The sequence below is a fragment of the Adiantum capillus-veneris genome, chromosome 4, assembly GCF_014529385.1.
Source record: "Adiantum capillus-veneris isolate H3 chromosome 4, ASM1452938v2, whole genome shotgun sequence".
Lineage (NCBI taxonomy): Eukaryota > Viridiplantae > Streptophyta > Polypodiopsida > Polypodiales > Pteridaceae > Adiantum > Adiantum capillus-veneris.
The window spans coordinates 10,222,021-10,345,470 of NC_140934.1; the positions used below are offsets into that span (position 1 = coordinate 10,222,021).

The 123,450-nt window shown below is 41.3% G+C and overlaps 1 protein-coding gene and 1 pseudogene across 1 annotated transcript; one reads left to right on the forward strand and one right to left on the reverse strand.

Annotated features, from left to right (window-relative positions):
* Positions 1 to 10,125: 10,125 nt before the first annotated feature.
* Positions 10,126 to 105,494, reverse strand: LOC147458692 (uncharacterized; annotated as a pseudogene).
* Positions 105,495 to 114,001: 8,507 nt separating this feature from the next.
* Positions 114,002 to 115,451, forward strand: LOC147458693 (photosystem II reaction center proteins PsbY, chloroplastic-like). Its single transcript, XM_086510132.1, has 2 exons — positions 114,002 to 114,140; positions 114,440 to 115,451. Exon 2 carries the CDS (start codon positions 114,455 to 114,457, stop codon positions 115,256 to 115,258), a length of 804 nt encoding a protein of 267 aa, XP_086366258.1. The 5' UTR covers positions 114,002 to 114,140; positions 114,440 to 114,454; the 3' UTR covers positions 115,259 to 115,451.
* Positions 115,452 to 123,450: the final 7,999 nt, after the last annotated feature.

Here is a 123,450-nt window from a genome sequence, read left to right on the forward strand (position 1 = left end):
AACACCTTAATCCCCTCAAGCACCTTAGTCATGGAGCACATTATCACCAAGTAGTCATTAAGCACCTCAACCACCTTAGTCAGCAAGCACGACAAGCACCTCAAGCTTGGGCCATGTTCCCACCTCAAGCATAGCCCTAGCTTGCCTAAGGTCCTAGGTTTAAGTACTTTCAACACTAAAATTTGGATGTCTTTAATGAAGCTAACCCTAAGGTCCTAAGGTCTTTCAAGCTGCATTAGCTAGCATAGATCTTCAATAGACCATCTCTCATTTGGACCCATTGACTTTGGCCCCGTGTTGAGGTAGATCCATAATCACATGTCTATATTCTAACCCTTGTTCCCATTTATTCTCCCACATTAAATGATCAGTTTAATATGAGAAAATCATTTGGGTTGGTTAGATATTAGAATTTATGACACTTGTTGCCATGCATTGTAGTCAAGTCAAAGTCTTCCACAAGGGTCCAATCAACATCTTTATAGCTATGGTTCTTAAAGGTTGACCCTCATGGTAATATCCTTATGCCACAAGTAAGGTATTCATAGCTACAATCTTGCACCATTTTGAGTTCATGCATGAATGGTCGTCCCAAAAGAACGTCAAAGTTGTTGCTCTTACCAAATTACACTATGGCAAAAGTATGCTCATATTCAATTCCACATGAGGATACAATTATTTGCTCCAACATACCCAAAGGCCTTTCTACAAATCCGTCAACAAGTTGCAACTTCATTTGCACTTTCTTGAGAGCTAGACTTCCCCATTTCTCTAAGATTATCTTTGTAGCTATGGCCACTCCAGCCCCGCTCTCAAGTATGGCTATGCTCTTTACTCACTATTTCTCTAGTGACAAGGTAGTATTTCCCTCTTCTATTTCATAGTAATCGCCTACCTTGTTCACTAGCACCGGTTTCGCTTTTGGTTTCTCTTGCAGAGTTTTATCAATGTTTTCATCTACAAGAGCATCTTGAGGAGGGATTTTCAGCCCCATCCTTTCCAAAATTTTACTTGTCTGTCCCCATAGATGTGGTCTAATCTACAAAATTTCTCTGAGAGTGATGGTACACCATATAGGAAATGACATCAACTTTCATGTACGCTCTTTGTGTTCGTTATCTTTGGAACTAAATTCCATTGAGAAGGCATAACCCTAATCTCTGACTTCATTTTGTGCTCCCCTATGAAAGACGGTAAAGTTTGTAATGCTCCAAGTTTACTCTCTGTAGATACTTTCGTCCCTACATTATCATACAATGATTATATATCCCCCAAATAGAACTCATGTTCCATGTTGATTTCTATGATAGGTGCATACTTGAATGTTGCCCTACCATCTTTAAAGGTTTTGATTGTTTTCCGCACGGCTTATGGCCATCTCTCTTCCACTTTTATAATGGGCATCACTTCTTGTGACTTGGCATCATCCATGATGTTTGCAACTACCCTTGTATCTAATGGTATTTTGTTTTCAGGTCTCATCAGATTGATAGTTTTGTTTTCCTTGTGCTCATTTTTCCCAACATCTTGATGTGTCATCACTTCTTGGTTGGGAATATTCATGTTTTCAGGATGCATTAGAGCTTGAGCGATCTCTATGATATGTTTACATATTTCCAACTCAACCATCTTTGCTCTAAATTTTAGTCGTTCATCAGACTCACCTCACAGGCTTGCAACAGAGTGTCTATGGGCTCCATTTCTTTTTCCACCAAGACTGATCCCCCTACTAAAATTTTGGACAACTTCGCTCCTTCAATATTTCCCTTGTTTTTTTTTCATGTTTGAGCTACTCTCTGGTTTGTTGCAATTCAGTCTCCAATGTAGCCTTATCCCTTAGCCTTTTAGCTTTCAATTTGTCTCTTTTTGCTTTTCAAGATTTCCTTTCAGTCTCGAGAGTAAACTCTCAAATTTTGTTTGATCCAAAAGTTTTGTCTCATTATTGATTGGCATGTTTCTTGCAGCTTGATGAGCCTAAGCTCTAGTCACCACTTTGATAGGAATGATCGGCTCGGTCTTAGATCCACTCAAACAAGGAAAAACTCCAATGACATTCATCATTGCTTTTGGAAGTAAATGGTCTATCCCACAACCCTCACAAAACCCAAAAATCTATGTTTACTCACCTTGTGTGGATAAATTTGTGCCCACTTGTTACCTCCACATTCATAGCAAGGACCTTCCAGTTGAGCGGCTTGTTGTGCCCCCATTGGTTGTCATGTCCTAGGAAGACATCCTTTAGGTTTGTAGTTTTGATTTTCTATGAACATAAGAGTATTCTCATCCATCATGTATTGATTTCTCATTGCCTGAACACTGTATGAAGGTTCTGCAGCCTCATTTGAGCTTACCAAAGAAGGATAACCCACATTGGCATATGCAGTTCCTTTTGGCTCTCCCCTGTAGGTTTACAATTGCTCCTCACAATAAGAAGTTGGTGGTAACATCTATTAAATTGTGAGTGCTTCTATCAATTGCGTATATCAGACAATCACCCTATTGTCTTCAGGTAAACGAGGTCGTTGAATCTCCCCCTTGTGCTACGTCATTTGGGTGTATTTGGTACTTCGGTGGTGGTGGCAAAGGTTTCACACTTGGAGGTCCATATGACCTTTCCCTGTTCTACTTTCAGTTGTAGAAACACTTATTTTTTTTATAATTGTTGATGTATTTATGCTTGATCGCGCACCACTTTAAAGCTCTAGATACAGTCGTTGCTTGTGGCGGTTGTTGTCATAGGTTCAAATTTTGTGGAAAATTTTGGTTCATTTTTTTGATCAACTCCTCAACCATTTGATCAACATTTGGTGTGATTGAAGCAAGAGCATTGTGTTTTGTTGGTAGGTTCGCTTGTGGTTGAAGAGGCACTATTGGGAATGGTGTGTACATCTTTCAATACCTCAACCATTTTGGTTCATTTTTTTGATCAACTCCTCAACCATTTGATCAACATTTGGTGTGATTGAAGCAAGAGCACTGTGTTTTGTTGGTAGGTTTGTTTGTGGTTGAAGAGTCACTATTGGGAATGGTGTGTACATCTTTCAATACCTCTCCATAGACCTTGCAATTGTCCACTAGGTACAACACTTCTCTAGCTACCTGCTCAGATGTGGTACTCACCTTCACGTGTAAATCCTTTTTGAGAGTTTTTTTTCTCAAGCCCTCTATAAAGAGAATCAATAATCTCTCCTCTTGTGGTAACTCTCAGATAGGACATCTCTCGATGTATTGCCTGAAGCAAAGTGAAGTTTCCTTCTTTTTGTTTTGTTTTTGCTGAAAGGATAGATTTGGGAAACTGTATTGTGTTTGATTTCCCTTTTAAATAATTCTTCTACATACTCTCGAAGGAGTTGCTCAATATTTGGGAAATCTCTACTATTTAATGGCTAGAAACATGTCAATGTTTTTCCCTCTAAGGTCCTCATATTGAGTGTGAAAATATGTTATTTGTTCAACCCTTAAGACTTGCTTAAAATCCTCCAACCCATTGTATTTCTTGGCAACACACTTTGCCACTTGAAATGGTCGCATCCACATGTTTCAGTTATCATTCTCATCACTCTAGTTCTCCTAAACTACACCTCTAGCTTCATATCCACCACCAAGAACTTTGGTTGGAGTTCTCTCTGTAGATCTCTCGTCGGGTCGCAAATCTCTTTCTTCAGTCCAGGTTTTTGGAACTCTTTTAGTGTGGATTGTGTTTGGAGCGTCAGTACCCCGAGATGTGGTCATTGGAACCCTCAAATTTAAGGATCCCATCGATCTTGATATAGAAAATAGTGGTTGAATAAAAAAATCTTCCATTTTGGTTCTAGTAGGACTCACTCTTGAAATTTTTGGCCTTGTCTTAAGTGCTAGGAGTGATATAATATTGATGGAGTGGTCCTTCAAAGTACATATATCTTTCCAATTCTTTGCAGCCTACTACAGAGTATCTTTGTCCATGCTTATCAAGCATGATCCCTTGAGTATCTATGACTGTATGCAAAGACATACAAGATTTTTTACTTTGAGAGATCTCTAATGTAGGTCTTGTTGCATTTATAATAGAGCATCTACTCTCCATTATCGTATGTATACAACCCCACATGAGTATTATCTATGTTGAGTTGAGTTGCCATATTCACTCGCCTTAACTTTGCATTAGGAATGTCTAGCTTTGTTTGCTCCAGGCTTGACATCAACCTTATCCTTGGTGCTTATCAATGCCCACTTGTCCACAAAATAGGAATATTGCACAACTTAATACATGGTACCCTCGACATCAAAGTATCAATCACCATTGTAGTCCACATGCACTATCTCCTTGAACTCACTAAGTATTTCCTCTAGCTCCACGCTATAGAGATCTATACCCTCTTTGTAAAGTTTTGTACCTTGATCATTTTTAAACTGGTATCTCAAGTGCAATAGTTTCATGGTTGGTGCAGGTTGGGATGGTCATGTCCCCATGTTGGTTTCATCTTTGAAACTCAACTCTTGAACCCTTCAGCCATGTAGGTGTAAGATCTCTCTCAGGTAGTATCAAAGAGATTTTCCTCAAGAATTGGCTCTAAGGTTTGCAACTATCCATGATTAACACTCTCTTTAGTGGAAATGTGACTAACCTGGTCTCCTACAGTAAGGTTTCTAATTTGATATAATCTCTTCGATCGCAAATACATCAAGAAAAACACTATTGCAAAACCCTAACCTGTTATCTCTTTGGTTGCATCTGGATCCTCAAATGGAAAGCACTTTGATCCTTGCACTCTAGGCCTTGCAATATGTACAAAAAATACTCGGTGGCTATGAGTCAACAGTTGCTCCGCTAGTCAAAATTTGAAGTCAGCAAAATTTTAGCGTGCTTTTGATAAAAATTCCTATATTGCTTATAGAATCCTCAAATCAAGTCCAAGTTCACTTTTGAAAAGACCATTAGGCTCCTTGTGACTAGATCTACCTGTGGTATAAGTCTGGTCTCAATCTATGGCAAAGGAACATGAATCACAATTCATGTTTCTTTGTGTCAGAATGTGATGAAACTTGGTACATAGGCTGCCCTTGGTATATGATCCTAGCAATATGATTTTGGCGTGATTTGGATTGGTTTAGATCAACCAAAGGTCAAACCCTAGGCTTGCTTGGTGGTTTTTGACCTTGAAGTGTTTTAGCCCTTTTTTATCAACTCTTTGAACTTTTTTGGCTTCCTTGCTTTTGGAAGTATTGTTCACATTGACCTCTGCTACAAGCTAGTATGGGCTCTATTTTAAAAATCAAAAAAGGTATATGGATCACAATCCATGTTTCATCAGATCTGAACTCCAAATTTGGCCTGCTAGTTATTTATGATGCCAATAGTCTACTCCCAAACTTTTTTGGATTTGGACAACTTTTTTCCAATCAAAAGTAAAACTTTGTGTCTACCTTGCGGTTCTTGACTAGTTCCTGAGTAGTTTCTGATGTTTTTCTATTTTGACCAACTTTTTGCAATTATTTGCTATTGTGCCTTTTAGGAAAGTTGTTTCAAGTGGTATCAGCTACCTACTATTCAAATCTCAGTCCCAAATGATGAAAAGGTACATGTATCATGATCCATGTTTGGCCTCGTTTTGGCATGAAACTTGGCCAGCTGGTTTTCTATGCCTTGCGGGAGCCAATTTCAAACCTCAAATTTTGGTCAATTTTCCAAGCTTTTGTAGGTTTTGTCCAATTTCTTGGTTTTGAGTGTGTTTTTGGTGGCAGTTTCACTCCAAAGTTTTGGATTCTATTGCCTGGAAGCACTCGTAGTCCAATGGTATCAGTTTCTGGTCAAACTATCACATAGGTACATGGATTGTAATCCAAGTTCCTCCATCAAACAGGGTGAAAACTTTCAATCTCCTTCTTGTGAGTTTGATTCCCTTTTACACCAAATTTCTCAGTTTTCATCATCTTTTGAGCTCTAACCATCAAATTTTCCACTTTTCAGAGATATGGTCTCTTTTGCCAAAATATGGTTTTTGACAATTTTTGCCATGAACTTTAAGCCCAAATTTAATGATAGTAGTAGCTACTTATCCTACTCCTAGGTACTGAAATGAATCTATGAAAAAAGACAAGCCAAACAATGCAAACTGAAAGTAAAATGGATTGTGAAACAATACTATCAAAGCATCAGAAAAATGCAGAATGAAATGCCTTTTGAATCTCACTCACAACTCTATTTTCCTATCAAGAGTAGATATAGCAAGTTCCCCACTTTTATCATCTACCAAGCATTAAACCTAGTGTCTAGATGCGTCACTACTAAGGTCTAAACCAAAAGGGTAACAAAATCTTCAGAATAGAAGACTACAAATATGACTAGGTCACTCATCACCTAAGGATCACTCCCCAAAAATGGCATCAATGTTAGCGGGTCGCCTACGATCAAACATATGTAGCATAGCTGTCTGGCACTAACATAATGTCAATACTCAGGGAAGCGACTCGGATGGGGTATGGAGACTCTTTGATGGTGTCAACCTCAAGAAGTGAGCCTAAGGAACTAAACTAGTAACAATCAATCACTCTCTAATCAGGGAAATCTACCTATATCTTATCTCACTGTTGTAGGTCATCACGCCATTTCATTGACCAAATGATCTTGGAATGCGAAGAAACTTTAGGAGGAGCTATGATAGGCCTAGGGGCACTATCCTACAAAGTATGGAGGTCATTCAACAAGGTACCAAAATCCTAATCCATCATGGTCCATGTCATGAAAACTGCAACAGAATTATCTAGAAAGGTTGTCCTATGGTCAAGGAACACTCTCCTATGGTCAAAATGTCAAAAATTAACCACTTTTACTAACTCAAAATTGCAGATTTATCTCACAAGCCACAAACCACAGCAAAATTGAGAATGATTATACTTAATGAAAGAGTAAGAGATGAGGAACACAATGCACTTTTTGGAATTGCATTCTAATCACTAGAGAAAGAGAAATATCAATTACAATGTGTTGTTGAGTTGTTGCTCATTATTGTATGTACAAAGCTACCTTCAAACTAGAGATTTTGATCTTCATACCTAGGGCTTGTCATTTGGCCAATGGCCAACTTACAAGGCTTTTAGGGCTGAGGACAAAAGAATTGCATCTTAGAGTGTACAAAATGCGGCTCAAAAATCATGATGTCTGTTTTATACATAGCTTTTTGTAAAAATAATATGAGTACATCAAAATGCTCCAAAAAAATACCGATTTCCTCCTTGTAGTAGACCCTCTCAAGTACTCTATCTTGACCATACGCCATCAGACCTTCACTAACTAAAGTGAACTTGTGATCCTTTTGTACAATTCTCCTCTTTTGTAGCGTGGACAACCCTTCCGAACATTGGCATGTGCTCAAAAAAGCATCAATCTCTTTTAAAGTGTCTCTATTTGCATATATGGAAGGTGCAACATATAAACATGATACTTGGCTCTACACATGACATCTAGCCAACTAATCAGCTTCTTGATTTTGCTCTCTTTGAAGATGCTTGAACTACACCGCTTCAAAAAACTTCAACAGCTTTTTTGAGAGAATCTCTTCGTACCTGCCATTAAACCAAAATATGCTTAATGACTACGAGAGCATCACCTTTAACCACCATCCTGGAGATGACAAACTCCACACATTTATTTAGCCCCAAATGGAGTGGCAAGTACTTCCCTTCATTGTTCATGTGACCACCTTCAAAATTATATGCTTTAGAGAATATTACCTTACCTTGAGTGTCCTATATGGTCACACCTCCTCCTGCTTTTTGGACAACTCTCATGTAAAGCATCGTCAAACCACATGGTAAAAGCTTCCTCCAAATCAGGCTCCTCTACATTGTCTTCCTTCACCACTCTTGGGTATACCGATAAATCCGCCCCCTTATTGACCAAAATGTCTGCCAAATGTGACTTACCTGTATGGTCAATCTTGAATTTAAATTCAAACTCTTGCAACTTGAGAACCCATTTTTTGATACGCCTTCTTGGTTTAAGATGATGCACCAGTTCATGCAACAAATTGTTAGATGTGAGCACATAGAATTTTCAAATGATCAAATGCAGTGTGAGCTTGCCAATCATCACACACTATTCAATCTTTGTGTATGACCTCTCTCCTACACTAATCAACCGGCTATCAAAATAGATTGGCCTATAGCATTTGCTAACTTTCTGCATTAACATAGCACCAATTGCCGCACTACCCAATGTCATAGCAGCATATAAATCATCCTCATTGTTAGGAGGAAACACCATTGGAAGTTGGCATAAGATCTCCTTCACCTTGTCAAAGGCTAACGGCACATCTTTTGCCCATTGGAAACCGTGAACCTGTGGACTCAACTTTTGAAGAGGGTATACATACTACAAAAGCATCCCAAAAACCTGGACAAATACTTGAGCTTGTGTACAATGAAGCCAAACCCATCGCACTAGTTGGGGGTTCCATCAGAAACAAAGATTTCACCTTTTTTGAATTAGCTTCACTTCTATTCTGTGAAACTACATGACCCAATAGATGAGCCCGCAATCGAGCTAGCTTACAATTCTTGGGGTTCAATTGTCCATATTCTTGTCTAGCCTTTGAAAACACAGCCTTAGCTTAGACAAGTGCTTCACCCTAGAACTGTAACAACCAATATCATCCATGAAAACTCTAATGAACTTATCCAAGTATGGCCTGAACACCTTGTTCATCCAAATGTTTCATAGGCATTCACCAACCCAAAAGGCATCGTGTGGTAGGCAAGGCACCCCCATGGCCAAATAAAAGTGGTCTTCAATTGGTCCTCCAAGGCAATACCAATATGGAAATACCCTAAAAATCCAGCCATAATAGAATACCACTCATGCCCTATTACTTAATTTATCATGAAATGGAAAAGGGTATTGGTTTTGTTTTGTAGAAGCATTCAATGGTTTGTAGTCCACACACAATCTCCACTTCTTGTTCTTCTTTGGTGTAATAACAATAAGTGAAACCCACTCAGACTCTTTTATTTGATAGATAATACCTACCTCAAGTAGCTTGTTGATCTCCTGCATAGAGCCTCCTTCTAAATGTCTCCTAATCTCCACAGCTTTTGTGCCCTTGGCTTGTACCCATCCTTGAGTAGAATTTGGTTCTCCACTCCTTTAGCTCCTCGCAAATATTTGTGGCAAACAGATTGGGGTTGGATGCACTTAACTCCACATAGACTCATCTAGCATGCCTTCTATCTCTTTAACCTCTAGACCATAAACTGGAACTTGCATGCCTTCACTTGGCATGGAGGAATCCACTTTGACTCCAAAAAACTCAGTGTCCAACTTCAGCAGGTCTTCATCACTCTCCTCTTCTTCTTCAACATTGGTAGATCCCTTGTCATAGGTTGACTCCATCTCGTACTCATAGCTGCTGCTCAAATCTCCTTTTTCACCTTTTGCCTCCGAATGAAGTGGCTATCCATGGTCTTCAAGTCAAGAACCACCTACCCACCATTCTTACGGTCTGGCAAAAGACCCCTTTTTCCCAATCTTGATCATCTCTAATCACCAGCAATCAAGGCCTCCCCAAGATGGCAAGGTAAGCATTTTCCCTTGCTTTCATTACAAAGATATCAATGAGGCATTCAATTCCCATAACTTTTACCTTCACATCTTGGGCCACTCCCAAACATATGGCTTTGGCATGGTTGGCCATCCTCAATTGCACATTGGATCTGACCACAAATTTGATGCCTATGTCCTTCATAGTAGCCTCTATTAGCACACAAACCTATGCCTCACGATCAATATATGCTTGCACCAGCTTCTTCCTTTCAATCAGCACATCTACTACTGGAAGCACATCAATCAGGCTCCCTATCCTTTAGGAACAAATTATGTACTACATGCACATCACCTCTAGCACATGGAAGCCTCGTGCTAACACTAGTAGACCACTAACTCCTCAACTTGGGGTTCAATGCAATCAATCGACCAAAGGTGGTATTAGCTTTTTGACTCTGAACATCACTCACCAAATCATATTGCAAATGACCACACCCCAACTGGTTATATGTTTGCTTAATCTTCTGATGCCGCATTCTCTTGCTTGACTCTGGCTGCTCTAAACCTTCATTCACCTTTCCTTTGCTCTTTGGATCCCTGGGTTCTTATTCAATCTCTATTTCCCTTTTGTCTCTTGCTCTTTTGTTTGCCAAAACATCTACATCCTGCTTATCCATCCCAGTAAAATTGACTCTAGGCACTTCATCATTACCTGGTAGAGCTGGAGGTGTCTGGTTCTCAGCTACCTGCTGCTCACTTTGACCATTAAATTGCACTTTTCCTCTACTTCAACCAAACAACGCGTACATGCAGTCTCTTTCTCTTGATGGATGCGGGCAATCTAGAGCATAGTGACATTATTCTCCGTCGCAGTTATAACATCTACCAGGCAACGGCCTAGCCTTGCCTCTTCTTGCCCTTGGTTGACCTCTATCCATAGCACTCAAATGAATCTCTTTTATCTACTCAGTCAAATCTTGAACAATACATACCCATTGTTGAGTAATTATTGCCACACCTCAATTCTTTTGATTCTCCATAGGAACCTCTTCTCGTGGACTTGGGAATGGACTAAGAGCCATATCTTTGTGCCCCAACGTGCCTTGTTCAATTTTTTCTTGATCTTCTTGCTCTTTGCCCATGCAATTGCAATTGCACCATTGTAATTCTCTGAACTCTTGAAATCCACCTTTTCTTAGACCTTGGGATTCAAACACGCCATGAATTTCTCCAATTTAAAGTACTCATCGTTGGCAAATTGCATGGCAACTGTAAACTCTACCCAACACTCTTCAAACCGGGTAAGAAAAACACCAAATTCTGCATTCACATCCTATCTCAAGGTCTTCAACCTTGCACCCAAATCTACTGGAGACACCTCTTTATGGAAGTCCTTCAGAAAGCGAGTCCGTAGTGCTGGCCATATCAACCTTGGTTCTCCCTCCAAAGCATAAAACCATAGCTTTGCTTTTCCACGCATCAACAGCGAAATTGTTTGCATCTTTCTATCTTTGCTTCGCATATGCAACAACAGCATATATAGCTTGAAATCGGTCATCCGCTCCTCTAGATCCTCTTCTCTGGTGAAAATTGATTTGTAGCTTTGTATTGATGAACTTGGTTTGGAGCTTGTTTGCTTCATCCTCGATCTCTGGTGGGTCTTAATTTATGGCCTCTATTGGTGGCTCTCCTTAATAAGGCTCGAATAGGCCTTTAATGGCCCGTAGGATTCTTGTGTGTAATTTGACTTAGGTGAGCTTTGGGGAAGTTTAGTAAGACCTAACTTTTTTTCTTTTTCTTTAAAGGATAAGGCTCTTTTGTGCTTAATAGCAATAGCCCCTTGTTCCTTTACAGTGAAGGGTAAGGCTCTTTTGTGCCTAGTTGCAGGAGCCTCTTTTGCCTAACTAATACATGGATATAGCATGTTTAATCTTCTAAAAAGATTCATTTTGATCTCGGATATACTCCTTTGCAATGAAGATCTTCCCAAGTACCTTAAGCTACAAGGGACTTTTGGATCTTTCGTCTTTAGCCTCGAAAGGTATTTCCCCCTTAGAAGTATGTTCACATTATTAGAGACATATTGTTGTTAGGGTAAGTAATTCTCCTATTTTGAGCATTGATCTACTTCGAATCACAGGCTTTTAGTAGATCAAGGATCATTAGTTTTGTGATTTCCTTTTGGGCATCTGTTGGAATAGTAGGCTAACATAAGAGGGTTACTCTAGTTCTGATAGAGACTCTATCAGAAATTAGTGGTCATGGTAGGATTTCTATCCGACACAATTAGATGTTGGCAAGCCATGGTCCCTCTATCATACTTCATCTTTTGGTATACCATACATTTTGAAACATACCCTTGTATGTTCTCGTTTCTAGGTAAGCCGATACAAGTATGTTGTTACTCCTAGCAGAGTAAATTCAAATTCCTCTTTGCCTCGCATATGGGAGGAGCATGGGAAGCGAGGAAGATATAGCCTATTGAGGTATGGAAGATAACCATCGTCCAACATGAGTGGTTCTTTTTCTTCCATTTGTAAAGGCTATTATCATATCCCTAAAGCCTAGGTTAGAAGCATATTTAACTATCATAAAAGATAGTTCATTGTAGGTTGCTATTGATAACCTATCTACCCTTGGCCATCGAGAAAGTGCATCGGCTACATGATTGTGCTTGCCAGCAATGTGAGCAATGTAAAAATTAAATTGCAAAAAGAAATTTTCCCACCTCATTTGATTATCAGAGAGCTTGGTTTTCATCATGGATGGAGTCCGCAAGAAGTACTTCCACGTGTCTACGGCATGTAAAACAGCTCGTAGTTCCTTTTGTATATGTCCAACATTCACTCATTGGAGTTGAGTCTTTGAATCTTGTATGCTATGGCATTCCCTTCTTGAAGCAAATTTTTGCTCGAAGGCAATCATCCAAGCATTACATTGGACCTCAAATAGCTTTGAGAGATCATGTAGTGTAAGCATAAGTTGAGAGATAAGTTTCTCTTTGAACTTTTCAAAAGTATTTTGCTCTCTTTGCAGTCCATGTATACTTAACGTTCTTTTTTGTTAAGTCATATATTGGACCTGCTATAAGTATAAATTTTTCGTATGAAGCATCTCTAGTATGCAATCATACCTTTAGAGCTTCGCAACTCATGTAGACTCCTTGGATTAGGCCATCTTTTTAGTACCTCTACCTTTTGTGGATCCATACAGATACCATCTTTAGAGATAATGTGACCTAATTATTGAATCTCTTGAAAAATTCACTTTTATTTTGGTTAGAAGAAAGCCTAATATCTCTCAAAAAATATCAGTTCATGCTATTGCCTTTTGAACTGCTCTTGTGGAGCTTATAAAGCTCAATAAGGAGGCTTATTAGGTAGTGAACTTCATGGTAGAAGCTCCATTGCATGGTCATTGTCCCCTCATTGTGGAGATAGCTCATGGGGGTATCATGAATAAAAACATTTTGGAATCCATTTAGGAATTTAGACAACTCTAATTCCTCTTTATTCTCGTCTTTTTTTTTGTTACTGATTGAAACATTAAATTCATTTACAAGCTTTCTAACAAAAATCATGTATATGAAAATATATATTTTCATTAATGTGTACATCTGTCGCACGTGTCAATGCAAGGGACTTACTGATACACTGTGTGCGAGCCACATGGCTCCAAGCACGGAACAGCCTAAACTAGTAAGTTCAAAGATGACGATGGTGTGTCACCCACCGCTCTATGCTTGTTGTGGTGGAGGATTCCTTGCCGCGAAGAAGAGGGAGACGCCGCTACGCCGCACGCAACCGCCTCACCGCCGTCGTCGCAATGCTCTCTCTCTCTCTCTCTCTCTCTCTCTCTCTCTCTCTCTCTCTCTCTCTCTCTCTCTCTCTCTCTCTCTCTCTCTCTCTCTCTCTCTCTCTCTCTCTCTCTCTCGCATACACACACACACAATGAGATGAAGAAGAAGATGGAGATGGAGCAAGAGCCCTCTTCAATTGCGCAAATGAAAGAATAAGTGAAAGTTAGGTTTAGTTGACTTTTATATGAGCTCGCCCCATTCACACTTGGGCGCCCATGCTTAGCCAACTAATCCCTTGAATGTTCCAGTTAGAGTGCGCCTCTCATTGGCGATCACTCTTACCCTTTTCCTATTGGAACGACAAGCCCGGTACCTGATTCTACCAAATAAATAATACGATGTCCATCTTAGGTAATAGGAATGTGCGTGAGGGTTAACATGTCCCCCTTCCTGATGTAGATTCCGTCCTCGGAAGCTATTGAGTTGAAGCTCGTTCGTCGAGGTGGAAGAGATGAATGTCCTTAGCCTTCTTCAGTCACCGCAAAATCAAACAACATTGGCATAGTAATTGCATTCTCATATACAATTAAAAAGCATATGTAATTGTAGGCAGACAATTTGATTGGTAACAGAATTCTAAACCATTTGTCAGCATTAAATTGCAATATAATCAAACGCATAAACATTTGTAAAGGTAAAAAATTAAACAAGTCTGGGGTCACTAATTTAACGATCGAAAGGCACTAAAGATCGACTATTAATACCATTGGCAAGCTTCTCAATTTTTTGTGGTCAATTAAGTTTTTTAATCGCGAGAGCCAAGTATTTCATGTCCGAGGGCTGACTAGAGGCTATACCTAGAAGACCTTGTAGTTAAACTACGATAAAAGGAATTACTCATAAAATCATTGCCTGACTTATTTCCTTTTCTTTGACCCCCCAAAGTCTTTTCACATTGTTTCAATTTTGATGTGTGTGCTTATTTTGTATGCCTTGGGTTTTTTTCTTTTCAAGGAAAAGCGCCCACACTGGCAACCTCTAGGGCTCTAGTACCATAGGCGATACATGTGATTGAAGTACCAAATCAAGCTGAGATTTCTCTTCCAGCTTAAGATTTTACATTGTGGCACTTTGATTTTTTTTGTTTGTACGTTTTCAGCATTTTAATTTTGTAACTTTGGGGGGTCATATAACATTGTTACCCTTCCCAGGCTCATCACATTAGTAAACTCCCTTTATAATACTTAAGCTAAAGGTCAATAGTGACTAAGCCCTAGTACATTTCACACAATGCTGCCTAAATCGGATTAAGAACCTAAGTAACCATTGATTATTAGGAAGGCATTCCCCATGGTATTAAGAGAAGATTTCTAACGCCTAGCTTGGTCAAACTAGCTTAGTCGGACTACTTGATTTTTAAACCTAGACAAGTGCTTACATTGAATTTAATGTTTGATATTAAGCAAATGTGCTGGATATTATGCTACCAATCACAATTAAAGCAAACAAACATGGATTCATAAAGATAAGGGGCAATGCTCATGGACAAGAAACACATGTTTGTGTTGATGGTCGCGCTTGATTTGAAGTGTGAACAAGAGAAAGATTCCATGAAGGTCCAAATCATAACAACAGCAACACGTTCTTGTAGACACTAGGAAACACAAAGAATACCTCTAGGAGGCACATCAGTGGGAAAAGGTACCAACACTTATTAAACACAATTAAAATACATAAGGAACCCTAACCTAATTATTTGCACTCCCCCTAGAGAGTCAAGGGAATAGGATATTGTAGAGATTGGGGGGAAATCCTAAGGCTAAACCCCTATCCTCGTCGTCGAGAAAAACAAAGTCATCATCCATGAGACCATATGTGCCATCCGTATAATCATGTAAACCTTCTTCATCATCAGAGCCACCAATGTTTACTAAGAAAGTCACTAGACGCCTATAGTCATCTTGGTCAAAGGGATAGGCTTGTGCAATGGGAGAGACGCTCTCTACTAAGTATGGATCAATCGTGGTCAAGAGACGCATCAGCCATTCTAACTCCTCGAAATTCCTCTCACATGCTAGTGTACCTACCAAATCCCATTCACGGGCAAGCACCGAAAAGACCATGTGAAACATTTGTGAAAAGTAACGAGGGTACCTCTCACCCAAGGCAGGAGTGGATAACTCTAGCGTACTAGCCATATCTCTACACGCAAATAGATTATGGTTAGAGTGCAAATATTACAAGGGTCGTATTCTTGTGCATAATGTGTTTTTATGATTTTTTGTTATGGCTCTTGCTCTTTTACTTTTTTATCTTGTTTTTATGAGTATAAGGCTTTATATATACATTCCCTAAGATTGGAGATTGAGAGGTCAGGGAGGAAGGTTGAGAGGGGACTGAGTGAATGATGACTTCAGCAAACACTCCCCCCTTCCTTGGGTAGATCATACCATTTGAAATGTGCTCGTCACCCTTTGAAACCAATTGTTCCATCTAGTACTAGTTGAGGATTTTTGCCTGTAGTTTTCTATTACCTTAGGTGCCTCGTCAAGTTGCAAGGGTGGTAAGGTACTCTCCCAGGATCAAACTTGAAGTGTTTCATCAGGTGATTCTTGAACACTGGGAGGTGTGGATTCCTTTGTAGTTTCATAGAGGTCCACTATTGTAGGTGGAGGCTGCGGAGAAGCTTTTACCTCTATGGATGCATTACATGAGGAGCTAGAAGCTTCATGGGACTTCCCCCTTCCTGATCTAGGTGGAACAAATTGTTCTTTCTTTGGTACCCAAACTAGCTCTGGAGCGGGTGTGTAGCATTTAGTGATTTTTGACCGTCAAAATCGTTTTGGAGCTACAGGATTGGGCGCACAAGGGTCAGGTGTGACAGGTAAGAACACAATCTACGTTTTGGCACCCAGATTTGATTATTTCCTTGATAGTAGTCTTGGGCTTCCAATAGTGGTTTAGGAATCCAACGTCACGTTTCCTTACATTTCTTGGAGCGAGTGGGACATTTCTTACAAGGCTTCTATTTTTTAGCATCAACCATGGTCACTAAAGAAGATTTAGGGACCCACTTGTATGTTTTCTTTGTTATATGAGGATGAGTCTTGACAAAAGATATATGCATTGCTTCTAGCATATTTAAGGGTACGAGTGGTGGAATTTCATCCCCCTCAGGTGTTACCCAGGTCGTCCCCCTGTTTCCCCAAGTGTCTATGGTTGCTGCTAGGTGGACCCAATCCACATTGTCCGACTCAGTCATCCCAGGTGGTACATCCATATAAGAAGAGTCTTCCCTAACATCAGTGCCTGCTTTACACGTGTAACAATACTGCAATGGGGCCGAGTGAATTGTGGTGTCAGATCTATGATCAATTATAAACCTGTTTCCTAGAGGATGTGCTTGGCCAGTTACAAGATCCACTCAAATAACAGAATCTTGGTGTTGGGGTATAAAGCCCAATGTGGTCGCCCAGGTAAGTGGGAGGGCCGCCAGGTATGTACACATATTCTTTTGTAAAAGCCTAATAAGAACTCACTATGCTCTACACATTACACTAGAGCGAGTTCACCATATCGTCGTGCTCTTCTTCTCGCACTCTCTCTCTCTCTCTTGCGTCGCACTTCCGCTCGTACTCCTTCGACTGGTATCAGAGCTCAGATCGAGGCTCGGGGCAGCACTGCAGGAGGCTAGAGTCACCAACTCATATTGGAGTGAAATTCGATAGGCGAAGACACAGCCCCAAATCTCGTGGGAGAACCCGAAGGGCTCGGTGTTGTCAGAATTTCCGACTCTGCAAATTTGGGTTTTTCGGCCTACGATTGCAGGTGCTGAGGATATTGACACTCCCAGAGTGTTGATTTGTGGCTGTCTACACATCAAAGGACGGCTCACAGTTCTTGGAGGCATGTCACATACGACACGGGCGCATCTACACACAGACTGTAGGCGACATCCACTAGTTCATCAGGTAGCTTGTGTTTGCTGCTTGATATTCCAGATTTCATCCTGACATTGCAGGTACTTCCACATGGGATGTATTGTCAGAGATGATGTATTTTTGTTGAGGGTTTGCTGGCTGTGAGTCATGCAGCAAACAACCGCCGCAGCGGTTACAGCATATAGTGGGAAATTTGTGGATGTATGACTTTGTGGGAAGTCTATGTACTGTCAGATTTACTGCAGCCTTTGTTGAGGGTCGAGTGAGGTTTTATTGAGCTCGGGGATTCTCGAATGTTGAGATCCTTTCGGTGATACAGGTCTTGGAGCGATCCCTCGAGCACCCATAGATAGGCAGCTAGGATGTATTGACTGTGAGTTAGACAGTTGGGATTGCATCTTTGCTTTACTGCCGTTGAGGCATTGTCGCAGTCTATGCTTATAGGACAGTGACAGGACAGTGAGAGACAGTGCAGGTGCAGGACAGGTTTACCCGCAGCTTACAGTGTCAGAGAGACAGTGTTTTTTTGAGCTGTTTTTTGGTCTGTTTTTAGTACACCAGAGCCATTTTACAAAGGAGACTCTGCCAAAATTTCTGCAGAATCTGAAGCTTTCTCGGTTCATTTGACAGGTTGATATTGGTTCAGAGGTCAGTTTACAGGGGAAACTCTGCCAAATTTTTCCCAGAAAAGTAAACTACTGTGAAGCGTAGCTATGGCTGGATCACAGGACACTGCTCTTTACAATATCAAGAAGCTGGATGGAACCAATTTCCCATTGTGGAAGAAGCAGATTTGGCACGTGTTGGTACAAAAGAAGCAGATAAAACCTATAAAGCTCAAGGGGATAAAACCAGAAGATATGGACGAAGATGAATGGAGCGAAATGGATGAATTGGCACTTTCTACCATTATGCTGACTTTGGCAGAAAGCGTTTACTTCAATGTAGCAGATGAGATGTCGGCTTATCAAGCATGGTTAAAGCTGAGTGATCTTTATGAGAAGCAGAGTGAAGCTTCACAGGTATACTGGCTTAAGAAGCTTGTTGACTTGAAGATGAAAGAAGGGACACCTATGTCCAATCATCTGAATGAATTCAACACAATCTATAGTCAGTTGTCAGCTCAAGGTGTCAAGTTTGATGAACCTGTTAGAGCTATGTTCCTGTTGATCACATTGCCGGAAAGTTGGGACACTTTTCGCACATCTTTGAGTAATTATGCACCTCCAGATGGTTTGAACATAGCAGGTGTAGAAGGAAGTCTGCTTACTGAAGAAACCAATAGAAAGACAATGGACAAAGGCAAAGGAACAGCCTTAGTTGTCAGGGGAAGGACCAAAGAAAAGTACAAAGGTGGAAAGAGGAATCAGTCTCGTAGCAAGTCCCGCAGTGCTAAAGGCAAGAGTGACATAGAATGCTACCATTGTGGCAAGAAGGGTCACATGAAAAGAGACTGCAGAGAATGGAAAGCAGAAAAAGGCAAAGAGAAAGCTGAAGACCATATCGAGAAGAACAAGTCCTCAGTGAAGATTCAAGAAATAAACGTGACAAACACTGTTGCAGAGGATGACAGTCTAGTGTCAGGAGACATCTACTTCTTGAAGAATACAATGGACTCAGCTCTTCTTACAGCATCTGATGGAAATGCACTGAGTGACTGGATTATAGACTCAGGGGCATCACTTCATGTGTCTCCAAACAAGGAGTGGTTTACCTCTTATGTGACCACTAAAGATCATGTTCGGCTAGGCAATGGGCAGACATGTGAGATCTTAGGTGTTGGAGATGTTCAATTGAAGTTTCAGAATGTCTCTTCTTTCATGCTGAAGAATGTGAGACATGTTCCCGCAATTACAAAGAGCTTGATCAGCACAGGTTTACTTGATGATGCTGGCTACGTCACCACTTTTGGACAAAACATGTGGAAGATATCCAAGGGTTCTATGACAGTAGCACATGGAGTAAAGTCTGGAGGACTTTACATGATTTATGTATCAAATGTCTCTAAAAATGTAATCAATGTAACCGAGCAGCCAAACGTTTCTTTGTGGCATAGCCGGTTAGGACATATGTCCAAGAAGGGAATGGAAATCTTGTCTCGTTCTGGTTATTTTCCTGGCTTTTCATTTAATGATTTTGAATTCTGTGAACATTGTCTGTATGGTAAGCAAACACAGCAGCCACATAAGCATAGAAGCAGTAGAAGAGATACACAGTTGGCACTTGTTCATAGTGATTTGTGTGGACCTATGCCTAACCTATCTCTAGGGGGAGCTTCTTACTTTATGACATTTATAGATGATTACTCGAGGAAAGTATGGGTTTACTTTCTCAAGCACAAGGATGAAGCGTTTAGTGTTTTCAAAACGTTTGTGACACTTGTGGAGAATCAGAGTGGCAAGAAGCTTAAATGCTTATGCACTGACAATGGTGGAGAGTATGTTTCAAAGGCCTTTCAGGACTTTTGTGAGTCAAAAGGTATAAAACGTGAACTTACTGCTCCTTACAATCCTCCTCAAAATGGTGTTGCTGAGAGGATGAATAGGACCATACAAGAGAAGGTCAGAAGTATGTTGTCTAATGCACAGCTGCCAAATGGGTTTTGGGTTGAAGCTGTATCAACAGTTGTTCATCTTGTAAATAGATCTCCTAGCAAGGTTTTGCAGAAGGATTCAGTGCTAGAGATGGTATGGTCAGGCAAAATGCCCTCATACAAGCATCTCAGAGTCTTTGGCTGTGAGGCATATACTCACGTTCCAAAGGAATTTAGGAACAAACTTGAGCCAAAGAGTAGAAAGTGCATCTTTCTAGGCTATGGTAATTCTGGTGAGATGGGGTACAGACTTTGGGATCCCGAATCCAGAAAGGTTGTCCGCAGCAATGATGTTCACTTTAATGAATCCAAATATCATTCTAAACCAGAGAGGGTTGAGGAGATTAGAAGAGTTGTCTTCCAAGAAGATGGACCTGCACGTGCAAGACAAAATGTCAGGGCTCAAGAGGAGCAAGGACAGGATAGAGTGGAACCACAGGTTGTGGCTGAGCCTGAGCCACCTATTGTGCGTAGATCTGGACGTGTCACTTGACCTCCTGATACGTTTTTTCCATCTATGAACTATGTCATGTTGACTGATTGCAATGAGCCTTCATGTTACAAGGAAGCAGTGCAAATGAAGGACTCCAGGAATTGGCAATTGGCCATGCAGTCAGAGATGACAGCTCTGCATAAAAACCAGACATGGAAGCTAGTTAAATTACCACAAGTCAAAAAGGCTCTACCTTGTAAATGGGTTTACATGTATAAGATCACCGCTCATGATAGTCAGCCAAAGTACAAAGCAAGGCTTGTTGCCGTGGCGTCATCAAGGGAAAGATGTGCTAGACTTGGAAAAGTAAAGCTATCTCACTTGTAGGCTCAAATTGCACTGAGATCCCTGGCGAAACAACATATGGGGTATCCATCGTACTTACCTAGGGAGTCTCCATTTGCGATAAGGTTGGTTGTTTAGGGGTGGATGCATGAATAGGTGGCCCGGTTTTAACCTGTTGAAAGTTTCTTTTGGAGGCTTAAAATTTAGGGGGTATGAAACTGGTGTTATGCGCAAGAATTGTTTGAATTAAATAATCGTGTGGAGGATACAAAATCTTAAAAATCATGTGGAGGATTCAAAAACACGTGTGGAGACCACGTCAGAACGAATGTTCAGTAGAATGTTTTCATGACTGTGACTTCTCTGTATCTTTGTGCCTTTCTCCTTCTGCGCCTTTCTCTGCTCACTCTACAGCCCCCTATGCACGCTGCTTATCCTTTGCTATGGATAGCAACCTAAGAAAGAGCCCAAGGAATGCATCCCGACAGGTCTCCCCCACAAAGACCCGACATTCTCCCACGAAGGTATGTCACCTCTCTCTGTCTCTGTCTGTGTTGTGTACAGCGGACCTGTATGTGTAGTAGAGTACTGAGGTGTGGATACATTGAGTAATGAATATGGATTTATTCCTTTAGAGATAGAAGTTACAGCCTCCTCCCAAAATCAGCCGCTTTGTTCACCCCAAGGATGTGGAGGTGCCATTAAAGGCATTCTGCACGATAAAGGAGGATTTTCACAGGGAATATGGGTTAAGTCTTGAGGGGAAAGATGTTAGGAAGTTGACAGATGCAGATGTGCCCAGATCCGACTGGATGAAAGTTTTCACGTGCCTTCCAGTGAAGGAGACAAAAGTGCCGATAAAAACAGCAAGGCCGGATCACTACAAGGCACTCTACCAGCTCTACAAGTAGGTGTACCAATCCAAACCACCAAACTATCTGCTGGGAGTCAAGTTTGCACGCAGATATGTTTATTTTGTATGCACAAGTCCGGTAAAGTGGGCTGAGTTTGCATCTGAGGTGGTGAAGAATGTGACCAATGAAGGTCACTTAGATAGGAAAAGAGAACAATGGAAGTTAGAGACTTCCCAAGTATCCATAGGAACCCCAAGTGGTTCTGCCATCTTCTTAGTAAATACCCCATCCGGAAGTACACCAGTCGGAAGTGGACTTTTTGCGACCACTCAGTCTGCGTTTAGTGTTGAAGTATCCACTTCCTTGCAAGAACTTCTTGTTGAGGTTAGAAAATCTCATGACAATGTATCATCCGAGTGTCAGAAGGCTAAGGATTCAGTGGTCAAATATGTTGTTGATGTGCACCGTTGCAAGGGTTCCCTTGACACCATCCGAATGCACTTCCCTGACGATGCAAATGTACCAACAAGCTTGCTTGACAGCCTCCAAGAAAAATTTGACCAAGCAAAATCCACCCTACAGTAGGCACAGGTATGCTTTTAACTCCATCTGATTGTAGTACAATACCTGCAAAGTACCATACGGTATGATTTTTCATACCGGTAGGATTATATCATATTCGGTAAGGGTAGATGACAATACCGGTAGGATGTTATCCTAACGGTATGATTACATCCTACCGGTATGATTATATCCTACCGGTAGGATGTTATCTTACCGGTAGGATTTAGGATATAATCCTATCGGTATGATAACATCCTACTGGTATGGTTACATCTAACCGGTATGGTTAGATCCAACCGGTTTGATGTTATGCTTCCGGTTTAATGTTATCCTACCGGTATGATGTTACCGGATGTTATCCTACCGGTATGATGTTATACTATCCAGTATAATAACATTATACCGGTGGGATAACATCATACTGGCAGGATGTAATCATACCGGTATGATAACATCATTATACCGATTTTCAAGCATTCATACCGATTTTATACCTATTTGACATTGTCTGATAACAGAGGTCTCTTGCCTACAGGAAGAATTATCCAAATGCTTGGACCGTGAGGAAACCTTTGGTCTCTATGTCACGTTTGTGACAGACATGATTAGTCAATCAATGCTACCTAAAACCATAGTCTTGCCTGCACGAGTTTCAACTCCTGGACATAGTGTTGTTCTCATTGATGTGTGCAATGCTTGTGGTGTAAAAATTCATGATCACAATCACTCAAGCCATGTTGTTCTATTGCCTTGTTCACATGCATACCATGCATTCTGCTATGCTCACTTGGTTGAGAAAGGAAAGTGCATGCTTAAGGATTGCCCCAGAGTTATTTCTGCAGAAGACCAATCCCTTCTAAAGAAGAAGCCAGTTGAACCATGCCCAAAAACAGGTGAGAAAATTGTTTCAATGGGTAATCAGGTGGTTGATTTTTGTCTTCTCTGATGTTTTTTCATAGTCAAGCTGCTTCAGAACTACTTCCGGTAAAGACACAGGGAACGATGCAGTGACGCCTACATACAAGACACCTGTGGAGGTATTTCTTGATGAAAATGTCCCTGGTAATGCTGAGAAACCTGTTTCGGAAACAACAGAAGAAGAACAAAACTTTGAGGTAAAGGAGCAGAGTACGACTAGTGCTGAAGGGAAAACCCAGAATGAGGAAGACGATGTGTTGCCAGACATTCGCATGTGGGTGACAAGATCAAAGACCCCGAGAAAACGAGGCCAACGTGGCAAGAGTAAGTTTTTTCATTGATTATGGCTCTAATAAGTGATCTTTTGGGGTGCTATCAATTAACGAGCAATGAAAAACGAGCGAGGGATAAAAGACGAGCAAAAAACAACAATGGATAAGTAGGCTAGCCATATTTTTATATGATTCTTGAGATTTTTTTCATAACCTATACATGGCCGCCATGTGCAAATTTTATCCTCATACATGAACCCCCAGTGGTGGACAATTTGAAGAAACTCATAATGTATGGAATTTAAGGTTTGTGTATGTATTACATGAGGTTTCTATCTTTGGTACCATAAACATAACCAAACTTGCTCATGCATAAAAAGAATGAACTTTGTTATTCACTATCATAAGCAGAATGAAACTTTGGTATTTACTATCATAAAACAAAATGAAACTTGCTCGTGCTGCCTAAAGAATCATGTTTGTTGTGACACGCTTATATGCCCGTATCCAATGTTTTGTTGGTTGTAAGACCATATACACCCAACAAGAAATCTATTTGAGCCCACTTTTCATTAGTATTAATGTAAAGTCTCTCCTAGTTTGGTGCAAAGTTTGTCTTGTAGAGCCATTCTCCTCTGCACCATATTAATCATGGTCTTCAAACTCCAAGTAACAAAAAGGTCCATCATTGTTTACATGGATGCCTTTTGTAATTCTTGGAGTTTTATATTTTTTTTATTTTGAGTGGATATTAAGAACATTAAAAAGATTTTTACCGAAGGTCGAGAGTTTTGAGATCCCCTATTGGCACCATCCTTGAAAATTTTGTCTTAACTTCTCAAGTTGCAATAAGGAAAGTGAAAAGGATAAAGACATGGTTGAAACTTGTAAAAATCTATGAATGGAATGTTTAAGTATGGTAATTTCAAAATATTTTATTGCAGAGGGAATGTTGATATCTAGTCATGAATATCCTGGCATGTTTTTTAGAAAATATGGCAAGATGGTTAAGACTAAAGAAAGCATGACAAAATTTAAATATGGCTATAAATAAGTGTCCATTGGAGTGAATGCTTGCTTGTACATATTGCTATTCTTTATGATTTGAGTGCCAAAAAATGACTTTTTTTTAAATGTCTTTTTTCTTGATGACTCACCCAAATTCCTTATGCCAACCAAACATGAACTCAATCCTCTGCAAATTGGTTAGGCTAGGTACTTCCTCACATTTGCTCAACTTGAAGTATAAACACTTCTGCACTTCGAGGATGTTAGCAAGTCAAGTACTTTTCATGCGAGTTTTCATGACCTTTGGGTTCTATTGAGTTTAGAACAGAACCCAAAAGCAAAGTATTTTATTCCAATTAGCTCACCAAAAAAAGATTCTTGGTTGGATTTCACGTTCATCTTGAGAAAACAAAGTAAATTTTATATCATATAGTCATGTGAAGAATAACCGATACTTTTTGTAGACTGGGAGAAATTCCTCTGTGTCCCCTCTCACTGGTTCAACAACCATGCTACCACATCAAGTTCAAAACGGGGAAACGGGGTCCTTCCAACTTGCATTTCGAAACGCAACCTAAAAGGGAATGGTGAACACAAAGAGGATGTTGTCAAGACAAAGCCCATCCAACTTGCCTTTTGAAACACAACCTAAATGGGGATGGTGAAGATAAATGGAAAAAGGTGATTTTCATAGTCTACAAATAGGCTTGATCGTTGTAGAACTTGGAGGGGATGCCATTGGTGATAACAAGAACAAAACACGGAGGAGCCACATCTTATCTAGTAGCTACGTTACTCAAACGCCATCACGACATCGGTCATTAGGAAGATTTCATTTGCAAGGATATAAGACTTGTCAAAGGGAGCATTTTGTTAGGAAATAAGACGTAGCTAAATAGATTTTTGAGTAGATTACTTAATGGAGAGAGATAGATTTCACACACGAGATTATAGAGTAGAAAGAGAGAGAGAGAGAGAGTACACATGATATACGTAGTTCACCCAATGTGGGCTACGTCCACGGGAAAGTAGCCACTCAATGGCTTTAGCACTTCAAAAGAAGAAGTAGTTTACAAAGGGATTAAACCCTTAATAGAGCTCCCACCTTGCTTCACTCTCACCACCTCACACTCACCTTGTTGCATCAACTTCACACTATGAAATGTGTGTAGAAATGGCCTCCTTTTATAGGCCAAAAGGGACGCCCTCTCTTATGAGAGGCAGCCATGTGTAGCCGCCCTTGTGCGAATAAGTCCAAATCGGACCCTCCAATCCGCCCATGTGTGGCCGCCCTTGAGAAGACAAGTCCGCTTTTGAATTCGGCCACCAGTCGTTGAATTCGGCCACCAGCCACCGGCCATTGACTTCCGACCACCGGCCACCGGCCATTGACTACTGACCACCGGCCAACCGATCGGTTGTTTTTCGACCACTTTCCGGCCGCCGTCTGGCCATAATATTCCGGTGAAAAGGAATATTCCGGCGAGGGGAAAAAAAGTCTCGGGGGCCTCCGCCCCCCTAAAGTTGCCCCTAATTCTTGTCCGTGAAAATTTTGGTTTCCGGTGAGTGATTTTCCTTCACGCACGATGGCTTCTCCTCATAATGGGGGCCTTACAAATGTGCGCTTTTACCACAAAAAATTACAAGGGTAAATCAGGCTCCATACTTAACACATTTGAATCCCTATTAGAATTGTTTGCAGTTTGCTTGGATGCTCTTAGTTCTTCTCAAAGAATGAGCGTCGAGGGCTTGTCTCGCTTCAATAACCTATCCTGTGTTATTATGCAAGATGCAACAGCTCTGCATCTCATCTCCACGAGGCTGCTTGTGCTTGCTATTAGAGAGGAAGAGTGAAGAGCCTGACTGAGTGATGAACCTGATGGTGTGTGAAGGAGCGGTAGTAGATTGTGCTTGCTATACATAAAGGATGTGAGAATATTTGAGCAGCTAAAGTGGGCGATCAAGGTGGGCATTGTCAGCTCATACTCTGTGGAGGAAACTGAGATAACTTATAATATAAGAGTGGCGGAGGGAGTAGGCGGTAGAAGCACTCACCAGGCCCTTTGAACTTGCGTTTGGAAATGCAAGTTGAAAATGCCTAGTGACGACAATAGGTTTTGCCAGTGGATTGAAAATTTGGTCGCAGCACACGAGGCAGTTACAATTTGGTGTGGTCTAACAAGGGAAGATCAACGCCTTGCAGGAGATCATCTAAGCCAAGGTATATAGGGCTATATATAAAAGCGGTGGAGGGAGCAGGAGGTAGAAGCACTCACCAGGCTCTTTGAACTTGCATTTGGAAACGCAAGTTGAAAATGCCTAGTGACGACAATAGGTTTTGCCAGTCGGTTGATAATTTGGTTGCAGCAAATGAAGGCAGTTACAATTTGGTGTGGCCTTTTGAAAAGGGAAGATCAATAGCTTGCAGGAGATGATCCAAGCCAAGGTATATAGGGCTATCTCCCTTGCAGTGGTTGAGCTGCCTTTGCTTCAGTAGCTACATCATGCTTGGCCTCTCCTTCACCACCTCTGAGTCCCTCAAGGCCTGCATGCCAGGCCTCTTTGAGAGAAGTCTCCCTGGTGTTGGATGCTTTGCCACAATAGGGATTGCGGTGCAGGAGGCATGGCGGGACTGCTGAAGGGCATTGAGGATCACGGCTGACAATGATGTTGATCTATGCACATGTGATGCGTAGGAGGCATGGGTGACTCCTCACAGGGGATTAGCCAAGATCAGTAGGGTGTTGCGACGATACCATGCAGTGAGAGAGAGAAACCTACCTATTAGAGAAGAGACCCCACGAGAGAGAGAGAGAGAGAGAGAGAGAGAAGGTAGTTTTGAGAAATGCACACAGAGGCATGGGGGAGATAGAGCACGAAGGCAATGTGCAAAGCGATGATGATTATTAGTAGCTCTTGCACCTCCATATCTGTATAATTGATGTTGTTCGAGCTCCCCCCATCCGCAATGCCAGCTTGTCCACCATATTGCTTCTCCGCTAGGCTTTTTGTAGTGTTTGCAACCATGTGTGCAAGTTGATGGCTTCCTGTTGTGCAGCTGCCGGTAGGTGAGCCTAGGGCCCCACCACAAGCTCCACCCAATGCCTTGATGGACCTTCTCCAAGAAAATAATCTATATAATATAATCTCGACTACACCTAGTTGCGACAATGGTTCAAGGTAACTATGAAAGACATGAATGGTGAAAGAATGAGACCCTCGCAAGAACCACCCTATAATCTTGACTGCTAGTTGCAACAACGATGCGGGGTAAACAGTGAAAACCATAAATGGTGAAAGAAGGGGAAAAGCACAACCCTCATGAGCTATTACAATACTCAAATGACATGGATGGCTCTATCTAATGGTGTATTATTGTGTCGCAAGCCGTTTTTTTTAACTGCTATTTGCAATATGCATGTGGGCGGGGAGAGAGAGAGAGAGAGAGAGAGAGAGAGAGAGAGAGAGAGAGAGAGAGAGAGAGAGAGAGAGAGAGAGAGAGAGAGAGAGAGAGAGCTATCACATAGATTAAGAAGAAGAAAATAAATTTTAACATGGTAGGAATAATGTCAAGAGACCCTAAAGCTCGTTCCAACCAATCTAGCTAGAGTCAAGACATAAGCATACTCAAGCAAACTAGGATGATTAATCTACCGCATTTTAAACAAAACTTCTTATAAGGGAAGGGATACTTAATCTGGCACATAAAGGACCCTTCCGGTTCCCTCTATATTGGAGAGAGAGAGAGAGAGAGAGAGAGAGAGAGGGAGAGAATTATAAACGTTACAGAAACCTTGTGTAGAGGTTAAGGAAGGCTAACCCGATATTTTTACGATAATTCTTGAGTGCTTGATGCATTCGCATATTGATAAAAACTTTTGTATGGTATTAGATTAGTAGAGTATGTCACATATGCTACTAGTTTGGTGCCCATGATCTTGTTGCACATCTAGAGATCGATGGAGAGACACTTCAAAATTCCTTCGACAGAGATGACCTCAAAATGATTAACTCTATGAACAACAAGCTCATAAGACCAATTGAATGAACTACTAGAGAGTTGAACATTCTCATCATGTTGATACCATGAGCCATTTTTTAATAAAAGTTTGAATAATTTCATGTAATTTTAGACACATGCTACACCTTGAAGGGGATCCATTTCCCATCATGCCTTGCTAAAGAGTTGTAGATGTGTTAGGATGCTCAATAAATAGCTAGCTTACTTGCCATCCTTTTTTGCTTACTAGAAAAGCCTCATAATAGAGTGGTTTATCAATTATTTCATACAATTTAAGTACAAGTCAATAGCCAATATACTTATGAGCACCCCCAATATCTTGTAAAGGAGCAATTTTGATAAAACCCTATCAGAGTTCTCTATCCTTCCTTATCTATCAAAGAGTGTTTTTCATTTCTAGATAGCTTTAAATGAGAGAAAGTAAATATATATAGTTTTGTATGTAAAAAGTGATTAGTTTATTTTCATCCTTCCCTAAGGAATTGTTCCCTATGCAAAAACCTATGCTAATTTCTTCATTTTTTTCGCTCCCTTTCCCAAGGAATTGGTGCGAACTCTCTAGACCTATAATGAATGTTTTTGATGAAGTGAACCTTGTTACAAAGTCTCGGTTTTTCATTAAATTTCTTGTTTTACTTTGCTATTGTATTAGATTGTAGTGAATGCCTTTACCATGGGTTTGTCTAGTCTTTGTTATGACCATGAGTGACCTCTAATACATAATTTTATCATCTTGAATACATTTACATACTTATAATCTTCAATACATTTATCATTGATTGGTAGACTTGACATTCCATCTAAGAAATATAGTTACTATAAAGATTTAGGATTCTTGGTCTTGCTTTTAGTTACTATAATCCTAAGTGTGTCACAACAAACATGATTATTTAAGCATGAGCAAGTTTCAAATCTTTTTATGATAGTAAATACCAAAGTTTCATTTTGTTTATGATAGTGAATAATAAAGTTCATTCTTTTTATGCATGAGCAAGTTTGGTTATGATTATGATACTAAAGATAACAACCCCATGTAATACATACACAAACATTAAATTCCATGCACTATGAGTTTCTTTAAATTGTCACTGGGGGTTCATGTATAAAGATAAAATTTGCACATAGCGGCCATGTATAGCTAATGAAAAACATCTCAAGAATCGCATAAAAATATGACTGGCCTGCTTATCCATTGTTGTTCTTTGCTCTTCTTTTGTCCCTCGCTCGTTTTTCATTGCTCGTTAATTGATAGCACCCCTCAGCATATAAGAAAGGCAAAAAGAAAAAAAATCGAGAAGACTGGAGATGAGAAGCCTGAAATGGAGCAAAAAAGCAAGGAAGAGGAAGAGACCCAGGGGCAGCCAGAAGAGGAGATGGACATAGAAGACACCAAGGAGATGCAGAATACCGGCACAAGTTCTGACCCTAAACCCAGAGCCTGCAAAAGATTATAGTTTGCCCCCCCTATGTTTCTTTTTATGTAACCACTTCTGAAATTAATATAACTTTCTTTCCCATTCGACGTCTCTTTCATCTTGTGCCTAATTTTTGAACATTGTGTGTTTTTATTGTATGATTTTAATCTATAGATATGTCCTAATTGCATATTTAAATTTGAGCCTTGTGTAATTTTGCATCTGCAGATATGTTTTCAGTTGAAGAATGGCGCCTTGCAGATAAGTTTAGGGCTAACAAGCAGAATGGTAGGGCTGACATTCGTGCAATATGGAATTGCGTGTTGTCTCCTGCAGTGCTCGTGTTTCCTCTATGGTATAGACTAATTAAAATAATCCCACTGATATGGCCAAGGCCACCACCTTCGTTGAGTGTCCAGCATAGGGTTCTCATTTTGGACCTTAATGGATTACTGCTCAAGAAATTTGATGGAAAATATGGTGAAGAATTGCCCCACTGGCCAGAAATGCGGTATGTTGTTGAAGGGGATACACAGTTTTGGGTAAGGCCCGATGCAGAAGTGTTTCTAAATTTTTGTTTCAGATGGTTCGAAGTGTGGATATGGAGCTGCTGCGAGTTTGAGAAGCTCAAACGCATGCTAGCGACAGTGTTCCCTAACCACCACAAAAGATTCAATAGAGTGGTAAGTCAGGCGCAGTGCACAAGGGCCCCTTTTAATTTGGGCGCGACAGATTAACCGGTGTTCCACAAGAATCTCAAAAATTTTCCTGACCTACCACCTGACACACTTATCTTTGATGATTATGGATATAAGCTAATGTTTAATCCATTGGGATCATTTCTTGTTTTTCCCAAGCTAGAAAAGCAGTCTAAAGAAGTGCGCGCCTGTTTTCTATCAACCACTGTCATAAACTGGCTGGCACACTGGTTGTACTCTAAGGACACAGAGAGAGATAGAGAGATAGAGAGAGAGTCTTATACTGAGAAGTGACTGGTATGATACCGGTATGATACTGTGAAGTGACTAATATGATACCGGTATGATATTGAGGAGTGACCGGTATGATACTTAGAAGTGAGAGAGAGAGAGAGAGAGAGAGAGAGAGAGGGAGAGAGAGGGAGAGATAGGGACTGGTATGATATCGGTATGATACTGAGGAGTTACTGGTATGATATCGGTATGATACTGAGAAGTGACTGGTATGATACTAAGAAATGACAAAGAGAGAGAGAGGGACTTGTATAATACCGGTATCATACTGAGGAGTGACTGTATGATACCGGTATGATACTGAGAAGTGACTGGTATGATGTTTAGAAATGACACAGAGAGAGAGAGAGAGAGAGAGAGAGAGAGAGAGAGATGGAGAGAGAGAGAGAGAGAGAGAGAGAGAGGGAGAGGGAGACAGTTCAGTTTACAGTTAAAGGCAGATATACACAAAATTATGCATTATGCATTTCTTAAGATGGTTACAGCTCAAAAGGCATACTATTGTAGATAGACTCACTGACATCAAGTGATATTGTATATAGTTTTGAGTTGCTGGGATGGGGTATCATGGGGATTTTGATTGCTCGAACAAGATGTGAATATATGAACACCTCTCGCTTTTTGTCCAAAAGCTCGTAGGTCTGCTCATTTATCATACGATAGTAAAACTCTTTGATAGCATAGGATCCTCGCCCAATGATATTGCCCCAGTCATCTTCAGCGTCTGAATGAAACTCCTGAATAGCTGCAGTGCATTTCACTATATAGAAATCCACTTTTTCTTCATTGTCATTTGGTGAGGGAACAGCAAAATTATCACCAACAATAAGAGCTTGACTGAGGGTGTCATAGTGCATCCTCATTTATTTCGTCGTCATTGTCTTCCCCTTCGAAGCTCTGTAGGCTCCAAAATAAGGTATGTCTAGAAAGGAACGTGTGACTTGCTCACACATCTCCTCCACTTTTCCTGTTTACATGCACTACAGAAACAAGACAGTGAACCTGTTCTCAAAGCACTTGTATCATGCTCTGAATATGCAGAAACAGAGTGCATTGAGAGGGTATTTTTTACAGCCTTCACATCCCAATTTTTTCCCCTTTTGACATCTCCCAATTCAATCACCCAAAAATCTTGCTTACATAACGGGCCTGGGATGCATAGGTGGCTGTAGCACCATCTGACAAGGTCCGTCTCAATAATGCCACAACATCTGCAGCACAGTCTATCTTTGGGCAGTTTGGCTGCAAAGACCTTTTGGCTGCAATTGGTATTGAGTTAAAGACCTTTTTATCACTACTCCCGCACCGTCGTGTTCTCTCTTACCATGGCCGGATCCAAAAAAGTTCCAAGACATTTTCCATCCCATAAAAACCCTGTATCTGCAATTTATTCAATGGATAGAAGAAGATTAATATACTCTTGGCACGATAAAATTACCAAAAAAAAACACGTATTATAATATTACTGATGTTAGACAAGCATTTTATTACAACTTTAATGCCAATATTATAGGTCTCTATATTAAAACCACCTTCAGATAATGTTTGTTAGAACATGGTATACCTAGCAAGGAAATAGAATGGTCTTCTTGCTTTGAATTGTGAAGCTGCTCCATCAGACCATACCCAATGACGCCTTATGTTTAGACCAAATTTCTTTAGGCATTCCGCATGTTTCAGAAAATAGTGTTGAACAAAATGTGTGTCATGTTGTTTGTCATCTAAAATGAAGAAGTGAATTGTCTTGTGGATGTCACCTGCATAATATAAAAATCAGAAATTATTGAAGGCTTAATACAAAAGAAATAATACTGATCTAGGGTGATGTCGTTACCTGCAATTCGGAAATATGTTATGTGCACAAAAATACTTACTTGATTTGAATACCAGTGCATGGACTGAATCTCATTTTGTTCTTTGAAACTATAATTTTCAGCAAGTCAACAACTGACACAACAACATCTTCTGGAAAGCTTTGTATACATTCCTTATATTGTTTTGCTTGCCATCTATACACAAAATTATGCATTATGTATTTCTTAAGAGATCCTGAGAGATCCTGGCATGATATTTCCTTATGCAACAAGACTTTCCTTTTCTTCTTCAGACCGTCACACGCAGTTCCTACTTCTAGGTCCTCAAAAATTTTCACCACAATCTTTTTAGCAATAAATGCAGCCTCTGCAGCACAAAAGTCTAACTTATCCGGGCCACACCTTTTACATTGACCACTCAAGCAGGCAAGGGCATGGAAGGTGGACGTATCTGATTCTGGACACAGTATAGAGTCCAATAAGGCTGTTACACTCTTGATAGGGCTTTTTGGTGCCTTGCATCCACCATTGTCTTTGCATATGGTTCATTGACATTGGCAAGCTTTTCCATGCAGACCGAATACAGAACTTTGCATGTGATTTATGGCATCCTTTAGGAAGGACATTTGAACATGTGAAATGCAGCAGCAAGTATATCGGTCTCTCAATTTCCGCACAAAATATGGCTTCATGTACTCAAACGCCCGCTACCTTATTACAATTTCAGGGTATTGTTCTTTGAAGTTGAGAAAAAGCTCCACCTACAATGAAAGACATATATGGTTAAAGAACATTGAAGAAAACTGTAGGTTTTTATTATCTTTGAGGAAAACTGTTACATTACTATAACCCAGTATTTTTATTTCAAACCACTATGTTTTTTCACTTAATTGGTTACGTAAACCAATATATATGAACACATGTCCTTGGTACGTACCAGTGGTATATAAGTGTCAACCAGTGCAAATGTTCTTACTGCTGATGTGAACCAGTCTTTTCATTTATAACCGGTATGTTATTTACCTAACCAGTACAAGTGAACACTTAACCACGATGTATACCAGTGGGAAATAAGTGTTAAAAAGAATGAACACGTGCCCTTGGTACGTACCAGTGGTATATAAGTGTCAACAAGTTCAAATGTTCTTATTGCTGATGTAAACCAGTCTTTTCATTTATAACCGGTATGTTATTTACCTAACCAGTACATGTGAGCACTTACCCATGATGTGTACCAGTGAAAAATAAGGGTTAAAAAAATGAACACATGTCCTTGGTACGTACCACTGGTATATAAGTGTCAACTAGTTCAAATGTTCTGACTGTTGCTGATGTAAACCAGTCTTTTCATTTAAAATCGGTATGTTATTTACCTAACCAGTACATGTGAGCACTTAACCACTATGTATACCAGTGAGAAATAAGTGTTAAAGAACATGAACACATGTCATTGGTACGTACCACTGGTATATAAGTGTCAACCAGTTCAAATGTTCTTATTGCTGATGTAAACCAGTCTTTTTATTTAAAACCAGTATGTTATTTACCTAACCAGTACATGTGAGCACTTACCCATGATGTGTACCAGTGAAAAATAAGGGTTAAAAAAATGAACACATGTCCTTGGTACGTACGTACCAGTGGTATATAAGTGTCAACCAGTGCAAATGTTTTTACTGCTGATGTAAACCAGTCTTTTCATTTAAAACCAGTATGTTATTTACCTAACCAGTACAAGTGAGCACTTAACCACGATGTATACCAATGAGAAATCAGTGTTAGAGGAAATTAACACATGTCCTTGGTACGTACCAGTGATATATAAGTGTCAACTTGTTTAAATGTTCTTACTGCTGATGTAAACCAGTCTTTTCATTTAAAACCGCTATGTTATTTACCTAACCAGTACATGTAAGCACTTAACCACGATGTATACCAGTGAGAAAAATGTGTTAAAAAAATGAACACATGTCCTTGGTACGTACCAGTGGTATATAAGTGTCAACCAGTTCAAATGTTCTGACTGTTGATGTAAACCAGTCTTTTCATTTAAAACCGGTATGTTATTTACCTAACCAGTACATGTGAGCACTTAATCACGATGTATACCAGTGAGAAATAAGTGTACAAAAAAATTTATTGGATATGTAAACCAGTATTTTCCTTTCAAACAGATATGTTTTTTACCTATCTGACATGACAAACAGTACATGTGAACACTTGACGAGTACATGTGAACACTTAACCACTATGTATACCAGTGAGAAATAAGTGTTAAAAGATTTTTACTGGTTATGTAAACCAGTTTTTTACCTAACCAGTTTATACATATCATATGCGTGTGAAAGTATGCGTCTGCAAACGTATGTTTCAGCAAACATACGCGTATGATTAAAACTATGTTTCCATTTATATTCTCCTTCACATCCAATATTTATCTACTCTTAGTCTAGGACCAAATACAGATTCCCCTTATTTCCATTTATAACTTCCTTCATATCCGATTTCATATCTACTCTTATCAACCCAATTATAGTGAATATAGGTCATGAATGCAAATATTAGAAAACAAAAATGGATACAGTGAAGCAAGTTATTACCTGAGATTGTTCAAGAATATGCACAAGATATTTGAAATATGAATTTCTTCCAATACGCTTTCTGCACACATCCTTCTTATTGGGTGAAACACGAGTGTTAGACATCCAAAAAGAGAAGATAAACTCTTTCTCATGAGGTGTTATGAAACCACGATCCATGGGCTGTCGAGCACACAAAGAGATTGGCAAATTGCCATCACCTGCTGCCCTCAACTGATTCTTTGCAGCTATGAAGTTCCTCTTGTGCAAATTTAGCAACTTAGATGCAACTGAAACATTCACTTTTGAGGTAGATGTACACTCAACATTCATAAGCATTGTGGTGATAAACCTTTTAAGAAAGAGCTCCTGTCCGCTCTTGGGTAATTTGATTGCACCTATTGTGTTGCATATGGCAGGTTGTTTGTGCCTTGGGCATTTCAAGGTCTCCAAGAGAAGGATGATTGACAAACTTGCACAAAATATCTGAGCATGATGCAACATCGAGGGCCTTTGTACGCCGATTGAAGAGCATAACAAGGTCATTGCAAAGTCTTTGACGCTTTGCATCATCAGCACCATTTTGATCATTATCTTCCTCACGTGCTACCTGCTCAAGCTTGTTCTTAGCACGCTGCTCCCTCTTTCTCCTAGCATGATATTCCTTGACCGCATCAATAGCATACCTAGCACACAGTTCACAGTGAGGCTGAGAGCAGTCACATACAGTGTGAGATTCTTGCTCCATGCTAGAGAGGGAGAGATTGAGCGAGGTGATAGGCCTACAGAGAGCAAGAGCAGTATATGACAGCAATAGATGTGTGATAGGCCTACAAAGTAAAACAGCAATCTGTGCTCCTACACAAAGAGTTAGAGAGAGACAGGAAAACGAGAGAGCGGGAAGACAAAGAGCTGGCTGACGTGCATAGTTAAGAGCTACAGAGTCGTCTTCTATATTTGAAAAAGAGACGTGGAAATAGTAATGGTGTAAAGAGCTGGCTGACGTGCATAGTTAAGAGGTACAGAGCCGCCTTCTATATTTAACAAAAAGCTGTGAAAATTCTATATTTAATTAAAAAGCTGTTCAAAAGAATATATCGAATTGAACTAATAGAGATGGTTTTATGTACCGGTTATAAAAACTCTGTCCGGGACAAGGTTTTTGGTCCACCTATTCATGCATCCACCCTTAGCCTTCCCTGTATCCAAGAATCTCATGAGACCTATTGAAGGCATGTGGATCCCCTTGCTCTCTAGCTCAATAACCCTATGGATGACCTCACAAACTCTTTGTTGTTGATCCTCCACACTAGTAGCACACGTTGTGGATTGTAGGACATCTAACCAACCCACGTGATAGGTGTGACCTGTGTATAGGTCAGTTAGAGTTTCCATTTGTAGTTTGTACTTCCAGTTCTCATTAACGAATGCTCCATCTAAGCTTGAGGTGCTAGCGGTGTCCTTTGAACTAGATGCAATGTGGCTCTCTATGGGTTGACCCTTAGTGGCCGCTAATTCCAGAGCACTTGATTGCTCTCCTAGCAAAGATATTCACATAGGAGCTTTTGCTTTTAACTCTCTTCGTTGCTCCGCCTTGCGTAAGCTCTCAATTTCCTTTTCCCTAGCCGCAATGATATACCACTCAACTTCTTGTACTTCGGCAAGGCTTCTACCATCAGGTAATATAACCTCAAAGGGGAATAGCTCTGAAGAGTCAGGGGATGCAGTGAATGGAGTATTCACGTGCACACTCTCTAAGAGAATAGGGTCTACGTTGGTCATGAATGGCGAATTTACTTCCCCACCCCCCTCATTTACATCGTTAGCTCCATGTTCGGAGCGAGTGGCTCTACTTAAGGTTTCCTTCAAGCGGCTAAGCACGCTCGGCCTGGACCGCGGGCCCATGGCATGCATGTCTTGGCTTGAGCTATCGGAATTAGGCATTGGGAAACCCCCCATGACGTCGTAGTCAAAGGAAGCGTCACTAGCCGCTATGTTTGGGTTTTGGTTTGTACCACCTTGGGTCCCCATCAAGGGCCCGGAACCTAAGGTAGGTGGATAATGAGAACTCGCGTAAGTCGAAATTCTCTCTAGTTGCTCCATCTCTAGCACACGACCAAAGCGCAGATGCATGTGCCTTTGTCACCCTATAAGCGTCGGCAAATAACTTCGAAGGTTAACCGCTTACTTTTTTAGGTGTCCGTTTCCACTTGTTTTTTGATGTTTTTTAATGTTTTTTAATGATCGGTTTTTTGATTAAAGTATGTGATAGCTCAAAACGAGCGTATCACTCAAAGAGTTGTGGTGTGCTTTATAGTACAATGTTCGATCACCTGAAGCTACGTTGGTCCTCAAAAAGGTCGATTTTTTGCTACGTGTGAGGCGGAAATACGTAATTTTAAAGGACGATTGAGGCTTGAGCTTGGGCTTGGATCTTGCCTTGGGTCTAGGGGATATTCCCAATCCCGTTCCTACCTTTACATTTTCAATTTATTTTTTAAAATTGATTTTTTTTTTTTTGGATACGGTCGTCGCAGCCGCGCTATGCGTGCGAGCACACACACACCTAACCTATCTACTTACAACTAATACAACTATTGTTATACACTAACACACTACTATAGTAACTCATTAGCTCTAACAGATCTACTTACTACGTACTATACTTTACACAGAACTAGTATTATGGATCTACTACCTTAATCCTAACACCTTATCACAGAAAAAACACAATACCTTTTAATTCCTTACTAACAAAACAATACACAACAGCAAAACAAACTCCTTCTCAACACACACACCTTCCTTCTCTACCTTTCCTACAATTGAAATTGCACCACAAATAGCATAGAGTGCCATTCAAGCTTAGTGTATGGTATTTCCCCAGCAGCGGTGCCAAAAATGTGTGCGTCTGTAGCACGTGTCAATGCAAGGGACTTGCCGATACACTGTGTGCGAGCCACAAATGGCTCCAAGCACACAACTAGACTAATCTAGCAAGCTCAAGAGAGCAAGGGTGTGTCACTCACCACTCTACGCTTGCCTTCGTGGAGGATTCCTCGCTGCGAAGAAGAAGGAGCCGCCGCTACGTCGCGCTCAACCACCTCGCTGCCGTCGTGCTGCCATCGCAATGCTCGATCTCTCTCTCTCTCTCTCTCTCTCTCTCTCTCTCTCTCTCTCTCTCTCTCTCTCTCATGTATACACACACACACACACACACAAAGAGATGAAGAAGAAGAAGAAGATGGAGATGGAGCAAGAGCACTCTTCAATTGCACAAATGAATAAGTGAATTTTAGGTTTAGTTGAATTTTCTATGAGCTCGTCCCATTCACACTTGGGCGCCCATGCTTAGCCAACTAATCCCTTGAATGTTCCAGTTAGAATGCACCTCTCATTGGCGATCACTCTTACGCTTTTCCTATTGGACCGACAAGCCCGGTACCTGACTCTACCAAATAACTAATACGGTGTCCATCTTAGGTGATAGGAATGTGTGTGAGGATTAACAATTAACTTGTGAAAAGCATGCATATTTACAAAGGGATAGGATGATACCGACTCATAAACATGTATGTACATACCTCCTAGCATAGGAAAAACAAAAGCCTTTTGCTATGAGCATCCTCTTTTGGAGTTTCCAGCATAGAAACTTAAGGCAGCTCGTTGCGTGCATTTCTTTGGAGACAAGTATGATAGACATGCCCTTGATGTCCACACTTGTAACATTTGTTATCCTTACAATAACACTCTAGCTCTGTTGGAGAGAGTCTATTCTTACCTTTGTAGACTCCTTTCTCCTTAGCTTTTTTATCGTTGTTGCTAGAGCTGCCTTTGGAGGAAGTTTGAGCATTATTCCTCCCTCTAGGTTCATTTTGATCCTTCACTTCCATGGGGCTTAGAGTTTCTCTTAACCCCTTATTGGAAATTGATTTGAGAGGCGACCATAGTATGGTGTATGACCGCTGATATGGTACTAGGCCTTTGAGAGTTAATATACTCGGCCATCTCTTCAGAAAGACCCGCACAGAATCGTTGCTTTTGCTCCCCAAAGTCTATCTTTTTGTAGACAGTGGCTTTGAGAAGTAAATCCCAAAACTTATCTACATACTTTTGGATAGACTCGTAGGGAGAGAGTTTCAAGCTTTGCCATTCCGTGAGGACATTGTCTTTAGCGTTGCTTGCCAGAAACTGTTTCATGATGGAGACTCTTAAAGCCTTCCATGTCCTTGGAGATTTTCATTGGGCTCATAGGCTAGCCCACCATTGACGAGCGGAGCTCTAGAAATGCATAGATACCTGATGCAGTTTAGAGGACTCCGTGAAGCCCTCATCACCAAAGGCCGCATCAAACTGTTGGATGAAGGCCAAGATCTTGTCCGTAGCACCAAAGGTGCCATCATAGGTAAGGAAAGTGGTGTTCTTTCCTTCCTCCGTGAACTTCTTCAGCTTCTTGGACCTTCTCCATACCGGATAGGACTTGCGATGGCGTTTCCTCTTGGGCTCTTTGAGAGAAGAGCCGCTACCTTCATTGGAATATGAGGAAGGTGATGAAGATGGAGAAGAGGGTGACCTCTTTCTCTCCTTTCCCTTCTTTTGGTACCTCTCTTCCCTTTTGTGATAAACAAGGAGGAGGACTTTGCGGCGATCTTTCCCTCTTGGGGGGAGTTGGATGTTGTTGAGGCCACCGTCTTCTTGAAGCCACATCTTTGGAAGTATTGGGAGACTCACTTCTTTCTCCTTCCCTTGGTGAAGGCTATATAGTAGAGACTTTACCTCTCTTCTTGGATGGAGGTAAGCCTGCTAGTAAATGTTTAAGCGCTTCGTATGGGTTCTCCTCTTCTCTCACCATAGAGAGCCCTCTCTTGGAAATCTCTCGAAGAGACTTATCAGGTGCTCTCTCTTTTGGGAGAGTTTGGAGAATCCCATAACTATGAAGTTGTTTGAAAACTTCACCTTGTAGGGTTGGGTTTCCCATAGCTTGTTGCAGCTTAGAAACAAGACAATTGATAAACATGGGAGCATCGTCATTAGCAACTTCATGTGCAAAATCAAAGTTATCAATGTTCATTATACTCTCTTGGTTATTGTCAGCCATGTTAACAAAAATTTTGTATGTACTGAGTGTATGCTTTGGCAATTCAAAACCTTAGTTGCCACTCCTCTTAGACTTTGAAAATTGGCTCTTAAGTATCTACACCCACAGTTCGAAGTGGTTAATTATAGAGAGTAGAGGAGTAGGTCTAACATAGCAGAGTTGCCGACGGTTAGCTCCTTTTGGACTTCTTATGGCTCAATAATGGTAAAGCCGTAGGCAAGTCTAAAAAGACTCCATTATTAAGTCCAAAGCTCCCGACGTGTGCACCATATCCCACATAGTGGGCTCAACAAAACCCATTATAGATCCCAGTTCCACTTACCCTAATATAATTAACAACATCAACCATTTATAGGCTACGTAAGGACCTCTCTTCTTAAGCAAGAAAAGAGAAACCAAATGCTCTGATACCAATGTAATGGAAAAAGCCTATGAACTTAGAGAATAGTGAAATTAAGAGAACTAGAGTGAGCAACTTTGAGAGCATAGAGGTTGAACTTAAATGATAGTAGCAACTTAATCATAACACTTAATTAACTAGGTATGAGCAATACTTTTGCAAGAGAGAGTTTAGAGAATATGACAACAATTGATGACCGGATTTATGTGGAGCCGGTCCCCCCTCCAAAAGGCATTTGTATTATAGATTCTCTCATTAAGAGAGACTTGGTACAATACAATCTTTGTGTTCCTTGAGACCTCTTTAGTGGTATGAAGATGGAAGTTTCATACTCCAAGCTTTTGCTTAATAGCAACAATCAATCTTAGCTTGAAAACAATCAAGAACTTGTGAGCATTATCAATCATTGTGTTCCCTAAATCATTTGGGTGCATGAAATGTAAAATTATATGCATCAAATTGTGTTTAAAGCAACAATTTATCTACCTTTCAATACAATTAATATACTTGCATGAAGTAATTAATCTACTTGCAATAAACCATTAGTCTTCTTGCAATAAGCATAACATAAACTTGTGGAAAACATTGACTATCCCAAGCCTCACTTCCAAGACCTCAAACACCTTCGAAGGTGGAGAGAGCTAGCAGGGAATGAAGGTAGGGAAGAGGAAGAAGAAGTATTCCATAGGAGAAAGAAATAGTTCCTCACTTATCATCACTCTTTTTGCTTAGCATCCATAATAGCATAGTAATGAAGATGGAGAAGATGGCAAGCTTAAGCATTAAAGCATAGCTCTTGGTTGGATTTACATTCCATAGCCAAGAGTGTTGGTGTAGGCTCTCAATTTCTCAAGGAGCTTGGAGAAGGAGATGGAGCTCTTGCACCTTTCATAGCACATAATGAGAGTGTTTTTGAGTGTGTGTGGGTGAGTATACCCCCTAGCTTGCTTGGGTTGACCCCCCCCCCTTGTAGCTCATGCTTGAAGCTCATTGGACCCCGCCAGGCCTAGCCAATCACAAGCAAGAGGCATTACAAGCAGTAAGGGTAGCCTTGGGACAAGTGTCCCCCTTTCCCCTTTGAGAGAGAGAGGACTTGATAAATGCAAAATCAATTAATTAAATCTCCTAAATTATCATTGGACCCCTTGGGTGGCCAACCAATAGGCTTCAGCACACCATAAGGGCAACCTGAGGAGGAACTTGACAAGTGTCCCTTTTGCTTTCTTTGTACCATGCATGCCTTGTGTGAGTGTGTGGGTGTTCTCTCTCATCCCCCCTCATGTAGGACTCGGCCCCTCCATGTAGGGATTGAATATTTGACTTTTTGACACCTCAAGCTCCTCATGCATAGGCCTAGTTCCCACCACAAGCTTGGCCCTTAAGCACTTTAAGCTTGGGATGGGTTCTCACCTCAAGTACATCCGTAGCATCTCAAGCATGTCAAGCACCTCAAGCATCTCAATCATCAAGCACCTCAAGCACCTTAGTCATCAAGCATGACAAGCAAAAAAAGCACCTCGAGCTGGGTCGGGTTCCCCCCTCAAGCTTAGCCCTAGCTTACCTAAGGTCAAAGGACTTTTACACACATTATTGGAGGTCTTCGATGGAGCTAACCCTAAGGTCTTAGGCTCCATTGGTTAGCCTTGCTCTTTGATAGACCATCTCTCATTTGGGTCCCTTTTCTATTGGCCCCGTGTTGAGATAGATCTATAAGCACATCTCAATATCTTAACCCTTGTTCCCGTTTATTCTCCCACATTAAGTGATTAGTTTAATATGAGAAAATCATTTGGGTTGGTTAGATATTACTTTTTATGAAAAAAGTGATATTAAATTACAAATTGTAGACAGCAACTTATGGCCCCTAGCTTATTTCAACCACATGTTTTGTTCTTTTGTCTTAATCGCCAAGTTTGGCTTATAAATGCATGTCTTGTGTCACAACCTTCAGTAGATTTTTCCATATGGCTAGAATATTTTGCATTGTTTTTGTCTTGAAATTGGAACAGTTCCCTAGTTTCTTTCACCAAAACACTTTGTTTTTACCAAATGTGTAAATAGAATTTTGTAAATGAAAAATAGATAAAATCACGTGGACAAAATTCCGCTCAGTCATGCCCCGTGAATTTTTTTAACACATCGTCAAACATTTTTGTTTGGAATGTGTGGTGCTATTTAGAGTCATGTAAAGCTCAATAGGTTAGCTTTCTATCCCCGTTGGTCCATTTCAACACAACGCTTGATACTTTTGTCCATGTGGCTAGACTTTTACTAATTACAATGACTCCTTCTAGTAAGTTGCTATATGGGTGCAAAAAAGCATTAGACAATTCGATTAGGGTATGCTCTCTACCTCGACCATGCCATGTTCTTTGCCACAAATGAGGCTATATATTCTGCCGTAGCTGCCTTAAGCTTTTTTGAGATCTGTGCTCTCTTGATTGGATCAACTATAGTACTCATCCGAGCAGTCATCCTATACCTTGGTATAACCTGATAACAATAAACAAATCATATTTTGACATTATTAGCATCAACTTACAAATTTTTGTATAAGAAAACCCTAACAGGTTTTGCCATAATCGTGAGCAACATCCGCCCTCAAATGGTTGCATTCATCAACCTTTTTCAAAAAAAACCGAGAGTCCAACTACAATGATTATACCTGAAGTAATATGCAAATGCTATAGTAACATGCCGAGTTAAATAGAAAAACTAGTTTATAAGATCATATATGCCCTTATTTGGTCTAGATCTTGTCTATGTTCCCAGACATAATGTCATCTCGAGAATATCCAAAAATTGAAAGCACCAGGAGTTTAGTACTCGAAAACAGGAAATTGGTAGTAAGAGTCCAGCTAAGAGACCATAACCATCCAGCAAAGAGTCAATAATCCAATCTATGCAACATGTATATATCATCAGCCACTAAGTCCTATGCTAAGCTATTACTGCTAAACCAAAAAAACTCCCTACCTGGTTATTAATTCAACACAAAAAGTAGCCCCATATCAGCGCCATAACTGGTTTGGTCCAGTAAACCAGGTAAAGTTAGCTTTAGATCTAGACTAGGGAGTCTAGTGAAACCTACATGTCTAGTACGAAGCAAACAAGGATACACACATTGTCTGTGTCATATAAATGAAAAGACCAAGAGTTTTATACCTAAAGTCGAGCTTATGTAAAACCATACGAATCCAGAAAAAATCTAGTACAAAAAATATCCAGCATGTATACCGCATCAGCCAAGAATGCATTATTGTGAACCTATATCCGTTAGATCCAAGAGAAAGTTTACCTCATTTTCAAATCAAACTAAAATCATCCCTATATCAACACATACATGGTTACTGTGCGTTAAGAAAGGTAAGGTTAGTATTAGGTCGAGATATTGGTAGCCAATGAATTTAGTGCAAAGCAATGTCAGTAGTAGGAAAAGAACAGTTTCATTAGCATACTAGCAAAGCAAATTCAACAGAAGGAAATTTCCCAACCAATCAACCCAAGGTCGAGATCCTATGCTTAGGTCAAGACCCTATTCTGTCTCAGGCAAGGTCCACAAAGGAAATTGGTAGTAAGCATCCAGCTAAGAGACCATAACCATTCAACAAAGAGCCAGTAATCCAATCTGGTTATCAATTCAACCCAAAAAGTAGCCCCATATCAGCACCATAACCGGTTTCAATCTAGTAAACCAAGTTAAGTAAGCTTTAGATCTAAACTGGAGAGTCTAGTAAAACCTGCCTGTCTAGTACAAAGCAAACAAAGATACAGACATTGTCTATGTCATATATATGAAAAGACCAGGAGTTTTATACCTGAAGTCGAGCTTATGTAAAACCCTAAGAATCAAGCAAAAATCTAGTACCAAAAATATCCAGCATGTATACCGCATCAGCCAAGAATGCATTATGTTGAGCTATATTTGTTAGTTTCAGAAGAAAGTTTACCTCATTCTTAATCCAAACTAAAAATCATCCCTATATCAACACATACATGGTTATTGTGCTTTAAGCAAGGTAAGGTTAGTATTAGGTCGAGACATTAGTAGCCAATGAGTTTAGTGCAAACTAATGTCAGCAGTAGGAAAGGGATAGCTTCATTAGCATACCAGCAAAGGAAATTCAATAGAAGGAAATTACCCAGCCAATCAACCCAAGTTCAAGATCTTATTCTTATGTCGAGACCCTATTTTGCCTCAGGCAAGGTTTCACAAAGGTGTTAAATCTTTGAAAGCATAACCATGCCAGCCTCAAAAGAATAATCATCTCCGTGTACCAGCATCCGACACTTTACAAAAAATCGAGTCAGCTTAGCATAGCATCCAAGAAACCCAATTCAGTACTAAATTGGTAGGACCTGCATAATGACCAGGTTTTTCCTGAAAATCATTTCTTTATTTATCTAGCATGCCTTTTAGAATTTTTAAGTATCATGGTTTCATCCATCCAATCCTTAATGAACAATACAAAATAGATATAGCTTCCAGTCCTTAAAGCAGTAATTTTCATCATCATAACAGTTTATATCGATACTAAAATTGCCCATCAAAAACCGCAACTTAGACCCATGCCCTATGCATATCACAACACATTGCGACATGTAATGAGTTCCCAACTACCAAGTAACATTTTCAATCTTAACCCATCAAGCAAAAGAACTCCACCTGAGAAGAAGAAGAAGCCAAGACCTGTTGTTTTTCCTTCCCTTTTGCCATAGTATTACACACTCCAAGTTCAATCACTTAGGCAACTCACTCTCAGTTACTAACAGAGAATAGACGAGCTTGCTAAGTGAGGGAGACCCTCACCTTTATAAAGGTTTTGTGGATCAGTCTAAGAATTCAAAACCCCAAATACAGTCCTCTCGCTCACTGTTAGCAGTAAGCTAACACGGACACCATTTTTCGGAGTTCTCTTTGTAAAACATTTATTATTTTGATAAATCGAGAATATTGTAACTCCTATTTTCTCGGATAAACTCTGTAATCAATTAGCCGGGGCTACAAGCTTCCAGATTGTATCAGCCAGTCATTACCCAGCTTTGGTAGAACTCCAGATTATTAGTTTTGACCACCCAAAAACCTTGGCTAAGGTATAAAAGCCAATTTTTGTAAGTTTTGAATAAGAAATACACAACGTGAGCTAACGGCACTCACTTCTCCTTCTCGCGCTTCCTACTCCCTCTCCGGTTGTCACATTGCAATTGTGTTTGTTTCATTGCAACCGCAGGTAAGAGCTCTACGCATTGCCGTAAGCAGCTCACAGCATTTCGTAGCTTTTGGCATCGCCGACCCGCGGTCTAATTTCTTCATAACTAGGAATTTACATGTTCAAATCAAAAACTAAGCATAGGCGGGGTATTGGGGCATCATTGCTAAGCATTTAGATGCATTCAGGGTCGAAAACGACTAGGTCAAAAATCCCATTGTTGTTAATAATCACGATATTGGAACTTGACCTAAAGAGGGGTTTGAGACCATAAGCATGTGTGCTTCGGTCTTATAAACTTGTCCTAGAAGTTTCGTTACGTTTGGATGTCATTTGATGCTGTAACAGATGTGATTTGCTTGCTGATGAGCAATTGGCTTTTGGTGATTTCAGTCACCTGAGTGTAGCCTGAGTTAAAAGCAAGTTGTTAGTTGTTTTTCGAAAGATTGACAACCTCTTGTAGCCTCTATGCACTAGTCGAGTGAGCTTCGTCCCATGGTTTGACAAATTAATCGTGGTTCTCGCTAATACTGCAATAAGATAGGATGGTGAGGTTAGACATGCGTCCCACATTTGGCGCCGCTTCCGGGGATCGAAGAGACCTAAACTAAGGAAAAACACGAGCGTCTTGTGTAGTTGTCCTTTAACTTCCTTTGGGTTCGCATAGAGCTCAAAGCTTTCTTTTAGAAACCGCATAGCTTAAGGTTGTCGTCTTTTGCTGTGTAGAGGTAGCTTGGAAGTACTCATACTTGCTGAATGCCTTTAGGATTGTAGGATTGTAGAATTAGATTAGGATTTTGAGAATGATTGGTAGACGAGACAAGTCTTAAGATCAGTGCTCAGAAAACATAAAACATAAGAAAACGAGTGTTTGTGGACACTTTCCACAACCCCATTGCATGAGAATTCAGGAGTAGGGTAAGTAGGATCCGAGGTGGATTTCAGAACATTGCTCTCTCTAAAAGAATCAAGTGTGAGTTGTTATTGAAAGTTGCAGAATTTCAAGTCTACGACTAGAAATAGCTCGAAAGACTCGAATCCACTCAATCCGCCTGGAGAGTAAGCCTAAAAGTTGTCTGAACCAGTTGGTAAGCTCAAAGACACTTCGAGGTAAAAAATTTCAAGAATTGGCCAAACTCAGATTATTTACTTTTTCTTGATATTTTAGGCCAAATTAAGTTTTGACTTGATTCATAGGCTTAAAATAGCTCATATAAAGAGTGTCTTTGAAAAAATTGCAAAAAAGTGTTCATTTCAAGCCTAAAATTAATAATCGCGATTATTAACTTCTGCTCTAAAATGACCAAGGTTCATACCATTGACTCATTGCATGTGTACAAACAACTTTTATAAAGGCTCAAGAGATTTGGATCAATGAACTGGCAAAAAACTGGGTAAAAACTAAAGTTTGTACTGACTTTTTGAAACTTGAGTATAAATTGAGGAAAAATTTATCCAAACTTGTTGAAATTTGATTCATAGGCTTATGTTGATGTGATAAACATGTGTACATGCTCAGTTGACCAAAAATTTATAAAAATTTGTCAGTAGTAAATAATCGTGATTATTTACATTTATCCTATTTTTCAACTTTTTTGACCAAGTTAGCATACCATTAGTTTCACCATGTTGTAATAAGCCCACAAACCAAATTTGGTAAGATTTGGATCACTGGATTTTGAGTAAAATTACAAAGTTAGTCTACGGACAAATAATTGATGACCATTGATCAAAAATTGTCCAAACTTGATGAAACTTGGCTAGTGACCTTAACTAAAGGTGCTTAACAGATCTGTGTCAAAGTTGGGGCAAAAACTTGCAAAAATATAGCTGGAGTAAATAATCGCGATTATTTACAACTGCTTCAAAACTTGATAATTTTGCAAATTTGAGTACACCACAAGGTCAAGCATATCAAGTAGACCTCACAAATCCATTTTGGTAAAATTTGGATCCCAAAAGTGAGACTTAAGCCAAATTCTCGAAATCAGAGTCTGCGGACACAAAACAGTTGATAAACTTGATCAAAATTTGTCCAAACTTGTTGAAACTTGTCCAGGGACTTTAACAAGTTGTATACTTGCCAAACCAATCAAAAAGTGAAAAAAATTGACAAAGGTAAATAATCATGATTATTTACTTCTACTATCCAGAGACATCAAATTTGACTTTTGAACTTAGACAGTGATAGACCAACATAATATTAAGCCACCGGGCAATTTTGGGTTCAATCGGATCAAAATTGATACATGTACACTCAGTTTACAGGTTGCAGATCAAACCTTTGAATTTCTGCTAAAGTTGAATATGAAAGTCAAATTTTTACTCCCATAACTCGATTTGAAGTGATACACAGAGACCTATCACAAGAGTTATCAAAAGCTCTATTATATTTATAGAAGAATAGCTAACTTAATAAAATTTGTACAGAAATCAGGTTGCAGACAAGGAATCAGTGGCTTGACAGAAAGTTGCAATTGAATCAAGTGGAAATTGACGACAAGTCAATCCAATGTGAGTACTTTATCCAGGGCTTCATAAGTCTATATGAACCTTAGATCTGGTCGTGTACTAGGAAATCAAGGCATACTCAAAGAAACCTCCAGTAGAGTATCCACCGAAGAAAGTGTGAATCAAGGCACTTCCTTGCACACAATTCCTTAAGAAATCTCAGACACTTTTTCAGATTCAACATCCGAAATGTCTTCTTACTCGACTCACTCGAAAAGCGGAACGACAATGCGCTATAAGCATATACTATCTTTTTACAAGACTGGTCATCATGGAGCCCAAGTTTACTTGGAGCCTAACGAGGAGTATGCTATTCGCATTGATGACCATGGTATTGAGTTCGAAGAAGAGATTAGGGCAAACAAACAATAAAAAATGTACATGGATCAAAATGGAACTCAGTATTTACAAGTAGAAAACCCTGATGTGGTAGACAAATGGGGGTTAGAATTAGTAAACACCATAATCCCAGATATGTCAGCAAAAGAAGGACCACCAACTTTAGAATTTGATAGATATGATCAAGTAGACTTGAAGCCTTTGAAACGGCTTAGTACGGATAATCCTAGGATTGGGGTCTATTGTTGGAAAGATAGAAACGTAAAAGATCTTTTGTGGACTTCTCATGCCAAACCAAGACAATTAACGGCCATGAAGATCATCTATATCTTCAAGATCAAAGATAAGGGATCGACAGACCTACCAACCTACCTGTTTAGGGATTGTTATAACAACTTTGTTATGATGACTCCTGAGGAGGTAGAAAAAACTCAATACCAAGGGTATTCCATACGGGATTGGATGTTAGAACAAACTCAATACCAAGGGTATTCCATACGGGATTGGATGTTAGGACAAGGACCAGAAACAATTCCAAGAGATGAACACCGTGAGAGATCATCTGAGAGTAATGTAAAGAAACCAGAAACCACCTCATCACGTAGAAAATTGGGTGACACTAAGGCCAGCCCAGGGCTATATGAGTCACTATTTCCAAGAGACCTGTTTGAAGGACTCGGAACAGGACCAACTGCCAGAAGACCGGGAGTTGAACCAAACAGACACGTCAGACCAGCTGATTTTCAAAAATGGGTCAAAAAATACAGTGGATCATGGGATCCATACGACCACTTAGCAAGCTTTAAGCAAGTGCTAAGAGCAGAGCGTATATTTGATTTTCATACTCAATTCGAGGGGTTTGGAATGACATTAGAAGGAAAAGCATTCACATGGTTCCAAAACATTCCACCAAGGTCAATCATGGACTTGAACACATTAGCTCAAGGATTTGTAGCTGCTTGTTCCAAAACAAGGATCAAACATAACATGGTAGCTCAAATCTACAGCTTCAAACAGAAACATGGTGAGTCTCTTAGGGATTGTGCAACTCGAATGAAACAATACATTGCCAGATGCCCAGAGATGGAGATACTTGCAAAAGAACGACTTGTATCCTTGTTTCTGGAGGGATTGCTAAACAAAGAACTTCATGCTATACTCTATAGTAAAAGCATACAACCCTAGAAGCGTGTGTGTCAGATGCAATTGACCTAGGAGACAATTGCAAGATTTTCAACGAAGAAGATGTCCATAAGGATAACCAAAGCGAGAAAACAGCATCCACTAAACCAGCACAAGTGGGAACGGCTGTTGCAGTACCACTCTCAGCTATGCTAAAAAGGATGAACGACATGATGAACAACATGCAAAAAGCACCTATGAGAGGACCAGGACAAGGGATACCTCCACAGGGACTACCAATTAGGCCACAAAAATGGTGTGCAATCGAGGGTAAATGGACCAACCATGAGACCCACGAGTGTTACTTCAGACCAAAGTATGATGGGAATATTCAGTATGTGTCCATGAGGCCACAAGGACAACTCATGTACAGATATCAGCCTAATATGGCCCAAGCTCAAAGACCACCAATGGGTATTGAAAGACCTCAACCTATGTTGGGACAACAACCACCATATCCAGGACATAATGCAGTGCCTGTAAAGCACATGCACTCTGAAGGAGTCATAGATGAACAAGCATTAGTGCATGTTACACCCTATGCAGAGCCTAGTCCATCTACAGTAATGGTAGAAGGAGATTGGTATAATCCACATCCACCACCAATGGAAGAAAAAGTGACTTATGCTCCACCAAAGCTTGCATCAATGTACTATGTAGCTAATCAAGGTGTCAGACCTCCCATGGTAAGACCCATGATGAAGCCAAGAACAGGAAACTGTCATAACTGTGGTGCTGATGATCATTGGAAAAATGAATGTCCAGAGCCTGACAAAAACCTCAAACCAATTGAAGCCTATTGCATACAATTTTGCAAAAAGGGAGGACACTTTCCGGAAGATTGTCCTAAAAATCCTTTGAACAAGGGTAAAACGATAGTAAACGTAGTCCAGTGATACCTAGTATCTCATCAGAGAGTGAACCGATTATTCCAATCAAGGTAATCACTAGAGCCCAGGCAAAGAAAAAGAAACACAACTCCTCTAATGATTCCGAAAATACGAAAGTTTCTTCTCAACGAATCAAAAGGAGCAGAAGCAAAAGATACGAGATGAGAAAACAAAAACAACGGGTTGAAATCGAGGAGAGAGCAAAAAAACTATTCCAGGAAAAGTTGAAAGAAACTGGAAATGAATTCAAAGAAACAATTGTGAAATCTGGAGGATCCATTCTGGTTGATAAAATTTTTGAGCCTATTAATGCCGCCTTGGAAGCCTACTAAGCAGGACTTAAAGTAGGCCAAAACATGGAAAACAAGTGGAAAAACTATCCATCTCCAGACATGGAAGCAGCTAAGCTCGAAGCCTATCAAAATTTTGATAAGAATCACGCAAGAAATGCTGGAAAAACAAAAACCCAAGCTTGAACTTATTGCAAAACCTGAAGAGCTTGTGGTAAAAGAAACGAAAGAAAAATCCGATGTTGTGGCAGAACCCCACCTTGAAACAAACGAACCAGAGAACCAGAGCTTATAGTGCCTGACAGCGAAGATGCCTTAGACGGAATTCATTTGTAGAGGAGGACTGGCCAGGACACTTATGGGAAAAAGTGAGAGAGATCAATGATGCGAGCCTAACTCTAAAGTCAGCTCCTATAGAGAAAGTCTGGTTGGATAACCTACCTTCTGATATGAACGTGGATTTACAATTCTTGTATGGGGATTGCAGATCGAAAGCTTCAGGAATGTCAAAACCATTGACATTAAAAACATTACCTTCTTACTTGGGAGATAACGAAGATGAATCCATTGTGTGCAAGACCACTCAAGTAAAAAGAGTTGAACAGACCCTAGAAGTAGACAACATTCATTCAATCATGTCTACACCCATCCAATGCACTCTTACCTTGGGAGAAGTGTTAAAACTTAGACCATACTTATGGAATTATTTACATAAAACCCTAGAGAAGGTGGGGATAACGGGGTTAATCTTGAATAATTTGAGAAAGTTGAAAAATGAAATGGAAAACAAAGAGATTTGATTAGTTCCCATGAACAAAGTCAGAGAATATTATGAAGGGGAAGAAGGAAACACCACCCTCCCAGTGAAATATAATGACATTGAAACCATGGCAATACTGGATAGTGGAGCTGGGATAGCCATAGCCACTAAAGCAGTATGGGAATCCTGGGGACAGCCAGCTATTAGACAAACTCGAATGAAATTGCAGTTGGCTGACGTACACATTGAGAGACCAAAAGGGCTACTTGAAAAAGTGATAGTCAATTCCTGTGGAATTGAATATCAACACACTTTTTCCATAGTAGACTTTGAGAAAAAAACTCAATTATGAAATCATATTGGGAAGACCTTTCATGCGACAGGTACAGCTTATCCAAGATTGGGGAAACAATTATATGTACTTGAAGCAAGTGGGATCTATAACAAGAGTAAATCTAAAAGATCACACTTATAGAGATGTCTTGAAAACACCCATCCAAGAGTTTGATTCAGTCTCTTCGACTGAAACTAAACTCCCATCCTGGTTAAACAAAGACACTCCTATTTGGGTGTGTGGAGCTTCAGAAAATGGAAGCTTAATACGAGAAGAATGTATCCTAGAAAGGGACTGCACAGACGAAGCCTATGTACCTAAACCCTTTCCAAAGCATTTATTTGAGCCATTCGAGTGGACTCAAATTTTAGAGACAATGGATGTATGTGTGAATACGTCTATACCTACTCAATTTTGCAATGAGGATGGCTACAACATAATTCCCATCCAAATGATTTCAATCCTCCACATTGAAGACGAAGATAAGGAACCCAAGGACTTAATGAAAGCTCAACAAGTCTTTTCATACCTCTATAACGATGAAACTGATGAGTTAGATGGACACTCAGCTACCTTAGAAGATTTGGGATCAAAAAAAGAGCATACAAGACCTAATTTGCTTTTAAAAGGAGGGGAGGAAAAGTTTTTTGGACTTTCCAAACCAGAAATCAAGAAGACAAAAATGGTATAGATAAAAAAGAGACACCAGAATTGTAATAACACGACCTATGCCATCAGTCTCCAGTAAAACACAATTCCTGATCCAGATAGATGCTAATGATTGTGTCAAGGACAAAATAACTCAGAAATGTCTCAGACATTGAGGAAAACAAGGAAGGGTACTCAAGAAAAACCACTTGATAAGAAACCACTCATGACCAGAGTCGAGCAGAAAAAGAAATATCAAGAGTTGAAAAAAGCTCTAAAAGAGATATACACAACTAAAATGGAAACCACGGAAGAGGATGGTAAAGATATAATGCATGTTCCATCCCATTACAAAAAGTATACTCTCCAAGATCGGAAAATCATTGTCGAACAACCTGTTAGGGAACTACAGAAACAAGGCAAGTCTTTCGAAGGGCTTGAAACGCTAAAAAGATAGACTTGGCTGAACCAGAAAAAGAGCCTCGACCTGCTTACATTGTGAATGACCTAACAGAAGAAGAAGAAAAGCTTTTGCTAAGCTTGTTAAAGGAATATCGGGATATCTTTGCTTGGTCTTACAAGGATATCAAGGGTGTTGATCCAGAAGTCTGTCAACATACCATATCCATGAGAGATAATGCAAAACCAAGTAGACAGAGACCATACACGTATAACTGAACATTTTCCAGGAAGATAAAAGAAGAGATTGAAAAACTAAAGGAATCCAAATTCATTTACAAAATTGAACACACACATTGGGTGTCTCCAATTGTGGTAGTACCCAAGAAGAACAAAAAACTACAAGTGTGCGTTAATCTCAAAAAGGTGAATGTAGCTACCATTAGAGACAACTTTCCTCTTCTGATAACTGAGCATGTTTTAAAACAAGTTGCAGGAAAAGAAGTTTACAGCTTCTTAGATGGCTTTTAGGGATACAATCAACTTTTGATTGACCCAAAAGATCAGCATAAAACTCCTTTTGCAACATAATGGGGTATATTTGCCTATCGGGTTATGCCATTTGGGTTAACTAATGCTCCAACCACGTTAAGGTTGATGAGCCATGCTTTCAAAGAATATCTTAAGAAATTCTTAAAAATATATATGGATGATCTATGGGTACATTCATCAATCCGGGCTGATCATTTTGAACACCTCAAAAATGTATTCGAAAAATGTAGACTTTATAGGATTTGCTTAAATCTTGAAAAGTGCACATTCATGGGTAGACAAGGAAAAATTCTTGGATATATAGTGTCTAAAAATGGCATAGCTACTGATATTGAGTAGATTCATGTCGTTCTTGAATTGCCTAGACCAACAACAGTAAAGGGGGTACAAGCCTTCATGGGGCATTGTGGATATTACCGACGGTTCATCTACATGTACGCTATAATTGCAAAACCCATGTATAGCTTTAAGACACACTTTGAGTGGATTGAGGCATGTGAGAAATCCTTCATGAATCTTAAGCAAGGTCTCACCTCATCTCCGATATTGAAAGCACCAGATTGGAATACGGTATTCCACGTACATGTAGATGCTTCCAATTTTGCTATCGGTTGTATACTAGCTCAACCAGGAGACGAGAAAATTGACTTTCCTATTTCTTATGCTATCCAACAATTGAACATGGCGAAAAAGAATTACACCACCACCAAAAGGGAAGGATTAGGAATGATCTATGCTGTTAAAAAGTATAGACATTACCTATTAGCCAACAAGTTTGTGTTCTTTGTGGACCACCAAGCTGTGTTGTATTTGGTCAACAAGCCATGCAGCACAGGGAGCATAGTGAGATGGTTCATCATTCTTCTCAAATTTGATTTCACTGTGGTTGTAAAAAAAGGCACTACACATCAACAAGCAGATCATGTGTCAAGGATTGTTTCAGGGGAATCGCCTAAAGGGGTAGACGATGATCTACCAGATGCCTATTTTTTCTCTGTGGAAATGATACCTAGATAGTCGGAAAACATTGTGTCATTGATGACAATAGCTCAAGTGGATTCACAAGTACCACTTTCTATCACAATCGAATTAATCGAGCAATCGGCTATGTATCAATTACTAGTTGGATGGCTATACAAAAGAAATCGGGATGAGATATTGCTCTTATGCATTAATCATGAACAAAAAGAACAGTACCTAAGTCAAGCACATGTTACCATAGTAGGACTTCACTTTGTGGAATACCAAACTATACAACGAATCTTGAGACTTGGAGTATTTTGGTTGACTATGAGGAGAGATGTTCGATCTTTTGTAAAGGATTGCCCTCAATGTCAAACAAACACCCATACCTCATGTAACCTTGTTTCAAATGTCACTGTTCCTAAGTGGAGTAATTATCTGTTTACTTACTTATCGAGCCAAAAATTTCATGAGGATATGATTAAACGCCATCAAAGAGCAATTGAAACGAAAGCAAGAGAATATGCTCTTATTGGGAACCAATTGTATCGGAGAGGTAAAGATCAACATTTGCATCTTGGTGCAAATGAAAACGAGTATATTCCGATTATAGAACAAGCACATGCTGGATTAGCTGGAGGTCACTTTTCTAGTGAGACCACCGCAAGAGCAATCTTGATGGCAAGCATATGGTGGCCAACACTTTTTGCAGATGCCAAAGAATATGTTCGAAGATGTGATGCTTGTCAACGAGCAAAAATGCCAACACGAGTAGATAGCATGCCCTTAAGACCAATGATGGGGACTAGAGCTTTTGCAAAATGGGATATAGATTTTGTTGGACCAATACAGCCACTTGCTTATAGAACCCAAGCTCAATATATCATTGTAGCTACGGACTATTTGACCAAGTGGACCAAGGCTAAAGCAACTCAAAATAATGATGCCAGAACCATTGCTGCATTCTTATATGAGTATGTATTCACGAGATATGGACTGCCAATAGAGATTGTCAGTGATCGGGGAACTCATTTCCTCAATGAGGTAATTGGGTATTTTCTTAATGAGTTTATGGTCATCCATAACAAATCAACTCCCTATCACCCACAAGCAAGCAGACAAGCTGAGCATACGAATAAAATTCTTAGCTCAGTGCTGACTAAAGTGGTTAGTTCAGGAAGGACAAACTGGGAAATGAATATCCATGTTGCTCTATGGGCTTATCAAGTTTCATTCAAAACAGCTTTAAGTGCTACACCCTTTAACCTTGTTTATGGTCTTGATGCCATACTGCTACCAATATAATTTCTATTGCCAACATTAAGGGTAGCACAGAATCTTGAGTGGACTGGACATGAATTGTCAGAAATACTTGAAGATTTGGAGAAGCTAGATGAGCAAAGACTAACTGTTGTAGCTCTTACCTATGCACAAAAGCGAAAACAAAAAAAATTTCTTGATTCCCACTTAATCACAAAAATCTTTAAGAAAGGGGACTTAGTTTTAGTCTATCCCCTTAAGCAACACATTCCCAAGTTTAAGAAAAAGAGAAATGGACCTTTTATCATTGAAGATGTATCTCCAAGTGGAGCAGTAAAATTGTCCACCCTAGATGGTGAACCAATGGCTAATTGGATTAGTGGATGTCGTTTAAAAAAATACAATTTGCCACTAGCCAATGAATTGCTAGAAAGAATGCATGCAGCCAAACAAAGGAAGATCAAACGATAGCAGGTTATTGATGAAGCCCAAGAGGAAGCTCAGCTTCGGGTACTCAAGCGGAAAGCTACTCTCAAGAATCAATAGATACCGATTCCCATCAACACTCTGGAAATAAATGATCAACAATGGGAATTACCTAAAGACGCAATTTCAATAGATGGTGACTAGTTAGATGGAATGAACCTGCACATCAAATTACAGGTCAACAATCATAACACCAATGCTTTGGTCGACACAGGAGCTAGAGTAAATGCAGTCAGTTATTCCACATACAAGAAGGACACAAGTCAAGCATTGACGGCAGGAATAGCAACAATCAAAGGATGCAACAAGAACCCAACTCCAACATTGGGAGTAGTCAACTTGAACGTGATAGTACATGGATGTTCATGTCCTCATCAGTTTGTATGCTTACCAGATGAACACATGAATGAGACGATGACTCTTGGAATTCCCTGGATGCGAACATACAAAGCAGTACCAGATTGGGATACAAATTAGCTAAAGCTATCACCTAAAGGAGGGCAACTCATTGTTCCAATTGCACCAAGCAAGGAGGAATGGAAAAGAAGCAATCAGCAGACCAAACCACGAAGTAGTCAATCTTCTCCATCCCCTCGACAATCAAATGCTACAAATAGCATGCAAGGAGTCAGAATAATTTGGGTACCAAAAGCACAGGTTAAGGATAAACCGATTTAGATCTAGGTGCCTAAGACTTCACCAACAAAACAAAAGAAGGTTCCAAGGGTTAAAACACAAAGACGAGCATCTCCGTGTAAGGAACCTAACATGGAAATGGTTTGGATGAAAAAGGATCACTTATCTTCACCACAAACCGCAAAACCAATCAAGCAATGGCGAGTTAAGTCTCAAAAGACTCCACCACACCATGCAGCACCAAGCCCACAAAGCTACCAATGATGAGAAAAAGCTTGACAACAGTCAAAAGTGCTACCAAGAGCTCAAGCAATCAGTGTGTTGAAGCATCTTGATGCTACAATCAAACAGAGAGCACACAAGCTACAAGATTTGCTCTTTGGAAGACATCAGCTGCAAACCTCGACATCGGAAACCCTTGAGTTAATTACTCAAGACCCAGCTCTTGCACAGCATATCGGTTTGAATTGCATTGATCTTCATATCATGGTAGAGTCAACCACGGCTATGCATAGACACAATTGTTCAACCCATGCACACAGTCATCCCAGAGTACGCCATCTACGAGGGATGGAAGGCCACTAAGTACTAAGTAATTAAGGGCAATGTTTGAAGAGGGAGAAAAAAGTTCGATGTTAAAGTGTGATTTTTTGCAAAATTACCTAATAATGCCCTTATAATTCATCTTCAAGGGAAAATTCACTGATAATATTTTCCCGATGAGTGTGAATAGTGTATATACTATTAGAAAATCATCAAAAATAGTCCTTTTTTGGGTATTTTTCATCATTTTTATTGATAATGAGGCTTAAAAATAGAAAAATCCAACAAAAAACAATAAAGCTGTGTTTTTCAATGGATTTTCTTAATTATTGGATTTTTACTTTACTTTTTTAGAGCATTTTTCTATTTTCTTTAATTTTTGTAAATAAACAGCTCAAAAATTAATAATAAATAGCAAGGAAGCTCAGATGGAAAAACGAAAGACATGATGGTGATCAGAAAGACAAGGCGGGCAAGCACAAAAATTTTCAATAAAATCAAAAGATGGAAGCGGGAAGCCTAAATTAGGCGGCCAAGTCTAATTTTGCAAAATTCTTGCAAAATGAGCTACAGGAATCCGATCAAGGAAATTTTTGAGTCTAACATAGATTTCACGGCCTAGTAGGACTAACGGGGGAATCTGGGGAAATTTGGTTTGGGAAGTCCGGATATAGATATCCAAGGTAGGCTAAAACCACCTCATTTCCACTTGCACCCTTGACAGAGAGAGATTTCGGCCTCTTTCGCGACTTTTCCGAAGTCCACAGTTGACCATTTTCAGCCCCGTCTCACACGAGACATGAAAGGTAAGTTCTTTACTTGTCAATGATCCATTTTGTACGGTCGGTAGCTAGTCTAAAGTGTTACCATATACATGTGGTAGTGATGTGTGTGAACACACTAGGACCGTCGGGGCATTTTTTCCCTCTTTGGGAGGTTTTTTTCCCCGTGCATTGTATATACGCCCATCACTCTAGGGCTATCTATCTTTCCATTGCATACTAAGTAATACACTCTCTATTGTGTGCCTTGAGCTTTCTTTGTCTTCACCAAGCTGTGTGCGTTTCTCTGCAACCCTAATTCCAGCAATTGGTATCAGAGCAGGTCACGTCCTCCCGGGCTTAATCGCCACAGCTGCTCCAGCACACGCCTTCTCACTTTCTCCGATTACAGTGAGGTTTGGCGAGCGTTCACAGGTCCACAAATATTTCGGGCGAGCTCATAGAGCTCGGTTTGCTCAGATTTTCGATTCAGGCTCATTTCGGCCTCCGTTTCCACTACAAGTACTACTGCACAGGCTATTTTGTCATTTTGTGCAGAATTTTTGTCAGTGTCGTTTTCTGCATAACAGGTGCCTTACAGTCTTCTACAGTTTGTGTTATATAGCACGTGTTGTTCCCACTCCGTTTCTCCTATTTTCGAGCAGTTTTCACATCAGGTGCAGCATTTACCATGGCTGACAACAACAACACAGATGTGTTCAAGATGTTTGTTGTTGAGGACAGGTTGGATGGGGACAATTACCCTATATGGGCTTGTATAATGCAACACGTTCTTGTGTCAAAGGGCATCTGGCATATTGTGCAGGGCATTGATGTACGTCCTGGTTCTGAGGATCTAGGCGATGTTGAGGATGATGCACGTCTTACTGCAAGGATTGCAGCTGTTAGAGTTGTTTTTCCTACGTTAGAACAAGCTCGTTGGGATGTTAAGGATGTGCAGGCTCATGCATTGATTGCGTTGTCTGTGAAGCACACCATTGTTCCTCACATCCGTTCAGCAAAATCTGCAAAACAGGCTTGGGATATTTTGGCTGGTCTTTATGCAAGTCGCAATGAGGCTAAAATTGCTTTGTTGCGTAAAGAGCTGGAGTCGAAGATTATGCATGAGGAAGATGATATGGACACTTTCCTTGCTAGTGTCAGATTATCAATGAGCAACTTATTTCTGCAGGAGAAGTCATTTCAAACTGTGCAGACTGTTCTTGATGCCTTACCAGATTCTTACCAGACTTGTGCTAGTACTTGGAGACTTATGACCGAAGGAAATCCAGAAGTTGTCAAGTTTGATGCATTATGCACATTGCTGTTGCAAGAGTCACTTTCCATAAAAAACAGGACTAGACAACGTGCAGTTGAATAGGCTTTTATTGCTTCTCAAAGAAAGGGTGGTAACAGCAATACAGCCACTTCTTATGGTTGTGCTACAAGTGCCAAAAATTATATTCCTAATGCTTCTGCTGGCAACAATTCGTCTGGAAATTCTAATGATAAGGGCAAAAAGAAGATGCATTGCCATTATTGTAAAGCTAATGATCACTTGATCAAGTCGTGTCATAAGTTGAAGGCCAAAGAGGCTAAGAAGAAAGAGGGTGGTTCCACTGCAAATGCTGGTTCCACTACAAATGCAGCCATTGTTGAGTCTTCTGTGAAAGGAGACTGTGTTGCTGATGTTGATGCAGAATGGGCTTTTAGCGCAGAGTGCACTTACAATCCTCTTGTCCATGATGCATGCTTGTCAATTGCTGCAGATTCACATGTGTGGTATTTCGACAGTGGTGCTACAAAGCACATTACCTCACATCGTGAATTGTTTACCTCTCTCGAGTCTGTCCAGCATGGGAATTTTGTCACTTGTGCCAACAATGCCCCTTATCCAGTTCAGGGAGTTGGAAAGAGTATGCTCACTGCTGCTAATGGCAGTTCCTTCACACTTGTTGAAGCAATTTATGTACCTGGGATCAAGAAGAATCTTTTGTCTATATCCGTACTTGCTAGACTTGGACTTGTAGTCAAATTTGTGGATGATAGATGTACAGTTCATGATCTCAGTTTTGGTGATGAAATTGTTGCATCTCGCCTTTTGTGCCGTGGACTGTACAAGATCACTTTGTATGTCAAGTGTGGACAAAATTTTGCGAATGCAGTTGTAGATTCAAGGGCTATTTCAGATGCAAAACTTTGGCATGCACGTTTTGGTCATCTGAATTTTGCCAGTTTGCTACGTTTGCAGAAATCTGATATGGTTGCTTCTTTGCCGCCTCTTGAAGCACCTGTCAAACATGTTTGTGAAGGCTGTATTTTGCGTAAGATGCAGCGTTCTAAGTTTCCAAAGGATGGTTCAGTTCGGGCCACATGCAGGTTGCAGCTTGTGCATAGTGATGTTTGTGGGCCCACGCAAACTCCGTCCTTAGGCAACTACCTTTACTTTGTGACTTTCATTGATGATTACTCTAGGCATGCATGGGTATTTCCACTTAAAGCGAAGTCCGAAGTTTTTATGTGCTTCAAACAATTTTTGACTATGGCTGAAAATGTCTCAAAATGTACTATGGGCACCCTCCGTTCCGATCGAGGGGGGGAGTATATGTCTCATGAATTCAATGCATTTTTGGCTAGTCGTGGGATAAAACACCAATGTACAGTGCCTTATACAACTCAGCAAAATGGTGTTGCTAAGAGGAAAAATAGGTCACTTACGAAAATGGCACGATGTATGGTCAAAAGTCAAGCTTTGCTGCATTCTTTTTGGCTTGAGGCCATCATGTGTGCCACTTATGTACTTAACAGGTGTCTTACGAAAGCTTTGCAGTCTATTACTCCATATGAAGCATGGCATGATAGAAAGCCTTCTATTGAGCACATGCGTGTTTTTGGCTGTTTGGCATATGCTTTGGTGCCACAAACACAGTGCAGAAAATTGGATGATAAGGCTATCAAATGTATTTTTGTTGGTTATAGTGCTGAAAGCAAAGGTTACAGGTTGTATCATCCGCAAACAAAACGTATTTTGGTTTCACGGGATGTAGTGTTTGTGGAAGATTCTGTTCAACCCTTGCTGTCATGTACTAGAGACAGTAATGTAAGCTCACAGGACATTTATGACACTTTGTTGCCTCTTTTTAGTGGTGGAAATACAAATGTAAGTTCCAATGAGGCAAATGTACAGCCTATGGGGGTTTCTGAAAATGTTATAAATCAACCTATTACTGATGGAGATGTACATGATGTACTTGATGAGGAAAGGGCTGAAAATGACCAGGCTAGAGGTATGCCAAAATGGCTGGTGCACACTTTGCGTGACAGTAAATTGGATGCACCTTTGTCTAGTCGTACTCGTTCAGGCTCTCACCATGCATCTTATGCATCAGATTGTTATGCTTTGGCTGTGTCTAGCTTACTTGATGTTGAGGAGCCTCTGTCTTTTGATGAAGCACAGAATTCAAAAAATTGGATGGCTACCATGCAATCAGAATATGATGCACTTATAGAAAATGACACATGGACTTTATGTGATTTGCCTCTTGGCAAAAAGGCCATTGGTACGAAGTGGGTTTACAAGTTGAAACGCAAGCCGAAGGGTGAGATCGATCGCCATAAGGCTCGACTTGTTGCAAAGGGTTATGCACAACAAAAAGGCATAGATTATGAAGAGACTTTTGCTTCCACTTGTCGTATGAATACTGTGCGTTTTCTATGTGCATTGCCAGCTCATTTTGGTTGGGATGTACATCAATCAGACATTGTTACTGATTTCTTGAATGGTGACATATTTGAGGAAGTTTATGTAACGCAACCTCGCGGTTTTGTCATAAAAGGACAAGAGGACAAAGTGTGCAAATGTAAGAAGGCTTTGTATGGGTTGAAGCAATCTCCTCGTGCTTGGTATGAGAAAGCTGACACTCATTTGGTCAAATGAGGCTTTCGTAACAGTCCAACAGAAAGCACATTGTATGTAAAGCGTGAGGGCGATGTACTTCTCATTGTGGTTCTTTATGTTGATGATTTGCTGATCACTAGACCAAATGAGAGACATATTGCTGAATTTAAGGCTGATTTGAACGCTACTTTCAAGATGAAAGATTTGGGGTTGTTGCATCATTACTTGGGTATATAGTTTAAACAGTGTGATGGTGGTATTGCCTTGTATCAGAAAAGTTACATAGAGACATTGCTATGTAAGTTTGGACTCAAGGATTGCAAACCTATAGCCACTCCCATGGAAATAGGTTTAAAATTGAGTACTCATGATACTGGTGATCCTGCAGATGTCACTCTTTACCAAACTGTTGTTGGCTGCCTCATTTATGTATGCAACACGAGGCCGGATATTCAGTTTGCAGTCTCACAAGTCAGCAGATTTATGCATAGCCCAGGGTCTAAGCATTGGCAGGCTGTCAAGAGGATTTTCCGCTACCTTAGTGGCACTTTACATCTTGGCTTGTTTTATCCCAAGGGGGGGTCATTGCCGCCAGACTTACATGCTTTTTCGGACTCAGGTTGGGCTAGTTGTTTTGACACGCGAGTGTCCACTAGTGGTTTTTGTTTCATGCTTGGCTGTTCATGTATATCATGGTTGAGCAAGAAGCAACCTACTGTGGCCACTTCGATTTGTGAGGCTGAGTACAGGGCAGTCTTCACAGCTACGGTTGAGTGTGTATGGCTCAGACGTCTTATGGTTGATTTGGGTGTTCGACAGGACACTGCCAACACTATCTACACTGACAGTCAGAGCGCATTGGCAGTTGCGAGGAACCCAATTTTTCATGTTCGCACAAAGCACATTGAGGTGCATTACCACTATGTCAGGGAGAGGCTCTCAGCAGGAGAGATCATCTTGGCTTATGTGCCAACACAGGACAACCTTGCAAATCTTTTCACAAAGGCATTGTCTCGTGAGAAGCTTGAAGCTTGAAGCTTTCCGCAAAGCTTTGGGCTTACTCCCCTTTGTGGACTGATCATGTCATTAGGGCATGGCACTTCCCTTTACTCATGTGCCAGCTCTCATTCATCACATAACTCCAGGGGGGATTTGTTATCATATACATGTGGTAGTGATGTGTGTGAACACACTAGGATCGCTGGGGGATTTTTTCCCTCTTTAGGAGGTTTTTCCCCCGTGCATTGTATATACGCCCATCACTCTAGGGCTATCTATCTTTCCATTGCATACTAAGTAACACACTCTCTATTGTGTTCCTTGAGCTTCCTTCGTCTTCTCCAAGTTGTGTGTGTTTCCCTGCAACCCTAATTCCAACATAAAGCCCTAGAAATCGAGCAGTGCACGAAGATCTATGACCTAAAACTGACCATAGCGGCCTGCCAGTTTGACCAAATTAGATGGGATTTAAACCATAGAATGCCCTAACATAATAGAACCTTTCTCTATCATCGGTTAACCATTTGGCAAGGGTCGAGGGGGTCCCCATTAGAAAAGTTAGGTTTTTGGCAATTGCTGGAATTCCGACCTGACTCCACAGATGGCTTGCTTATGAGGTCCATATACAATGTATACGATTGGTTTGGTCAAATCCATCAAGCAAAGCCCTCGAAAAGCAGAAAACGGCTCAAAGGTCACAAAGCGTCAAATTCGACATACAGGGTCAAACTGACTCTAAATGAGCCAGAATTGGACAAGTTGCTTCGCGACTATGTTGCGGACAAGTCCAAAGCTTGAAAGTTGATTGACCAACCAAGCAGGCAGTGTAGTCAACAAAAACGGTGATTTCAGAGTCGACAAAGCACAAAGTGATGCCGGCATGACCAAACTTGACCAAATTCAATTTAGGACTTGCATTAGGTGTATGGAATATATCTAGGTCAAAATTTGTGAGTTTTGCAAAGAAATTGTCACTGTTGTAAAATTTTTGCTTGGAAATTGTCACCTCGCCTCACCTATCATGTGTACACCCCTATTACATGCCAAAAATCAAGTAGGAGCCAAAATGACCACCCATTACTTGGAAAATTGTCAAAAAACACAAAGAAGTCTTTGCAAGCCAAATTTTGGGATATGGACCACATTTCTTGATCCAAATCACCTTATATATATGTACAGGGTCTATACAATGCTTAGAACCAGTTTGTACCAAAAAATGTCCATTTTGGAAGAAAAGTTAATAATCACGATTATTTACTTTCTGGCCAAAATTGGGGAGTTTTGATATTTTGCCATCATACATCCAACGTACATGATGTGTTGAGCCCACTAGCCAAATTTGAACCAATTTGGAGCTCAAAATCTCAAATTTTCTTTGTATCTACTGTTTCAGAGACCTAAAGCCAAAATATGGTACCATTTTCACCATATGCATCCAAATGAGCCCATATTTCACTCAGAGCATGTATTTGGTATATACTTCGAGCCTATGAAGCCAAGTTTGTAAAAAGTTGAAAATTTTTCTCAGCTGTAAATAATCGCGATTATTTACTTTGGTTGCAAATATTTGTTTTGACCACATAGTTTTGTTCCTTGCATGTTTTTATGCATCTTTGCTTGTTCAGAAATTGATTTGAAGCAAATTGGACCAAAATTGTCAGCATTTCAGCCTCAAGGAAATTTCAGAGAAAATTTCAACAAATCTACTAACTTTGTACTCTATTCATTGAACAGGAGCCATACAAGCAGCGGAAAGAGCCAAGAAGAAGCTCAACCAAAAGGAAAAGTTACATGAACTGCCCGCTTATCAACTAGACCCCAAGTCAGTCAAAGCAGCCAAGGCATCATACCTCTTTAGAGAATAGCTAGAAGAGCACCACACTACAGTCTTCACTCGCAGGTTCAAAAGTGAAGAGGGGCTGAAAAGTTAGCCGCTTCTGTCATCAGTCTTCACAAGGGAAGGACCCTGAAAAATGGGTGCCTGAACCAGCAAGAGAAAAAGAGGCTGATCAACCCTGAACCAGCAAGAGAAAGAGAAAGATCAAGAAGCAAAGCCAAAAAAAGAGGCTACCACTGAAGAGGGGCTGAAAAGTTAGCCGCTTCTATCATCAGTCTTCACAAGGGAAGGACCCTGAAAAATGGGTGCCTGAACCTGCAAGAGAAAAAGAGGCTGATCAACCCTGAACCAGCAAGAGAAAGAGAAAGATCAAGAAGCAAAGCCAAAAAAAGAGGCTACCACTGCACAAGAGAAAGAACCTGAGCCAGAGAAGGAAGAAAGGCCGGCACCAGAAAACACAACAAGGTGTGAGCCATCACCCTCTACTTCCACTCAGCCAGAAACTACCGAGGCAACAAGGCCTCAGGATGATGAAGCAAAAGACCAACCCTCTACCTCCACCCAAGAAGAACCAGTAGCTACAACGCAGCAGAAAGATACACATGAGGCTGCAGGCACATCTCAGGTGGCAAGACAGGAGGAGTGGCAATCAAACAACGAGGTAACAGTACAAGTCAATGAATATGCATGGCAGATGCAAGAAATGACAGAGAGACTCCGTTCAGCAGCACTAAAGCGTAGCACGAAGGCCAAAGAGCTTGAGATGGTGATCGACGCTCTCCAAGGAGAGTTAGAAGACAGGATGACTGTCATCACCGATCTTCAAAGGTAGGTGCAGGAGATGAAGGCAGAAGCTGAACAGCATCAGCTTGCTAGAGATAGGCAGCAAAAAGAAATGGAGGAGCTAGGTGATCTACTCACCAAACTATCTGATGCCTGCAAAGCAAAAGACGAGCAGCTGACGAAAGTTACGAATGAACTTCTTACGACATCTTTGTCAGCTCAAAAATTCAAGTGCAATTAGATGTTGCCAGTGCTTCTTTGTAATAGTCGGAACAATGAATAAATGATCATCCAATCTTCTTACGGCAAATCAAAGAAAATCTTGTCGTGGTCTCGATCAAAGGGACTGACAAAGTATACAAGGCACTTGCAAAGAAGAACAAAGATCTTGAATTGGAATTAAATTTGGAACGATCACAACGCAGGGACCTGGCACTGATGCGGGTTCAAAGAGAAGAGGAGCTCCTAAAGAAAATAGCAGAACTCAAGTGAATTAACCAAGTCCTCAGAGACGAAAAACCAGACACGCAGGAAGAGGTAGGCACTTCAAAGCCACCACAGATAGACATACCCTTGATCTCATTTGCTGAGTTTGAGACACAGTCCACAGCAGAGCCAAGTGGTGATGAAGATTTTCAAATTAACATCACGGATGCAGACACAGTGCCAATGGTCCAGCTGTCAAAAGCTGAAGAAGACGCACTGAAAGAGAAGATCACCCTAGAGGTGGATGAGCAATGGAAAGCTGCAATGGATTGGGAGTTTAGAGTCAACATCACTCAACTCACTCCCAATCAGATCAATGCTCAATGGCATCAACAATTCCTGCCATAACCTCTCATCAAAGTGGAATTATTACAGGTGAAAGAGAGGTTGTACAAAGATATGCAAGAAGATGGCGTAGATAAAGACCACCCAAAGTGGAGGTTAAGCTAGCTGAACAAGAATCCGAGATACCTAATTCTGTTCACAAGAGCACCTGCAGCCCTTCAAAGAGATCCAACATTTTGTCATGTACCCAGAGTAAGGACATGGCAAGAGCATGAAGCACTGACGAAGAAGAGGCCAACTTGGCTTAACTACCCCAAACTACCAGCTCCAGAGAGAGGACAAGCAACAGAGGAATACATGGTGAAAACCCTAACGGGTGTCATGTCTTTCTTTAAGAGTCTACCAGATCTCTCTTGTGTGCCATGTTATATAAGATCTGTAGAATGCTCCTCACGTGTATACAACTTTTTAATGAGCCTGAGCAAATAGGAGCCCCATGGATATCATTTTTAGAAGGTAACAAAGGCTTATGCTATGATCTGAGTAGTCAACCTTCGAAAGAAGTCCATTACGGCTTCTATGCCAGATGTATGTTCTTGCCATCGAATAATATGTTGGCCTTTGAAGAGGCTTTCTACACTGGATTCTTCACCTAGCCAATGAAGATATTTGCACCAGTGATCAGCAGCCTTACATCCAGGTTTGTAGGCTACTCAGCGGTGGAGCTGAAGAATAAAGTGACAATGCAATATATGCAAGTGCCCGACAAAGAAAGAAGAATCAGATACCAGAAGGCACTGGATGCGCTTAAAGACCACCTCGCCAGCCATCAACCCGAAGACTATTTCAGCCTATAAAGTTGTGTCAAGGGATGACACAGGCAAGGAGGGGGGGAATGTTAGAAGTAAGCTAACATGCACACCATTTTTCGGAGTTCTCTTTGTAAAACATTTATTATTTTGATAAAACGGGAATATTGTTACTCCTATTTTCTCGAATAAACTCTGTAATTAATGAGCCGGGACTACAAGCTTCCAGATTGTATCAGCCAATCATTTCCTAGCTTTGGTAGAACTCCAGATTATTAGTTTTGACCACCCAAAAACCTTGGCTAAGGTATAAAAGCCAATTTTTGTAAGTTTTTTATAAGTTTTGGATAAGAAATACACAGAGTGAGCTAACGGCGCTCACTTCTCTCCTTCTCGTGCTTCCTACTCCCTCTCTCGTATTCACAATGCGATTGTGTTTGTTGCATTGTAACCGCAGGTAAGAGCTCTACGCATTGACATAAGCAGTTCACAGTATTTCGTAGGTTTTGGCGTCACCGACCCGCAGCTTGACCCGCGGCTTGATTTCTTCATAACTAGGAATTTACATGTTCAAATCAAAAACTAAGCATAGGCGGGGTATTGGGGCATCATTGCTAAGCATTTAGATGCATTTTGGGTCGAAAACGACTAGGTCAAAAATCCACTGTTGTTAATAATCACAATTTTGGAACTTGACCTAAAGTGGGGTTTGAGACCATAAGCATGTGTGCTTAGGTCTTATAAACTTGTCCTAGAAGATTCATTACGTTTCGATGTCATTTGATGCTATAACGAATGTGATTTGCTTGCCGGATGAGCGATTGGCTTTTGGTGATTTCAGTCACTTGAGCATAGCCTGAGTTAGATGCGAGTTGTTAGTTGTTTTCCGAGAGATTGACAACCTCTTGTAGCCTCTATGCACTAGTTGAGTCAACTTTGTCCCATTGTTTGAGAAATTAATCGTGGTTCTCGCTAATACTGCGATAAGATAGGATAGTGAGGTTAGACATGCGTCCCACACTTACCCTTGGCCATGCATTCGATGGAAGATGCTTACCATAAATGGACCATGTGCACTGCCAGCAGACACCCTCCAAAATAATGATGAATCCCGACTTCGTAGCCCCAGTTCATCGCGTGAGACAATGAAGACGGGTGTGAGGAGCACAAGGGTGATGACAATGCCGGTCGAGGAAGAGAGAAATGCCACTAATGATGAGCATGATTTGGTTGGATGCAGCAGCATGCTTGTGAGCGCTCTCAAAGATGTTATTTTCTCTCTCCCTCTCCTTCTCTCTCTCACATACACACACAGGTTGTGCGTACACACAGCTATACATCTCTCTCTCTCTCTCTCTCTCTCTCTCTCTCTCTCTCTCTCTCTCTCTCTCTCTCTCTCTCTCTCTCACACACACACACACACACACACACACACACACACACACAAAAAGGCACAACATGCTCAAACCAGTCCTATAAAAGCCTGAGGCAAGATGACACCACAATGACTACGGCTCAAAAGTTGGAGTTAAAAAGGGAGACATGACGACACCACAACAATGAAGGCTTAAAAGTTAGCAAAGGTGCAGTCCGTGCAATGCACAAAAAACTCAACACGCGTAGGCTCTTGTCTTTCTAAAAAACATTAAGCTCCATACTATATAGTATAAATATAATGATCGAAGATCATTTACGACATGGAAAGTCCGTGGAAACCTACAAAGGTGGGTTCATTGGACGCCGACACATGGAGAAAACTTAGAGAAGCAATTTATGGCCTTAAAAAATGCAAAGTAAAGGCACCCTTCAAATTGTTTATAAAAACAAAAGTACTGAGTGGGCATTAGGCAGCCTTGGGATCAATGATAGGATTTGACGCCCATCTGCCCTTCTTAAGGCATTTTGCCGATCGTATGAAGGCCAAAGTTTTTTTGAGTCTGTCATTGGAAGGGCTTGTTCAAAAATTATCCTTCTATAGAGAAGGGTGAAAAAATAGAATACGTGTCAATGGAAGGGATAATTATATATATATATATATATATATATATATATATATATATATATATATATATTAATGCTCATTTATAATATCTATATGTATATTGGTTATACTCATTGACAGAATATAGTATCTTGCCTTGTAAATTATGAGGAATTTTCTCATTGGAAGGGCAAACTTAAAATAGACCCTTCTATAGGGAAGGGTGCATTTTTCTACAACCCATCTTTTGAAAGAATAGGTTGCCCTTCAAATCCTAAGAGTGACTTAGTTGGGATGGAGTAAAACTCCAAGGCCTTCTTAAATGCTATAAATAAGAGTACTAAATTTTTGACTTTACATTGTCACGATACGATACTATTCAAAAGTCTTTTCATTTTCTATCATCTTAGTACTTATCCTTCACTTTTGTATTTTAAATTAAATATTTTTTAAAGGTTCTCTTTTAAAGTGAAGTAGTGTGTGACACATGGAGAGTCTCTCCTTCCTTAAAAATTTTAAGCTCCATTATATAGTCAGTATAGCATGAGACACGTACATTGCCACGGCTAGTTATAAAAGCTTAGCCTCTACTCTCTCGTAACATGATCCTCCCCTCTTCAAAGCGTAGAAGTTTAAAATATGTTTTGTTAATGCTCTAACTATGGTGATGCACCACTAAGTATACGATCTCTCCTGTGCATCAATAAGTTTTTCCATATAACTAATGATAGAAGGATGAGAATGGCAAAGTAGCAAGTGCAACAAACCACTAAAATGAGGATGAATGGCCAACCAAGCAAGGTGCTAGGGACCGTTGATGCAATTATGTGCACCATATGGAAACCAATGATAAAGCTCGTGTAACACTCACTCTCTCTCTCTCTCTCTCTCTCTCTCTCTCTCTCTCTCTCTCTCATCGATTAGATCTTTGGTTTCTCCTCCTTGATTCTTTCTAGGACGTAAAAAGTTTACTTATTCTCTCTCTCTCTCTAGGTTGACTTCTCCCCCCCCCCCCCCCCCTCCCGCCCTCACACACACACATCAGGGTTTGAGTTCAAGAGTTGCTAGGCACAAAACACCTTACATGCTCCTTTTGTTTGAGTTGGGATCACTTTTGAGTGAGGCTATGGGGCCATGAAGAGAGATGTGAATTATATGGTAAAGATACATTAAAGCTCACCACAAAAGCTTTCTAAAATTTCATGGGACGAAGTCACAAACTCCAAAAGGCTCATAGAAGCAAAATATTGAGCTTAAGATGGATACAAGATCTCTATAAGTGATCCAAGAAGATAGTATGCAACACACTTTCTTGACTATGTATCACTGGACCCTCATCGGTGATCATCGGTGATTGATGCTTTCCGCATCCTTTCCTCGATATGCATATCTAAAGAATATGGACCCTATGTGAGAAAGATTCAACTCTTCAAAGGGACACATTCTTAGAGGTGCATCCCCTTGATCTTAGATCTCAACGGGGCTACATGACAATGATTTGGCTTGATGCTCTGTCAAGTATTAGCTGAAGTTGACTTTTTAGAAATTCTTGGAACTTGTACATTAGGTGGCTACTAACTTTACCTTCACTTTTCATGTTATGACTAAAATTTTCTATGCACATCTAGGTGCATAGAAGATAGATAGCTCGGGAGGTGCTCCATCTTGCACTAAATCCTAACACTAACAAAAACCAAATGGAGTGTCTTGAGTGTAACAATATGGGTGGCTTCAGCTGAACTCTTTGAGCCTTGTGTCAACCCCCTTGTTGTGTGTGTGTGTGTGTGTGTGTGTGTGTGTGTGTGTGTGTGTGTGTGTGTGTTTGTTTGTTTTTCTCTTTATAGAATTCTTTGTTTACACTTAAGCATTTATTATAACAAATTCATGCTCCAATGATCACATACTTTCAATGCTGACTGTCATTGCCAACTCCACAATTTAGTTTTCTACATGGACACATGTGTTAAGGCGGTTACGCCGGTAGCGGAAGCTAAATAGCGAGAACTCAACCAACAACAGAATTTGTCAGACGAGGACGGAGCTTGACCCGCAGGCGCATGAAAACAACTAGGTGGGTGTCAAATCACCTACTCGACCTTCTAATGACAATCACTACTAAGGAAATCAAATCTAAGTTCTAAAATACGCAAGTGACTGAAATCCTTACTACGAACGAATGCTATACGAAACAGGATCTAGAATCATTGAATCGATCTCAAACTCAAGGGGAAGTCTATACACTAGGTAAGAACAACACCCTAAAGACTTGGACTGCAAAATCAACCTATAACCACTCCGTGCGGTAAACGCGTATGAAGACAGCAGGCCGAAAAATACAGGTGATCGAAACTTGACCCCGATGGTACTAATGTGTAGCTCTACTCGTTGTGGTTCTATAAATATGTTGCACGCTCAATTCCGACACACGAGTTGGAAGAAAACTCACACCGAAGCTCGTAGGAACTTACCACACATAGAAGCCAATAGCGCGCACTCTTGGTATCTGTGCGTAGCTCTCGCCGTTGCTAACACAATGGCGGTGTCGCTTCTCCAATGGTGGCTCCGTAGCTCGCGTAGCAAGTAGATAAGACTCTCTCTCTCTCTCACTCTCTCTCAGACACAGTCACGGCACTCAAAAACTCACTTTGATTAATAATCTGAATCCTTAGGTTACAAAAACTTTGGCTTATATACCTCAGCCTTGGAGGTGAGAACATCTCTAACTAATTACATCAGCAAGTGAAATTACTTCGGGATTACAAGCTGGAAACTCAATTGAGTCCCGTTACTTAATGAATGGCTCAAATCAAAATTAATGTCGGAAAGACATTTATTACAATCAATGGTTACAAAATGATGAGTGTGAGAAAAAATGTGGGTGTGATCCTCTGCTGGCTCAACACTCCCCCCCTCCGTGTTCATGTCGTCCCTGACATGACTTTTATGCTTGGTCAATAAAGTCCTGTCGTCTTGAGAATCTGCAAATGTGATTCGTATCGTAGGTTGCCGATGGTCAAGGTTGGGCCGAATATTTTGCTTTCGTGGGTGAAAAAGCCGGTGTAGAAAGCTTCTTCGAATGTTTGCATGTGGAAGCTAGGCAAAAATATAACCCTTTGGTATAGGAGGTGTAACACTTTTGGAGAAGGCTGCAATGAAAGATCGTACATCATATCAGTCACTGTGTCGGCCGTCGATAGTAGACTCGAGGTCGTGGCTTTATCTGGCGCGAACACTTCAATGCAAGCTAAGAGAGTCCTGCAGATTTTCTTGAGCATCTGACATGAAAGGTCAGGAGAGCCAGTAAAGAGCTTGATGGTGCCCGTTAGGGTTTTCACCATGTAGGCTTTACCTATTCTCTCTCCTGCCTTTGGTCCTGGCATCCTGGGATAATTAAGCCAATTTGGCTTCTTTTCTGCAATCCTGCCATGCTCTTTCCAGTTTCTGACTCTTGGCACCGGGCAGAAGGTTGCATCCTCCCGAATCTCCTTTGGTGCCTCCACCAAGTAGATGAGGTAGGCTGGGTATTTGTTTAGCCAACCTTTCCTCCATCTAGGTTATGAATCTACTATCTTCTTTGATTGTTCCTCCTTTGTGATGTTGCCTTCGTAAAGAGCGACATACTGCTCCTCCTCTATTCTCTTTTTCGTCTTTAGCACTTCAAATTTCATCAAAGGGAAAGGCAGGTTGGGTTGCATCCACTGTTCATGGAGCACTTTTGTGTCTAGTCCCTGAAGACTAATGGAGATTAGGAGTCTCCTCTCCCATTCCATTTCTGCCTTGGCACTCTCCTCTGCTAACTTTTCTATTTGGTCATGGAGCCTTTGTTCTTCTTCTTCAGAGATTCTTGAAGTCGAGGCCACCTCTTCAGCTGGGGCTGGATCTTCAATTGTGGTTGCCTCTCCAGTTTCTGGTAGCTCTATGGCTGCTCCACCTGATTCTTCGCATGGTGTCTCTGTCTCTCTTCTTTGTTGCTCTTGTAGATCTTGGAGTTGTTTGCGGAGGGCCTCATTCTCTGTCCGTAGTGTTTGATTTTCTAATGTGAGCCTCTCCTCTGCGGCCAATGATCCCTCCGCAATGTGCAACCTTTGCACTTGCTCTAATCTCAGCTCTCTTTGTAAGCTTCGGACCTGGTCTTCCAAAGCTGGTATGATAGCTCCCTCTTGTTCGGTTCCTGCTCTGCTAGCTCTAGGGGTAGTCCTGAGTCTAGTGATTGTTCTTTCTTGGAGCTCGACTCTCTCCCTTAGCTCAATGAGCTCATCCTTGGCCGCCTCCAACTCATCCTCTATCCGCTCCCTTGCTTCCTGTGCACTTGTCACTTCTCTTGAAGCCTCGGCTAGATGGAGTATCAAGCCGTCTCTCTCGTTTTCCGTGTTATAAAGTGATGCTTTATGACTTTCAGATTCAGTCATAGCATTCTCTAATTTTCTCTGCAATTCCGCTTCCCTTTGTTTGGCTGTCTCAATCTCTACTTCCTTTGTTTGGCTGTCTCAATCTCTACTTCCTTTGCCTTGGACCTTTCTTTTATCTTGCTGAGCAGTTCATGCACCATGTGCATGTCTTTTTCATCATCATCTGTCAACTCTAAATCTCTTTCCGCCACCACCTCCACCAGCTTTGGCTCTTCTAGTACTTTCTGTTCGTCCAGTTTCTCTTCACTTTCTTTTTTACTCTTTGTTTTTTCCTCCGTTCCTCTCCGTTCATCTTGTTTTTGTAGGGTGCTCCCATAAACTGTCTCAAGGGCCTCTTCTTCGGTGTATCCTATCTCTACCAGATCCTCATAATCGTTTCTCTTTTGCTGAACTGGATCTATCTTCTTTTCTTTGGTCTCGGCCTCTGGCTTTTCCAAATCATCTGTGTCCACTTCTACTGTGGTCTCCTCCACAATTTTTTCCGTCTTCTTAGGACTTGGTACATCAGTCATAGAGGGATATCTGTCCTCAGCTTCCTTGGCTTTCCCTTTTTCGGCTTGCCCATCTTTCTCTTGAGGCTTAGTAAACTCATCTACTTTCCTTTTCCCCTTGTCGTCTTTTTTCAGCTCAGCTTTTAATTGTTGTACCTCCTCTTCAGTGTATGGCTCGACAGGTTGCTGCTCCAGAATAGCCTCTGACTCCTCATAAGCTTTAATATATTGATCTTATTGATCAATATGTGGCCTGGCTGAGCTAGTTCCGACTTTAGTGGGGTCTGGCACCCACTTTTCTTCAAAGTCACCCTTTAGAGCTCTTTCCGCTCTAAACTGCTCCACTAGTCTTTCCATTCTTGCCGCTTTCTGACTTTTGGTTTGCTTGGGAGCAACCTTCTTCTTTACTTTCTTCTTAAGTGGCTCGTCCACATCCTCTTCAAGTTCTGAACTACTTCTAGTTTTCGGCGTGCTCTTGTGGATGCCCTCTTGGATACTTCAAGCTGTTCTTCCTCCTCGTCGGCTTCTCTAAGCCACTCATTCTGGGAGGGAGCCTTTGGCCACTGATCTCTAGCTCCAATAGCTTCATAAGCTATTCTTGTCAGAATTTCCGCTCCTCCTATGTATTTTGGGTTCTCGTTGTGCATGGAAATTACTTGCTCGTGGATGTGTTGAGCGTAATTCACCTCTTTTGGCATATTGCTCTTTAATGCCCATGTGATGGTGGTCGCAATGGCATGGGGTGGTGTCGTATACTTTTGCGGTCTTTTACTGCAAACATGAAGAAATTGGTTGTACAGTTGGCAAAGGGTTGCCGCTCTTGGGTTCGCCATATCTCCATAGGTTGCATTTTGCTTCTTGGGCCCATAGACCTCTATGGCCTCCCTTCTTTCCCTGACCGAGCTCCCTTTGTTGTGCAGCTTCAATGCGTCTGCAATGAGCTGTGGAGTGATCTGTACTTCTACTTTCTCTCCATCCATGGCTGTCAATGTGGCTTTTCCATCCTTCTGAATGGATGTTGCCAACTCGTAAACTCTTCTTGTATCCACACCTGATGGTCTCGAGGTGAAGAAACTGTGCAAGTCTTCCCTTTCCAGGTACCTGCTGATGTCTTCTGACCTGCTATAATCTACCAATTCATGTGGGATCATCAGTACATCCACCGCTTGCCCTTGAGGATCTCTGAAAGTCTCCTGGTAGCTCTTTATTCCCTCTTTCTCCAATACTGCTTCCTCCACCCAAGTTTTGGTTGGCTTGAGGGTTTCTGCTGGAATGTCAAAGGGTTCCGCTTCTACAAGAGCATCTTTAATTGTCGGTCTTTTTCTCTTCATTGCCGATGACTTGGCGGAATCCATGGATCCTGTAACTCCAATTTCAGAAGTTAGCGTCTTTTTAGTACTGAAAGCCGAAATAAAGCTTTTAACTATTCAAATGACTTGAAAATTGAAACATGAGCTATTCAGGGCCTAAGGATGCAAGGTAGGTGAAAAAATATGCAAAATGGGCTCAAAATCATACTGGAGACATCATACACGTATGATGTCTTTTGTGTCAAAATGACTTCATATTGGTTGTGCTTGTAGCTGATAGTGTATACATGAGTATCATATGCTTGGATTTGAGTTTGGATCCCATTTGGTCAAGTTTTGGCCAGTTTAGTCCAGTTCCGGCTCTTGGCAAAATTTTGAAAGGGATTTGGATTTTATGATCCAAATTGGATAAAACTTGGTGGTTCACTTTCAAATGGCATGTAGATCACTTCTGTTTGGTGGTTGAAGCCCTGAGGTGCCAAAATCACATAGTGAGACATCATACGCGTATGATGTCTTTTAGTGTACTTTTGGATCAAATTTCTCTATAAGCTTGGATTTGGCTTTAGATAGGCTTATTCAATGGATTTATGAAGTTTGGATAGATTTTGGGCTAAAAATGGCTCTGGAGACATCATACGCATATGATGTCTTTTTCATCAATTTTGCATGGGATTGGTTCTGTGGACTCCCCATGTACTAGTGAAGGACTGTTTCTACTCAAATCTTGGTTTGGACTTGAGTATGTTGGATTTGGGCCAAAAATAGGCTTTAGGTGAAGGATTTTCCCTCAATTGGACTAATGGGGTGATCCTCTTGACCAAATGGTTCCAAATTTCATATGTAGCATGTATTAGATATATATAATGGATGTATGATGACAAATGAGCAGTTTTGGCTCTGTAAGTGCAAATAGACATCATACGCGTATGATGTCTTTTGTGTCAAAATGGTGCTTTTTGGTTCCAGATAGCTTGTAGATGTGTTAATCAACAATCCTACAAAGTTTCAATGAGTTTGGAGTTATTTTGACAAAATTAGGACCAAAAATCAATTTTATGGCCTACTTTGCGTCTTTTTGGTTTTCCTTGGGTTTTCTAACTCCAATTCTCATGATACTTGGTTCATAGGATGTGATTAACATGTGGAATGAGGCTATGCACTCAAATGTTGAAATGGATGTGAAATTCATGCTGTGAGACATCATACGCGTATGATGTCTTTTTCTTGAAATGTTGGTCTTTTTGTGCAAAGAATGCTTTGTGCTAGTGCCCTAAGCCCTGCTAACTAGTTTTCAACTTAAAAAGTCATCAGTTTAGCTAAAAAGCCCCCTTCTAGGCATTTCAGTCTCCGAAGTCGTCTTTTTGCCTTGGAGTTGAATTTCTTCAACTTTTCTTCTCGAGAGTTGCATTTCCAGCTCATTGGATATGTTGTGAAGCCATCTATTTGGTTGAACTTGACTTTGGCTCCCCGTTCTCCATCTTTCTCCTTTTGGTTGTCCGAAAGCGTCTTTTTCACCATCGGTAAGTGAATCAGCTTTCTTTTGGGTTTTGCTTGCAAACATAAGTCATCCATGTATATTTGAAGCTGCTTGTGAAGTTTCATTTCATTCGGTCGTCAATTTCAGCCGTTATGCCAAAATGACGCTTTGTGTGTCTATCGTCGAATCGGTTGTTTTGACCCACTTTTGGTGGTCCAAACCTGGAGATACTCCATGGTTGCATTGCCCTCGATGTTGTTAAGCTTCCTGAGAAGTTTTGTGTCGTTTCGACAACTTTTTCCTGTTTGCCTCTTGCAGGCTCTGTTGACCTAGGGTTTTTCCAGTCGTTCTTTCTCAAGCTTTGAGTGTTAGAAACCCATCTTCTATACTAGGGTAACCCACCTATAAGTTCTTGCAAGGTTTGGTTAGGCGGTTGTGCCACTACCTAGCATTCTACCGCATTCCCTGTCTGCTCTTGTTTCTTGGTTTTGGTCAGTTTTCGCGACAAAAGTTAATGATAAGCATCAAAAGATTATGGCAACGAGTCTACCTCTCATGTCTGGTGTCCTCTGAGCTCTCGTAGCAGTCATAGAAGGCTGTAGAAGGTTGGATGCTCCTATGTGCTCTTTGCTCTCTCCAAGAAGGTAATAGTGGAAATGAGCTTGAAAGTGATGTGAAAAATACTTAACTTCGGACTTCCCGGATCACTTCTTACCAAATTTGACATGTGCTCCTATCTCATCGTGAAATGCACTTTAGGATTTGAAATTTCTCAATTTGGACTCCGTTTGACCTGTTTCTGAGAAATCTGTCCACTTTGCCAAAATTCTGTCATTTCGGGCTTTCCGCAACTTTTCCCGAATTGTACTCAATTTTTACCATGGGTTGCCCTTGTCATTAGGATCATCACCATCTATTCTTTTCTTTTTTCTGATCTCGTTTCACCTGCTTTTTTATTTTTCTTTTACTTTTATCAAGAAAATCATAAAAAATAAAAGAAAATAGCAAATTGAAGCCAAAAAATTCCAAACATACACAATAAATAGCTGGTAACCCTGTGTATATGAATATACACTTATTTGTGATTTTTGGACTTGGATTACCACTTTTTTCCACTTTTTAGCTCCAAAAACACTCTTATTTAATGATATTTACACATCTAGAGACCCAAATTCATCATTTGATCTCTTCTTGTTGCAAAACAAGGTATATAAGGGCATAAATATTATCAATATCCGCAATCAAACATAAAAATTGCGAAATCATGTAAAACACTGCCCTTGTAATATAATTTTTGTTTTTCTTTGTTTTTGTCGCTTGTAGCTGCTTTGTAGCTCTTGTATACCTGTATACCTCTCCCCCTCCTAGTCTGAGTCCTCCTAGACGACTATAAATTGTCTGTGGGCGAAGCATTGTAGTTGTTTTGGTCATAAGTTCCCAATGCAATTGTAGAGCGATGATACAATAGTCTTTCTAATAAAGCTGCTCTTTGTTTGATTGAAGGATTGGTGGTCGGGTTCTGGGTTGGTTTTGGCACTTCGGTAGTAGAATCAGTAGATGGATTCTTCTTTACTTGGTTGTTCTTTTTCACAATCCAAATCTGCTTCGGCTCCGCTTGTGCTTGCCACAAACTCTTTGCGACCCAAACCTGCTTTGTTCTTTGTGTTGATTTCCTCGCCTTGAAATACCTAGGAGTTTTCGTGGATTGTACTGAAGGGAGTTCCTGTTTACAAATCCTTGGGATCCAAATTTGCTTGCTATAGCTTTGTGCCGTCATGAACTTCTTTGGAATCCAGATCTGTTTCACTATCCTTGATTGTCTAGAATCACTTTGTTGTCTGGTATTGAAGACTCTGTTTTCCACCTTTGTGTTCTCTGGCACAACCTTTTTTGGTCTCCATACCAACTTTGACTCCGTTTTTTTCCAAGGTTGAGCTGTTATATTATTGCTTGTCTTCCTTATCCAATGTTGAGAGTTCCTCGTCGAAGAGCAATCCAGTTGTATAGAAATTTTTGGTTGCCATTGCTTCTTCTTTTTCTCTGGTTGTTGTTTACCTTTGTTCTTGGATTCTTCCTTTGGAGTTGTCTCTGATCCTTTGGTGAACTTAACTGATTGACTTTCACCTTCGTATTTGATAAGCACTGATTTAGAACTCCAGTCAATCATTGCATTGTATTGTCTCTGCCATGGTTGTCCTAGCAATAATGGATGTTGTGTAGTTTGGTCTTCAACCACGTAAAACATATGAGGATACACATACTGGTTAATCTGTATATGTAAAACTGTGCATCCGACAGTTTTGATTGAATTTTCAGAGTAACTCTTTAACTCTTGCTTGGCAGTTTGTAATTTAGTGTCATTTGTCAGTTGTCTATACAAACTGAGTGAAAGTAGGTTAGTTTGAGCTCCTGAATCCAATAGTGCTCTGGCTTTGATTTGGTTGGTTCCTACTTTGCATTCAATGATGGGTTCTTCTTTGTCATTATCCATTTTTGTTATACTGACTGCGTTTATTCGTATTGCTCCTTCATTGCGCTGTTTCTGACGTAGTAGTCTTCTTTTCTCCATTCTTTCCTTCGCCTCGGCTTGCGCTTCCTCCACAATCTTTTTCTTTTTCTGGACACGCAGCTTTTTCTGATGTATTTTGAGAAGCATGTCTTGGGTTAGCGGCAAAAGATACTTTTTCACTTTGCATCCACTAATCCAATTGGGCATTTCTTCTCTGTCTAATGTAGCAAGCTTCACAGCTCCACTTGGTGATAGATCTTTAATCACCAGAGGTCCCATCCCTCGCTTTTTAAGCTTCTTAGCATGCTGTTTCAGAGTGTAAACTAGGACATAGTCCCCAACCTTAAACTCTTTAGTCCTCACATGCTTATCGTAAAATTCCTTTTGTCGCCTTTTTTGAGCGTACATAGAAGCTACTGCTTTTAGGCGAAGCTCGTCTAGCTTTTCCAGGTCATCTATTCTATCAGAAAGCTCGTGCCCTGTCCACTCTAGATCCTTAGCCACCCTTAAGGTTGAAATCAAGAATTCTATTGGTAAGATAGCATTTAGCCCAAAAACCATGTTATATGGGGTTGTTCCTATTGATGTTTTATATGCTACCCTATATGCCCATAATGTTGAATGCAACTTCTGGTCCCAGTCAGTTCTCGACTCAGATACAATCTTCGTAAGGACCGTGCATATGGTTTTGTTTGTTGCTTCAGCTTGTCCGTTTGCTTGTGGATGATACGGGGCTGATTTCCTATGGATTACCATGAATTCATCTAGAAGGATCTTTATCACTTCATTTATAAAATGTGTGCCTCAATCACTCACAATTTCTATTGGCAATCCATATCGTACAAAGACGTATTCATATAGAAATTGTGTCGTGGTCCTGGCATCTGCTTTTTGAGTTGCCTTTGCTTCGACCCACTTTGTTAGATAGTCTGTAGCCACAACGATGTATTGTGCATGAGTCTTATATGCAGGAGGTGAAATGGGTCCGACATAATCAATCCCCCATTTTGCAAAAGCTCTTGCCCCCATCATTGGTCTAAGCGGCATATCATCTCTTTTAAGTGGTACTTTGGTCTACTGACAGTCATCACATCGTTTAACGTATTCCTCAGCGTCCATATGTAATGTTGGCCACCATATTCCTGCGTGAGCTTGCTCCAGGATTATCACATACTCAGACTCTGATGCGCAAATCCTAAGCTGGTTGTCTTTACCTCTCTTATAGAGTTGATCTCCTATTAAAGCGTAATCTCTAGCTTCTGTCTCTACAGATTTCTGACGAGCTTTTGACGTTCCTTCTGGGAAAGTTCTATTTGTGAGATATTCAACAATATACTGACTCCATTCCGGAGCTATCATTATCTGATATAATGTCGAATACTCTGCTGGCGGTTTTGATGAACATACAATACATACAGTGACATATTCATGTACGCTTTTTTTCATTCCTGGCCAATAGACTCCCAATTGTAACAAATTCCTATATGTGTTCCTTCTTGAACAATGAAATGCACATTCCTGAACATGTGCTTCGCGCAGATATATATTATATTCCTCAGGATTGATGCATAGTCGTAAAACATGATCATTTCCCAATTGATACAACCTTCCTGCAACCAATTGAAGATTCTTGGATTGCTGAATAGCAATATGTTTCTGGTTTTATTCTCTTCTATCAAACTCTCCTCCATAGGTTAATAAGCTAACGACATTTTGAGACCACTTCGGTATCATTTCTATGTTGAACAAGTACACGTCTGGCATGTCGTCATCTACTCCTATAGGGTCTTCCCCATTCGTCAATCGCGAAAGATGATCAACTCTAAGATGTGTTTTTCCTTTCTTTACTACTACCGTGAAGTCGAATTCTAGTAAGATAATGAACCATCTCACTATTCTCCCGGTATTGCATGGTTTATTCACTAGGTAGAGCAAGGCTTGGTGATCCGTAAAAAACACAAACTTGTTGGCTAGAAGATAATGCAGAAATTTCTTCACAGCATATATCATTCCTAATCCCTCTCGCTCTGTTGTGGTGTAATTCTTCTCTGCATTGTTGAGCTATCGACTGGCGTAACAGATAGGAAAATCCATGTTTCCTTCTTCTGGTTGAGCTAGAATGCATCCTATTGCATATGCCGAAGCATCTATATGCACATGGAATATCTTCTCCCAATCTGGTGATTTCAAGACTGGAGCAGTAAGGAGTGCCTCTTTCGATTTCTTGAATGATTCCTCACACTCCTCTGTCCATTCAAAGTTCACTATTAGCCTGTAAAGTGGTTGGCCTATTATAGCGTACATGTAAATGAATCGTCTATAATATCCGCAATGTCCCATAAAGCTCTGTACTTGTTTCGCATTGGTTGGTCTAGGCATATCCACTATAACTTTTATCTTCTCTAAATCCGTGGATATTCCGTTTTGTGAGACAATATGTCCCAGAATTCTGCCCTGTCGGACCATAAACACACATTTCTCAGGATTGAGACAAATGCGATATGTCCTACATTTCTCAAATACTTTTCTTAGGTGTTCTAGATGCTCATCTCTCAGAAGAGAATGTACACATAAGTCATCCATGTATATTTCTAGAAACAACCTTAAGTATTCTTTGAAAGCATGCGTCATCAGCCTCTGGAAGGTTGCGGGAGCATTGGTTAGACCAAAAGGCATAACCCGATAAGCATAAATTCCCCACTCCGTTGCAAAAGCTGTTTTATGTTGATCTTCCGGTGCTATGGCTAGCTGGTTATATCCTGAAAAACCATCAAGAAAGGAGTATGTTGTTTTCCCTGATACACGCTCTAGAACATGATCAGTTATCGGCAGGGGATAATTGTCCCTGATTGTTGCAGCATTCACTTTCTTTAAGTTGACACACACTCGGAGTTTTCCGTTCTTCTTGGGTACCACCACAATTGGAGATACCCAATCGGTGTGTTCAATCTCGTATATGAATTCAGCTTCCATTAGCTTATCTATCTCTTCTTTGATTCGCTTAGCAAACGTATCATTATATGTGTATGGTCTCTGTCTGCTAGGCTTTGCATCTTGTTTTAGTGGGATTGTGTGTTGGCATATCGATGGGTCAACTCCCTTTAAGTCCTTATAAGACCATGCAAACACATCCCTGTACTCTCTGAGAAGACTCAAAAGTCTCTCTTCCTCGCCTGGAGACAAATCTGTGGCTATGTACACCGATCTAGGTGTCTCACCTGGAGCTGCTAAATCAACTTTTTTTGCATCCTCCGGTCCGTCATAAGATTCGTTCGCCTTTCTCTCTCGAATAGGTTGGGTTAATACCACCTTCCTCTCCTCAATTGTGAATTTCCTGTAGTGAGAGGGAACATCCATGTTTTCCTTGATTTTGGCGTTTTCGTCCTCTCCACTCTCAATTTCTGTCGTCCAAACTTCTTTCAGAGTTTTCTTGAGCTCTCTGTACTTGTTTCTACGTTCTAACTTGGACTCCGTGTGTTCTCTCTTGCGCTTGTTCTTTTCTGATTTTTCTGTTTCAGTTTTCGTTTCATTCCTTTGAACTTGATTTCTTGAGCTTCTTTTGTCTTTTCGTAAGCTCTTTTGATCATCGCCTCTCATTCTTCCAGAAATCTTGTCCTTAACACAATCTTCCGCCTTTACTAGCATTAGGAATTGATTTTTCCTTCTTATTCTAGGCATCGGATTGGTTCTAACCCCCTTTGTTTTTCTCTTTGCTCTATAGCATTTCTGGCGTTGTTTAGTTTGGTTCGGAAAATCATAAAATCTAACATCCGTTATAGTTTCTTCGTTTCCGCTTGAATTGTCCGTTGACTCTTTGTCTGCTTCATTTCCCCACTGGATGATCGGGAATGTCGTGAAACACCTCTTCTTCATCTTCCTTTTCCAGTGTATCGTTCTTTTCAGTTTCTTTTTCGAGTACAGTTCTCAACATGAAGTACGGAACCATGTCGTACCCGTCCTTGTCGCAAAATTTTGTTGTGGGACCATCCGGAATTGCACAAACATCTAGGGTTGCTAGAATGTGTGTCCATTCTAATGGTTCAAGCGTGTCCTCTGGAAAGGGTTCTCCTATATAAGCTTCGTCTTCGATAGCCCTTTCTAAAACATATTCTTCTCACCTCAGACTTCCACATTTCGAGGCTCCACACATCCATAACTCCTTGGGCTTACCTAACCAAGCTGGAAATTCGGATCCCGCCAAAGTAGTTGAATCAAACTCCTCTACCGGTGTTCGATTCACATCTTTGTAGCTATGTTCCTTTAGGTTCACACGTGTAGTGGTTTCCCTATTTCTCGGGTATATGTGATCGTAACCCCAAACCTGGACCATTTTCAAATGTCTCATGAATGGTCTTCCCAGTATGATATCATAGTTATTCTCCTTGCCAAAATCGACAATAGCAAAAGTATGTTCGTATTCAATGCCGCAAGAAGTCACTACGACTTTCTCTAATAACCCCATAGGTTTCTCCATGTGTCCATCTGCTAATTGGAGTTTCAACCTAGTCTTCCTTATTGCTGGTTTCCCCCATTTTTTCCAGATCCGCTGGCTACCCCAGCTCCGCTGTCTAGTATTGCCATCGTGTTCACGCCTTGGAATTCAACTGGTAAGGTTGTATTCCCCTCTTCACCTTCGCAATACTCTCCGACCTTGTTTAAGGGTACAGGCTTAGCGTTCTTTTGTGGTTTGCTCAGCTCTTGTATACCCTCTTGCAGTCTCGATGTTGGATCTTTTATCCCAAATTTTTCCAAGCATTTTCCTACAGTGGTCCACATATGTGGTCTTAGCCTCAAAACCTCAGCTAGAGTGATAGTGCATGTCACTGGTGTTGACAAGATCTCTATCAATCCTTGCGAGTCCATGAATTTTTCTGATGAGATTCTTTGTGAGGGAAGTGCTCTAATCTCGGATTTTGCTTCATACTCTCCTAAGTATGAAGGTAAGGTATTCAGTGAATGAGGTTTGCTCTCCATTGTTCTAACGGAGCCCCCATCTCCCCAGTAAGATTGCAGATCCAAGTCCACTTGAGATCCTGCCTCAAATTCCACTATGGGAGGATTCCTGATGTCCTTTTTCCAATTTGTCTGATTAGCTTGGCAACTTAGCTCGTTTGCAAAGTTTGCCTCTCTCACTTGTTTCCAAAATTCATTGTAATCCTCATCTCTTCCGTAAGACCTCTGTATGACTGGATGAAAACTCTCTATCTCCTGATCGGTTGTGTTCAATACTATGCGGTCATCCTTGTGTGTATCTTCAGACTTTTGTGCACTGGGAGTCTTTTCAGCTACCCGTGAAATGATAGTCTCTTGCTGAATTGGGTTTTTCGTTCCACAATTCATTGTTTCTCTTGGTGGTTCTAAAAGGCTTGTGCAGTCTCGATCATTCTCTGGCACATTTCAAGTCTCTGCTTTTCCAATTCCGCGTTTGGGTATGTCATCCACCTCTGTTCTTGTGTTTGGTTGTTCTTTAACCTAGCTTCGTAAGCTCTCATCAGTGCGTCCAATGGTTCGTGTACTTTGTCGACTAGCACTGATCCCCTGAGCTTAAGCTCGTTGTTTCTTTGATACTCTTTTGTTTCGTTCTTTCCGGGCTCATCTCTCGTTTTCCGTTTTGACTCTCAAGTTTTTCTAATCTATCTTTAGTTTGCTTTAGTTCCTCAGCTAGAATAGCGTCTTCACGTTCTTTTCTCAACTTCATGCGTGCTTTTCTAGCTTTCCATGTGTTTCTCTGACTCCGCGGTCCTTGACTAACCACTTCAGTCGCTAACTTTCCATTCTCAGGTTCTCTAGTGGTTTTCTTAGCTTGAGCTCTAGTAACAACTTGCGTTGGTATCAGAGTTTCATTTTCAGACCCACTGCTGGTAGGAATAGTTTCTAGCATATTCAATGTCGTCTTTTGCACTTTGTTTGGATTCTTTGAACAATCCTCAATGAAGTGAGTAACCCCACACTCAGTGCAATAAGCGTTAATTCTAATGATTTCCGTATGTGGACAAACATTCATCAGATGGTCACCTCCACACTTGTAACAGGGTCCTAGTGCTGGTCTTGGTCCCACTTGATTCGTCCTTTGTGGATAGGATGGTCTTTGTCCTGTTAACCCTCCATGAGCTATGAACATCAATGTTCTTGCGTCCAAATTGTATCTCTCTTCATCAGAAGCACTTGTAACTGTTGGTATTCCAACATTCCCAATCATGCCCCATGGTTCTGGTTGTTTGGGTTCTTCTGGTGGGTAATACACAGTTGGAGACATGTGTGCACCAGATTCTTCATAATAGGCTTGAACAGGCACTAAGGCTTGTTCTTCCTGATTCTCTAAGGTTGGTGCATATCTAATGCCCACTGGTCTTGCTCCTGGTAAAGGTGGTTGTTGTCCCAATACCGGTTGCGGTCTTTCTATCCCCATAGGTCCTGGTACATTCCCGTTGGGTATCGAGGTACTGGATGTACCTGAGGTGGTGCTAATTGAGCAGGAGGTGCATACTGACGCTCCCTTACATACCCTTTGTTGTAATAGCACTCCTCTGTTGGATGGTTTGTCCATTTTTGTTCAATAGCACACCATTTCAGTGGTTTTGGCAATGGTTTTTGGTATGGTGCCATCCTTTTTAGAGCATCTTCTATCATTTGCTCTACATTTGGCATGGTTGTTGTTTGAACATTCTTTTTAGTGGTAGTCTCGCTCACTACGGAGGAAGAGCTACTGGATGCAAAATCTGTATCCGCTGACACCTCTCCATAAACCGTACAGTTATCCACTAAGTACAATGCTTCTCTCGTTACTTGCTCGAAACTTGTACAAGCTTTCAAGTGCAAGTCCTTCTTGAGAGTGTCGTTTCTCAATCCTTCAATAAAGAGAACAGATAGTCTTTCATCTTGTGGTCGTTCATGTACTGGACATCTCTCAATGTATTGTTTGAAGCGAAGTGAAGCTTCCTTCACTTTTTTGTGTTCTCTCTGTTTAAAAGCATATATTTGTGAGACCGTATTGTGCTTAATCCCTCGTTTTGAGAATTCCTCAGCAAACTCTCTTACCAAATGGTCAATGTCATGGAATCCCTCTCTGTTCAGTGGTTGAAACCATGTCAATGCCGTACCTTCTAGAGTAAGACCAAATCCCTCGTATTGTGTATGGAAATCTGTTATCTGCTCAGCTCTTAAGACTTGCTTAAAGAGTGACACATGTGCATACGGATCTCCTGATCCACCATACTTCTTTGGCATACACTTGGCTACTTGAGATGGTCTCATACGTCTATGGTCTGCTACCAATCTCATTGCTCCTGTGTCCCGGCTAAAGCTTTCTCTAGCATCATGGACTTCATGGGTTACCCTTGTCGGTTCCCCTGCCCTGAGTCTACTACTAGGAGGTAAATGTGATGGTTCCGCTTCGAACCTTGGACCTGGAGTGGTATATGTGGGGATTGGAACTGCACTACCTCGATTCGTATCCATTGACTCTCTGGAATGTAATGATCCCATTGGTCCGGGCTTCGAGTACTGAGGTTGACTGAAAGAGTCATCAGCCTGAGTTCTTTGTCCTCCTGTTTTCAGTGGGTTTTGCACTCCATTTGTTGGTGCTGGTCTTTGTGAGCTAGAAGTAACATAATACTGATGTAGTGGTCCCCCAAAGTATGTATATCCTTCTAATTCTTTCTTGCCCATTGTTGAGTATTGCCTCCCATACCTGTCGTAAGCGGCAATTTTTACTTCCGATCCCTCTATGTAGGTAAAGACATAAAGTCTTTTTTGGTCTGTCAACTCTCCAGTGTAGGGTTCTTCACATCTATAATAGAGATCTTGCTCCCCATTATTATATTTGTATAGCCCCACATAGATGTTATCAGTGTTGATCCTTGTAGTTTCATTCTCTCTTCTTAACCTCGCATCAGGGAAGTTCATTATTGGTGCTTTCTCCTCAAGTTCTTCATCTACTTTGGCTTTGGTGCCCATCAATCCCCACTTGTCCACAATGTTAGGGTTTAGGATTACCAAGTACATGGTACCCTCGTCATCTAGATATATATCTCCACTATAGCTCACAGGCACTAAGTCCTTGAACTCACTAGGTCTATCTTCTATCTTTACACAATAGCGGTCCATTCCATCTTTGTAGATCTTGGCACCTTGCTCATTGTCGTACTGGTATTTTATGAACAATAGCTTCATTGTGGCGGAAGGGTTTGATGATCCTGCTGCCATATTTTCTTTGTTGTTAGGTTCAAGTGTTCCAAGTGTTCGGTGAAAATCTCGTAAGATCTCTCCGAAGAAGTATCAGAAACACTTCCTTCAAAGATCGGCTCTAATGGTTGCACCCAACTTTGGTTTACACTTCCCTCGGTTAATATGACACTTGCTTGTTCCCCTTGTTTTGGTTGGTTATTCTGGAGATTCCTGCCCGATCTCAAATTCATCAATTTCCCTAAAGGACTTTAACTTTTCCGTCTCGGCAATTTGTTTTCCCAAGTTTTTGTGGTCAGAATTGATCCAAACTGATTGATACTTGGTCAATTGTTTAATCTTGTCAGTTGGACAACTTCTGTTTCATCAAGTGAGAATTTTGTTGCAGTTATGCTGAAAAAGACATTAAACGCGTATGATGTCTTTTTTCACAGATTTGGACTATTTTGGTTATGATCACTCTCAGTAGCCCCCTTATGCTCTGTCCACTCACAAAATTCAGTTTGAACTCTGTTTGAGCAAGTTATGGCTAGTTTAGGCTTTTCTTGGCAATTTTCCGCTTTTGACTTGTTTTGGGTCAATTGTGATCCAAATGGGATGAAACTTGAAATATAACCTCTAGACAGCTATTACAATGGATCTGTGTTGGTAGAGTATCAAAATATGTCCAAAATTAGGTAAAAGACATCATACGTGTATGATGTCTTTTTCACGCGTATGATGTCTTTTTCATCAATTTGGGTCAAGACTTGATATTTATGCTTTCTGCAGTGTTTGTAACAATCTTGTCAGGTCAGATATCAAAAATAAGCAGTGGATGTGCTAAAAGACATTATACGCATATGATGTCTTTTGTCCCAGATTTTGACTATTTTTGGTTTTAAGCCTTCTCCAATGTTTATAATTGAGTTTCAAGTGTTTTTGTCAGGTTTGAATGTAAAAACAAGATCTGAATCCAAAATTTCCTATTCTTTGCGTTTCTTGGACTCCGGCTTGTCTTTTTGGGTTTCTTTGAGTGTTAATGCTCTTGTTTTAAGTTGAAATTACGGTATCACCCCCTTTTTGAACACTCTGGTAAAGTCAAAATTTCTGTTTTGGTCTCTGTTTGGTCATTTAGACATCATACGCGTATGATGTCTAAAGTTGCAGATTTCCAGTTTTTTGGCACAGAATCCTTCCTAAAGCTTTCTCAAGTGCTCAGCAGCTCCCAGATACACATAAAATTTCTCTGACTTTTGTTTATTGCAAGTTTCACTACTAACTCGACGGTTTAGTGATCTATCATGCAATCAACCATATCAAGCAAATACTCCAATGATTACTAGCTCCAGATCAGGATCAAATGAAGTCCTACCTAAGCTATTCCTAATCATAAAATGGGTTTGGTAATTGTGATTTTAAAGAGATCCACTGTCACTCACGGACTAGCAAATTCTTCTTCTATCAACAACTACTCAACACCAACAAAACAACAAACAAATCTAAGCTAAACTAAAAATACTATCAACACGGAAGACCCAGGAATACCCCACTTCTTAGTATCTCTCGAGATCTTCGGAGTCCACCACGCCTAGATCTTTTCTAACTAAAGTATACAAAGTCGTTTATACGACTCACCTCGTAGGATTAGTCTAAGATCACCTACTTAGGGCTCTCGTCCCTGGTAACGGCGCCAAATGTTAAGGCGGTTACGCCGCTAGCGGAAGCTAAATAGCGAGAACTCAACCAACAATAGAATTTGTCAGACGAGGATGGAGCTTGACCCGCAGGCGCATGGAAACAACTAGGTGGGTGTCAAATCACCTACTCGACCTTCTAATGACAATCACTACTAAGGAAATCAAATCTAAGTTCTAAAATACGCAAGTGACTGAAATCCTTACTACGAACGAATGCTATACGAAACAGGATCTAAAATCATTGAATCGATCTCAAACTCAAGGGGACGTCTATACACTAGGTAAGAACAACACCCTAAAGACTTGGACTGCAAAATCAACCTATAACCACTCCGTGCGGTAAACGCGTATGAAGACAGGCCGAAAAATACAGGTGATCGAAACTTGACCCCGATGGTACTAATGTGTAGCTCTACTCGTTGTGGTTCTATAAATGTGCTGCACGCTCAATTCCGACACACGAGTTGGAAGAAAACTCACACCGAAGCTCGTAGGAACTTACCACACATAGAAGCCGATAGCGCGCACTCTTGGCATCTGTGCGTAGCTCTTGCCGTTGCTAACACAATGGCGGTGTCGCTTCTCCAATGGCGGCTCCGTAGCTCGCGTAGCAAGTAGATAAGACTCTCTCACTCTCTCTCAGACACAGTCACGACGCTCAAAAACTCACTTTGATTAATAATCTGAATCCTTAGGTTACAAAAACTTTGGCTTATATACCTCAGCCTTGGAGGTGAGAACATCTCTAACTAATTACATCAGCAAGTGAAATTACTTCGGGATTACAAGCTGGAAACTCAATTGAGTCTCGTTACTTAATGAATGGCTCAAATCAAAATTAATGTCGGAAAGACATTTATTACAATCAATGGTTACAAAATGATGAGTGTGAGCAAAAATGTGGGTATGATCCTCTGCTGGCTCAACAACATGCTAGCGTAGCCTTTTATTTTTTGTCAATAACTTGTCTCCCTTTAGCACTCATGCTAGATGTTACAAATTTCAATGTACTAATACATGGCATATGCAAGCTCAATGTATACACATAAGCCTCATGAAAGTATATACCTCCCCTTGCAATGTATCTACAAAAATAGACAATGACTACTATGGTGAATTAGCCTTCCACACACATAAATAACGACATCCATTACATGCTGTAGCACTTGCCATTCATATTCTTACTACTCCACTTAAATATTATCTTGGACTATCATTTTAAACTATATTCAAAAAGATATTTTCTACTCTTATTTTTTCGAATAAACTCTGTAATTAACGAGCCGGAACTACAAGCTTCTAGATTGTATCAGCCAATCATTATTCAGCTTTGATAGAAGTCCAAATTATTAGTTTTGACCACCTAAAACCCGTGGCTAAAGTATAAAAATCAATTTTTGTAAGTTTTTTATAAGTTTTGGATAAGAAATACACAGAGTGAGCTATCGTCACTCATTTCTCTCCTTTTCGTGCTTCTTACTTCCTCTCCGGTTGTCACATTACGATTGTGTTTGTTGCATTGCAACCGCAGGTAAGAGCTCTACGCATTGATGTAAGCAGTTGCTTGTCGAATGAGCGATTGGCTTTTGGTAATTTCAATCATTTGAGCCTAGCCTGAGTTAGATGCGAGTTGTTAGTTGTTTTCCGAAAGATTGACAACCTCTTGTAGCCTCTATGCACTAGTCGAATCAACTTCGTCCCATTGTTTGACAAATTAATCGTGGTTCTCGCTAATACTGCAATAAGATAGGATGGTGAGGTTAGACATGCGTCCCACACTCACTCTTGGCCATGCATTCGGTGGAAGATGCTTACCATAAATGGGTCATGTGCACTGCCAGCAGACAACCTCCAGAATAATGATGAATCCCGACTTCGTAGCCCCAATTCACCGCGTCGCAGAGAAATACCTATTTCGACTAATACTCGTACAAAGTCATACACTATTACTTAATAATAGTGTGCCAACCTAGTGAAAAAAACCCCTTAAGGACTTTTATGCTTGGTTATAAAAAAGAAGCACTATGACCGGCCAAAGGAAATATCATCTTGCCACTAAGTCCATATGTATCGAGACTTTAGAGTGTGTGTGTGAGTGTGTGTGTGTGTGTGTGCGCGCGTGCGTGCGCACATAAGCTAGGAAAGTGGACTATAGTCCCGACAATCACTCCACGAAGTTGAAATCTCTCTCTCTCTCTCTCTCTCTCTCTCTCTCTCTCTCTCTCTCTCTCTCTCTCTCTCTCTCTCTCTCTATCAAGACTCGCCAATTAGATCTTTGATATCGAATCAAATTGTTCTTATGATAATAAAAAATATTTTCTTCTTCCTCCCTCTTTGTCTCTCCCCCCTCTTTCGCTCTCTCAATGTCATCAGGTCATTAGACTCTCTCTCTCTCTCTCTCTCTCTCTCTCTCTCTCTCACACACACACACACACACACAATGTGTGTTTGTGCGTGTGTCTGTGTATGCACACGTGTGTGTGTGTGTGTGTCTCCGCATCCATGTGTGCCAAAACCTTTGAATGTAGGCAATTCACCTCTAAAAATTCTCATTTGCACGTTTTCAAAGTTGCGGTATAGAGGATTGTGTATCAGTCAGTGCTCGAAAAAATCGAGGTAGTGTAATCTCAACTACAATTTTTAGGTTTACCTTCATATTCTAAAGTTGAATGCGAAAAAACTTAAAATGCCAAAATAAATTTAATGTAAAAATCTTCAAATTACCTCTAAATTTCTCATATTTAAGAGCATGGTTAACAATAAAAGCAATTTAGTATAATCCTATATGCATGATTTCCAAGTTTGTGAGAAGCAGTATTGTGTGTCCTCTAAGAAACCTAAGTTAAGTATAATCCCAACTACAATATTTTAGGTCTTACCTCTAAATTTTAAATTTGAAGGTGAGAAACTCTACGAGCCTACAAAATTTATGATAAAAACCTTCAAATTACCTCTAGAATTTCTTATGTCTATGAGCATGGTTAGCAAAGAAAAAGATTTAGTGTAATCCCAATTGAAAATTTTTAGGTTTACCTCTAAATTCTAATCTTAAAGGTGAGTAAGCCAACAAAGCCTAGAGAAATTTAGTGTAAATACCTTCAAGTCACCTTTAAAATTTTTCATATGTAGGAAATTGGTTAATGTGATAACGTAGTTTACAATGGAGGTGAACGAATGTGTGATCACCTTGCAAGGCATATGCATGTGAAAATTATCTCGATGTCCCAATGTTAGTCGACCTTTGTCAGATATGGTTGGCCACCACAAACCGTCGATTGTCTTCAAACATGACTTTGAACGTTTCTATCTACTGCGTATGGGAGCAAGATCTTGAGAAATAAAGACGGGTGTGAGGAGCACAAGGGTGATGCCAATGCCGGTGACAGTGAGGCCACCAAGGAAGAGAGAAATGCCACTAATGATGAGCATGATTTGGTTGGATGCAGCAGCATACTTGTGAGTGCTCTCAAAGATGTTATTTTCTCTCTCCCTCTCCCTCTCTCTCACATACACACAGGTTGTGCGTATACACAGCTATACATATCTCTCTCTCTCTCTCTCTCTCTCTCTCTCTCTCTCTCTCTCTCACACACACACACACACACACACACAAAAAGGCACAACATGCTCAAACCAATCCTATAATATCATGAGGCAAGATGACACCACAATGACTACGGCTCAAAAGTTGGAGTTAAAAAAGGAGACATGACGACACCACAACAATGAAGGCTCAAAAGTTGGCAAATGTGCAGTCCGTGCAATGCACAAAAAACTCAACACGCATAGGCTCTTGCCTTTCTAAAAAACATTAAGCTCCATAATACATAGTATAATTATAATGATCGAAGATCATTTACGACATGAAAAGTCCATGAAAACCTACAAAGGGAGGTTCATTGGACGCCGACACATGGAGGAAACTTAGAGAAGCAATTTATGGCCTTAAAAAATGCAAAGTAAAGGCACCCTTCAAATTGTTTATAAAAACAAAAGGACTGTCATTGTCATTGTCATTGTCATTGTCATTGTCATTGTCATTGTCATTGTCATTGTCATTGTCATTGTCATTGTCATTGTGTTAGGATTTGAAGGGCAACCTATTCTTTCAAAAGATGGGTTGTGGAAAAATGCACCCTTCCCTATAGAAGGGTCTATTTTCAGTTTGCCCTTCCAATGAGAAAATTTCGCATAATTTACAAGGCAAGATACTATATTCTGTCAATTAGTATAACCAATATACATATAGATATTGTAAATGAGCATTAATATATATAAAATGTTTTTTAATTAGCCCTTCCATTGACATGTACTCTATTTTTTCACCTTTCTCTATAGAAGGATAATTTTTGAACAAGCCCTTCCAATGACAAACTCAAAAAAACTTTGGCCTTCATACAACCGGCAAAATGCATTAAGAAGGGCAGATGGGCGTCAAATCCTATGGGATAGAGTAAAACTCCAAGGCCTTCTCAAAGACTATAAATACTATAAATAAGAGTACTAAATTTTTGACTTTACTAATACTAATACTACTACTCGATCTATGCGCCCTTATTAACCCGAATCTAGACAGATTCTGCTTTCTGCTAAGGAATTCGAAACGCAGTCCAGATCAGCGTCATGTATGCAGTCCACATAAGCAAGATCCGCTCATAACAGCTTTCGTCTCCAGTTCTCGCGGCACTTTCTTCCTGTTTCGCCTCTGTGTCTACATACAGCTGCACAAAGCAAAGCATCGGTAGCTGCATTTACAATATCGATAGTGAGGATATCTAGGATATTTGAAAATCTTAGACTATGGCATTCAGTCTATTGAGTTGCAAGGACGAGGCATTGCAAGCATCGCCCTCCCTCTCTGAATCCTCTCGTTTCTGCCCACACTCTATACAAACATTCCGTTTTGACAGACGAAATCTGCGCTCTCTCTCTCTCACACACACAGACAGACCATCTCTATCTCTCATTGTCCCTTCACCCAATAAACACCAATGGCTTAAGCCTGCATTTTTTAACTACGCATCGCTTCAGCTGCTGGCAAACTCCCTCAGCTCCATGCGGCACATTGGGCCGCTCATCTCCAAACTCTTAGCACTGCATCAGCGTGTCTGTACTCCACCTGCGACGAATGACGTCGAAAAAATATGCACTTGACAAATGCACAACATGAGCTTTGTCTCTCTCTCTCTCTCTCTCTCTCTCTCTCTCTCTCTCCCTCCACCCATGTGCCGTCTCCTCCCTTTTTTCTTCTCCAAGGCATAGGAGGATTTGTCGAGATTCTCCTTAATAAACCCCATTTCAAAATTGGGGACACCTACTCACGATACAATTCAAAAGTCTTTTCATTTTCTAATCATCTTAGTACTTATCCTTCACTTTTGTATTTTAAATTAAATATTTTTTAAAGGTTCTCTTTTAAAGTGAAGTAAAGTGTGACACATGGAGAGTCTCTCCTTCCTTAAAAATTTTAAGCTCCATTATATATAGTCAGTATAGCATGAGACACGTGCATTGCCGTGGCTAGTTATAAAAGCTTAGCCTCTACTCTCTCGTAACATGATCCTCCCCTCTTCAAAGCGTAGAAGTTTAACATATGTTTTGTTAATGCTCTAGCTATGGTGATGCACCACTAAGTATATGATCTTTCTCACATGCATCAATAAGTTTTTCCATATAACTAATGATAGAAGGATGAGAATGGCAAAGGAGCAAGTGCAACAAACCACTAAAATGAGGATGAATGGCCAACCAAGCAAGGTGCTAGGGACCGTTGATACAATTGTGTGCACCATATGGAAACCAATGATAGAGCTTGTGTAACTCTCTCTCTCTCTCTCTCTCTCTCTCTCTCTCTCTCTCTCTCTCTCATCGATTAGATCTTTGGTGTCTCTCCCCTGATTGTTTCTAGGACGTAAAAAGTTTACTTATTCCTACTCTCTCTCTCTCTCTCTCTCGCGACTTCTCCCCTCCCCCCCTCACACACACACATTAGGGTTTGAGTTCAAGAGTTGCTAGGTACAAAACACCTATGCTCCTTTTGTTTGAGTTGGGATCACTTTTGAGTGAGGCTATGGGGCCATGAAGAGAGATGTGAATTATATGGTAAAGATACATTAAAGCTCACCACAAAAGCTTTCTAAAATTTCATGGGAGGAAGTAACAAACTCCAAAAGGCTCATAGAAGCAAAATATTGAGCTTAAGATGGATGGAAGATCTCTATAAGTGATCCAAGACGATAGTAAGCAACACACTTTCTTGACTATGTATCACTGGACCCTCATCGGTGATTGATGCTTTCCTCATCCTTTCCTCGCTAGGCATATCTAAAGAATATGGACCCTGTGTGAGAAAGATTTAACTCTTCAAAGGGACACATTCTTAGAGGTGCATCCCTTTGAGCTACATGACAATGGATTTGGCTTGATGCTCTTAGAAATTCTTGGAACTTGCACATTAGGTGGCTACTAACTTTACCTTCACTTTTCATGTTATCACTAAAATATTCTATGCACATCTAGGTGCATAGAAGATTGACCTTAGATAGCTTGGGAGGTGCTCCATCTTGCACTAAATCCTAACACTAACAAAAACCAAATGGAGTGTATTGAGTGTAACAATATGAATGGCCTTGTGTCAAGACTCAACCCCCTTGCTCTGTGTGTGTGTGTGTTTTTTTTTTTTTTTTTCTCTTTATGAAATTCTTTGTTTACACTTAAGCATTTATTATAACAAATTCATGCTCCAATGATCACCAACTTTCAATGCTGACTGTCATTGCCAACTCCACAATTTAGTTTTCTACATGGACACACATGCTAGCGTAGCCTTTTATTTTTTGTCAATAACTTGCCTCCCTTTAGCACTCATGTTAGATGTTACGAATTCAATGTACTAATACATGGCATATGCAAGCTCAATGTATACACATAAGCCTCATCAAAGTATTTGCAATGTATCTACAAAAATAGACCATGACTACTACTACTCGGTCTACACACAGTTTATTAAGGAGAATCTTTTGAGATCCTCTTATTTTTCTTCCCATGATAATGTCTCATGCAATATGGCGTTCCCATGTCTTCGTCACGCCCCATGCAGGCCTGCCTCTTTCCTTCCATGCCTCGCACAAGGTGCAGATTCCTTCTCTCACCTACACACACACACACTCTCATTGGCTGCACTATTTCGCATTGAGCTTGCCCGCTCTCTGATTTGAACAACTCCTACGATGGGCAACCTCAAGGCGCGCAAGTCTCCAAACCTCTTTGGGCTCAATGAACCTCAATTAAGTACACATGAATGCAATACCAACCAAGGCGCAGAGAGAAAGCATTGGCCCCCAGCTTGCTTTCCGTTCAAAACTAGAGAGAGAGAGAGAGAGAGAATAGAGAGAGAGAGGTTTGAGGCTTGTGCACTTGTCATCTCTACTCCTCGTGCGTCACGAGCTTTTCCATGTGGTTGGCGGCCTGCTCATCCCTGCACACATCGCACCTGGCTTCCGGCTTCCAACAACCACCAATCTCTCTCATTTATCTCCAACAATGCGCTCATAGTCGTACAACAAAACATGTTTGGACAATATCTAATCCATTGACAAGCTACAGACGACACTCAACACACATTGCCACAGAGAGAAGGAGGAAGATCGTATGCACTCGATGCCTTCTTTGCAAACCAAAGAAGCTGCGACGAAGCAACCATCGCAACAAAGTCTCTCACTCTCTGTCCGATGCTCGCAACAAAATCTCCCTTTTTGTGTCTCTCTCTCTTCTCTCCATGTGCCTCCTCTCCCCTTCCGTTTCAAATCGACCTTGCCCCGAGGCCCAAATGATGTACATCGAGCTCGATAACAACATAGGCGTTTGAAATACGATATCAGACAATGAAGTACATAAATAGCTTCTCCATAAGATTAGAAAAGAGTCTTGAATAATTGAATAAGACTTCAAATTTTTGGGACGTTCTTACAAATGTTACAAATGTATGGACGGATGAAATAGTTTTTAAGGTGACCTTGTCAAGGCATGGAAGAGCACACACGATTGCAACAAAATACGTACGTAAAATGCAATTGAGTCTAAAACTAAGCTAAAAGCTTTGTAAACTTTCTATACTAATAGATAATGGGTAGATAATGGGGGAAGGGATTCCGGCACCCTCCCCCAGACACGTGTCATTATCTCCTTCATCCGGCCAACTCTGGTGGTGTGTAACCTTGCAGCCTAGCGCTCAGTGCAAGAAACCGATGTCGAGTTGGCGACTCAATGCGTGATCAGTTTTCTCTGACGCCAGTTTGAATTTTAAATTATGGCCCGTTGCAAACAAATCATGCCCCTTTTCAATCGCTAATCTCTCTCTCTCTCTCTCTCTCTCTCTCTCTCTCTCTCTCTCTCTCTCTCTCTCTCTCTCTCTCTCTCTCTTTCTCTCTCTCTCACACACACAGAGTTGGATCTCTCTTTGAATCTCTCTCTCTCTCTCTCTCTCTCTCTCTCTCTCTCTCTCTCTCTCTCTCTCTCTCTCTCTCTCTCTCTCTCACACGCACGCACGCACGCACACACTCATTGAATCGCCCTGGTGTAATACATTGAGAGACAGAGACCGCCGTAGACCAGGCTATGGGAGTGGAGGTGGCGAGCAGGCTGCCTGTAGGGAGCATTTTAGAGAGAGAGAAAGGGGAGGCAGCGTGAGCAGGCCAGGGGAGTCGCGAGCAAGAAGGGGCACCGGTTTTGGTCGCCAAGCATAAGATCTAGAAAGCGAGATGATGAGAGGGAGATCCTCATTGTGCAGACAGCCGAGAGAGAGAAATGACACACATACAGCCCTCCCTCCCTGCCACATGTCCGGCTGGTCCCAGGCAGTGTACATGGTAGCCAAGTAGCACAGGCGGGAGAGAGAGAGATATAAAGAGTGTCAAATCCCACGATCACTCTCAGGTGTGTGGGGGGGGGGAGAGAGAGAGAGAGAGAGAGAGAGAGAGAGAGAGAGAGAGATGAATCGCAGATTCCCAATGGTGCCCGCTTAGGCTCTCCAACTCTAGCCTCCGTGTCTGTGCTGTTCACAATAAACGCTACTCCTTGGAAGTTGGCCCACTTGAAAAGCTGGGAGGCGCATTGAAGAGAGAGGAAGTCGCCATGGTGGCAAGAGCTGCTCCAAGTGCGCATCATCCATAGCCACAACAACGGAATCACAACCCGCTAAACCCTGTTAGGTAAGAGGGGTACCCTTGAACTCCATGGATGTGCTTGGTCTGCAGAATTCAATCTTTGAAACTTTGAACAATGTAGCGGCAGTGCCCCGCCATAGTTGTGTTGTAACGGGTGTTGTCTTTCCTGACTATAACTTCCCCTGCCATACACATGCAACTCCATCCCTCGGTCCAAACAGGCTCCTACATCCTCATCATGAAACGGTAGCTTGCTCCTCATCACCTCATCCTTATATGGCTCCTGTAGATTTTCCGATATGGTGCAGGCGTCTACATTTGTTCTCTCTCTCTCACTCTCTCTCTCTCTCTCCCCCACCGCAAACCGACCATGTGTCAGCTAGCGCTCTCTTCTGGCGGGCCTTTCTTTTCAGTTGTAGGAATGGAATTTGCTTCAGGCTGAAGCTGAGCGTGAAAGTAGCGGCAGCGGTGGTAGCCAAGAGCAACAAGAGTAAGAGGCGATTGAGCAATGGGGGGAGCACATATGCGTAGAGCTATGGAGGAGCGGTGCCAAAATCGATGATAGGTGGAAGCATCTGCAAGCCTCCGTGCAAGCAGGTGTTTTGCAATGATGCCTTGAGGCAGCCACATACTCAGAATGAAGAGCTTGAGCAATGGCTGACCTCCCAAACACTGACGCACGCAAGAGAGAGAGAGAGAGAGAGAGAGAGAGAGAGAGAGAGATTTTAATTTAATGCAGTATCTCATGAAGCTTCGTTCATAACACTAGACAAATGTTGTTGAGGGAAGTCTTTGCTCATAATAGCACGTTAATGCCTCGGTCTGGATATTGTTGTGAGTATCTCCTTTTGGTTGTTCAGCTGCAGCCTGATACACTGTCAAATGTAGTCCTCACGACTACTCTTTGTTAGCTCTCATGTCAGGTCCGTCAAATGTAAGATGGTTTCTTTTTGTCAGTTGATCCTCTCTTAGGCCCATCGATTTCATCAATGAGGGGGGAAGTTTTGGTATTGCGCCTAGCAGTGTTAGAAAAAAAACAGGGGTACAATGTATTTTGACCGGCTAAAATCATAAAATCCCAGTTAGATTTTGAGCTTGCCTTAAAAGAAAACCGGAAAATTTAAACAAGTTTTAGTGTAGATACCAGCAAATGCTTCAAATTTTGACCAAAAAACACGTAGAATTTCAAGTTTTCCCTTATTTTCTTGGGTCAAGAAAAATGTGCAATCATTGGTTGTACATGTAATTTTCCTTACCTAAAAAGCCCAAAGGCAAAGAGGGTGCTACTGTTGATCGTTTATCCAAGGTTGGAGGTAATCTAACCAAGGTATCTTTCTTGCCCTATATTGAGTCTCTTCCTCTCACATCTGATCACCCACCATGTCATTGCCTCGTCCATTGCCTTCATTCAATTTTCCCTCTCCACCATAGCATCCAAACAACATGCTATCCTTCATGGCCAAGTAGCCTACAAGAGGATGCACAAAATTGTTAGCAAGGCTATGGGCCATGAAATCACAATAGGAGGAGAATAAGAAGAAGCGCTATGAGGGCTCACTTAAAGACAGTGCTAAGAAGAAGGAATTGTACCAAGGCAATAAGATACATGCTTGATCATCAGCTCTACGTGAGGGCCATAAGAGCCTGATCATCAACTTTTTGTGTAGTAAGCTGGATCGTCAACTATACACAATGGACATAGCTTGAAAAGGAAGCTTGATCATCAACTCTTCACAAGCAACACAACTTGATCGCCTTGAACATCAACCTTGGGATGCACGTGGATTAGATGGAGTGGTACCAAGGGAATGTCGTCTCTTAGAATGCGCTAATTGGGCCTATTTCTATCCACAACTATACAGATAAGAAGCTCTCATTTAAATGAGATCACACGGGCACCTCAAGTTGTGGGTTACATACAACACACCTCTATTTTGTTCGAGGAGAAGCTGCTATGACAAGAGAAACTATGGGTAGGAGTTCTTCGCACTACACAGGAGGAGGAGGAGAAAGTTGTGAAAGCGTGCATGGGGCTACGCTAGCTGCACACACACACACACACACACACACACACACACACAGAGAGAGAGAGAGAGAGAGAGAGAGAGAGAGAGAGAGAGAGAGAGAGAGAGAGAGGATAAATATGAGGGGCGAGGCAAAATATGCATGAGTTGTGAAGGTGAAGGATGAGAAAGAGATAGGATCACCCATGAGGGAGAAGTTGCAGGTGGCAGGTGAGCATGCAATGAGGTCCGGAAGAGATGGAGACTAAGGGTAGGCTATTGGGAGTGCTTTGGAAGCTGTCCTATGCCTATTATAGACAAGCTTTAAGAGCACAACTGTGTAATTTTATTGGTTTCCATACTTTAACTGCATGCAATGGAATCTTATTTTATAATCTTTGAAGCGGCCAAGGTAGAGCTTGACACTAGGGGCCCATTTTGGCGTTCATAAGGTGGCTTGGTGCTAGCAACGTCTTCGACACTTTCAACTTAGAAGAATCTATTGGGTTGTTGAAGTTCGTCATCTTTGAGGATGGGGAACCGGTGAGGGTGTGTGTGTGTGTGTGATTTACCCATGTCTAAATATGTCAGCATGAGCTTGATCCGACCACTGTCCCTTGCAACCCGACGATACAAATGGACAACAGGTAAGAGAGAGAGAGAGAGAGAGAGAGAGAGAGAGAGAGAGGCCGCTTCGGGCATACTAGGGAAGTGCAGTTGAGAGGGGTCAACGTACAAGGGTTGGCAAGAAGATCAATTATGATAGGCAGAGCGGACTCACCCTAGCTTGGGTGGCTATGGTGTGTGTGTGTGTGTGTGTGTGTGTGTGTGTGTGTGTGTGTGTGTGTGTGTGTGTGTGTGTGTGTGTGTGTGTGTGTGTGTGTGTGTGTGTGTGTGTGAGAGAGAGAGAGAGAGAGAGAGAGATCACCACCTCTAGCTTTTCACCGTGATCAGACACCATACCTCTGTCCCCTATAGCACCACATATTGACCTAAGCCATTGTAGTGTTTCCCTTGCCAACCACCTTGCATGGTTCCTCTCTCACATGCTTTGATGTGGGTTGGGATCTTGGAAGGCAGGGTGGGGGCAAGTGAGAGAAAGAGGGGCCATGCCGCCGCCGGAGGCGGCGCCGCTTTACTAGTGAACAATAAAGATACTTAAAATTGACATCACAAATTCGCATGCAGAATGGGAGTTAAGAGCTTGAATGTATGGTCCTTTTGAAATTATAATTGCATATCGCTTTGACCCTTCTTGTTTGTAAGGTCAAGTCGGCCCGTTTCAAGCAAAAGACCATCGTTTGAGCATCTTCCAACCAAGCCACAAACCATAGAATCAAGAATTGAAAGGCCACCTCGGATGATATTGTAGTGGCCCTCTCCCATTTTAATATCTCCATACACCCAATCTACAGAATATGTACATACAAGCGACGGGAAGGTGACGACATGGGCTTGCGACCTGTAGTAGCAAGTGCATGTGTTCTAGTGTGCGTCTATTCCTTGGTGCGCAATATCTGCTACCTGCAACCACACACACTAAGCTCAAGATCCATGCCAAGTGAGATAAGTCTAGAAAAGCAAGATGCAGTGCATGTTTCTCTCAAGATTGAGATAAACAATGACTCAAAGAGTTGAAGCTGGGATTCTCTAGCCATGGCAACTCCTAGGTCATGGTGCTATCAAAGTGTGGCCATGCCTCTTCTTTATAAGCACAATGGTTGTAGCAAACCTGGTAATGATGAGCCATATTTCCTTTGCCAATGGGTTGTGGGATTTTTGAGAGCAAGAAATGGAGGTTGAGCCACAGAATCAAAGTACGGGACCATAAAGGAACGACATACAAAACCACTGGCATGAGTAGCCACCAAAGTGGAGGCTAGCTAATGGGAGCAAAGGGTGAAGGGATAAGGGGTAGTCACAACCACCGATAGGAGTAGCCGCCCATTCAGAGAGCCTTACCACATGAGGTCGGACGGCCGCCGTGCAGTGACTCCTTTATTCCAAGAATATACTTCGACCAGTCGGAAATTTGAGCACATGATAACCAATCGGTGCCCAATTGGTGGCCGGCTGTTGGGAGCTTTGAGCACATGGATAGTGGTCAGACGGAGTCAATAAGCCCCAAGTCTCCCTAAAATTTATTTACATGAGTTTCTTTTTTTTTTGTAGTTGCATAGATGCGTGCTATGGAGGGAGATCCACTTCGTCAAAGTCACCTCGGATTCGAACCAAGGCCCTCAATAGGCCTTGCACACATTCTCCTCAAAGATTGCCCAAGCCTTTCAAGGATAGAATGCTTTTTAATTTAAAAAATGCATAAGTCAATTAAACAGCACAAACAAACAAACAAAGAAACACATGAAGCCATAAAACACACAAAGCAAGCATATGAAACAAGCAAATGATACATTATGCATACATGTAATACATGTAGAAACATACAACAATGCAAAAATAAAAAAGCGTATTGTCATATCCAATTATTCTTGCACAACATGCAAAAAAAACAAGTCAGTTTGATTCGTCCAATCAATGCACACGTTAAGATTCTCACTCTCAATTTTGTGCAATTCACCTATTGAAATGCGTACATAGTGCCGTGTGCATTCTTAGGCCTGTTGCATGCTGACGCATCATCGTGCGCCACCTCAAGGCCTCCTCCGCATTGGGGTGTGGGCCGATTTGCTCCAAAGGCTCCAGTTCACCCTTCAATTGCACAAAATTGTGCAATACGAAGCAAGCGCTAACAACCAAGGGAGAAAAGGGAAGATTTACATTGAGGTCACAGAGAATGCGCCATCGGTTTTTCAATATACCAAAGGCATTTTCAACCTTAACCCTACCCTTCGCAATGTGTCTATCAAAAACATTCTTTTGTGGCAGGCCTTGCCCACCTTTGGATTTAGAAGCTTTGAGAAGAAAACTCATTAGATTATACAATGAATCCCACAATATATGGCCTCACTCTCAAGCCGGTCACTTCCACAAGAGGTGTACTCAAAACCTCAATCCGCTTCATTTGAGCATATATTATAGACCCCTTGAACAGTGTGGAGTCGTGTGTGCCTCTTGTTGCACTACAAACCACATTCCAAAATATTTTTCTTGAGTCACAATGTCCTGAAGAAGAATGTTGTGGAATCCATGGTGACTGACATACTGTGCAAGATAAAAGTCGCCCTGAGGCTTGCGTGCAAGCTTTATGTGAGTGCCATCAACTGCACCACACATGTTCGGTAGGTTTGTAATGTCCTGAAATCTTCTATGATCTTTGATAATCGCCTTCCCGAAGGCGTCTCTAAGTGGGTCCATACAAGCATCTCCTGAGTTGTGAGTGCTCTAATGATAAGGTTGGTGTACTTACCAATGGTATAATCTCCCATCCCAAACAATTGACATAATATTCTTGCGGAATGGCCATGTGCAAGTCTCCATAGCATGCAACCAAGTGCTTGATCAGCTTGGATGGGCACCCTAGACCATCCATGCACATTAGGACATGGGAGATGGGGAAGGATCAATTCTTTCAGCTCATGAAATGCCTCGTAAGACATCCTATAGTACATCCTAAAAATAGCTTGGCAGTCTACTCGCCATGATGTCCAAATAGTTGAGTGGATGAATTCCAAAATGTCACATGCTTAGGGAAGCACCACCACATCCGTGGCTCCATCCCAATCAAACCCTCCTCTCTCAAAAAAAACATGGATGCAATGCAATAAACTACACAACCAATCAAACAAAAAAACATAGAGTGCATTCTATGCCTCCTACGATCCTACCTTGGGTCTTCCTCACTAGGAGAAATAAGATGCCAATTTAACAACAACACAAGAAGCAGTTCAGCTGCATCAACATCATCCATCCTACATTTTCAAAAACCAAAATAACGCATTAAGAATAATACAAAGCAAAAGTATGATTCCATTTAATTCCTCCCTCCCTCTACACAATTTTAAGTTGATTAGTAAAGTACCTTGGGCTTGGTGACAATCTTTTATGTACATCTCCATTTGTTGAGCCTCCTTGTCCATCCTCAGCTTCAACAATCTTTCCTCTTGGGTACCCCACTCCTTCTCGCGGTCTTTCATTGTTTGAACCATCCCTTTCATCCCCTCCTTGAGCACTTTGGCAATAAATCCTAGCAATGTGCGTTTGGGCTCTTTCATTTTTTGCGCTTTAGCTCCTGGAAGGTCTTGGACCTGAGGGATCTGTGTTGCATCCCTCGCATCCACTGTGCCAGCCACACTCGTAGTCTCCTCTACAATAGTCTCACCCTCGCCTCCACCCTCGCCCCCTACCTCCCCCCCAATCTCTCCCTCCCCCTCATCCTCTCCATCATTGCAGCCATCTCCCTCTTGAGTGCCCTGACTCCCTGCATGAGTGCTTTGTGAGCTAGCACTATCAAAGGCTCCCGGAATCGCCACACATCGTGGAGTGGATGACCACAAAGTGTCGACCACCTCAAAGTATTCCCATGTGGACCTCACCACCCAGTAGTTGTTGGTTTTTACTTTTCTATTTTATATTATTTCTAAGAGTGTCTATGCGGTTCTTGACCTACTCTGGTGTAAAGGAACCAGTGACCTCATTGTTTAATTGCAATGTAACTTTCTCCCAATCTTTGAGTCTCAAATTTCCTTTGTTCACATGAGACCATCTCTCTTCATAGTGTTTAAGCAAGGTTGATGTTGCGGTCTCATCCCACATTGGTATCGCCACATGAGGGCGTTTAGCCCCCTTGGTGGACTCGCTAGATGAGGTCATAGTAGGACGCAATGGAACAATAGCTGGGGTAGTGGACAGAAGAGAAGGCCTAACATTCAATACAGGCATGGTCATAGAAGCCCCCATGCAAGGAACAGGCCCCATGCGAGGAGGCCTGAAGCCTTGGCAAATCAACGGAGCAAATGATCCAAGTGGGGGCCTTGGACATATGAAGGAAATACCCGGAACAAACACTCGGCTAGAGAAGGATGGTTGGCTGGCTCAATCCTATGTTCTCAATTGACTGACCCTCACTCAATGAGCCCCTCCAACCATCCTCCTTAAGCAACTGCATAAACCCTAAGGTCTTTGTTCAATTGTGTTTCAAACATTGTTTCGCAACTAGGCTCTCTCAAACCAAACTCTCCCTCGTTAACCCTAGTCATTCGTTGACTACTTCTAGGTCGCTTGGGGATGCGTGCATTGTAGTGACTCATTGGATTTTGGCCTGCAAATATCCCTAACAATCAATGACATGCATTCATAGACTCAATCAGGAAATAATGCATTTCAACTATTGGGAGAACACCTCTAAAACCAAAACGCAATTTACACAAACTGATTGAAGAAATTTGTTTTCTACAATTGCATAAAACAATACTCATAAACCATACATTATGCAAAACCAATACTCAAATTATCAACCTGGCAGCAATAGTGTGTGTATGTGTGTGTGTTGGTTTTTTTTTTTTTTTTTTTTTTGGGGGGGGGGGGAATCCCATACTTTGATCCTTGGAAAGCAGATGATCGCGAGCTTGTGGAGAATATTTGAATTGCCTACACAAACTACTGCAAGGCGAGCTTGTGAAGAAATTGCAAAAAAACAGTGAAAGGCTGATTATGAAGATGTGCAGCACACAGCCCGTTGTGCAAATGTCGACAAGGGGATGGAGGGCCATTGTGTGCTCTTGCATTGATTGGCCAGTCAAATATGGCATAGCTGGCTAGAGTGGGGGAGGCGTAGCTCTTCTCACCGAGCGGCCAGCACAAAAGTGCATGCCACGTCATAATTTTTGCAGCCGGCCAAAGACCTGAATGCCTTGTGCTCACTACAAGAGAAAAACCTAAGAGTTAATTGGCATAGCAAATGAGAGAATAGGTAGAGGCCAAAGTCATGGTACAACAACCAAGATGGCATGTGGAGCTGGAGCTTGCATGGCAAAGAAAATGGAGGAATCAGGTTTACGAAGCTAACATGGAATTGCAGCCAACAGGGGCCACGTAAAGGTACAATGGCACCTTCTTATAGCATGACCATAGTGGTGAGGGTAAGGTCCCTTATGGCCAGTGGAGGACGCAAACCAACTATGGCCAATTCAACACGGACTGCAGAGAGAAGAAGTGGAGAGGGTCCACCACTGGAATGGGGGAATGCATGATATATGCAGTTGTGGGCAAAGAAGCAACTAAACATGGACTAGAGAGAAAAGGAGTGGGAGTGACCCACTACTGGAAGTAGGCAGGTGCACCATGGCCCTCTTCTTCATCAAGAAGTTGGGGTTTTGTTTGAAAAATGAGTGCAAATCTATTATGCATAACGCGCAACTAGAGGTTCTCTCTCTCTCTCTCTCTCTCTCTCTCTCTCTCTCTCTCTCTCTCTCTCTCTCTCACACACACACACACACACACACACACACACACACACACACACGTACGTACTTATATAGCTAGCATTTAACCAAATATGAAAGCCAACTCTTCTCTGGGATACCTATAAACCATGATAAAAACCCCCTAGGCTCACTCTAACTATCATATGGCTCCGCATTAACAAAAAAAACGGGAAAACTCCATCCTTTCTTCCCCCCTATGGGCACCCACCCATAATACTGAGCCTCGAGATCGTGGCATTCATGCCTCTTAATTCTTGGCCGACCTTTCACTCTCTCTCCCCATTGTCCCTCTACAGCACATCTCGTACGTAGGGAAACCCTACGCTAAATCTTACGCTCTCTCTCTCTCTCTCTCTCTCTCTCTCTCTCTCTCTCTCTCTCTCTCTCACACACACACACACACACACACACACACACACACACAACCCCCACTATACGAGCAGGGGCGGCCGTAGCTACTTCTTGGAAACTTGCACCTATTGAGTACTTGGATCATGGGGCTTTTACCACCTTGGACAAGATTGAAGAATCAAACCCTGTAGCACTATAGAAGTGGTGAGGGTGCTTGGTCCCTCCGTCTGTGGTGTATTTCTCTTTGCATGTGTTTGTGAAAGAGAGGAGTGAGGGCATAGACGTGTACTGTGCAATCATGGAGGTGGTTGAATTACATCTCAGGTCGGTGTTTACCTTTTGATGGAAACTGGTTGACATACTATGACAAAGCTCGTAATTTAAGTAATATGGTTATTGTGAATGTAGGTTTTTTTGGTCTGTAAGATTTGCGTAAGATTTGCATAAGCATTTCACTGCATATGGTAACTAGTTGATTGGTTTACTTCACAAAATCACTCACAAGTAAAGAGGTTACCGCCTGGCTTGACTTAGGAACATCATACACGGGTGGGATGTCCTGCCTCGAACGCATATTGTTCATAATAGTGATTGGTAATCACGGCAAATGATTTAGATTAAAGGTGTTATTCTATGCATGGTGTTTGTTTCCTCTGGCATAATACAGAGCACGCTGATGCTTATTAATCCAGCTCTATCGGACCTGATTACTATGTTAGAAAGTTTATATTATGGTTAGTAAGTTATGGTGGTTTTGGGTAAAACCTTATTACACCTTGGTTTGATTTAATAAGGACCTCTGCGTAAACAATATACCGACAACCCTTATGGCGCAGTATAATAATGGTTACTGTCGTGATTCTGGTAGAACTCTGCCGTAACCACTAGACTGCCTAAAAATTGTTTTTTAGAGAAAGGAAGGGGTGGTATAATACACCCTTGGCATTCACAGGAAAGGGAATGGTTTATTGAGTAAGACTAGCCCTAAAGGGCGACTGATCTGTATACTTTGTGGATTGTTTACTGCATGCTTTGGAGTAACCTTTGTTCCAGCTGATACCGACCTCATATCAGGATACCAACATAAAGAAGAATGCCACTTTTTATGTTGATCATTGGGGCACATCAAATTTTTAACTTTGTTAAAGCTAAGATGATTGGATTTAGTATGTTTTTTTCTCATTTGGCATACAAACCGAGGTATGATGGATCTATAAGCCCAAGAGGGCATGTGAAATTTGGTTTTGGTTGATAACATAGCCAAGTTTGATACCTTTAACTGTCAATGGAATTTTTGTTGAGAGATATTTAAAGCCTTTTTAATTTGGATACTTTATAGCTTCATAGTACTTAAAAAAAGCTAGAGGAGTTGGAGCTTGAAAAAACTGGCAAAGTAATTGTCATATTGAAAGAATAATGAGATGATATGGGGATTAAGGGACTTGGATCAAAAGGGGTGGGTGGCCTTTTGATCAGAATGATATGTATGCTATTATGTAGTTAAGGTCTAATAAAAAAGGGGATATATAAAAACCATACTTATAAGTACTTCTATAAATCTTTGGGATAATAAACCTTTTTTACAAAAAAAACCAAAGAACTCGAATACATGAACATTTTGGACAATGGTTTTAAGTTTGAAAAGTTGTAAGTTGGACATGGATAACAACTGATATAGTCCATTGACACCTTTAAAAAAATCCAAGACTAACGTGTTTGTTGTCTTGTTTTGATGGATGCAGGTGAGGACTCTATCCTTTCCTTGATTTTTTTGGGCTTAAAGCAATTGTCAGTCCATGAGTACACTTGCTCCTACTACTTGGGAATTACTTCTTCAATGAGTCATTATCATTGTATACTAGAATGAGTGTGGGACGCATGTCTAACCTCACCATCCTATCTTATTGCAGTATTAGCGAGAACCACGATTAAATTGTCAATCCATGGGACGAAGCTGACTCGACGAGTGCATAGAGGCTACAAGACGTTGTCAATCTCTCAATAAACAACTAACGACTCGCATCTAACTCAAGCTACATTCAAGTGACTGAAACACCAAAAAGCGCTCATCAGCAAGCATATCACATCCAAATGACATCCAAACATAACGAAACTTCTAGGACAAGTTTGTAAAACCTAAGAACACATGCTTATGGTCTCAAACCCCACTTTAGGTCAAGTTCCAAAATCGCGATTATTAACAGCAGTGGATTTTTGACCTAGTCGTTTTCGATCCAGAATGCATCTAAATGCTTAGTAATGATGCCTCAATACCTCGCCTACACTTAGTTTTTTATTTAAAAGTGTAAATTCTTAGTTATGATAAAATTAGGCCGCGGATTGGCGATGCCAAAAGCTACGAAATACTATGAATGGCTTACATCAATGCGTAGAGCTCTTACCTGCGGTTGCAATGCAACAAACGCAATCGCAATGTGACAACCAGAGAGGGAGTAGGAAGCGCGAGAAGGAGAGAAGTGAGCACCGTTAGCTCACGCTGTGTATTTCTTATCCAAAAACTTATAAGAAACTTACAAAAATTGGCTTTTATAACTTAGCCAAGGTTTTTGGGTGGTCAAAACAAATAATCGGAGTTCTACCAAAACTGGGTGATGATTGTCTGATACAATCTAGTAGCTTGTAGCCCCGACTCATTAATTACAGAGTTTATCCGAGAAAATAGGAGTTACAATATTCTCGATTTATCAAAATAATAATTGTTCTACAAAGAGAACTCCGAAAAATGGTGACCGTGAGCTTGCTGCTAACATTCCCCCCCTCCTCGCCTGTGTCATCCCTTGACACAGCTTTATGGGCTGAAATAATCTTCAGGTTGACGGCTGGCGAGGCGGTCTTTAAGCGCATCCAATGCCTTCTGGTATCTGATTCTTCTTTCCTTGTCGGGCACTTGCAGAAATTGCATTGCCAATATTCTTCAGCTCCACCCCGCTGAATAGCCTACAAACATGGATGTTAGGTTGCTGATCACCGGCGCAAATATCTTCGTTCACCAGGTGAAGAATCCAGTGTAGAAAGCTTCTTCAAAGGCCAGCATATTATTCGATGGCAAGAACATGCATCTGGCATAGAATCCATAAAGGACTTCTTCCGAAGGCTGCCCACTCAGATCGTAGCATAAGCCTATGTTTCCTTCATAAATGATAGCCATGGGGCTCCTGTTTGCTCAGGCTCATTAAAAACTTGAATGCATGTGAGCAACATTCTGCAAATTTTATATAACATGGCACATGAGAGATCTGGCAAACCCTTGAAGAAAGACATGGCACCCGTTAGGGTTTTCACCATGTATTCGTCTGTCGCTTGGCCTCTCTGTGGAGCTGGCAGCCTGGGGAAGTTAAGCCAAGTTGGCCTCTTCTTTTGCAGTGCTTCGTGCGCTTGCCATGTCCTTACTCTGGGTACATGACAGAAGGTTGGATCTCTTTGAAGGGCTGCAGGTGCTCTTGTGAACAGAATCAGGTACTCGGATTCTTGTTCAACCAGCTTAACCTCCACTTTGGGTGGTCTTTATCTATGCCATCTTCTTGCATATCTTTGTATAGCCTCTCTTTCACCTGTAATAATTCCACTTTGATGAGAGGGTACGGCAGGGATTGTTGGTGCCATTGAGCATTGATCTAATTCGGAGTGAGTTGAGTGACGTTGACAGAGTGTAAAACTCTCAACTCCCAATCCATTGCGGCTTTCTACTGCTCATCCACCTCTAGGGTGATCTTCTCCTTCAGTGCGTCTTCTTCAGCTTTTGACAGCTGGACCATTGGCACTGTGTCTTCATCTGTGATGTCAATATGAAATTCTTCATCACCACTCGGCTCTGTTGTGGACTGTGTCTCAAACTCAACAAACGAGACCGAGGGTATGTCTATCTATGGCGGCTCTGAAGTGCCTGCCTCTTCTTGCGTGTCTGGTTTTCCATCTTTGAGGAGTTGATTAATTCGCTTGAGTTCTGTTATCTCCTTTAGGAGCTCCTCCTCTCTCTGAACCCGCATCAGTGCCAGGTCCCTGCGTTGTGATTGTTCTAGCTTTAAGTCCAATTCAAGGTCTTTGTTTTTCTTCTCGAGTGCCTTGTACTCTTCGTCAGTTCCTTTGATCGAGGCCACGGCTGGATTTTCTCTCATTTGGCGTAAGAAAATTGCATGATCATTGATCTGCTATTTAGTGTACTGCAGAGAAGCATTGGCAACATCTAATTGCACCTGAATTTTTTGAGCTGACAGAGATGTCGAGTTCATTCGTAAATTTTGTCAGCTGCTCGTCTTTGGCTTTGCAAGCATCAGATAATTTGGTGAGTAGATCACCTAACTCCTCCATTTCTTTTTGTTGCCTATCTTTGGCTAACTGATGTTGTTCAGCTTCTGCCTTCATCTCTTGCACCTGCCTTTGAAGATTAGTGATAACAGTCATCCTATCTTCTAGCTCTCTTTGGAGAGCGTCGATCACCATTTCAAGTTCCTTGGCCTTTGTGCTGCGGTTTAATGTTGCTGAGCCGAGTCTCTCCGTCATTTCCTACATCTGCCGTGCATATTCATTGACTTGGACTATTACCTCGTCGCTTGATTGCCACTCCTCCTGTCTTGCCAGCTGAGATGTGCCTGCAACCTCATGTGTGGCTTCCTGTTGTGTCATAACTGCTGTTGGTTCTTGTGTGGAGGTAGATGGTCGGTCTTCTTCTTGGTCATCCTGAGACTTTGATGCCTCGGCAGTTTCTTGCTGAGTAGAAGTAGAGGGTGTTGGCTCAGATCTTGCTGTCTCTTCAGGTGCCGGCCTTTCTTCCTTCTCTGTCTCGGGTTCTTTCTCATGTGTAGTGGTAGACTCTTTTTCCACGTATGCTTCTTTATTTGACTCTTGTGCAGATCCACTTGCCGTTTTCTCTTCAGGCTTTTGAGTATCTTCGGCTGCCTTCTCCTGTTCAGGCTCAACTTCTTTTTCTTTTTTCTTTTCATCTTCTTGTTCGGATTTTGTTTGTTTGGTGGACTCAGAATCTTTCTCTTTCTCAGGCTCGGCTTCTTTATTGGTGTCTTTGCTTGCAGGTGATGGTGGTGGGCTAGGCATGGGATGGTCTTGTTGTTCTGTAGGCGATGAGATCCATAACTTTGTTCTTGGGCTTCTGCCCTAGCCGTCTCCTCGGCTTTCTTAGCAGCTTCTTATGCCTCCTTCAGCTTTAGAGCTTCAGCCTCTTGGTACATTCTTTCTAAACGCTATGTTGGATCTTCAGTTTCTTTTCTAGCAGGTACCCATTTTTCTAGGTCTTTCACTTGTGCTTGTCTATTGCGCTGGTAGGCATGTTTCTCTCTTTCAAAGAGCGCTTGTTTTTGAGCTGGCTCTTCTTGGTGTGCAGCCACAGCTTTTCTTTTCATCTCTTCTCTCCAAGCTCTCTTTTCTTGGGACACTTGTCGAGCAGTGAAAATTGAACGTTCTTGGGACTTTTGAACGTTCTTGGGACACTTGTCAAGCAGTGAAAATTGAACAACCTTCACCCATAGTGCACAAGGGCGTTCAGCATGCCAAACACGAAAGAGGAGAATAAAGCGAGATTCTCCTCCTAGGGCGTGAACATGAATTACAATGGTTGAGAGAGAGAGAGAGAGAGAGAGAGAGAGAGAGAGAGAGAGAGAGAGAGAGAGAGAGAGTTTATAAATGAATTGCATGCGCCTGCAATAGTGTGACCATCCGCTTGGATGGTGTAGCCAAGAAGCGTCAAGTACAATTCACCTTGCTAAAGGTTCAAATCCTCCTTGTCGCTTTTGTAAAGATAAGAGGGTCCAAATTCGAGGGAGTCAAAGATGGAATCACAAGGAATCTTGATAACTAATGAATAAAATAAGGAAAGAGCGAGTAATGCATACGAGAGCCAGTATGAGGTTAATATGCGAAGATTAAACCCAACCAATGTAATTGATGCAGAGTAACTTTAATGTTGTGTACATATATATATATATATATATATATGAATAAATATATCTCCATATATGCATCTATGTAGTTAACGTAAGTCAATTTGATGTTGTGATGACAGGTCGTCCTCTCTCTCTCTCTCTCTCTCTCTCTCTCTCTCTCTCTCTCTGTGTGTGTGTGTGTGTGTGTGCGCTATCTCTAGTAAGGTCCTCAAGCGCATCCATGTGATCATGGGGGGTGCATGTTAGCCTCCTAATCATGGTCGTATAGGCGTGATAATACATTTTGTGCAAATACATAATTCAACAGCTCACCGTACAATCGGATGGTGGCTAGAACAAGGGTGGGATGGCCTCCCCTTTGAGTGCCACGGGGTGCAAACCGTGGGACAGACGGTCACCCAATCTCAAATGGGGACCGTCGGTGAATCTCGATCGTCGATCTCAAGATTAGTGCAAGAAAACTAATATTAGGATGCCCCACCCCTTCGCACCCACAATTTGAACTCTCACCAATGGGGTGAGGGCCGAACGCCTTTTGCATTAGATGCGAGACCGCACATTTCTAATTTCAAAAACACTAATTTAAGGATTAAAAAAACTTATCTCGGTCGTCGTTCCCGAGATTAGTTTTTATAAATCGACGGTAACTCCAATTTGAATATGGGCATGGTTTGCACACCGTGGCTGGTGGTGGTGATGGGCGGGTGTGAAAAGGGAGGAATATTGTTGAGAATACGTGGAAGAGAGCCACTGGTTCGTATTCTTATCACTCTCGGCGCCCTCGCCCCGCCCGCGCCCCCTCCCGCTCTACAAGCCCAACAGCAGCAGCAGCAGCAGACTCCCCTTAGCAACAGGTATGGGCTACTGCGCTTTGTTTTCCTTTAAGTCACTCATTACTTACGCGCGCACACATTCACATTGACACACAGCAAGTGCGTCAACCAGTGTTGGGCTAGCTCTACATCAGGCTTGATCGTGAACCTCTGTGATCTGCATTTTCCTAATTAGCTGTGTGTGTTTGTTCCCCACTCAGTGCGCACGAGCACGCACACGCACACTCAAAGAGGAATTGCATACATTCACGCACTCGCTCAGAAGCACAAGCATTGTAGCAGTCATCATGTAATTCCTTGTTCCCTTTGCTATAATGTAGATCCCTTTAGAAGGAATGGCTATGGTAACAGCCATGGCGAGCTCTGGTCTGGCAGCGCGTTCAAACTTGAAGCCTAGGTTAGGGTGCAACATCAAGGGGCTACCCACATTGCACCACTCAGCAAGGGTGCAAGTTGTGAGTGCCTTGCTGGAGAAGGTGCCGAAGATTTCTCTTTCTCAAGAACAGATTAATCTTGGAGGGAGTGCATTGGCAGGTTCGGTGTTTGCGACGATGGCCTCGACCAACTCTGCCCTAGCAGCACAACAGGTTATGGAGCTCGCAGCAATAGATAACCGCGGGGCTGCTATCCTTATTCCACTTGTTCCAGCCCTCGGATGGGTCCTCTACAACATTCTGCAGCCTGCATTAAATCAGTTTAACAGCATGAAGAGTGCAAAGGGCTTGGCTGTTGGACTTGGGGTTGGTGCGGCTTTGTCTTGTATATGCGCATCTCAAGCGTCTGCACTACAAGAAATTGCTGATATTGCCGCAGATAATGACTCGAGGGGTACTTTGTTGTTGGTGGTGCTTTTGCCGGCTATTGGGTGGGTGCTTTTCAACATATTGAAACCTGCATTGAACCAGTTGGATAAGATGAGATCATCCAAGGCTGTTGTTGGGGGTCTTGGGCTTGGGGCTATGTCAATGCTACTTGCACCCCACGCCAATGCTACTGAAGAGATTGTGTCAATAGCGGCGGACAATGATTCGAGGGGTTTATTGCTACTGGTTGTGCTCCTGCCTGCCATCGGATGGGTGCTCTTTAACATCCTCCAGCCTGCCTTGAAACAGCTCGACAAGATGCGCTCAGGGAAGTGAGAATCCATGATCTAGACCCAGTGTGGTCATCTCAAGGTTTTGTCTATTTATTTGCACAGCAGCAACAACATGCATCTAGGCTGGCCTTTTGAGTTTTTTCACATGCCCGTGTATGTGTCTGTCACAAAGATGCTGAAAATTGTATCATGTTTTCTGCAGTGTACTTTATTTAAACATTGGTCTTGTTTCTTTTTGCCCCTGTTTGGTTTCTTTCCTTCTGAGTATGGTCTGTTTCTTGATCGGTCGAGATGGCATTTCCAGTTGTATGAAAGCCATTGTCATACTGCAATGAAAAAGGAAGTTTCTCACTGTTCTTTTGTGGTTGTATAATGGCTAACATGAAAAGTCAGTAGAAGCCTTAAAAGATGCCGCAACAATTCCAAGAGACCAATGTGGTCTACCTGCTGACTCGCTGTACTTTTTGAGAGAATTGCACTGACCAATCTGCCTCACTTGTTGATGGCTCATTTTGTAAGGTCATGCTTCGCTCCTCCATGTGTGTTTGAGGGCTTGAAGAAATTCAATGCTCTTGGTCTTGGCCATCCATTCAACCTCTTTTCGACATGTCTTGCAAGTGTGTATGAAATCTCGGATGTGCAGTGGCTTTCTTTTGGGTAGCTTTGCAGAATCCAGAGCATGAAGGCTTCGTCCCTGAGTGGAGAAGGGCAGGACTTTGCTGGAGGTTGACAGGGCTGTCCAATGGCATCTTAATGAGCCTTGGTTATTCCACAGGCCAAAAGCCTCAGAAGTGACACATGCCTTCACAGAGGGAAGGGGAAGTCTATCCAGAGACCCTTAGTGTTTGAGCTGTTTGTTCAAGTCTTTACATGGCCTGTGACTCCTCGGGTTATTAGTCATCATATGTGCCGGGTTGGGGAAGTGAGGGATCATGAACAGGGGTCTCCCCTCGTTGGATATGCAGGGACTTTTAAATTCACATCAATGTGATTATCAGGTGCCCTGTGGCGACCTGCTCTTTGATTCTATGGTTTGCCTTGCCACTACAGGATACAGTAGCAATTATTTGTGATTCACATCGCCAATTTGGGTGCTGTAGTGGAAGCCACTCAGAATGTTGGATTGAGGAAGATGGAGACATGGTGTCAGTGGAATCTGTTTTTTTTTTGTTGAGTAAGCATTTTGGCATGCGATTCTAATGACGATGTGTCCCAATTTCTCCTATCGCGTCAGTGAGCTATTTTTCATCCACGCCCTTGCTCCAAGCTTGGCATTGGTTGTGTGTCTTTGTGGTTCAAGTTCGAGATTAAATGCTACAAAATAGCTTGGCTATGCAGCTGCGTACAATTGCCTGTTTGTGCTCTTCACAAGGACACACTGTAAGCTACTACTTTCCACGGTCTCTGCTTCCTACTATTGAAAGTTTTGGATAAATTCTCCTCCAGTAGCTTAGTACTGGCTATGGAAGATGGTAGACTGATCCTACAGTCCATACTCCGCAAAAAGCTTAACATAAAGTTGGTGGCGGTTAATTATGGCACAGATTCAGTGGGTGACATGAAACACCGCTTTCTATCACCCGAGAGTGGTAGATTGGTTATGCCATTTCTCTCTTGCATAACAGGTCTTGAGGTCAACTCTCCTCACTTTAAGGTCTCTTGGGATAGTTTCCTGCGACGTTAAAACAATCTTCTTTTTCTTCTCCTCTCAATTTAGTTGCAAATGATACGAGAAGTGGTGCCAACTGCTGATTGCTTTAGATATGCAGATAGATCATAGCCAATAGTCATACTATACCCATGCAAGTGACATAGGCCAAGAGTAATTCTGGATATCACCACAAAGAGCATGCATCAGATCAAAGGTGGGTGCTGCCACAATGGCACAAAGTTGTTTGGGCGGAGATAAAGAACGTGATTTCAGGATGCACCATTGTTTGGACGGTTGAGGGTTATTTTTTTTCACTAGGAGATTAGAACACATTTGACATGTTAATGGAAAGATATTAGAGAGAGATGCACATGCACATTTGTAAGTTTCTTTCTCATACATATTAGTATGGTTGGCAATCCTTCTTTCGCCTCTCTCTCTCTCTCTCTCCCCCCCTATCGGCACCTTTCTCTCTCTATAGTTGCATGTGTTGTCCTTTGTAATGTTGGAGTGGGGCACACAGGCCGGTTGAAGGAGGTTGAGACATGTGTTAGGGTTGGTCATAATCCCTCTCCCTTTTATAATAGTATAGATATAGAGATATGTGTGTGTGTGTGTGTATGAAATAGCATTTAACATTGCGTACTAGAAATGCAAATAAATATTCTTCATAGTTTATTAAGCAAACCACAATGGTCGAGGAAAATGTGTCTCGGCTTAATATCGTGCCATTTTCAATTTCAAAAATGTAGAGGTAGAGAGAGAGAGAGAGAGAGAGAGAGAGAGAGAGTGGTAATGTTTTGGGCGAGCCCCTATGGGTTGAGACCAAAGTTTGTCCTCACAACCAAGGGCGTACCCTATGAGCGTCTACTGTTGTGTATAACAATTATATAAATTAGTAAAATACTTCAAGGCACTGAAGTTAATGTGTACAAGGTAGTAATAGATCACGGCAATAAATGAAAACATGGCCATGATAGGCATAGTTTTATATTAACTTAAGTGTTTGTTTAGGACTATGTTCCCTTAGAGTTGTTTAATGTTACTTTCAATTGAGTGCTAAATTAAGTATGGTGCAACGTGCACAAAAAAAAGAGACTCGCATATTGCATAACAAGAACTATTGAACGATTTTAGCTCACAATTAACTAGGAGTGCATGATTGTCAACCATCCATTATCACATGGACAAGGGATCGATGGGGGAATTCAATTGAGCTAGAGTGTAAGTTGCTGCAAAGTGGTGGTTCTCTCTCTCTCTCTCTCTCTCTCTCTCTCTCTCTCTCTCTCTCACACACACACACACACACACACACACACACACACACACACACATACACACACACACAGAGAGCCTTTCTCAAGAAGTATATTCGTTACAACCTTAGAAAGTTCTGTTTTGCTTATCCTCCCCCCCGCTCTCTCTCTCTCTCTCTCTCTCTCTCTCTCTCTCTCTTACACACACACACACACACACATAGAGTTCCACTCAAGAAGTAGACTCACTTTGATATTAGAAATTTCTCTTCTTCTTCTTCTTCATCTCTCTCTCTCTCTCTCACTCTCTCTCTCTCTCTCTCTTTCTCTCTCTCTCACAAATAATAAAAAAACTCCAACTACATAAACTACAATTTTAAGAAATGATACCATGTGCCTCTACATAAGGCCTCTAGTACACTTCAATTGGGTGGATTCTAAATCACACCGCAAGACAACCGCTTCAATGCATTCTCAAGCAGACTTTTGTATGGGTACTCAAGCACTACTTCCTAGTCCGCAGTTTATAAAATCCATTGATTCTTTTCCATCATGTATTCTATAAATCTAAAAACATCCAAAACATTCTTGAACCATCCAGATAAAAGCTAGCATGCGTTTAACACTAGTCTTGTAATGGGCTTTTAACACTAGTCTTGTAATGTATCTAAGACTCCGAGAGTCATATTTGAGTTAAAAACCCCAAAAATATTTTTTTTGCTTTTTTGAAAAGAGCATTTTTTGCATAAAGTTGTAATTCACTAAACTTGGGCAAGTAGTAAATGTTGATCTAAGCAACATAGAAGTAATAGGTTCATTACATACCTAATTCAACAAAAAAAAAGGGTATACAATTGAGTCAATTTAGTAAAATTATACGCATTTCATCAAATTAGTCCTTAGAGATGGCCATGCGAAGATAACTTCAACCCATCATTTAATTTCTCAACAGTTTTTATCAACTCATACTATGTGTTGGGTGTATTTCCATGAGAGGGTTTTTTGTTTAGACATCTAAATAGTTGTTGAATTATTTTTTTACAAAAGCCTTTTAAAGCCAGAGAAGCAGCTATAACAATCTCCACGGGTTCATGAAATGTTTGAGAATAGCCTCATCGATAACTACTAGTGTTGGACTACAAGCCCTTTCTATGAAGGACTAAAAATTATGTCTATTAACTCCCAACTCCCAAATGGAATTTTTTTGAAGGCGCTTGTTAGGCACATAGTTAATAAAAACCTTTTGGCTTCTTGAAATATCAACTTGCACATGCCAGCAACTGTGGGGGGCGAGATGGGAGCACCAAGGGAAGGTAGTGAAAGGATCAAGGGATGGCCTCTGCAAGGCATTTGAGGACCTGAAGGAAATCCTCAACATCTACATGGTGTAAGGCACATGGATGATAACACCCTTTTGGCTTCTTGAAATATCAACTTGCATGCGCAAGCAACCGTGGGAGGAGGCAAGACAGGAGCACCAAGGGAAGGTGGTGGGAGGATCATGGGATGGCATGTGCAAGGCATTTGAGGATGTGAAGGACATCCACAACATTTGCTTAAGGCATTGACATTAGACCACTGGCAACATTTGGCTTCACCTAATAGGCATGGAGGAGGAGGAAGCCAAGGAGGTGATAGCTGCTAGGGGCAGGAGGCAGAGCACTGGCACACACTAGGAAATCTATATACTAATTAGTAGCAGTGGAGGTGAGTATGATGTCAATTTGTTGCAACTCATTACATTCTATAATGTGTTCATTAGTGTGGATATATATGGTGAGCGACAGTGCTGCGAGACCTCTTACTTGCTTTTCCAGGAGTGATGGTAGCCTTTCATAATGCATCTTCATCGCGACTTGACTCTTCGTGCATGTTGCCTCTCTCTACTTCTCTCGCTCGTATGCATTGTCCATTAGAAAGAAAAGTTACAGACTACTTAGAGGTGTTTTGTATGGGAGGAGGTCAATCCCTGCAAGCACAACTGTGGAAGGTTTGGTGTGGATGGGCGGTTGGTCAACTCTGCCTAGTTACATAACTTTGCCCAAATGGGTGGAGTTTGGCAAACCTTACAGGCTTGAGGAGTCAAGGACACCCACTCATGAGCGTGCAAACGCCAAGGTTGAAGAGACATAGGTCGCACAGATAGGCCACTGGTGGTTGCCAGTTAACTACAACACCTACCCATGCAAAACACCTCTTATATCATCTTTTGAGAAGCCAAAATCCCTTCAAATCGGTCCACAGTGACGTGGATTGATTTGGGGGCTTTTAGATTCCACATTTCGAAGCAAGTATGTGGGTAAACATTTTTTATTTGATTTGATTCAAGAGAATCTCATGAGATACCGTTTGGTAGAGTGAGGGAAAATGGGACAAGGAGGCTACAGAGAAGTCAAATGACTCCCCCCCCCCCCCCCTTCTTTGTTGGGGTTAGCACAACTTGGGCACCTTAGGTGTGAACCTCTTTGTATGTAAAGCCTATAAAGGCCAAAAATCTAAAATGATAATCTCTCTTATTCTTGTGTGCAATTGTGAGCCTTATCCTCTCTTCTCCTACTCTTCTCTCTCTCTCTCTCTCTCTCTCTCTCTCTCTCTCCCTCTCCAGCTCGCTCTCCTTGCCATGTCTGTGAGAGAATCCATCCGCTTAGCGAGCTCAACAATTGGTATCAGAGCTTCAGTGTAGAATCCTAAGCTTGTATCAAATTGTGGCCAAGGAGCTCAAGTGGAAAACCTATGAGAGAGAGCGAGAGGGTTTGAAATTCAATGTAATTTTTTTCAACACCGAAGCTCTGATGCCAATTGTTGAGCTTGTGAAGCGGATCGACAGACATGTCAAGGAGAGAGAGAGAGAGAGAGAGAGAGAGAGAGAGAGAGAGAGGAAGCATAGAAAGAGCTATGGCAACCCAAGTCTATATAGGCCTTTACTCCTGCAAAGGAACTAGACAATGTCACCACAATGAAGAAAATACCGGTGGTAAGACCTTTCCTATGAATTTAATAGCCCGACCATGTTTTGTGATCAACTCTCATAAGGTTAATGGGTAAATATAAACTCGAGGTTTGGGCGTAAACCAAAAACCCCTTGTGTTGGTAGCTTGGTAGTAGCAAAATGTTGTGAGAAAACCTAAAACTCACGATTAGCGAGTATACCAAAAACTTGTTGTGTCATGAGTAAAGAACTTAGCTCAAGGGGGTGCATGATGATAGTGATGATTATGCCAGATTTGGCTGAAGGGGGCGATTGTTGGTGTCATCCCAACTTGGGTGCCTTAGGTGTGAATTTCTTTGTATGTAATGCCTATGAAGGCCAAAAATTTGAAATGATAATCTCTCTTATTCTTGTGTGCAATCGCGAGTCTTATCCTCTCTTCTCTCTCTCTCTCTCTCTCTCTCTCTCTCTCTCTCTCTGCTCCCTCTCCTTGCCATGTCTGTGAGAGAAGCCATCCGCTTCGCAAGTTCAACATTGTATGTGTGTGTGTGTGTGGGTGGAGCGTAGGTAGGACTCTGTGATTCTATAGTTTTTTTTGCACATCACTAATAGCTTTACCATAATATGAAGAGAAGCCACAATCATACATTTGTACTACTTTCAAAAATAGCATCCTAATGCTCGTAAAGTGTTATGTTGTGAGCTCAAGCTCCGTTGCAAGAGCTCATCAACATGCCGGAATTGGCAAACTCAAGCAGGCCCACTTGAGAAAGAGAAAAGCCCAGCTTTATGAGCTTTGAGTCAAGTCTAGTTGTGCTACAAGCTATCGTGGATGAGCAAGGGATACGAAACAATGGAAAGCTTCGATAACTGTACCTACTACCTTCAAAGGGGGAGGGGGAGGTATGCTTTTGTTGGGTTGGGGGGGGGGGGGGGGGGGGGTGTTTGTCTCTGTTGAGAGGGAGTTGACCAAGAAGGAATCCACTCCGGTCACCCATTTACTTCAATTTGGAATATTCCTAAAGGGATTGAATCATTGGAATTAATAGTTCAAATAGTAGAATAGACCCGTGAGGAAGATTGAGATCACCACAAATTATATGATCTTTTAAGAACCCAAAACCCCTTCAAATTAGTCCCCGGGACGCGAATTGATTTGGGGAGCTTTTTCGATCCCACATAAGTAGGCGTATTTCTTTCAATGGGAATCTTTTAAGAACTCAAAACCCCTTCAAATCAGTCCCCGAGACGCGAATTGATTTGGGGAGCTTTTTCGATCCCACCTAAGTAGGCGTATTTCTTTCAATGGGAATCCACGGAGACGAGGAGATAGCATGTGACAATGGAGGCAAAGAGAGATGACGTACCTAAAACTTCTTCAAATCAGTCCGCAAACATCGCGGATTGATTTGGGGTTTTTTTTAGATCCCAAATAGAACAGAGAGCGGGTGATTAGGAGGTGCTATAACCGATAAGCGGGTACTGTCTTTTGCTCAATTCATCGCGGGTATCTACTGCCAGAGGGCATGTGTGTGTCGTGCGTTCATGTTTTGCCTACGACTAACACAAAGGACAATAATAAGAGTGCTATATTCTTTGCGTTTTCTACCGAGCAAGGGAGGCAGGACAACCTACTATGCACGAGGACAAAGGAGGTTGTTTGTTTTCAACCAAGCAAGGTGTTGCGCACCAAGGCAAAGGGGGGTGTTGTGTGCTTTTTTTGCCGAGCAAGGCGGGCGAGGACTTCACTTGGTGAGAAAGGGGGATGGCCATCACACACACACACACACACACACACACACACACACATTTCATCCGTGCTAAGAATCTACAAAGATTCTTGTAGGTCGCCCAGGGAAAAAGCTAGAGGATGGCACATTTGTTGGGTGGGGGGGGGGTGGGGGGTCAGGGAGGAAGATTCCATCTATGACTACGATGAGGCGAGAGACAAAGAAATGGATTTTTTATCATGATCTACATCAACTTCCAATATGAAATGAGTCTACTTGCTTTAATGTGAAATTTCTCATATGCATTAATTTATCTTTGACAATCAGCTCTTGAGCCGTTATGTTATATTGTGATAATTTTGTTGGTATGTATGGCTTTTGACCTAAAACTTAGCTATATGAATGTGCTCTACACGAACGGCTTAGTTGCCTCTCTCACACAAGGGGTTATTAGTTTAGTTTTGAGATTCACTTCTTGAACATTGAATTCAAAGAAATAATGCAAGAACTTTTACATAGTACGGTGGCGCACTCTTAAACCCAAGCTCCCAACCCTCCCATGCTCGGAATGTGCAAGCACACCCTTCTAAGTCAAGATCACATATTCATTAAATTACTTTAGATTGTGGCTCCCAAGAAATACTAAGTTGGTGGATCATCAATATAATT

What these genes read in the sequence shown, in the direction of transcription:
- LOC147458693 (XM_086510132.1), top strand. Translation starts at nt 114,455, where the DNA reads ATGGCTATGGTAACAGCCATGGCGAGCTCTGGTCTGGCAGCGCGTTCA.